The sequence below is a fragment of the Lytechinus variegatus genome, chromosome 7, assembly GCF_018143015.1.
Source record: "Lytechinus variegatus isolate NC3 chromosome 7, Lvar_3.0, whole genome shotgun sequence".
Lineage (NCBI taxonomy): Eukaryota > Metazoa > Echinodermata > Echinoidea > Temnopleuroida > Toxopneustidae > Lytechinus > Lytechinus variegatus.
In genome coordinates this window covers 31,503,861-31,623,252 of record NC_054746.1, presented here as the reverse complement: position 1 = coordinate 31,623,252, position 119,392 = coordinate 31,503,861, and the positions used below count along the sequence as shown (strand labels likewise).

Sequence of the window (119,392 nt, the reverse complement as noted above, 5' to 3'; positions counted from 1 at the left end):
CAATTCAGCTTCATTCAGTGTTGGGGCCAACTGACCACTCCAAATCAATACTCTGTTCTATGTCATACATGTAGGATGGACGGATGCCATGTGATGGAGCAGAATGACACCCCTCGAGACGATGACTGACCGATGGTGACAAAAGCGTGTTTGAAGACTCCATACCATCACTGCATGGTGTCTTACTTCAAAGGTTCATCCATATTTGATGAGCTCCCTTTCTACTCAAAGGACAACGTCCTATCCACTTTCACAATAGCATGAATGGGACATTATTGTTGGTGCAATGGAGGCGAACAATACGCAATATTTATACGCAACTTATTTAGAATCCAAACCTTGGGTGCTTGGAATCAATACAAGAATGTTTTGTGGGTCTAAATATTGCACATTAAACAGCTAAAAGGACTGACTGCTAGATCTATAAAAAAAATAAAAGTTTCATGTATAAACTTTCTATGTAGGCCTATAGATATTCAGGGATAAAGTTTTGCAAAGCTACATTACATGTACATGAACATGTCCTTGGATCTATAGGGACTGGCACTTTGTATTAATATACCTTTCATACAGAACGTCATCTAAGATTTCCTCTTTGATATCATTTTCTTGTTCTTCACAGATCCTTCATTGATCAGATGGAAACACAGTTTTCAAGGACAGTTTGTTAATTACAAAATATGGCTACTCATCTTAGGTAATCTATGTGAAACTCCTTAAGGACATCTGGCTATTAATATATTACATCACTATAAAGCAATGATTACATACTAAAGGCCAATTTGGGGCCACTTGATAGCGTTAAGCCCCATCTTGGAAGATTTACAGTTATAATGGACACCAATCATAGTGACAGTGAATGATACTGGGAAATAGTTTTTTTTTTCAAGAACCCAATTTACATTTCTAATTTTTTTTTTATTACATGTACATGTAGGCCAGTTCATTGTTGTTGCACAGCAATCCTGAGGCAAGTTTATTATTCTATCCAACTGAAGCTCCAAATAAGAACAATTGAAACTGATTGAATTTCATAAAGAACTAGGACAAAAATCATTATATTCCAAGTAGTTCGGATAAATTAATGAACTACATATGCATTCCTATCATTTAACAAAACAATGTACATGTATTTCTTTTTCATGGCTGTTCGCAGTGGGGGGGGGGGGATTTGAAAATTGACATTCTTTTACTGAAAATTTTAGCAAAAGTCACCAAATTATGCACCAAATTCAATTCAACTTGACAAAATGCAAAAGCACCCCAATGACAAGCTTGGTCGCATTGCTCTCTCGCTTATGAGGCTTTTTCCGAAAAAGTTTACGTGTGCTGCCCCAACAAAAAATGTCTGCGTACAGCCATGTTCTTTTCTTTAATGTATGATTTAAAATAAAGGAAAAACCTTAATAAAGAAGAGCCGTTTTTCTCTCCTGTCTCACTCTTCAAACACATCAGCTTTTGCTACACAAAAACAAATTTACTATGCATGTATTTGCATCTTGTACATCCAGTGTATACACTTGGACATGAAATAGCACATTCAAGGTAAAAGATTTTGTCTGATTCATGGAATAAAGTGCCGCTGCATCCCTGGGGTACAGAATGCCTTGTTGGCCAAGGGTATTTGGCCTACTATTGTCAGATAAAGGGGTTTTCAACAGCATCTCATGCAGACATGCAGGGAGAAGTCTTTCCATATTTGGTTGTTGAGGGCTTCCCCTGGCATCAGCATCCATTTAAGGATTTCTCTCCTCTTTTTCTTGTGATGCTTCTCATCTCCAACCAAATTTCATGGATGATAATATGTTTGAATACATAAAACTTTCAATATTTTTATCACTATTGTACACGCACCTCCTCTCAAATTCCTCCCTTTCGTAGGTCAAAATCTGAATTATATTCATCACCTTTTTTTCTTTGAGTTTTATTATCATTTTCCCCTCAACGATGAAATACTAGTTCTTTGCCCCATTTAAATCCATTACAAACAGCTAATTCTCTTGTCTAACACCGAGTTAATAAAACTACAATATTCTTATGATTTCTTTTTACCTGGTGTGCTTCAGGAGCTTAAATACAACTGTCAACATTTAAAATTATTTTACTGACACAAAAACACAACAAATCATAAATACAAATGACAACTATGATGAGAAAATACCGGTACATGTAGGCCCAATAGCAAAGAAAATGTATCTGTCACTTAGAAAAATACAACGGAGAAAAAGGGAAGTTGCTCTAAAATGTTAGCAATAGCTCTTGAAAGGGGCACAAAACGTCCCTTCCCCTACCCCCTGTATTTTTGTTAACTGACTACTCTTTCTTTCTTCCACAGCCCAATATCCAGAATAAAAATTGACAAAAATTCCCAAGGGGACAACCAATAGGTAATTTGTTACACTGCATGCCCTAGAGACCCTTCCTCTTGGTCTGTTTTTTTTCATCGCTATCCCATCTTTCACACATCTGTTTCGTGATAGGACGCTTGGTCCGGGATGATTGACTTCTACCCATCGTGTGCGCTCGGGTAAGCTCAATTTTAAGGCAGCTGCATGAAGTAACTAACCACCAAGACAACAAAAAAAGAGAGGGAATGTACATTATAAACTCACACTGGCCTGGGGAAAATGGGAAGTGTATGAAAGCATGATGTGGCATTATACCATTCAGATCTTCAATAGCCTTGAGATGCTGTTTTATTTCAGATGAGAGATGCATGTACCTACACAGCTGTTCTGAGTCCTCATTTTTATGAAAACTTCAAATTCAATTTTAAATTCTGATTCTAAACTACATGTATTTTGTATTGGCTTCATTTGTATGTTAAATCGGAATAACAATGTAATATTAAAGAAAAATTCTTGATTATGATACAATGTCCTTAACTCCCTATGCGCTTCCAATGTTGTTGGATATTTCAAGAATGTACACAATTATAGTTGGCTTATGCCCTGCAGACTTTTACAAAGTGGAAGCATTTCAAGGAATTAATTCAGGTACCCATTTACTTCAACTGGGTTGAGTGTAGCACAAGGTGGATCAATTTCTTGAAGGAAATTACGCAATGGTTGGCATTTGAACCCATGACGACCCTCTGTTTGAAAGTCAGAAGACTACATTTACACTGTTGATAATTTAAACGCTGTTTACTATGTGAATCACACAGTAGTTGTTTAAACATTTTAAACAAGTGTTTAAAATCTTAAACAACAAAGTTTAAATTCAAATCAAATATTTAATTATCAATAATTTAAGCATGGTTGTTTGAGATTAAATACTTGATTAAAATGTTTAAACAACTACTGTGTGATTCACATAGCAAACAGCATTGTTTTAATTATTTTTAACAGTGTACTTGCAGTTGACTGGTATAAACGTATGACTATTTCTATGCGGTTATGAAGCTGTGATGAAATTAAGTATTGTATTAATCGAAAAATGAGTCTGATATTTTTTTAAGGTGTGGATATGTATACACTGGATTTCTGTGGATAACGAAACTTGTATCACAGCAAAGTAGAAAGAGAAGAGCATATTTATCAGGTTCCTGTTAATTTGTTTCCTAAATTGAGCTTTTAAGCCAAAATGTACTCCAGGTTATGTCCGTAAAAGGTTTCTAATCCAATTACAGTACTGGATTGCATCTACTGGATCTTAGGCCTACTTTTCTGAATGAGGTCAAAAGACACCAAGACTCAGGAGATGCTTGCTGGCTCATTCACCAATTCAATGTACACATGCAAAATATGTGTATTTCAAAAACTTACAATTCTGAAACAAAGCAATATGAACATTTGTATTTCAGTGTTTTGGTACCGTAACAAAGTACATGTAATATGAAAATCAATATTCTGTCAACCTTTGTTTATTTCAGCCATGAAAATCATATTGTACTCTGGAAGTACATGTATAGGCCTACCTTGTTAATACTATTAGCATTGATTAAAGCAATCAAAACAATATTTTCTTTCCATTCTACATAGTATGTTTATCATCATTTCAAGTCTACATGTATTCAAACTAGAATAGTGAATTCAGGTTTTAATACAGGGAATGAGATGCATGCATGCATTGTAATGGTTCCAGCAGATAAACCCAAAATACCAAACAGCACAAAAAAACTCAATATCAAACGAAAATCAATAAAACAATTTCCAGATCACAATTCATGAAAGAACTAATATTCATCATTCTCTGTCAGATGTGAATAGACACTGGATGCGGTCAATGACTCTCTTCTTTAATCTTAATTTCCTCTCATTTGTCAAAGCTGTCAGGGACAAAATGAAATACCTTTGTCCTGGGAACACTTTAACCTAAACAATGGCTCTAATAATGACTGTGAATATTGTTATACATGTAGGTCTTTGAGCATGCCCAATGTGATCTTTTCTACTCGATACTTATGGAAATTCATTTTAATAAATTTTGAAGGGACAAAATTAACTCCTGTGCATATTTGTTTCTTTTAATATGTATGTTGAAAATTCTATAACCATAATGTAATTTTTATTTGCATTATTTCATGTATTGTACACAAATATGAAAAATCTATGCACTTTAGTTTCATAACTAAAATACGCACACATCAAACAAATCAAAAGAATAGCGTTTTGGCATGGATGAGCCAACAATGGAATACAAATAAACATATTATACCTTCAGTGAGCATTGCTAATTGACAAAAACATTTTGAAATTGCATGCTGTATGGTAATACTCTAAAATTCAAATATTATGGTAAATATACCATTTGTTCTTGGAAAAAATCTAAATATTTTATACACAAAATGAAATCAAGCTTACAACACTTCTCAGATTAGTTAAAGGGCAACGTGACAAAATATACAGCATAAATGAATTCTCTCTTATGCACTGGATGCATTTCAAAAACAAGATTAGACAAATTCAAAATGCTTTTAAACTCTGAAAGGGCAATGGTGACAAGGCGACTTACCGTCTGCTGTGAGGCATAATTTGGAGCACTTTTATCAAGGGAGAAGTAACAGTAATCAAAGGAGAAGTGCTTTATACGGTCCCTATGATCACTGCATCCCTCGATGCCTTCAATCTGTAAAAGAACCATTTTTTAGTTAAAAAAGAGTGTGACAAATGAAGATAATTTGATCATAAACAGGATTTGTTCTCTTGGGTAGGTCGTAAAGAGATATGCTTTTTTATTATTTTTAATATTATTAACACAAAGAGAATACCAAGACAGTAACTCCATACTTTTAATCCCTTTTCACTACTCCATATTTAATTTCAATAAAAAAAAATGTTTTAGAAAGATAATACTACGGGCACATTTATTATTGCTTCATACTCAAGGCCAAACTATTTTTCTCTTGATTAAACATCTCAGAAGCAATTTGATTGTCATGCATGGGAGAATGAATGAGAGATACATGTAGAACATCACTCCCTGCTCAAGGGACAAAGGGATAAAGTGTTCAATCAATTGTTGTTTACAAAAAGAAAACAGTACCTTCAGATACATTTTTGTATTTTTAAAGGGAATAAGTAAATCTATAGATGCATCTCGACAGACTAAGCTTCTGCTTCTGCATCATTTATTACCCAGGAACCCTGAGGTCCATTTCTCCTCATATCAAGGAATGCACTGTTGCTATTTACATTCTATATGTAGGCCATATACAGGAAGCAAACAGACGGGACAGGCACAATGACACCAAATTCCTCCCTTATGAAGACCCAATAAATTTGATTTCCTAGCCGCACGCTGCATATCAAATTGATTGTTTGGCAATGAGTGTGTACTTTTTTTTCCACCAGACCTGCAGTTGGGCTTCCGTAGAATTCTTGGGAACTGGATGGTTATTCCACATTGCCCCTGATTTTTAAGGGAATCTAATTAGAAGACAAAATTACTGGAATGGGCAGGAGTGAAAAGCAGGCATTTGTGTACACTGTAAACACACAGGGTGCCTTTGTATGAATTCAAGTTCATTCTCAAAGTCAGGCAAGGGCAGAATGGTATAGAGATATGAACGAATACCTGATGTTATTGGTTGCCAGGACAAAACAAACATTCCTAGTAAATTACTTAATTTTGACTAACAAGAATTTTCTCGAAAGGGAGTTACAATTTCCTCCGCATGTACATAAAGCCCTATATGCATCATGTATGATAATGATAAAGCACAGTATTTAAACGGATTGTTTTCTAGTTCCTCATTCAATTTTTATTTGAAATTCACATCACTGACTTGGGAACAAGTCTCTTATTTAAATAAGGAATCACAATTCAAGTAAAAAAAAATTAATAATTTCCACTTATTCTTGTGCCACTCTCATACTAAAGTTTTACAATACCACACAATATTTATCAATCTTACAAGTAATATTACTCTAATTTTTACATCACAAAATGTGACCATGAAGTCTAAAAATACACCTTACCTTAGGATTTGCCACACCTAATACATTTTCCTGGTATTCATTCACAACTATTGTGGCTTTTGCATCTTCCTCTCTGCAAAAAAAAGAGAGAACATATGGAAATACAAACATTTCCCATGAAGTTTCATGCAAAATTATGTTAAAGGACAAGTCCATCTCCCAAAAAAGTTGATTTAAATAAAAAGAGAAAAAATCAAACAAGCAGAACACTGAAAATTTCATCAAAATCGATGTAATAAGAAAGTTTTGACATTTTAAAGTTTTCCTTAATTTTACAAAATAGTTTCATGCACATCCTGGTCATTATGCAAATGAGGGAACTGATGACATCACACACTCACTATTTCTTTTGTATTTTATTAAATGAAATATGAAATGTTCAAATTTTCTCCTCATTTTCATGTGAAATCAAGTTTTATTTTGCCCTGAACATGTTGAATTACCATTCTTTAACAATATAGGCCTATGGTTCAGTCAAGTTGGTCCTAATTGTCAAATCTGTAAAAATTGAAATAATGTATAATTCAAACAATAAAAACAAAAGAAATGGTTACGGACATCATTGATTCTCTCATTTGCAAGTGACTAAATTGAATGTGCATATAACTATTTTGTGAAAAATAAGCAAAACTTTAAAATGTCATAACTTTCTTATGTATACAACCTAAAAATGTATTGAACATACACTTTAAACATATAAAATGAAATGATATTGTAAATTTTCTACTTATTATTAATTTCCTTTTTTATCATTCAAGCAATGAAAGAATTAAAGCTGTTAAGACCTAGTTCTAATGACAGAAATGTTTATAAAATATAGATACATGTAGGCTTCTTCAATTATTACTCTTCTTCTTTTTATTAATTCATTCAAAACCAAGCAACTCTTTGCGAAACTTGATCATCTTCCCATCGCCACACAAAAATTGGAATAGCTTTCCAAAACTGAAAACACCACATCCACACGCTGGCTGCCCCTGCTGGCATTGGTACGCAAGGGGTCAACGGCAAGAGCTTCCCCCCGCATCACTGGCGACAAGACACACTCCTAACCACTATTGAGTACAAAAACATCTCATCGAATCTCAAAACAAAGCATTTTACCTTTTACAAATAGGCCGTACACGGACAGCTACTTTAACGTTCGCCATATCACTGTCGCACAATAATAATTTGACATCTTAGTAAATATCCGAGGTAAGTTTCCATGCTAGCTTGAGTTATGAAATCGGTTGGTCCTGTTCAGATCTTCCAAGCGCACTCTACTTCTTGAGAAGACAGGCAAAGCACCTGCCAATGCGACGCGCTATCTAGATACATGTAGCTCTATGCACGACGTACGGTACACTCAATTTGATTCGTGGCGCCGCGATCGCAAACTGGTAGAGCTCGAGGTGATTTCTTCACAAGCCCTCTTTTGACAACTGACAGTTTAAATTTCGTCAGACTCCGGGTCAGACTAGATAACTCCTTTGATTAGTGGGACAGTGGAAATTGAATAAACGATAGTAAATTCACATTCCATTCTAATTTTCGTCATTTTTTAATTTCAATTATAGGCCTACGATTGGCATAAGCATAAAACGGGGGAAATGACTGATATTGAAAATTGACCAAAATAGTTTTATTTCTCAACTGACAATGAATTTTTAACCGAGTTCTCGTTATTATTGAGGTGGCACTCCGGGGTGGCACAGAGATGCTTCCAAATATAAATGCATTAATATCGGCTCCTATTTGAAAATAATAGATCAGTTTCTTTTATTAATCTATAAATTTGTATATTACTTCGCATTATTTTTTAATGGAAATTAAATAGATAAAGAACTTAATTAAAATGGAGAATATCAAAATGAAGAATAATACTAATTTGGGAAACAGACAATTTTTTTATTGCTTAATCATAATTTTAGGAAAGAACAGTTTTTTTCCTCTCTCTCTTTTCCTCATTCTCAATATTTCCTCTTTCTTTCTTTCTTTCTTTCTTTCTTTCTTCTTTCTTTCTTTCTTTCTTTCCTTCTTTCTTTCTTTCTTTCTTTCCTTCCTTCTTTCTTTCTTTCTTTCTTTCTTTTCAGTCTTTGTCTCTTTCTTTCTTTCTTTCTTGTTTCTTTCTTTCTTTCCTTCCTTCTTTCTTTCTTTCTTTCTTTCCTTCCTTCTTTCTTTCTTTCTTTCTTTTTTTCAGTCTTTGTCTCTTTCTTTCTTTCTTTATTTCTTTCTTTCTTTTTTTCTTCTTATAACATGTTCATGTTTAGTTTTTCATAGGTGACATTGACATTATCTTTTAGAAATATTTACCTCTCCCCAGAACCAAGCGCATAAGGGTATGTATTGTTTGTTTTACCACTGACCCTTTTGAATATCACTTAATTTTATTTATGTAAATTTTATATTCAGGTTCATGATGTAAATTAAGTGGAGAGCATACAAAGGGAATGAGAATTGAAATTCAAAAGAATGTTTGATAGAGAAAGAAGCATAAAAACCAAAAAAGTCCTCATAATGGCTCATTTTTAGGTCAATTTTTTGTTTTGAATTTCAGCTCGCGCTTGCATTATTGATTTTGTCCTTAAAAAAGTTTTGTACAATTTGGTGGTAGAAATTATTGATTCGGCACTCTTTCCAAATTAACAAAGTAATTACAAGGACGGACATCAAATGTATTAATTAAATATCTTCTTCTTGTTGTTTGGTTTGGCTGGCAACTAGTCAAGAAATAACTATTTTTTGACACTGCTTTTGTTTTTTGTTGAAATAATGATTAGTTTCTTTCTCCTTCATTTTTATTTCTATTGTATTTCATTTTTTTTCTTCGTTTCTGTTTCTTTTTTCCCATCTTTTTTCATTTGGTTTTCTTTTCTTTTTTATCCTTTCTTATTTTTTTCTTTTTCCTTTCTTTTCTTTTCTTTTCTGTACTTTTCTTTCTTTTCTCGTCTCAGTCTATTTTTGTCTTATTCTTTATAATTCTGTATGTGTGTGTGTGTATTTTTATATTTAATACATATTTGGACAAATTGTATGATAGCATCTGGTGAAAAAAGGAGGAAAAAAATACAAATATTCATTTCCTGAAAAAGGGGCGTACATGATATATTATATGTTATGTAAGTCCATTAGTCCTTTATCTCAGCCTATTAAAGTTTCCTAACTTACCTTACCTTACAATATTGGAAGAATGCTGTATCACTCAGCAGCCGAGCTTCCAGGTCAATCTTCTTCTTAGCTTCAATCATGCTCAATACATGTATAAGGAGGCAAGAAAAATAAGGAGGGGGGGGGGGCGTCGACACGTATCACCTGTACCACTGTCACGATAAACCGGTAAAGCAGGGATAGTTCCATATCCCTGGGTAAAGCCTGCACGGCTGAGCTGCACGCACCTGTACAGCTACATACAGTACAGTGGGTGGACGTGGCGCTGGTAGTTAGCTTATCGAGCTGAGACCTGAGTTGAATACTGTGTTTCAGACTTTCAGACGTTATAATTTCACCTATTTTATTTCTTCAATCTCTAAAATGTCTTTAAATTTGAAGCTGCTGCCGATTGGGACAGATCAAACATCACTTTGCTTTGATCAGGATGTATTTATGAGGGTAAGTGCTTTAAAATTATGAAAATATTCTCATTCTCGGTCCCACCCCTGTGTTTTCATGTGTGTATTTGTGAACTGTAGAAGTGTAAATGTTATGATAAAATTTTTCAATGCAGTGCCCTCTCCGGCTTACCTTTAGAATCCAATGCCATGTGTTATAATGTATCATGTGTGTGATGCCTCTTTCTAACACTACAGTTAGTGCAATTTAAATTTAATTTTTGACTTGTGCATTTTCTCTCTTTATTTTTGCAGGATGACTTTGATGTGGATAGTTTTGTTGCAGAATGCAGGCATCATGTGCAGTTAGAAACCTTGCGAGAGGATCTGCACATTTATTTTAAGACCCTCAAGAATGCCATGGTGGAACTCATCAATAAAGACTATGCTGACTTTGTCAATCTCTCATCAAATCTGGTAAATTTACCTCATCGCATTTAGAAACAATGCAATCCTGAATTTGTCTGATGTCTGTTGCTTTTGTTGTGTAGATGTTTCAATGTCTAGTGAACAATATGAAACTGATCATTCAGTTTGGGTGATGCCTTTAATCGATTTTAACATCTTGATGTGAGTAATAAAAAATGCTTGAAAGAAATAAACTTCTAAAGAAACAAATGAGAAGAGTGAAAAGATATGTCTTCTGTGTAATTAAAAAGCTTGAAAAATCTAATTTTTTTTGTTTAAACTATAAATTGAAAGAAAAAAAAGTGTGTATTTATGTCAATATGGCTTTTAGTACCGGTATCTTCTTATTTATGAATTGAATTGAAATCGAACCTAAATTATTGCCTGTTTATTAGATATGTTCATGAAACTATACTAATATAACTTAATATTTTACTCTTCGGCCAGGTTGGAATGGATAAGGCAATTAGCAATCTCTCAATCCCTCTTGGTCAGCTCAGAGAAGAAGTTATGGTAGGTTTATTTATGTGAATGTTTATTCACATTGTTTTCTTCTTGTTTGTTCTTCTCCAGTTGAATAATGATTATCAGTTTTTTTTCCTTATTTTTCCAGGGGCGGGGAGTGGGAGTTGGTTTGTGAGTTGGATTTCCAAAGATATTTATTCAAGAAGACAAATTTTTTAGGTTTCATGTTACAAATTCTTGAAATGATAAGTGTAATTCTCTATGGCATTCATTACACTATGTGAAATTGCTGTTTACACATTGTTAATTACATGTACCTTCATTATTATATGCCTTACATTGTGTAAAATTATTTTTCAACCATCATTGAAGAAAGAAAATAAGGAGAGAGTATTTTTTACTTTTCATGTTTTGTAATGTAATACAGAGTGTTCGATGTGCAATTGATGAAGCTATCCATGATGTTGAAGAGAAAATGACTGCCAGGAACAGAACTCGTCAGAAGAAGGTACAGATAATAAGAAGTTGGAACAAGCACTATCAGAAGGAACGACTGAAAGTCTCGACGGGCTTGCCTGCTTCTTCCGTACACTGATGATGATGATCTTTCATTGTTTAACCATTCTAATTTAAGATACATCCAAGTGTTGTGGATAGGATGACAGTCCATAAATAATGACGAGCTTCATTATTATCATTAGATGAATTAAATTTTAGGAAAAAATGTTAAAAAAGAAGCATTGAACATACTTTAAAAATCTGTTGTTGAGTTCTTGCTCGTGTGTGAAATGTCTCTTTTTCGTAGAATGCAGGAAGAAATTGTGAAAAAAAACCTCAGATATCTGAGTGATGCTAATTTTGAGGTAAAATCTTTAATCTTTGCCTTTGCAAAGATGAGGCTGTAATATTTGTAATTCCTGTAATTGTCAATTTCACAATTAAGGGGTGAGAGGGACTTGAACCATTGACTAATGATATTTTCATGGACTGAATACAATGTTGATAATTGTATTTACTGTATTTTCTCTTATTAAAGGCATGTTTGCAGAGGCTGATGAATATAGTGAAGTCTGTTGAGAAGATGGAGGGTATTCTTAGGATAACAGAAGATAGCGAACCTCAGGAAGACATAAGCATGTGAGTGATTACTTAAACCCATTGCCTACTAAAAGTTTGTGATCCCTTAACAAAGCCAATTTTAAAGTCTGCAGAATTTGGTATTTTGCCAATTGGGGAATGTTGATGACCTTTTGACAATATTTTTTTTTAATAAACACTAAAAAGGATTTGAAAAACAGGCCCAGACTTTTGCTATATGAAGCAAGACAAGATATATAGCAAGAACTTTCTTAGCTTCAATCCTCTTATATTTTTCTTAAAGGTCAAGTCCACCTCAGAAAAATGTTGATTTGAATCAATAGAAAAAAATCAGACAAGCACAATGCTGAAAATTTCATCAAAATCGGATGTAAAATAAGAAAGTTATGACATTTCAAATTTTCGCTTATTTTCAACAAAATAGTTATATGAACGAGCCAGTTACATCCAAATGAGAGAGTCGATGATGTCACTCACTATTTCTTTTGTTTTTTATTGTTTGAATTATACAATATTTCAATTTTTACGAATTTGACGATGAGGACCTCCTTGCCAGAAGCACAAAATGTTAAAATAATGGAATTCCACTTGTTCAGGGAGAAATGAAACTTCATTTCACATGACAATGACGAGAAAATAACAATATTTCATATTTCATATAATAAAATACAAAAGAAATAGTGAGTGAGTGATGTCATCAACTCTCTCAATCGGATGTAACTGGCTCGTTCATATAACTATTTTGTTGAAAATAAGCGAAACTTTAAAATGCCATAACTTTCTTATTTTACATCCGATTTTGATGAAATTTTCAGTGTTATGCTTGTTGAATTTTTCTCTTTTTATTCAAATCAAGTTTTTTTGGGGTGGACTTGTCCTTTAGATAGTATCTAGCTATATTTCTATGTATTCATCATTCACTAAAAATGCTGAATAAGAGATATTGGTGAGGGGTGGGCGAGAGACGATCATCTGCAACCATGCAAGTTAGAATACAGAGCAAATTGGATAGCTTTCCTTTGTAAGTGTGAATTGATCCTTGGTAAATTATAATGAAACTTTTTTCACTTCACACATTCTGGTAGTGAACTTACTGGCCAGCAAATTGAGAGAGTGGCATCAGAATTCAACCAGCTACAGTACTATGTCACTCAGAGCAAAGGGCTCCCTCTGGTGGAGAAAATTAGACCTGTAAGTATGAAGCTTGATGATTTGTCATTTCTTGGTAAAGAAGTACAATATGATGAAAGAAGATATGGTCAAATTTATTATGGAATATGCTAACTATCGAATGTCAAAAGTTTGAATATCAATACACCATAGCATGTGGATAGTAAGGTAATATAATACAATAATAATTTAAAAAAAGAAGTGTGTTCATGACTTCCACTGATATGCAAAAGTTGCAAAAAAACCTCACAATTTTTGTTTTTCTTCAATTGAACAGAGGATAGCTGCTATTACAGTGACTCTCCAGCATAGCCTTGAGAAGTCTTTTAGGGAAGGCCTAGAAGCAGGTGACACCAATGTCTTAAGGCAATGTCTGAGAACGTATGCAACCATTGATAAAATGAGGGATGCTGAGGCTCTCTTTAGACAGATTGCTGTCAAACCATATTTAGATGAGGTAAGTGATCAGAGGCCTGTTGCTTCAAAGAAAAACTCTGGCAATTTATTTATTTTGTCAGAGTTTTTAATGTGTAAGTTTTGATAGCATGATGGTGTTTGCCAGAGTTTATGTTAATTGATTTTTTTATGGCAAAAGTTTTGTGCAATGGGCCCCAGGTCCTATATCACTAAGTTTAATTCCTGATGGTACGATTGGCCATTAATTGTGGAGAATGCAATCAACAATGCAATCTATTGTAAAAATTAGCCTTTTGATCAAGTGCTTTATGGGACCCATTTTTTTTCGTGTTGTCTTATATTCTCTGTTGTGTTAGTGAAATCAATTTTTTTTAATTATATTTTCTGGCAGATCATCAGTGAGAGTTTCCTTCACAACCACCCTCAGGGTCTGAAAGGAATGTATTCCAGAATCTTAGACTTCATCCCCAAGCACTGTGATCTCATCAGGAAGGTCACATCACCAAGTCAAAGGTATGTTGATAATTATCATTTACATAAATGTATCTTACCTTTTAACATACTAGAAAAATTGTACTTCCTGTTCGTATTTCTGTATAATGCAGTTCTTCCGTCTTGTCAAGAATTATGATTTTCTTTTTTTATTCTGTAGATTTCAACACAAAGTATTAAATTTTGCATAAACTGCTACAACTACGATGCTGTGGATATTTTTGACAGTATGCATGATATGTATAGCAATCTAATGGAAGTATTGTTCCATTGATTTTCAAATCAAGCACCTGGTACCAATAACGGAAGCTTAAAGGTATTGTTTAACTTTGTGAGCAGCCGATTTAAAAAATTCTCAAAACATGATGAAACGTGTACAAGTGCATGTATTAAAACTAATAAACCCTGAAAACAACCATTATTGAGAATGAAAAGCTAAAACTACAAGGCAAACCCTGATTTTGTAAATAGACATCTTATAGACACCTAAATAATATACATAAGTGTATTAGATGAAATTAAGATGGTGTTTCCGGTCACTTTATATTTCAATTTTTGAAGCACTAAATAATTATTTTTGAACGCAATTTTTTCAGGGCTTCATTTTTGTAACATATCACAGACACAGGTGACAAGTGTGACCTTCTAGCTCAGATTTTTTAAAAGTCAAACCAATGTTAACCAATCACTTTAAGTTATATTTTCCTTTTGGCAGCAAAAGAGAGCTCCAATCCGATGTTTTTCTTTCAGCTTTCAGGTTTACTCTGTTTAATTTTTTTTTATGTTCATTATTAATTTGTTTCTGAGAAGTTTAAGTAAAAAAGGTTCAGCATCAGTGCTTTTTATATTTTGTAGAACAAGACATCTTTACATCTAATCCAATTGATATATTTTCCTAACCTCATGTAGTGCCAGTGGCCAGGAGATAGTAAGAGGTTATGACTTTCCAGTCAATGCTGCTTGGCCTGAGATAGCCAGTAGTCTAGAGACTAGAACACCCTCCATCTTTGCTCCAGGGAATCCTGACATATTTCACCAGGTGAGACTGAGGGAGTGTTTCGACAAAACTTTTCATTAACCAATTGAAAATTCCACTTGCAAATTTACAAGTGATAGATCAGTTTTAGCTGTGGCAATTCAGTTTACCAGTATTTCCCGACATATTTCACCAGGTGAGACTGAGGGAGTGTTTCGACAAAACTTTTCATTAACCAATTGAAAATTCCACTTGCAAATTTACAAGTGATAGATCAGTTTTAGCTGTGGCAATTCAGTTTACCAGTATGCTTTTGGTTGAGTGAAATCGTTGATTGCAAGACTTGTGATTTATTATGGGACCATAACTTCACTTGAACTTTGTTTGGCTTGTAGATAGTTTTGGGAGTTAATTAACAATGTCAAATGTTCAATTTATAAATTGACCTCTGTCGTAGTACAACTATCCTATCTTGGAGCACTTACAAGACATTGAAAATTAATAACAAAAGACACAAATCAATGCTCTGCATGTTTGTGCTCGGATGTTTGGGCAGTATCACTTTTAATAGATCTCCTCGTCTATTAGAAAATGGTAGTAGATTAAAACTTCAATGGACATTTTACCATAGAAAGTAACCAATTGCAAGTCTAATGACCATCGGCATACGGTATGTGTTTCAGACTCATCATTACTTTCTTATCATATCATCTCTGTCATGCAGAAATTCCTACTGACCCAAGACTTTGTGAATGGGTTTGAGCGGCAGTGTGGCTCCCAGGCCAGCGTGCGTCGTCTCAGGTCTCATCCAACTTACAGTGCTTTCATGACTAAATGGAGCCTTCCTGTTTACTTCCAATTAAGGTTTGCATCTCAATTCATCACTCGTTTTGGTGTCTTTCTTTCCAATTAAATCCTAGAATGTCATTGTGCCCAATTCCTCCAACTGTACATCACTCATCAAAAATTAATTATCAAGTGTGTCTATGTATTATTTTTAGATAGTAAATATCTTTTTAAGTTGTAAATTTTAGCTTTAAATGTGTTGAATTTAAATCATCAATTCGCATGATTTTGTAAATGGTGATAGCACTGACTAGCAATATGCTGTATTTTAGTTGAGCTTGTTACCAAAGTACAAAATATGCTGTGTTTAAGGGATCATTGTACATTGCACAGGCATTTAGTATGATTGGTAATGAACAAATCAAGTCAAATGTTGGAAATAAACACTTTCTAATTATCTTTTTCTTAGGTTTCAAGAGATAGCTGGTCAGTTTGAGGCAGCACTGATGTCTCCATTCAGCATTTCACCAGGTATGATACTATACTGTATTTCATTTGTCACTACAGGGTAATTTAGAAACAAATCTTTGGTGAAGAATTGTTTATTGTTTGAATTTTGTAGGGGTTTTCTTAAAAACTTGTTATTCTGAATTTCCCCAAATTAGGTGTGTGCCTAAGTCATGGTCAGGGTTTTGGTTATGTCCACTTTCAAGTAGCACCTGCAACCATGAAAAATGGATAAAAATCTTTTGTCAGCATTTTGGCAAATTATCCTGCAGGGAAAGATATATAAAATAAAGCGTATCAAATGCAGCAAACCCAACAAAAACAGTTGAGCATTGTGGCCCAGTGGATTAGTCTTCTGACTTTGAAACAGAGGGTCGTGGGTTCGAATCCCAGCCATGGCGTAATTCCTTCAGCAAGAAATTTATCCACATTGTGCTCCACTCGACCCAGGTGAGGTGAATGGGTACCCGGTAGGATTTATTCCTTGAACGCTTTAGCGATTTAGCTACAGCCGGGGTAATAATATGATACCAAGTATCAAAGCACAGTTGAGTATTTGCATATAGTAACTGCGCTATATAAATGTACATATTATTATTAATTTTAGAGGTTAGAAAAAGGAAGATCCTCAGATATCCTTGTAGCAAAAACATGATGGGCTGGTTCACTTTTTGAAAAAGTAATATTCCCTTGTAGGATACCCTTTCAGAAAGTGATTTTCAGATAATGTACCAGTCTCAATAAGAAATATCCCAAAACCCTCCCCAAGATTTTACATGGTATTAATTTCAACAATACACCATGCAAGCATATGTTTATTGTTTGCCACCTTTAGATGGGTCCAGGTATCAGTTATCTGCCAGCCAAGTATTGTGGGAGTGTCTTCAGAGGTGTTGGCATGACAATGTCTTCCTAACCCCTCTGTGTCATCGCTTCTGGAAGCTGACCCTTCAGCTCCTGTCAAGATACGCTGTTTGGGTGGATGAGGTTTATAACACTGAGGTAAGTAGGATTCATTAAAACTACACAATTGAATAGAGATTGGTGCATGTATAATGACCAAAGTGATTTTGAAAATCAACTTTTGATCAATCTCTGAGCCATGTGTTATGGGTCAGGGGGAGGGGCATTTCATGAAGTATTTTATTTTATATTTGTTTTGACAGGTTTGTTCCCAGTGAGTCACATGGAGATATTTCACTTGTAGTTTATAATGGATGTGAAAATCAGTGACTATTGTCTTCATATATTTCTTCATAGGTGCAGTTTTGTAAGGTTATTCAATGAAAATTTCCATTACATATTAGAGACAATGCAATGACATATTGTGATTCATTGATAATTTCATGAAAGCATAATGACATGACTCATTGTAATTTATTGACAATAGATTATGTAATAAAAGTGTAAACTTAACTTCCTCATTAACATTTCTAATATTATTGAATGAAAGTGTTAAAAATTACACATTGACAATTTCATGTAAAATACTAGGTGTATCATTGATCCAAATAATGTAATTGAAATTCTAACTTTCCAATCATTACGATTGTTATAATACTAAGATTACAGAGGAAGGCAGAAAGGCAGCTGAAGAGAAAAGACAGCAGCAGGCAGCAGCCAAAATGGAGCCCAAGGCTGAAGGGGATGGAGGAGAGCGTTCCACACCATCACCTGTCCCATCAGGTCCCCCTCCTGCTACTCTTTCTCAACTTGTCAAAATGGTGTCTGATATTGATAGCATCACAGCTGGGGTTAGTATGTCAAACAAAAACAATCACACACCTCTCCTCCCCCAAGATAATGAAGGCAAAGAAAAATAAGTAAAAAAAAAACAAACTTGGGCTAACCAATAGAATAAAATTGCATTCATAGATGTATTTTTATCTATTAGAATGTCTACCAACTCATAGCTGGAACTTGCTTAATTTATTCAATTTTGATTAAACATAGAAACCTTAAGTTGAAAGAAACAACAACTTGGGAACAAATCAGGAATAACTTCTGTACACCATGAAGTTGACAGCAGTATCAAATATTCAAAGTTCTTGTTGTACTGACTCACTGTTTCTCCACAGAAACTTTGGTAATTAATTTGTGGCACTTCACAACTTTTTGGTCAGAGGGTTCTTGGATTCTCAAACCATGAATGTATTTTTCTTCAAAATTTTCTATTTTATTTTCATTTGTGTATTGATAGTTACATTAGTCTAAAACTGCTTTTAATTCTCTAAGGCGGTTTCCCAATTATAGAGCTGAGTTCAATTAGGCGCATTCCTGTTTCCCTCCAATCCTGAAGTGACTTTTCATAATCACCTTACCGACAGTTAAACAGTCCACAATGTTTCTTGACCTTCTAATATTGAAAAAAAAAAATTGTTTTCAATGCAGCTTCCAGAAGTCTTCAAGGAACACATCAAGCCAAAGCTTATATCAGTTAACTGCACAGAATTCACTTCATTAGAAGGTAATCATTTTGAGAAATAATAGAAAAAAAAAGAATGCTGCTATTCAGACATTGCCTGACATCAAACCCAGGCAATTGTTTAAAGTTATATATTTTGATGTGTGTAGCGGTATGTTTTTTGTGTACTACAGTGTTCAAACAAGTTTAGTTGATAATATGAAAATATTGCATTTTATTAATAGTATGTATCCACTGTGCAGGATTTTCATTGTTACTAGGACAGCCGCCTGTTTTAGTCCAGCCTTGTGAATTGTACAAGAAACAATATTTATTAAACCTCCAACTGATCAAATTTGAATTAATGATGACCATGAATGTCTCTTTATCAAGATTTTTTTTTAATCTTTCAAACAATGACAGCAGTTATGATTGGTGATGTTATATTACATATGTACTTAGATATTTTTTTTAGATATGGAATTCTTTATTGCTTTGGCTAATTGTTAACTAATGTATCAACTTCTTGTTTTGATGCAATTAAAATATAAGACCAGTTATATCATATTTTATGTACGTATCATGATTACTGTTGATTCCATAAAGCACAATTCTATTTCCATTTGTAGAAGCTATGGAAGACAGTGCATCAGCTATTCAGACTCGCTTGGAAGCCACCAGCTTACATGTAACCCAAGAGGTTGGTTCACTCTGTGTGATACATCTTAAAGGAGCCAATGATATACCTAGACTCTACAGAAGAACCAATAGAGAGGTGAGTCCCATCGATCCTGATTCATAAAACTGTTACACACCACTTAATTGCTTGATATATTTTTGGATTGGGTCTACTGAAAATGTGTAGCATGCAGATATGAAATCATATTGACTGTAATACAGTTCTAAAGTTCAATACCAAAGTTTTCCCTAAGTTTTTAACTATGATTTAAATGATTTAATTTGAATCGCAGCAAAATGCGGAAACTGCACCTGAAATACTTTGACAATAAGAATGTCAATTAATATTTGCAAACTTCAATTTTAGCTGTAGCAGTGAAAGAGGATTCAACTTGTCCTTGCAGCACTGGTAAAAAGCTTTATTCAGAGTTGAGCAAGAGTAGTATATTGAACCTGGGGTGAATAACCTAGTATCCCCCAAAAGTGGATGTCTGGAGTACGAAATTAAAGCTGCCATAATAAATGGGATGTTCTTTCCTTTGACATGATGCAGTACCATCTTGTGCTAATTGTTTAAGCTAGTGACTTGGAACTCGAATAGGATGTCAATTGATTAACCAGTACTGCTAAGAAATTCAACCTGTTGCATACTGGAATGGATTTTCCTTGTACAAAACCTGTAAGAAATGTGGAATAGGAGTCACTGGGTTAAGTTTGTTACAAACTTTTTTTCTATTATATTAGGTTCCCAGCAAACCATCAAGCTATGTCAGCAGCACCCTAAAGCCTCTGCAGACATTCCTTGAAGACCACCAAGCCATTCTGTCAAGCAGCAGGAGAGAGGATTGGACTCTGGCTGTTATTTCAAACATCACGAAAGAGTAAGTACAAGAATGTAATTTGTTATGGTGTCCTTAAATAGATCACACCTGTGACATAGAAGAACAATGGTGGGTTGTAGCATTGTTATATCTGTCTTTATTTACACTTCTACACTCCTGGTGCTCCACAATATAACATAGCCTATAGAATCTAGCTTCACCACCTACCTAGCTACAAACCTATCTCTTGCATTTTAAGAAATTGACTCTAGTCTGGTTTCTACTTACCCCTCACCCCAGCTGGGTAAAGTGTGGCCAAAAAAATGGAAAAACTGTCTTATGCAATACATCAATAAGATGAAAAATTCATTTTGGTACAAATATCAGGAAAATTGACTAACAATTTTCATACTTTACAGTTGTTTTTTATTTATTAAATTTTTTTTTTGAGGGGATGGGATAATTTTTTTTTAAGTTTTAGTGCTTTCATAATCAATGCACATTAGATTTTTTATTTAATACCGTTTTTAAATGGAGTATTACCTTTAATATCCAAGAGATTGCATGTTTTCGAGGTGTGAGATTAAGTTTAAGAATGAAATGTGCTAATAATTTTTTTTTGTCCATCCAGGTATCTAGCAATCAGCACAGAACTCCTGACATCAGTCAAGAAGATGGAAGATAGTTTGAAGAGACTCAAGGCTCTCAAGAAGACGGGTGCTACAGCAGGGACCACACCTAATCAAGGAATGTCAGATGATGACAAGATCAGGTTGCAGCTAGCTCTGGATGTTAGGTTCTATGCTGAACAGGTATTATAATTATTTATGCTAATTTATGCAAAATTTATTCATAAATCACAAAAAATGTTTTTTCTTCTTCATTTGTTGATCAATTTCAATTTTGTTTGCTTAATATGATAGCTCGAGGGGGTGATACAAAATTTCAACAGAGAATTTTGAAATTCATTAAATATGCTAATTTATTCATATATTTTCAAAACCCCCAAAATTACTTATTTATTTGTTAATTAATTTTGATTATTTCTGTTCCATCTGAGAGCTACATGAGGTTTACCAAGGTTGTACACAGAGTTAAGAAATTTTGACTAGAAAGTTATTTATGCTTAATTTATATCAAATTTATTCATAGATCACAAAAAAATGCTTCTATGTCATTTCTTCATCAATTTCAATTCTATATCCTCAATTTATGTCACCAATATAATTCACTAGTGTCAACTGGGCTGAAATTAAAATTGTGTTAAATTTCGTTGCGAGATGCCTGATGAGCTCCACATCATTGATGTGCTCGTTTCAATTTCTGTTTCTTTTGTCACAGATTGATTCTCTTGGCTTGGTCAGCACAGAAATCTCAGTTTTCCAGGAACTCAGTACTTTGGTTGAAGCTACAGTGAATCAATCGACATCAAGTTGAACCGTCTTACTGCAATATTTACCTATTAAATTCTTTATTATGTATTCATGGCAAAAACTTCAATTAGATAAGCTTGAAGCTAGATTGAAACATGGAGGAGGTTATGTTCAAATTCAGTGTTTGGAACTTTCATTTGGAATACATTATATAATATGTTGACACCAGACATTTGAAAAGTTCTGGAAGTGTCTGCGATGCATCTTCATCCTATTATGCTATGCCAGGAATGAACATTCCTTAGCCCGTTTGGGTTTATTCGGTCATTAAAAGTGAGCTAATGGCTTATCCCAACGCTTATTGAATTTAGTCATAGTCTATGTCTGGACTATTGTTTGTGTATGGTAAATCGAATGTGCCTATAACTTGAATATCAACTGTTACATTTAGCTATCCATTCTTAAACCACAATATTAGACCATGAAACGAGAGATGAAAGTATAGGCCAATGACATTACCAATAAGGCAATGTGTTGATTATATGGAGCAATACATAAGGTCTAGTGGTCATAAAACTCATTCTTCCTGAGGTGATAGATGACACCCATCATTTTATGGTATTGAGTTATGCCCGGTTAACACTTGCATGCATTGTGGTGCCCGCATTGCCCCGCATTGGTGCATGCCAGTGTAGGACACTTTATGGCACGACTTGACTGTATCAGTTCATGCACTGTCCCAACACGTTCTTAACATGTTTCCGCATGCTTGCACATAGTTCACTCACTGTCCCGATGTGCTTTCAGCAAATATTCTTGACACCTTATTCTGTGACATATCTAGCGCAAATTTGAATATTCAAACGTTCTGGTGTTGACACCCTCTACATTCGTTGATTATGACAACTTAAACTGATCACGTGATCCTCACTCACAATTTTGTGCCTATCATTCGCAAAGTATGCTTAGCTTATGCGCAAAGTATGCGCAACCCCGTCTGCATGCCATACCCCTGGGGGTTTGCCTACTATTTTTATTTCAATACCATGCAGTGGCACGACTACGTTGGCACACATTTCCTGCACTGGCATGCACCTATCTGCAAGCTGGCACGCATAGTTTGCACATTGGCCCACATGAGTGCGTGCCCATGTGCAAACTAAGCGGAAACTACAATGCGTGCAAGTGTTAACCGAGCTTAACCCATGAATAGTAGACAGCGAATCTGTTAAATGTCTTTTGTACAGGGACTACTTAGTTCCAGTGAGAAATGGTTATATCAGTAGTTTCATATGATGGAAGACATTCTTTGAGGAATTACGATTCCAGTGTCATAATTTGTGTACGTAAAATATTGAGTTTTCTAGAAATCTGCTTTACTTTACATCCATATGACAATATGTAGAATTTTCATTTAAAATCTAAATTATAGAATATAAATGATTACATTTTTTTTTTCTTAAAACACAAGCAATATATTGATAAATACAAAAGTTATTTGAATGAAAATGTGTAAATAAGGAATTGTAGTTGTCAACTTGCAGTAATACCTAATACACAATTTTAATGTAATATATGTCAGGAATGCCACCTTGTATTAAAACGTAAGTAGGAATTCCTACCCTTTCATCATTATCTTGGCTACATAGCATTATGTAAGGACCAGAAAATTTTGAAGTGTATATGAGGTATTTATTTCATTTAGCACACAAAAGTGGTCAGCAGTCATGCATGAGGCAACCATTAGGATACCAAACTGAATGAGAATTTTAATTTTAAATGCGTGTAAATCTTAATGTATTATCCCCTCCTTCAATAATTTCAAGTGCTTCATAACTACAGAATTAAATTCAAAATAAAGAAATTTACTTTTTGTGTTTTCCATATCGTTATTAAAATCTCTTATTTAAAAAAATTTGAGGGGAGCTCAGAAAAAGCTGCATTTTATATGGTAATGATAGCAACCCGGGGGGGGGGGTACTCGACCAAAATAGTAGTAGGTATGTGTCGCGGGCCAGCAAGACAAAAAACGGGGGCCTTGGAGCGGGCTTACTGTAAAAAGGAGGGTCCTTGGAATGGGCTTTGGACCTACAAATGTTTGTGAAAATGGGGGTCCTTGGAATGGGTCGACTGCTTGTGAGTGCGTATGCATCCCTATAGAACTTGCCTTTAGCACGGGCACTGGGTGCGCTAGCGCAGAGGCGATGGTCAGACAGCGCTCTGTAGCAGATCAATGCGGGCGTATTAAACAGAAAATATGCGAAGCTTTGGCGCAGATTTCTTCTTTTTTCTCGATAAGAAGAAAAAAATATGCTTTGGAGCGGCTATCTTTGTTCTTTTTCTAAATAAGACAAAAATGCTATGTCTTGGAACGGAAATTTGAGTGTAAAAATGGGGGTCCCTCCGTGGCACATGCCCACTATGCATTATATACTGAGTGCCCCCCCCCCCCCGGGATAGCGACCTCGCAATCGGTGAAGTAGTTTACTAATTCCTGTAGTGAATTATTTCAAGGCCCAAACAGGTTGCCACTTATGTCACAACTATAAAATCAAGCTTTTATTAAGCTGTCCTCCAAATTTGTAAATGTTGAAATATACAAATGGTTTCAACAGCTAGAAGCTGTTAGGTTATGGCATATTTCAGATCTAGGCTTACTGTTCATCATGATTTGAAAATGTAAAAGAATCTTGCAATGTTTCTCTCGTAACCTCATTCACATCATTTGTGAATAAAGTAATGTATGTTTTGTATTTTCTGACACAACAGGAGATCAGATATTTCTTGGAAATTATGTTGACAGAGAATTGAATTTGTATCGACATTTTGCATAAGAAAGGTTTTTATTTTCTGTAGGCCTAGTGTATATTTGCTGTAAATGCCAAAATATTAAATGGTCATATGAAAATTATTTGTATCTACTTTAAGGCAATACTTTTATACTTACAGTTTAGTTATAGTTACTCATTGTGTATACTCACTTTTTTGTCCACCAATGCTGAATTAGAGTAGTTTAATATTTCATTATAGGTAGTGCAATTCCTTATTCATTTCTTTTGCTCTTGGCTATGTTTTTTAAAAATTTGTTTAATATCAAACATTCTCATGGCAATGTAATTCAATCAGCATTCATACTTTGTACTTTAGATATTCTAAATCAAATTAAAACTTTGTTCATCATTGATTTTTTTATTTCGATAAATCTTATTCATAGATAAACATTGATTATAAATGTATATGTACATGAAATAAATATACATCTTGTAAAAAAATTATATCATATGACAATAAATATATCATTGATTGAAATCAAGAACTCTTACTACATGCTTATTTCTATTCATTTAAGGGACATTCGAAAATGTAAAAAAAATATCATATTTGCATATATTTGCAAGCTTCTATTACTCTAGTGGGTCCATCATACTATTGGATTTCCCACTACTCAGGGTAAGTGTGTGATGTGAATAAACAATATACATGTAACTTAGGCTGGGGGGGGGCTCCTAAGGAGAAAATATAAAATTTGGTTTGATAATAAACAGCATATAAGTTTGGAAGATCAAATCGAGGCACCTTAACAAAAGCTACCTTTGCCTGTGTATTTCAGCAGGAATCTCTTGCCTTCTACTTCAATTTTAGCATAGTGTACAATAATATTGAGTAATCCGGTGTGAAATTCTGCATATCGGAAAAGCTGCTAAAACTGAAGAATATGAATTTTGTTAGCTACCTTAATGTTCAGATTGCAATGGCCCTGAAAGCAATATTTTATGACTTTTGATTATGGGGTATATGAAAAAGGAAACAGAATATCATTCATGACAAAAATGTTATCACTACATTATACATGTACGTACAAATTATATCTTGATAAGGTTCCTAGGACCAAGCATCACTCTTTAATTATTCTGAAAGTGTAATTAGTAAATTCAGCTGGTACATTTGCATGTTTAAAACAGATATTTCAATAATATCGAAAACCTTTCTAATTGTAGATTTTCAGCAATGTATATTCCAAGAAACCAAATCAAAAATCAAGGAACCCTATATTTGAATGCTGATAAGTTATGATTTCAAGTAATAGTTAAATAATATTACATGTAGCTTGATCATCATATATTACTATTTTCTCAGTTAAATAACGTAAAATTTAAAAAGATAATTTTTTTTTATATAAATGGTTATAAACGAAGTATAGCTCCAGAAATTGTAATTTATAAGAAATTTGGGATACACATGTCAAAGGATCATTAAAGTACCACACATAAAACACACAAACTTCTATGCTGGTTGGAATGGAGACTGAGAATGTCTGGAAAGATGTTTTGTCATTCTGAGATAAAATTGAAGGAAAGAGTCTGATGTTAAGGAAACCAATAAGCCAAACCAGAGAAGATAGATTTAAAGAGTATTGACATTATACTTTACATTGGCCGACCCATTATTTCTGAGTTAATCAAGACACCATGTGTCCATTTACACACAAATTATCCTGCTATATTTATTGATCTGGTAACCTCAAGCAAAACAATTTTCAGACAAATGTCTATAAAGCAAAGAGGGCTATTTGAGGACTTCATCTAGAAATTACCATCCTAAATGAACCAAGAATAAATTGTAAATAACATATTATTTTAAAATCCAATGCAGCTGATTTGCAAAGTTGTGAGGATTGACTCCGGTTTGAGCTCAGGGCACCAAACTATCACATGCTATTCAAATGTAAATGTAAGAGCCAATAAGTGTGTATGCTTTGTTTAGCCCAAGGTACCTTTCCATGCTCAAGTGAGAATTCCATAACTGTGGCTGATGGAGGCAATGTTTCTGAATATCAAGATACATGTAAATGTCAAGGAAGGCTGATGAAAAACCACCCAATGTATCCTAGTCCTATCTCATATTTACAAAAGGATAAGTTAATAAAACAAGGTGAAGATTAAAATATTAACTGATTAAAATGAGTAATTAAGTGTTTATATTCTTCTTAACTTATCATAAGAAAACACTGGCAGTGTAAACAAACAGACGTTTCCAATCAATATTTTCACATTAAATAATAGCAATAGAATGTGGGGGGGGGGCCACTTCCATTCACGAGTGGATACCATGCGCGACCATGGGGTCTCGAAATAGACCCGAAACACGTATTTTACATATACTGAAAATGCACCCCTTAACAAGTATTGGCGTGTAAAACCCTACCCTTAACAAGTATTGGAAACATGAAACAATACTCTCGGCAAGTATTTTCTGAATTGAACCCCTAAACAAGTACAGTCATATTTTATTGTTATGTCACGGGTCCTTCGGTTGTCGGTTTTACCTCTACACATCATTTGGTTTAGTACGACCCCATCTTCCATACATCGATCGCGAAAATCGTACTATAAACACGTAGTGTTGAGGCAAAAAGGACATCCTTTAAAACATTTTAATTTTCTTTCATCATCCCCATAAATTTGACCCTAAGCACGTAACTTTCCGAGCGAAATAGATACCTTTTTTCATTAATTTTGTGTTTTTGATACCCTTATCACGTTACGCACGTAATGTGCCTTATCTTGAAAAAGACATCCTTTTTACGTGTTTTTTTGGTCGCGCATGGTATCCACTTGTCAATGTAAGTGCCCCCCCCCCCCCCGGGGGACTTCTACACTCCTTTCTTGAATTCACCTTCAAATAATCCAGATTGGATGCGGCTTAGAAGGCTCGCAATGAAAATTGACTATGAATTCAGAAGTATTCCAAATTATTTTTTCTGAATTGGAGTAATCCACAACAGTCAACACACAACCAAATTTGCAACCTGATATGGGAAGTCACCATCAGTGGTGTGAGTACGGAATTCTTTAATTTGATATCCCCTATGTGGTGGAAACAGTGAAATCTAAGAACTAGATACTCCATATCAAAGTATCCTCATTTGTACAGGAGCAATACACAACTAATATGCAGTTTTCCTAATGAAATGGCATAATCTACATTACCAAAACCTCAACCCTAAAAGGTATACATGTTGAGTGAGAAAAGGCTACCCCACATGGCAATTACGGGCATATGGTAGTGATGATATAATGCCTGGATGCTTGAAACAGGACCTTCTTGGAACTTTTTCTGGAGTAGCAGAGCATTTAGATTACCCCCCCCAGGACATTAGGCACTAAATCAAGTCATACGACAATTTTTTTTCTTTTAACTTTGCTGTTCTTTATCAACATTATTTCCGTTTCTTCATGATGCAAAAATAACTCTCGTAAAATTGACACTGCATGGTAAGCTGACAATTCTATAAAACACATTTTCCAGTAAGTCAGATATTCTATTGTTTCTGCAAACAGTCAAATGATGCTATCTCATTGCACCACCTATCCCATACAACATCCCTCTTTCTATTTCCTCCGCTGTAAGTGTCCCATGGATGCGTTCACACTTTGGATTAAACACAGAGTAAGCGCTCTTTTCTCCTGGTTTCTTCTCCCCCTCCCCTCTCAGGTTGGCATAGATGATGTAGAAGAAGGAGAGAATGATGTAAATTGCTCCAAAGCCAATGCATATGGACAGACCAAAGAGGGCAAGCCATAAGATGATTTTGAGTGCGAGTTGAAACGGGTCAATTGTGGAAGTTGAGTAAGGTTGGTTTGAGAAGCTCTGGAGAGTGACATCTGTCTTTGTATCTGTGGAATTTCCATCATCCTGCCAAGATAAAAAAAAAAAATTGAACAAAATCATATCAAAATTACCAAGGCAAGTCCCAGAATAGACAGGAATCATTGTTTCTGGGGATTTATTCAACATTTTACTGTAGTTCAGCAGAATAACCAATTTACAAGGACTGAAGCTTTAGTTTTGGACAATGGCCTCGCCCCAGAACAGCCAATGATGATTCATACATATTGCAAAAAGAATGTAGACATTAACTTGATAGAGCATTTAAACAGGGATAGATTGAGATTTAACATCACTAACATCGCTACCAACATAAATGTGTCATAATAAGTGCCTAAATATTATTCTGTAAAATTATGGTATGGAAGAAATCATGAATGAATTTTTTTAAGAAGGCAGGCAAGTTGAGGCAACATCAGTCGATCATGCGAGTACAATAGGTCGAGGAGAAAAATAAACTTAAAATTTAAGAGATAAGACAATTAGACAAAAATAGACAAGTATTTTGAGTTTGAGATACACTGTACCATATATACCTTATTCAAGCTTGTATCATCATCTCTTTTCTCTCCACCCTTTATGTTTTCATTAACCTGTTGTTGAGACTTGAGAGACTGAGAGGTATCTTTTTCTGTAACATTTTGTGGCTGTGATGATGCATCCTCTTTGCGATTGCGAAAGAACAGACCTCCACCAAATAATCCTCCCGAATTCGAAGTCCTTTCTTTGGCCTTTTTGGCGCGATAAGCAGCTAATTGTTTCTCCATATCTACGTGAATCTGGTGTTATTTGAATGGTCAACAAAAATCATTGATAACATTGCACTACCATGGTGGGTTATGAATTGAACTTTGTAAGTGCCTATAACACGGTACCAGTGCAGCAGCTGACGATATCTTATCAGTCGATATCAATACGTGAGCGTGGTCGAATTGCTAAACTGTGTTTATATTATTTTAACGATCGCTTCCTTATTTAATTCATATTTACTTCTTCTTTACTTAAAATTGTATCATAACAACAATTTTAAAAATTTTTTATGGTATTGATTATTTTTATAATTTGCATTTGGGCTAAAATAATGAATAAAATAAGAAATGTTTATATTATTTGAGCAAATTACTGTAATAGACTAACATGTCAGCGCCCATGTATTTTACTGCTGGGATTTGAGGCGAGAAAAGACTGTGCTATGTCTGGATTTATTGCTGTTCATCTAGGTTAGATGTTATTAGGTGTTATGCCATGATTCGGGTAACATTTGTCACATTTTGTTTGAACTTTTTAGGAAATTCCAAGTTTGAAAAGTGAAATTTATTGCGGCCAGGCGAGGGTCAGCAAGCTCAACTCAAGAAGAGTCAGAGCGGGCCTGCGCTGCGGCTGCGGTTTGATCTGATCGGTCGAAGGAACCTTCGCTTCCCCTTCGGGCGGTGTGTCAGTGTCTCGTCAAGTTTTGAGGGAAAACTGTGTATCAACATTCCTGGTTTATTACTTTAACTGCAGCCTCAGCCATGTCAGGCATGCTTCCAATATGATTTGTTGATAGATTTTTACATCTATAGTATAGCCTAGGTCTAGAAATAGAATAGATCTAAACGTTAGACTGTTGTTAAGCTTAGGAAATAGGTATCATTCCATTAATGAAAAGTAGAGAAATTTTTTATTATTTTGAATTTTGATAGGTCTAGGCCTATTTCGGTGATATAGATATGTCTATTTTCTAATTTATATTGAGGAAAAAACAATTTTTTTAAATTGAAATAACATAGATGATAGATCTACACATGACCATATACAGGATAATTAAATGCTTTATTGAGACGTTTGAGTGTGTTACCATGATATTAAATGATTATATAGAATTTAAAAAAAAATGTTTGCAATGATTAAGAATAACTTATTTGTCATTTTACAGGATGTCTTCTTAAAAGGGAAGTGAATCTTTTCTGACAAAATAGCCATTTAAAACTTTTTTTTTTCTAAATTTCCATCTTGATTGAAGTGTATCTAGTCCACATTCTTTTAGTTTTAGATGCATAAGCTTTCATAGCAGACTGTGTTTTGGTGGACAATTTTATCATAGATATGTGAACTGAAAAATACCCTTATGTAAGGCAGCTTGGCACATTGATTGTTCAGAACTGTTTAAAAGTATGAAAATTCTCATACCCAGGGGACTGTAGGCCTGCTACACACCTGATAGAAAGAAGATATGACTTGAGTGTTTTTATTCCTTATGAGTAATTCTCCTGTCTTTATCTTACATTTTAGGTGCAGGATATCATTCCCCTGAGAGGAAATGTGAATACAATGATACTGTGAATAAAGCATGCCAACAGGTACTTATATCTTTGTAAACCTAACAAATGTCAGAGCTGTGTCTAAGGAATAAAGGCACTGAGCATTCCTGATTGTGTTTTTTAGAATGATGAGGATTAGAGATATGAGTTTGTGAGATTCTTGCTGAAGAACAAAGTCTTGAACACAAGTCCTGACTTGTGCATAACAGTAACATACAGAAAAAAATATTAAGAAGATTAAATGTAAATGATATATACATTGTAGATGCATTATCTCAGTAGAATATTGCAACAAGTATCAGTGGTATGTAGCCACACTTTCTAATTTCAATGTGACCTATTTTTGTTATCTGGATCATCTTTTGATGAAAATGTGCAGATCAACTAGTAAATGAATTATAATGTATTAAAACAAGGTCATTCATATTCAGTGTATCATTGGCATTGTTTTCAGAGAAAGAGAGAGAGGAAGAGAGTGCTCTGCAGAAAATTAATGAAATCATCATAATTTAGTATGGTAGTGGATCGTATTACCGAACACTTTTCATGAATTTGATCATATCAAACACATTATTCCAATAAAATTCACCAAACTTTCACCATAAATACACAAATACCTACAAAATATAACTATGCAGAAATTTTGCCGAAATTGTTTTTCATTTTTACGACATCAGCTTCCAATCGGACCCCTCTTCGCAAGTGAAATATTTTGGTCACTTGAAAAGGTATCGTATTACCGAACGTGTGTTTTCTATGGGAAAAGTTGGGAAAACAACAAAGTCACTGATGAGCTATTTTGACCATATTTTATTATTTTGAGGATATAAAGACTTCGAAATTGTATTTTTGATAATTTTTCATCATTTTTCTATTTAAGTTCCCTTTGGAAGGAAGTTGCAAAGGTTTGAGCGTATTTGATTATTTTCTGACGCATATGATGTGCGCGTTCGGTAATACAAGGCCGGTCGGTAATACAATCACTCACTATACTTTATAATTGAATTTTGCAGGCAATATCTCTGCTTAAAGATGGTGCAAGTGCAGTGGATGCAGTTTCTGTAGCAGTATCAACACTTGAGGTCTGTATTTGAGTATGGTATCGAGTTATACTAAAGTATTGATTAATGATATCAGTTGATACTAAATGCCAAATGTGCATAGCCCCAAATACTGTACCATCTCAGCATCTCTTGATAATTTACTGTAATTTTTATACATTGCAGGATAGTCCCTGCACAAATGCTGGCCTTGGATCCAACCTGACTATAGAGGGTAGTATTGAGTGTGATGCTGGAATCATGGATGGAGACTCTCTGCATTTTGGAGCTGTTGGTGCATTAGGAGGTATCTTTCCTCATTATGCATTCTTATTAATTCATGAATAGGTTTCTTATTTACTTGTGACTGGTCTTGTTCATTGTGCATTTGCAGATGTTTTCCCATTTGCAAAGTGAATGCATATTTTTATTCCTATGACCATATTCGTCAGACATGATATGATTCTGAAATTCTTTTTTGCCCGTTGTCATCCTGATTATGGATAGAAGCCATCTGTGTAAAAACCGAATCCCACTGAGGCAGAATATGTGTATAACCCTCTTACAGCTTGTCTTTAAAAGTAACATTTGTTGTTTCCCTTGTGCAATCACTATAAATAGGTTTCACTGTACATGTATTTGTATTTCATCCACTTATAACAACTCTTTTAGGGGAGGGGTGTCTTTTTAATTAATATATTTGATGTGAATACTTTTGATTAAACGCGATTAATCTTTTCTCAAAGGAATACGGAACCCAGTTAAAGTAGCCAAAGCTTTATTGTGTGAACAGCGCAAAGGACTGATGTCTTATGGTCGAATTCCACCATGGTGAGTATGACAGATCAGGTACCTTAGCTTGCCCTGCCTAGCTCAGTGTTGTGCTTGATCCAATCATTCACAACAATGGAAAGACATCTTTCTTGAATTTTGCTTGATCTTTCAACAAACTTTCAGTGATCTCTGTAGTCTCTAAAACTTTTTGAAACAGTTCAAAACAGACTTTGGGAAAACATTCTGTAAGCAGTATTGCAGAAAAATGGTCTCGTGATAAACTTTCAAAATGTCTTATTAGTTTTTCCATGATCTTTAGAAGATAGTGGAAATAACATATCGACTGCTGAGATATCGAAGGATGATTGAAAGACCATTGAAACATAATCTTTGTAATGGATCTGAATGATGATGTTGAAGTGGTATGATCATGTGTATGTAGACCCCCCCTGGAGTATGAGCTAATGTCTCTTTCTGTTCACCAATTTTCTGATCATTTTTTCTGTAGTGTAATGGTTGGGAATGGTGCCCTCCAGTGGGCTCGAGATCATGGTTTCAAGGAGGTCAACACAAGTGCCCTAATCACACCAAAGGCTCTTTCTTCCTATCGGAAACACAAGAGGGCGCTGTCAGAGTGTAGCACCTTGCCATTAGATCAGCAAGAAACATCTCCAAAGAGAGTGAAGGGAGATAGGACCCAAATGGTAGGCTTTCATTATATTGTTTTTTAAATTGTGAAAAATTGTCATATCTATAGTCTAGCCGTAGGGATGGGAATTTTTTTCCTGCAAACATTCGTGGAAGGCTAATTTGTGTCTTTAACACATTAGTAATGCAGACATTTGTATGATAAGGGTAGTGATGATAATGATATTGATAATTTTTAAATATTCCTGATAATGAATTGTATTATAGAAATAATGATATATAAGTATATGACCATTATGGTGAAAAAAGACATCAAAATTATTATAATAGAAATGAATACTGATGATTATAATATTAATATTGATGATAATGATAATAATCACAATGGTGATGATAATGGTGATTAATTTGTGACTAACAGAAACTTACTGAATTCAAATTAAGATGAAAAATTGATACTTGATAATCTAACAAAGAAATCATAATGTATGAGGAGACCACAATATACAAATTTTTGTGTTTTTAAATGAAATATTTATTATGGGGTTCTCTTATGAATATCTTATTTTTTTATAAATAACTGAATTTATTTGGCAGTATGCTTTTTTTAATATAATGATGGTACATTGTAATAATGCTTAATATATTGAATCTGATTCTTGATTTGTATTTGGTTTGGAAATGAAAATAATGAAAATGAAAATACTTTTTTCTCCCTTGTAAACCAGACAGAGAGGGATACCATGCTAGACACAGTAGGTGCAGTATGTGTGGACAGCAGAGGTCAAATTGCCAGTGCCGTGTCCAGTGGGGGTATAGCCCTTAAACACCCAGGGAGAGTAGGACATGTAAGCAGCATTTATCATTTAACCTGGTGTATTTTAAAACATGTGATTACTGCACTTATAAACATACATTCATATCTACAAACCTATCCAACATAGAGGTTCATTGGAGTGACGCCTTTTACACCAATGCCATACATTGCCAACCTAACATTTCAGCACACAAGTTACTCACGACAATCATAGCCTTTCATATTAGGAGAGTGGAGTGTATCTACAAAATGGTTTACATGTATTTATCTTATTACTACACACACATATTCAGTGACTTGAGGGAACAAATAAGCAAGAATTTTTCGGTACAAATCCTTTAGCCATATTTCAGCCTGGAGTTTGAAAATCAGTCAAGAATTATATTTAAATATTGGCCATCAACCATAAAACCAGTCAGAATTTACCAATACACTTGAAGATTTCATAGCATGCAGTGCCCATTTCTTACAACAAACCACAGAAATGGCTGCCAGTGTAAAACAAGTATGGTGCACAGACATCGATTAGGTAGTGATTCAATGTACAGCTGATAGACTAGTTTAGATTTTCACACAATTGTACTGTCTTCAATGAGCTCCACATTGACATCTGAACAATACCATGCCCACTTGGCTAGTCTTTCTTGTTACTATGCCAGGCAAAGCTGCATGAACACACATCATCTATTGTCATTTAAATCGCATAGCTGGTCCAGGTTTCTGAAACATTTGTTTAGTCAATGCCATGGTTGTGTATTGATCAGGGATACAGAGAATATATTTTTGTTGATTGGCCCAAGAACTTGATACTGAGCCCTACAGATTCTTCAAAAAAGTAAAAATAAAAAAAAAGAGTAAAAAAAATCTAGAGCACAATCGGTACCATTTTTATGACATGATGATTTGTAAAATGCTGACAAAAATACAATAAAACAATTACTGATTCTATAAATAGGTAACACAGTGGAAATATACTGATAAATTTGCATAAATAAATCTACAAAAGGCACAAATTCCCAATACACACTTCATGTATATTCTACTAATATTTCATATGCGTGGAATTGCATGTATTTTATTCACCTATTGTATTCTATAAATTTGTTTGATGTCTAGAAAACAAGGTACACATTTTTTTCTGCTATTGTTTCTTTTACATCTTTTGAAGGAAGTTATGTGATTCAGATCTTCTACTTTTAACAATGACCTCTTTTTGGAAGACCCTCATAACCTGTAATGTCCTTCAATGAACAAAATATCAATACCCAGAATTTCTTTTAACATTTTTTTTTTAAATCAGGCAATGTTTATTGGTTGTGGATGCTGGGCACAGTCCCACACACAGACATCTTCGTCAGCGAGTGTTGGATGCAGTACATCAGGAAGCGGAGAGCAGCTTCTAAGGTGCAATCTAGCCCGAACGTGTTGTGAGGGCCTCCTTCACAGTGAAGATCCTACCTCATCACTCGGCAGCACTTTTCAGGGTCAATATTTAAGTGAGTCCTTTTAATTTTCAACATTATTTTAACAGTTTGTCTTTGTGTTCCATGAATCTTTAAGTGCATGTGCTCCAATTAATCATTTGACTAGAATTTCATTGACACGACATTTGCTTATGCGACGTTTACTCTGTTCTAATTGTCTCAGAGGGCATACGGTAAGAGTTAATCTAGTAATAGAATTTTTGGTTCATAATAATGTGGAGATATTAAGAATTAGGATTTATATAGTGTTGGTCGTTTGATTTTATATTTGACTTAACGTGCAGATTTTCCATCAGAGCAAATGTCATGGAACCAGAATTTCAGGTGTCTTAGTTCAGGTGTAAAGTTTAGATCAATAAACACACCCTTTAGGCTTAACTTTTACCCAGCTGTCAGAAGGATATTAATTTAGTATTACAGTCATCTTCAGATTTTTAGAAATTTGTAGATTTTTTCTATGAGTTACCAATATGTCAAGTATAAAAGATATGATTGTAAGATCACAAAATCAAGATAAAGCATAGTGTCAGGTAAGAAAAACAAATTATTCCCAATTTGAGGAGTTCACAAATAAATATGATGAATAAATTTCTGCATATTTCAATGTTAATAAAATTTGGAATGATTGGGAAACCAATGTGGCTTTCTTGTGTTCTAGTAATTGTAAAGTTTTTTTGTAAGAAACTTAATGAAACTGCTCCTTGGTTATTTATTTGGTGTCCTTAGAATCACCTCTCTTGCCTGATGATGCAGCAAGGCTTGGTGGAGCTATTGCAGTCAGATACAACCATACAGACAGAGCTGCAGAGATTCTCTGGACACACTCCACAGATAGTCTCTGTCTGGGCTACATGGACACCACACAGATCAAAGCAAAGGTACACTCATTCGTTAGATCTGTTTTCAAAAGAGAGTTTTGATGGATATAAATCATTCAGTCCAATTTGATTGAAATCAGTGGCAAGTCCTGTTAAGAGAGGGCCCTATATCCATAGCACATGGAAGGGAACTTAGACTTATACTACAGGTGGGTGTTTCATAAAGCTCTTCGTAAGTTTCGAATAATTTTACACATGACTGGTGACCCTTTCTTGCGCTAAATATATCACTATGTAGGTGACCAAAGTGGCTAAGAACATGTTTAAGATATTTGTAAAGTCTACATAATATTACAAATAGCTTTATGAAGCCCCATCAATTTTGCTATGAATAGATCTCTTTTAAAGTCTGGCAAAATTAGTGGTAATACAATCCAAAGAAATGCAATGTATACATCTTACCTATGATATTTTTAGTGTGTTCTTATATAGTGCTCTTGTCTGTAAAACACTGTGGCGCTCCACATTTATTACCCTGGCTTTTTAGCAGAGCTACCGATAAGGCACTCAGCATTTTAAGTAATACTTTCCTGCCAGATACTGATTTACGTCCCTTAGGTTGAGTGTGGTTTCTGTAGATCAATACCCTGCCAAAAGGATGCTACATGAACATTTTAGGATTAGTAAAATGGCTACCTGGTTATTTGAAATGCATGATAGACCATTGTTGATTTTTGTTTGTTTCCAAGATGACTGAAGATGTTAACCGATTTCTGTTGATTGATTCTTTCCATTGTTTACAATTTAGATGGTGATATCAAGATTACCTACAGGAGCCAAAGCAGGATCCACCTATACCCTAGGTGGAGCCACAGTTCACCTGCCTTTGAGTGAAGAACCACCTTGATGATGGCTAAACTACCTCCATTAACTAAGGCTGTCATACTCATAATCATCTTGGAATGGGTACTGTAAAGGTTAGGGACAGGTCATGAGCCTGAGAAGGAGCCTCAGGTACCTGACAAGGAGCTTCTTGATGGACAGACTCCATGCTGTTTTCATCACCTTAAGTTTGCAGGAGCAATAACAAATGAAAACCAACTCTTGTGATAGAGCCATATGTTGCCCAATGTGAGCCAGCTGGAGCACAAGCAGGAGCCCTTAGAAGCACAAGAGGACCCTGTCAATGGTGATTCTCCATGCCAATGCTCTTGTATTCCTTCAATTTTGATGATACTCCTGTTGTGGTGGTGTGTCAACATTGCTCCTGCAGGAGCAAAGGTGTTCTCCACAGGGAGCCATCTAATCAAGTTGAACTATAGTAAGTTAATGGCAGAGAATGCTTAATGAAGGATGTGTTCACAGTTATTTATCAAAGTATATGTCAGCTGAAGCAGCTTGAGTCACTGTAAAGACCAACTTTTGATTAAATACATGCTTGAAATTAATCTCACCTCCAATCATAATATACAGTATAAAAGAAAACACAAAATTTCTGAATCATCTATTTTTATAGAAATTTATTTCATCTTTTTTTTACATTAACAATCAAATTCAATTACAATCATAGGCAATGAATTGAAATTTGAATCATTTGGCAAAGACATAATGAATTTCATCAGTATCTGATGAAATGATGAGATAGTACATCCAAATTTTCAACTTTATTGCTGATAGTAAAACCTGCTTGATTGATATGTTTAATAAACTCAGATTGACAACACACAGCACCATCTTGTTGAGCTCATTTTGTGTTACATCATGGAGAGGAATAGACAACATTTATCAGGTTAGTCTTTACAACATACCCTAAAACAAATAAAGATGTTCTTTAAATCAGAGAGAGGGCTGTTTCGTAAAAATAATCAATAAAGTTATGTAAAACTTTATGAACACCCAGACCCCATCAAACAAAGAGTTATGATAGAATATCAGTTGTGATTTTATATGGTAATGGTATATGGCAATTCAAGTGTGCTTCTGAATCAGTTTCAATCACATTAGTTAAAGTAAAATCTGCTGATGCTTTTCAGACTAACTTGCCTTGTTACTACGATGTATACTATTTATTTTTCACAATTTGAATTTAAGGGTCAAGTCCACCTCAGAAAAATGTTGATTTGAATCAATAGAGAAAAATCAGACAAGCACAATGCTGAAAATTTCATCAAAATCGGATGTAAAATAAGAAAGTTATGACATTTCAAAGTTTCGCTTATTTTCAACAAAATAGTTATATGAACGAGCCAGTTACATCCAAATGAGAGTCGATGATGTCACTCACTCACTATTTCTTTTGTTTTTTATTGTTTGAATTATACAATATTTCAATTTTTACGAATTTGACGATTAGGACCTCCTTGCCTTAAGCATAAAATGTTAAAATAATGGAATTCCACGTGTTCAGGACAATGAGGAGGAAATTAGAATATTTCATATAATAAAATAAAAAAGAAATAGTGAGTGAGTGATGTCATCAACTCTCTCATTTGGATGTAACTGGCTCGTTCATATAACTATTTTGTTGAAAATAAGCGAAACTTTAAAATGCCTTAACTTTCTTATTTTACATCCGATTTTGATGAAATTTTCAGTGTTATGCTTGTTGAATTTTTTTCTTTTTATTCAAATCAAGTTTTTGTTGGGGTGGACTTGTCCTTTAAGAAAGCACTGTCAAATATATTTGAGTAATACATAATGCCACTCATAACATCAGAAGTACTACTGTCTCACTTAATCTTGTATCCCATACTATTACTATCGATGGTCTTCTTCAATCTCAGCGATGTATAATTTTGTCTATCTCTTGTGGCAAAATATGAGTATTTATCAAAATTATAAATAATTCTCCCAAAAATATTGATTGAATCCTACCAAAATAATTTTGCTACAAAGTTTCTTGTTTGGCACTACCAAAACAGAATAAACTTATGTATGTTGGGAGAGGAACACACAATATTTTTTTTTCTTGATAATTTATATCAATATTTTGTTGAATCTAATTCTTGTGATTCAAAGATTGTTGTCCAGTGGACTTCTGTAACATCCATGAATGGCCCCAATGCCTCATGCTGACTATCTACATTATATTATGAATGAAAGGTTAATATTCAAATGAATTGAAAAAAAAACAGAAACAAATTATGTTAAATGGAATGATAATGGAAGTACCGTACAAGAAACTAAAATAAATTTGAAGAAAAACAAAATTGAAGAGAGAAAATGTGGTTAATGTACGGACACATTTGAAATTAACTTTAATTATTGAATTCATTTTTTTAGAAAAAAATGTATTTTACAAAATGTGAATATTCTCCTAGTTATAATCCTCTGTGAGTAGAAGAAATGCTACTCATGTTTTAATTGTGAAACTATCAGAATTTTAGTGAATTTAGTTGAATCCATTTGAAAATAATTGTGAATGCATATTTTCTCACCAAGATGTAATTTTCTTAATGATTTGAAATTGAGGTATATTTTGAAATCCATGCAGAATGATTAAAAATAAAAAAAAATTGAATGAATTTCAATAACAAAAGAGCAAATAAGTAGGATTAGTTAAATACAAAGCACTTTTGTTTGTTTAATACGTGCAAATTTGATACTTGGATTAATTGAAAGCAAACACTTTTCAGAAAAAGATTTGTAGTTAATAAAATTTCTCAAAATAGCAGGTTTACAAATATAATGTACAAATATAAAATCAGTGTATTGTATCTTATGTCTTATACATGAATTGAAATAGTCTCAACCTGATAAATGATGATCATGAGGCAGTATGATAAATGGTATAGAATAATGACAATAATGAAGTGAGAGTCACTAAAACTACCAGTAAACAGTGCTTTGACCACTACTAGTATGTGCTGATATTCATGGTTACGACAAAAATATGAATTGTGAAAATATTAAAATCAGCAAAGAGAAAAATGAATATGATGACATAATCTTTAGCTGTTTGAGAAGTGCTCTGGAACTCTCTTTTTTAATGTTTCTTTATCATATTTCTAAAGGTAGGGGGACAATTTTGATTAAAGAATGATGCTTCAGTATAGCAAGTGTAGTGGTAAAAAATTCAATGAATCGTGCACAAAATACATTTTGTGCACAATATTTTACATTACTATGTTTCTTTGTTTTCATTTGAATCAATTTTCTTCATGATCAAGATAGATGAAATATGAAGGAAAAAACATCCAGTCAATCATACATGTACATCAATTATGATAATGGGAGTATAGTGCACAGTGGTAATTGAAATATATTGCATTTACGTTGTGGCTATGTTTTGAAGTTGAAGGGATGAGACAAAAATAGAAATGAAAAGAAAGATAAAACAGGAAAGCAAGGAGTATTGAAATATTTGTTCAAGAAAGGAATAGAAACAAAAGGAGATGGAAATAAAGAAAGGGAAAAATAAGATATAGAAAGGGAAGGAGAGAGAGAGAGAGATTGGCAAACAACAGTAAATTGATAGGCTTTGTGTATTGTAATGGAAAATTGATATACTGTTAGACACAAATATTGTTTTTCCTCGCTCGCAGTACTCATTACTCTGTAGGCTCAGTTGTTACTAGAATTACATCAACAAAACCGAAGAAGGTTGAAAAAAAAACGATGGCAACAATCAACGCAGGACCGTGGAACAAAGAAGATAGATGCTTCAATGGCAGGAATATAGTCTTCAAAATGGCATGAGAGATAGATAGTCATGATTTTTTTCAGCAAGGACATTCACATTTATTGTTTATTCCCATATTGTTTAATAGTGCATGTAATTTCCTGAAAGGATTTTCCAAATTGAAATTACTCTTTGTAAAAAATTGAAATAAATCAATCAATAAATTTAAAAATAAATGAAATAAAAATGAGTGAAAAACAATATATGATTTGCCCTATATAATTAAACCGATTTTGTCTATACAATGGGTAGACAGTTACTTTTTCAGATCTCCCTCCTAAGAATGGATAACCCTTTTTTTGCTGAAATGACCATTAAAAAGGCACCCTGCTATTAAAATAATTTAAAAAAAAGGACCGATATCCCCACTCCCTGATTGCACCACGTTCACTGAGATTCTGCTTAATGAGATGGAGTGCGACGACGATCACGATGCAAACTCAGAGATGAGACGATCGCCGACAACTAGAAGAGCTTCGAACATCTCTTCAACGGTGAATTGAATCTCCCTTTCTGGGAGCAGGAAGCCATATTTGCCCTCGTCCCTGAGTTCGATCACGTATGTGTACTTGGCTCCGAGCTCACCGTACCCCCAATCCTCGCTAGCACCAGCTGCTGGATCTGGAGGAAAACAAGATTGTGACCAAATACCACACCAAACTTAAAAATATAATCCTAGATTAGTAGAGGATCAAATATCATATAATCGTTAGGTGTAAAGAACAGTATTGAATTCTGCTTTATTCATTTTGGGGGTTTGGGATATAAAAGGTCCATACTTGTACAGAGCAATAAAAGCAAGAAGAGAAAAGTACAGGAACAAAAATGACATTACAAACAAATATCCTCCTTTTATATTTCAACGAACCTGTCTGTAATTGTAGGTTAAATGTAAATCATACAAATCATATCCATAATATTGATAATTTTTCAACAGTATTCATGTTAATAGTGCTCTCAAAATAAGCAACATATATCGTAAACTGTTTTACACCATATTTTAGATACTACCCCCTCCCCCTCTCGATCCACCTCTCTCATTTTCTCTCCTCTTCCTGTCTTTCTCTCTATATCCTCTCATTTTGTGTTACCAAGTTCAGTTGGCTTTCATTTTACATTTCTTCTCTCGGACCATACACCATGCAGCATGCACATTTTACCAAGTCAACATGAATGAAACATACAAAGAGAAATAAACAATGTGGGATCAGTTTGTAAATGTTAACTTACAGAAATCAGGTCCTGATTGTCCAACAAAGTAATCCAAGCCATGTTTAGCCGTGATAGCGTCTTCAGCAGCCAGCGCAAGAGATCTCTGTGGAATTAATAATTTAGAATAGTTATCTCATGATGATCGCTTCAAGCCAATCCATTAGTAAATACTCGATTTAGAAAAAAAATATCAATTGTTTCAACACACCAAGGTTTATCGAAGTAATTCTATATATAACATTTCAAAAGTTTGAACAGTGCATGCCTGCTAGTAGTCATGTTGGTCAAACATGAAGTCCATGTTGGACTGCGTGAGCCTTGTAGGGGAGGCGACTGAGTCCGAACGGTTTTCATGGTAATATATTATTAGGTGACTATATAATCCTTTTTCTTAGGTCTTCCTTTCTTCTCTTCATCTCCTCTCTTCTGCTACATAATTGCATATTTTCCCCTTTTAAGATTTTATTTCGATAAACTGACTGTTTTCTTTTAATAAGAACACTACAGTCAATGTATCAAGTATGTGGGATGTAGCCGCTGTACTTCTGCCGGGTACTTCTACGAGCTTTGGTTTTTCAGAAACGCCTTAGAGCTCTGTGTTACACGCAAATACACCATATCTTAAAATTATTTGAATTCTGTATGTCTTTAATGAAATACAAATTAATCAAAGTAAAATAAAATACTGGGAAATATATTCCAATCGAGTTTCACTCTGAATCATTTGTTAATAATCGTTTATATTATTTGATAGGCATATTATGTATCAAAACAAAAAAAATAAAGAGAGTATAAAACCTGCATTATACATCAAACATTTACATACCGCTTTTTTGTTTTAATCACTGTCAAAGTGCTTTATAATATAATAATAAATTAACTTCTACTCTCCAAGTGCTTACAATATATTTCAAGGGGATATTATTAAGAAAATAAGTAGCTTTTAGAAAATACTTATACTGAAGAAAGCGAATAAAAAGTATGTTGCTGGGGAAAAATCACTGAATTAAAACTCCGATAAAAATACATAGAATTATAAATAAATCAGCTAAGATTAAATCACCGACAATCAAAATGTATAAGTTCTTTCCGATTGACCCCCCCCCCCATTTTTTGCAAATTGAATCCTGGGCTGAATTGAGACCGCATAGTGCGAGAAGGAAAGAAAAGAGGGAAGATTTTTACCAGATCACGTCTGTCTGGGAGGGGGTCAGCTTTGGAAGCCGTGTAACCCCAGGGGTAAAGCCAGTACTGTCCGTAGCTGTGGACATCCAAGAAGAGATGGACACCATTGGTTCTCTGCTTCTCCAGGAGGAAGCTTGATACACCTTGATGTTCTGGTTCGGATAGTGGGCCAGGACCCCTGTAGGTCTCACTGCAGCTTGCTGCACTTGATCCCCGACCTGCAAAGTTAACATGATCAATCTTTAGAAAGATATATAGCTCTCTTCCGTTTAAGAGATAGATTGATCAAATCAATTTCATAAGACGGAAACCTATTCCTCAAAGAAATTGGCCTATTACTTCGATTTTGTATATATATCTGCTTCTTGTTTATTCTTTTTGATGTAACTTTTTTATTTTTTGCCAATCAGACAAATTGTTTGTAAATTTTGTGATTTGATATTGATTTCCTAATAAAACATATAATTATAAAAAAAGACGGAAACCTATTCTAAAGTCATTGACATGAGAATTAAGTAGTTTTTCTCTCTAAACAGATGGTGAACACGACTACCACACATGGACTGTCGGAATAGAAATTACGAACTTCAAGAACTTGTCTTTGGGCATGCATTATTGTGGTAAATTTGCCTTCTGATCACAATGGAAACTTGATTTTGATTGCCCGTTAGTTGATGGCGAAGTTCTTAGTAAACATGAAAAACCGGTCCCTGCATTGTAAAGGAAGACGCTTTGTGGAGGGTGTACACGCTGACCCCATTTTCCAAGAAAAACCGTTCCCTAGCTTCTCAAAGAAAGGGAAAATAGAGTGAATATAGATACTGCTTGATCCTTATCAAGCTTCAGTTTGTTCACATAATGTGATAGTGTGATTCACATTGTTAAAATGGCTTAAATCAACAGTGTGAAAGTGATTTCACACTGTGAACATACTGTGCACACTTAAAATGTTGGGCAACATACTGTCCACTGTGTTGGGTAATGTATGTTGGTAAAAAATGGCAACTGTTATCCAATGAAGCAAATTCATTTCCCAATAATTAGTTTTTATTACCCAATTTGGGCAGATTTTAACCAATAGTTGTGTAACAGTATGTTGCCCAGGGTCGGTTAAAAGTTGGGCATTTTTTGCCCAACTATTTTAAGAGTGTGATATACACCGTGAGATACACTGTTGGATAAAATCAACAGAGTTTGTTCCAGCACGGTTAACTCTTGGATATCACCAAAAATGTATATTACTCTGTAGTTACTTTATGTCATGGAAGCCTTTATAGACATACAGTAAAGTTTCTCATCACGAGTGTTCACCATGCAGGCAACTGCAAATGGAGAATTAATTTTGATACTGTAAAAATTGTATAGTAGAATTCGCAATACCATGGTGAACCCTATATAACTGAACAGTTGGTTGTAAAGCTATTTTTTACTCTTGCAATTGTTTTGTAATAATATTCATTAAATTATTCATATACAATTAATATCGGGAGGTTCCCTCAAAATAAGTTGATTCTTTTTAATCAATGTCACTGTCTCTCCACGACAATACCCTATTCAAATACAATAAATACACTGATCATTATATACAGTTCACATACCTCCCCATTCATATCCATAATTTCTGTTGAGGTCTATTCCTGTGCAGACATTCCCGTCTGGTTTGCGCCTGTTTTTACGCCACATCCGATCCTGCAGGTGTGATGACAGAAAGTAATATTAAATAATGAAATTGGAGAAGTATTAGGGATTAAGAGATAGACAGATAGATAGATTGTTATATGGATAGTTGGATGGATAGATAGAGAGAGAGAGGGGGGGAGGGTGATGGAGGAGGAGGAGAGGGATGGGGGAAGGGGAGAGACCGAACTGATATCTGATATACTGTATATAATCAAGTGAAGCATTTGAAACAGTAATGAGAGAAAGAGTCAGAGCACTAAGAGAGGGACTAAGTGAGGGGGGGGGTGCCAGTATAGAATCCCTATAGTAGAATGATTGAAAATTAAATACACTGGTCAACTGTTTCAGAGTCTTGGATGTGAAATAAGCATATATGTAATATGGATCACGACTCACGATTACGACATCACTACTATTGGAATATTATTGGTAGTGAAATTAAACGTAACCAAAATATCTGTCTAAATTCAGTATACTTTTTAGTAATAGAATGGGAACGACTTATCATTCATGAATTCTTGAATGACCATGGTTTGTTTTTAATAAGATATCCATAACTGATCTGAATAGAAGCTAGTGGATCATATTAGTCCACTATCAATTTAGCTCTTCAGAGAAAACAATTACTGGTAATAAGATTGAATGACAATACCGATGAATGTCTGCCAAATTTCATAATTGCCTCGAGCGAGTAGATCATTAGGTGTAATTCCATACGATAACGAGAGCAGTGACATCGGTCTTTTATATAGTCATGAAATTGAAAGGAATTCCACGGTACATGTATATATATCTGAAGTTTAATAATAAATTTATAATTCAAATCCACAAATCGAACTATAAAGATTATCAATACTGCAATGTTCGCTGATATAACCAAGAACTTAAAATTAGTACTGATTATTTATAAAATAACCACAAAAAAAATAAAAAGACGCCAATATTTTTCAGCAAGAAGGAGAGAGGGAGAGATCTCGAAAGATTTTCACGAATTTATAGAAAATACTCATTGGCGATGAGGGTTGAATGAAAGGTTTGCCAATGTTAAGATATATAATGGTTTACCTAAAATACATTTAACCTGTTTAAAAAAGGTAGAAACAATGCCTCTCTTTAAATAAAATGGGCTTCCTTGAGTTGAAGTAGGAAAATAATGAAAGTCGTCGATGAGAGAGCGAGATATAAAGGAAGAAGAATAGGAAGGAGAAGAGATGATGATGATGAAAGTCATAATAAAATGATACATTTTCTGATAATGGTGAGCTTCATTAACATCATCACCATCACCACCATCATCATCACCCTCACCGGCATATGAAAAAAAAACTATAGCTCATACAGTTGTACTTTCTACATCATACGCTGTTCCATACGACACTTTCGTTTTAGCGGGACTTTAGGAAAACACTTATCTTGACTCTCTCATATTACAAACCCAATTTTCATGAAGTTAAATCTTAACCTGTAGTTGGAGTTTGACCTTGTTAAAATTACTAGATCAGGGATTAGCTGGTGCAAATAATGTATCTTATATCTTGATATATTTTAAGAAATTATTGCATTCTAGTCAAATAAAAAGGGGTGAAGAAGTGTAAGAAAAAGTGAAGATGACGAAAAGAAATGGAATTAGAAATAAATTTAGAAAACCGCGAGAACAAGAGACCAGAACAAATGCATAAATGATAAGAAAACCGATCAAAACAAAAGCATCGTTGCCAGAAATGAATATTGATTTTATTAATAGGGACACGAAAAAAAGCCAAAATCACTTACATTTGTCCATGTGTATAAGTAACCATCGGGGTTCAAAACAGGAACAATATACCAATCAAATTTATCCAACATTGCTTTCACCTTATCACTCGTCGTGTATCCATCGATAAGCTGAAAATAATCAATTAAAATGGGAGAATTACGGGAATGTACGATGCGAATTAAGCCGTTCATATCTATAACTTTTACAAAATTTGTTATGGCAAAATCACTACAAGAACATACCTTCAATTTTGTTATCTTTTGAGTAAAAATGCGTAAACTTTATTGCGATTGTATAATATGTTTTGCACAACCAATCGTAATTTCAAACTTTGGAGTTTGATAATGATAGAGTACAATATACAATATTTGTCTGTTTAACCTCCTTATTCTCTGAAAATCTATCTATCAATCTACACACATGCACTATAATATAGACCTATATTATCTTATTCCCTTATTCTCTCTTTTCTTTTTCTATCCCGATCGGTCGATGAAGAGGAGGGGGGGTGCTCTTTATTTATAACACTCCCTATTTAGGATCGCCGTCATAGAAATCATTGATCATTGAAGCGGTCCTAATGATCCTGAAGATCAGTGGTTCTGATGCATAGCGAACTTGATCCTGTCTATCTATCTGATGAAAAATGATGCGATCCCAAGGGCACCGACACTATTTTCTTAAAAAGAAAAGTCGTAGTTGAACCGAGTGACTACGGGTCTTTGACTTCTAATAATAAGTCTAAATAATTACTATATTCATCTTCATGTCTCTTCTTTTTATTTATCGAATGATTAAATTTAATCTGTGACTCACCTTCTTGGCAAGTCCCATCATGGTAGCAGGACTAATCCATTCTCGAGCATGGATACCACCTTGGATGTAGGCTATAGGCTTGTTGTCTTGGTTACCGGGTGAGCCGATCTAGATGGGGTGCGAGATGCAGTTTATGTTATTAAGCTTGTTGGGTACAGTGCAATGTTTTGAAAACACATGCATTATACTCTGTGGTGCGGTTGATAATTATGATCCTCGCCCTGTCATCAGAGGGTCATGTGTTCGAATCCCGTACCGCGGCGAAGTGTCATTTGCCAATGCGTCGATCAACAACATAATCATTCCAGGTGTATTTTGTAGGCATATCTTATAGGATGGGAAAGATTAGGTAGCATGCCTTGTTGGAAGCTCTTGTTGGAATGCTCCCAGAGAGTGGAGAAAGTGCAATGTGTGCTGGCAAACCAGGATCTTAAGACTGGGATAATAAAGCGCTATGGAGATATTTAGATACACTAATGACACGACGGATTTTTTTTTTCATAGGGCCTACTTCGTCAGACTAAAACTATGTTAAATTCCTTTTGGCATTGCATTAAGACATATTCCAATTGGATCTCAATTTATAAGTACAAATGTCATGAAGATAGTTTCACTGTCATTCTGGTAGAGCAGATTATTGTATCAAATATTTCGTTTAACTTGATCATGATTCATGACGCCAAAGTGAATATAAAATTATATAGAAAAATAGAAAGTGCTGTAACTTCATTGGTTTTATTCTTTTTAATTTGTGTAAAGTGTTATGTGAAAAGTTTGAATACTGATAAAGTAGATGCAATTACATTAGGTATATGTTGAATGTAGAGGGATAAGTTGCATCAATGGCCCTGGTTCAAGTATCAAGCGCATATTCTTTGATATCCAATTTAATGAAATCATAGCATACGACCAAACTTGGATGATAATGCAAACTGGCTTCATTATTGCAGTAAAATTATACAACAGATGACTGAGATGAGTAGGGGAAATCCCCGTTGTAAATTGATCCACCTGAAGATATAGTCAAATTGAATACAATCATGACCAGAAGGAGAAGCGAGAAAGGCAATGTGATTTCGGTTGTCCTCCCCCCTCAAGGCAAGCCACATGCCGAATATATTTCACCTATAACCAGACAATGCAATGAGCTGTTAGAGGTTGTCGTGTTGAATCTTAAATGCGAGGGGGGGGGGGGCGTACCAACATTTTTTCTTATGTATAATCATTTCATGAATGATACTGAGGGATGGATCCGAATATTAAACTGAAAGTTTTATGCACATTGTTTTAATTTTATACACAAGTTTAGATTGAATTTGAATGTTTTTATTACACTTTTAGGGATGGGGGATAATGGTAATGAAATTCTACAGTCTTTATTATTATTATACAGTCTTTAGTATTATTTGCCATTCGTTATTCTGGAGATATTAAAAGACAAGTCCACCCCAACAAAAAGTTGATTTGAATAAAAAGAGCAAAATCCAACAAGCATAACAATGAACATTTTCTTCAAAATCGGATGTAAAATATTAAAAGAAATTCATATTTTAAAGTTTTGCTTAATTTCACAAAAGTGTTACATGCACATCCTTGTCGGTATGCAAATAAGGAGTCTGATGGTGTTATCCACTCTTTATTTCTTTTGTATTCGATTATAGGAAATGTGAAATATTTTAATTTTCTCCTCATTGTCATTTGAAACAATGATTAATTCCTCCCTGAACATGTGGAATTAGCCATGTTTTTGTTCAGTCAATTTGGTCCTAATTGTCAAATATGTACAAAAATGAAATATTGAATAATACAAACAATTAAAAAACAAACAAAAGAAATATTGAGTGAAGGACATCATCGACTGTCCCATTTGCATGTCACTGAAATGTGCATATCACTGTTTTGTAAAATATGAGCGAAACTTTAAAATGTTATAACTTTCTTATTTTTCATCCGATTTTGATGAAATTTTAGTATCTTGCTAGTTTGACCTTCTCCATTTATTCAAATCAACATTTTTCTGGGGTGGACCTGGCCTTTAAAAAGCCCGCTAATCGTATTTTAGTGTCGCTGGTAAAATGGCGAACGACATAATACTACATTACAAATGTAGCATTTTAGCGTAGGATGGCCAATAAAGCTACATGCTAACCTTGAAAATCTTAAGTAAATAAATTATCAACCTCAATTTCATGATAAACTTATTTAGACCGGGATGTGAATATTCATGATATTCTATATGTCTGGAATTGGACTTATTGGATTTTAAATCCAGTAATAAACTAATCAATTATACAGGGGAATGATATTCTCCTGTATAATTGATTAGTTTATCGCACATAGGATTCCAGACCGGTTTCCTTGGTGCCCAAGGGTTGCGTATAAGGTTTAAGCATATTATTTATACTGCATCATTGTGATACAGTATGTTTATATGTTGTTGTTTGGCTTTTTGTACTGTTTATTTCACCGTCTTTTTGATTTTTTCTGTTGTCATTTATCTGTTTTTATGATGGCAGGTGACGATATACATCTACACTCTCATAAAATGAAACATATATATTAAAATGAAAGCCCGTGCATAGTTACATAAAGTGTTTCCCGCAATTTTCATTACCTTTATAGCTGTAACTGGACGACCTTCATGTGATGTTGAAAGTTGCTCCTGAGTCGCTATCGTGTAATGTTCATTCGCTGTATCCGTTATCCATTTATAAATCTGGTGGAATAACAAAAATTAAGAATCCATTACGCGGTAAATGATACTTTGGTTCTGATCGCCTTATTTCCCAGATTTTTATTATCTTAATTAAAATGTAATGAAACCCAAATGCCTTTTTGCTATATCTCAAACACGAATTTCTTAGAGAAGTTGGGAAGAAAAGAAGGAGCGGAAAGAGAGTGATGGAGAAAGGGGAGGATTGAGAGATCAATAAATGAATAGAGAGAGAGAGAGAGAGGTTGGGGTGGAGATTGGGAGGGAGCACAGTAAGATAAAACGATGAACTAAGTTTTGTCATCCAGCAATCCATTTTATAGCTGTAGATAGTTACAACACACAGACACCATGTAATAAGTAGACGTTGCTATATCATTATCTCTCTCTTTTTTTTTGGGGGGGGGCGAGTAGGTGAAGATGAGCATTTAATAAATGAATATACACACATAATCATAAATAAATTTGATAATAACATCTGAATGAATATGATTCAATTAACATGATGAATACTTAGTTACAAACATACAACTATGTATAAAAACGAATAAATATAATGGTAAATAAAGTAAACCAATCAATTATTGGATTTATAAATAAATGTTTGAAAAGTAGATATCATGAGACAGATAAATATGAAAATACAAATAAATAAATACATTAAAGATAAGAAACTCACATCTTCCAGTCTGTGATAGACTGAGTAATCAAACTCATCATTTTCAAGTTTGATTTTAGTGCTTCGTTTTCTTCTGGAAACTGCCTCTGCTTCCGCCTTTACAAGCTCTTGGACATCACCAATCTGAAAGGACCATGAAGATGATATAAGGTTTAAAGGGGTACAGGCTGAAAATAATTTTATTGAACTATATAGAGTAAAATTCACAAAGCAAAATGTTGAAAATTTCATCAAAACCTGATAACAAATAGCGAAGAGATTGAATTTTAAAATATAGCAATATATTGTGAAAACAGATATATGCATGTCGTCATGGATATTCATTAGATGGACTGATGATGTCACATCCCCACTTTCATTTTGCTTATATTATTATATGAAATCATAATTATTTCATTTTTTCATACTATGTGAATGATATGTCTCCCTTGTGATGAAATAGGTTTCTGTAACAATATATAATGCACTCAATCAGTTGTCATTCCAATATTTTTGGTTCTTGGAGGAAAAAATGAATAAACAAAGGAACAAGTGGGAATATGACACCATCAGTTTACTCATTGAATATTCATGAAGACATGCCTAAAATTGTATCAACGGAATAATGCAAATCTTTAAAATGGCATAACTATGTTATTCCTTGTCCGATTTTGATTTAAAAACAAATTAGTATTTTATTTGTCTCATTTTATTTAATCTGTTCAATTCATATTATTTTCAGCCTGGAGTACCCCTTTAGAGGAGCTGTCATCATTCTATCTTCAAGTCTTACAAACTAATAATTGCCATGTGATTAAAGTCCAATTGTATCGACTACAACATTAGTAACATTGATGTTACCAACAACAAATTACTATTAGCATAGTTGACTACTACTGCTCTGTCACAGCCATCTCCATCGATTCTATCGCAACCATTACCACCACAGCCACCACATCATCATTATTGTCATAAATGTAATCTTTATCACCAATATCGTTCATTATCATCATCCTTATCAGCTTAATCGTCACCATTTTCATCATGATTATAATTTCCAGTATCATCATCATCACCACCACCACCACCACCCTCCATCACAATCATCATCATCACTTTCATCATCACCTTCATCATCATCATCATCATCGTCGTCATCATCGTCTTCATCATCGTCTTCATCATCATCACCATCCATGGTGTCCATACTAATTACGTTTGTCACCAATGACGGAAAAGTCACCAAATTAGCGTTTTCTTATATTGGCAGAAATCTTACATCAATGTCAGACTAATAAACTAAACATAAATTAAGTGTCTCAAAAACCTTCGGAAAGCGTTAAAGCAAATTCGGCGCAGGTGTTTTTATTCTTAGTGATAATTTGACAAAGCATTACCTAAAAATATTGAATGATTACCATGGGAACTGAAACACCTGTTTATTTGTGCATCTACTTATTTTTTTAATCCTAGATTATACTTAAATGATATGATGAACTGCACGGTTGATATAGATTAAAACAAAAACACCAGTGACATAAGCTCCAGATATAAAAGTTTGATTTCTTAATTCAAAGTCATTCAACTTGGAAAAAAAATGTCAATCATTAATGATCAGGAACTTCTGCAAACATCTTTCAAGTCAAATCCTTTGTCATATTATGAATTCAAGAACCCTTAATTTGAAATAAATATCAAACGACGCTCAACATGCTCAAAGATATGTATTAGGATGAATTCATCTGCATTTTTGTTATTTCTATAGCTTACAGACATACATGTACCATTTTTTTGCCTTATTTTAGGATGAAAACTTCTTTGTTTATGAAAGTTTCCTTGTTTTTATATGAAATATTTGGCATTTTGCACGTGTGCTTTTCCTGCGAATGAGAAGAATGAAAAATAATGAGTAAAATGAATATGAATGAAAAGAATAAGTAAATGAAAAAAAAGAAACTGAATTAATTGAGGAGTAGAAGAAATGAAGAAAATGTGCGACCGAGGAGGAAACTTGCTATGAGCGGGAAAGAAAATGAATCAGTCATTGTGTCATTGAGGAAGGTGAATCTATATAAGGAAGTCTGCCGCATACACATTTTCAAGAGAAATATATACATGCATTATCTTTAGAAAAAAAACGACGCAGTTCCAGAAGGAACTGCATTCGGGTTTTCGGTTGCAATGAAAGAAACGGAGAAAACACTGATAATATCATAATAGATATCGCAAATAATATTCTACATGTAGACCTACGACTAGAAGATATTGAAAGGAGTCATAGAGTAGGGAAAAGGAGAGAAAAAGAAGGCAGGCAGATACCACGGGGTATCATAGTAAAGTTTAAGACATACAGGAAAAGACAGGAGATACTTAGAAATAGGCGCAGACTAAAAGGACATAATAAGTCGATAGTAGAGGACCTCACATCTCGAAATCAGGAATTACTAAATCATGCTAAATCTTGCCCTGTTGTAGAGAGTGCGTGGAGCTCAGATGGCCGTATAATCGCCCTGTTCAAAGACAAAGGAGTGGGCACTAAGGTCATTCATAGCAAAGATCAACTTAAATGATTATAATTATGATTATAATACAAGAGAACAGAGATGACATGAGGAAGAACATGGTAAACTAATTTTAACCTTTTCCTGGATGGATGATACTTGATTTCACCCTTCCTACGGAACTTTTACAAAGCTAATAATGCTTTCAGAGTCTCACTTTTTAATGTACTTTTTTAATAACCTGTTTTCTGTCCTTTTTTTTCTTGATAGTATGTACCCTTTTTCATTCCGTTTTTGTATATTTGAATGTATGTCAGAGGAACATGATCAATTATGTATTTATCTTCACCAGTCAGTATTCATGAACATATATCTGCAACTTAATTTAAACATACTCATTGGAAAACATGAATTCTTGCATTTTTTTTTATATGAATCCGTTAATAGATATTGATCCAGACTTAAATATGTTTAATTTTGTAAACACAAGTACTTCTACTTACACACCAAATGAGTTTAATATGAAGGTTCATAAACATCTTGGGCTGAGTATACTGCATATAAATGCTCGTAGTCTTCAGAAAAACTTTGAAAAAATCTCAGAATTTATATCAACAATTCATATATCTTTTTCAATTATTGCGGTTTCTGAAACGTGGATTACTGATATACCACTTTTACCTTTTGAGCTGGAAGGCTATACATTTTTGAATTCCAACAGGGTCTTTGGTCGAGGAGGAGGTGTAGGTTTTTTTGTATCAAATAAGGTAAAATACCGAATAAGAAATATTGTTTATGAGAATGAGGTTAATGATTATGAATATTTATTTATTGATGTCTTAAATCTTTATAACATCGAAACTACAGTTGGAGTTTTATATAGAAAACCAAGTGGTAATGTTGACGAGTTCTTTAAATTTTATGAATACATGTTATGTAAACTTAAATGTGAACACTGCAATTTGTATATTGCTGGGGATTTTAACATCGACATCTTAAAACATCTTAATAATTCTGATGCTGCCAATTTTTTGAGTATCAGTTCTTCTTATGGTCTCATACCCCTCATTAAAAGTCCGACTCGTATTACTGCCAATACTACTTCTCTAATTGACAATATCTTTACCAATGTTATAAATTGTATAAATTATAGTGGAAGTTTTAGTGTGGATATTTCTGACCACTTGCCAATTTTTCATCTCTCTCAAATCGAATATAATTCAAACGATGCATGTAATTCTAAAATATCTCGCAAGATTACGAAAGATGGTATTGATTCATTGATTGCAGAATTGTATGTTACAGACTGGTCTTCAATATATTGTTGTTCTGATGTAAATGAATCTTATGAGTTGTTTTTATCCAAATTACTAAATGCATTTGACAAACATTTACCTTATGTTAAATGTAACGATAAGAAACATCACATCCGCAAACCATGGATCACTCCTGAAATTTTACGTTATATTATATTATATTATGAAAAAGAATAAGCTTTACAAAATATTTTTGAATAATCGTTCTTTATCTCATGAAAATAAATACAAAAACTTTAGAAACAAAGTGAATCAGATTTTGAGGAACGCCAAAAAATCATTTTACTCCAATGAATTGAACAGTCATCATAATGATGTCAAAGGCACATGGTCTGTACTGAATAACATATTGAGAAAACAAAAAAATCTCTTCCTAAGTATTTTATATTTGATGATAAACGTGTTGATGATCCACAGCAAATTGCGAATGATTTTAATAATCATTTCATTAATTCATGTGCCAAGGCTATTGATTTATTACTTCAAGACAATAGTTATCTATTTTCTGATTTCAAAGATTATCTGACAACTCCAAGTGGTGTTTCGTTATATTTAACACCAGTAAATGAAAGTGAAATTATTGAAACTTGTAAAACACTAAAAAAACACTAAGTCATGTGGGTTTGACTCTATTAGCACTGTTGTTTTAAAGAAGATTATTTATTCAATTGTTAAACCAGTTACACACATTTTTAATCAATCCTTAGCTACTGGAATTGTTCCAGACAAACTGAAAATTGCTAAAATTGTTCCTATTTATAAAAAAAGATGATTGTCGTAATTTTGAAAATTACAGACCTATTTCAATTTTACCTTCTCTGTCAAAAATATTAGAAAAGTGTATGCATAAACGTCTTTATTCTTACTTGAATAATAATAATTATATTGTTAATAGTCAATATGGTTTCCGTTCAAATCATTCAACTATACATGCTTTGATTAATTTACAAGACAAAATAATTGCAGCCATAAAAAATAACAACTTTGGAATAGGTCTGTTTATGGACCTTTCCAAAGCTTTTGATATTGTGAATCATGACATTCTTTTATATAAGCTTAAATATTATGGTGTAAGGGGCATAGCACATCAATGGTTTCAGAGTTATTTACAAAACCGATATCAATATACTGTTTTTTATGAATATTCATCGGATCGTTTTATGGTAAATAATGGAGTTCCTCATGGGTCTATTCTCGGCCCCTTGCTTTTCTTGATATATGTAAATGACATAGTTAAATCCTCTGGTAATTTTAATTTTACAATGTATGCAGATGACACAACAATATTTTATACGCAACCTAACCTTTCAAACTTAGAACAAAACTTTAATTTCGAATTGACTAAAGTGTGTAATTGGTTTAAAGCTAATAGACTCCTCATAAACAAAAAGAAGACCAATTTCATGATATTTTCTTTACATAACTTATCTGATATTTCAAACACGTTGACTGGCATTACCATTTCCATTGACTCCATTCCTCTAAAGAGGGTAAATTTTGTAAATTTTCTTGGAATCTATATCGACTGTAATCTAAAATGGGATACCCATGTTAACAATGTTATTTGCAAAGTATCCAGATGTATAGGTATTTTATTTAAGCTTAAATACTATCTTTCAAATCATTCTTTGTTTTCATTATATAAGGCTCTTATATTACCATATTTATCGTATTGTGTCAGCGTTTGGGGGTAATTGTAGTAAGTTAAAAATAAACACCTTATTTAGATTACAAAAAAAAGCTTTGCGAATTTGCACCAACAGCCATTACCTTGCCCATTCTGCTCCTCTCTTCATAAAACTCAAAACTTTGAATATAAGTGATTTATATCAGTATCAAACAGCAGTGTTAGGTTACTTGTATTTTCACAATTTACTTCCATATAATATTTCTACTATGTTTTCTTCAAATATTAATGTTCATAATTACAATACAAGAAATCGATATAATTTTCATCGTTGGAAAGTTTTATTTATGTATGAAGAAAAATGTCCTCGATAGTATTCCAGTCATTTGGAATTCATTACCAAATTATATATCTCTTTGTAATAACCAAAACTCATTTAAAAAACATTTGAAAATATTCTTTTTATCCAAATACTGACATGTACATGTACCCCAAGTAGTGCATACTGTTATTGCCATATTTTTTTTGTCTATGTTCCTCTGACACATTTCATTTTTGTTTCTTTTTTGTAAACATGTCTTTCAGTAACACATATAGTTAATTGTATTAAATATAGATATAAGGGAACTTATTTTACAGGGCCACATGGCCTTACTTTAGTTTTTTTTTTTCATTTTCAAATAATTTAGCATGTATTTATCCTTTCTTGTTTTCATTGAAAGGCATTCTGTAAACTGTTTATATGTATTTTACTTTTATGAATGTATATTATTGCATGTATTTAATTTGTATTGTAATGGACTTTTTTTATATGATTATGGAAAATAAATGATCAAACAAACATATTGTACTATAAATATTTCCACTCATTTCGTCTCTAAAATGCATAGGGGACTTCTTAAAAAAAGGGTTCCAACAATGGTTACCCCCTTTCCTTTATAAGGATACACGCTTGTACAACGACTATTACATAGGCTATTACTACAAAAACATCTACGAGGCTACTACTACTACTACTACTACTACTACTACTACTACTACTACTACTACTACTACTACTACTACTACTACTACTACTACTACTACTACTACTACTACTACTACTACTACTACTACTACTACTACTACTACTACTACTACTACTTCTACTACTACTACTACTACTACTACTACTATTGCTACTACTACTACTACTACTACTACTACTACTACTATTACTACTACTACTACTACTACTACTAATACTACTACTACTTCTACTGCTACTACTACTATACTAATAGTACCTCTACTTTATTAATAATACCAGTATTGAAACTGATACCACTACAGTGATTATCAACCAATTTATATCAATATTCCTGTGCTCGAGCCTGAATGGATAGAGTCAGGGCCGGAGTCGGGGGCAGTGATAAAAGGAGGAGGGTAACCATTCCCATTATTTTTCAAGTGATGAAAAGGGAGGAGAGAAAAAAGAAACAAAGAGAGAAGAAGAAAGAGTTAAAAAAGAGATGAAGAGATGACCTCTTTCTTTATTCTAAATTCATCCTCTTGATAACTTGCTCCCGTAGAATATCATGGTACCGTGCAGTTGCTGAACTGTTTGAAATGTTAATTTGACCGATCTGGTTCACTCATGGGTAAGCCAAAAGGGTAAGGTTGCTATTTAATAGCAGTAATTAACTTTTTAATTGGCTTATTCAGTTACTCATTTTAGTTATACATTAAGTTATTCATTCGATCACTATTCATCTTTGAAAATAGGCCTCTTGCTTAGGTATTTGATACATATTGATAATTAAATGACAATTAGATTAAGATAATGTATTCGTTTAAGTGTTCAAGCATAAATAACTCAATTAATTCAATGATCTTTTAATCCAAAGTTATGTAATCAATAAACTCAGAAAGTGCAAAAATCTGCATAAATAATGGGGATATTAAGAATAAAGAGTGAAGAAATGATAAAGACAGGAAAATTCATCTGTTGATGAATATCGTGATAAGTCTAGTCTGATTTTCAGCCATCCCAGTTCAAAGTATCATTATAGTCCCGTCCCCAAAAATATGACTGTATGCATAAGGATTGCATTTCTTTCTTTTTATATTTAATTTTTTTCCTCCAACTTTTACCCTCTTTCCCCTTTCACACTTTCTTTTATTTGAGTAGAAAACTAGTTAAATGATAAACAATGTTCTCTGGATAACCTAAATAATAAAAAAAACTTCTGTACTCAAAATTGATATCATTAACTACGCCAGGTATGTGGAAACAGAATCTGCCAAAAATAATGATATACAAAGGAACAGACTTTTATATCATAATGAGAACGGCCGTCAGACACAGTGAAACATTATATTATCAACTGTTAGTTCAAATTATACTCTTAGGAAAACATATAAAATGTGTAGAGTCTGACTGAAAAAACAAACAAACAATGAAGGCTGCATTTGTATTACTTAAAAAAATAGAAAGCCAAAAAGCGCATTTCATGTGAATGACGACGTCATTGCCAAGGTTTATTTCCAATTCGTCTAATGCCAATTTTTCCAATTACCAACTCGTCTACTATCATTTGGTCTACCATCAGTTCGTCCACTCACCATATCGACCATTATGGTCTACTTTCGTTTAGTCTAATGCCATTTCGTATAATAACCAGTTGGTCCAATAGCCATTTAGTCCATATATACCATTTGGTCTAAATAAACTAAAAGTGTTAATTGTACAAAATGAAGGAAAAGAAAATGAATATTAGGTCAACTGATCTAGAAGAAATGGTAATAGACGAACTGGTGATTAGACAAAGTGATGATTTGACCAAATGGTTATTGGTCCAAAAGGTTGTTAGACGAAATGTTGATAGACGGAATGGCATTAGACTAAATGAAGGTAGACCATGTGGTGAGTGGACGAATTCGCAATTTACCATTGCCGATATCGAATCGATTTCAGGATTGTTAACAGACTGATGAGGCTTTTGCAGGATTTGTAAATGTGTTTTCAAGAAAGAAGCAGATTTGAAAATAACCAGTTCAGATTCATTTCAAGATACTTTGCTCAGATGACACCGTTTACCAGTTAATTTAGAAAATAATGGCAAATTATAAAGACAACCAAATCTATTGGGACTTATTGTACATAACCGCCCCTAGGGAAAATCAAAAGGAAGCACCCAAATAAAAATGTGATTTCTATTTGGGAAGTAATTGTATAGGGAAAGAGGGCATCTAAGGAATGGGAAAAATTGAGAAAAAACGAATGAAGAGCGGGAGAAAAAAGAAAGAAAAAAGAAAGACGGATTATGAGAGGGGAGGGGTAAGGAGAGAGAGAGGGGAGAGGGTGAGATGGGGGTAGTAGGGTCATAGAGGGTGAAAATGGGAAAACAGAAAATTAGGGTATTAGCATCACGAGGGAAAATAAGAAGCGAAAGGAGAAATGAGAGAAAATGAAAGGAGAGGGAGAGAGAAGACAAAGTGTTAACTCGATAATATGAATTATAAAAACCAACATTGTATGTTCACATTGTAATTTTACATTTCTACGAATATTCATGTAACTGTAATCCAACCTCTGTAAAATGAATCTCCTTTGCGGAAAATTATTGGATTTTATTCCATCCAATTGTTAAACGGTGAGAAAAGGAGAGGAAACAGGATGAAAATGACAAAGAGATAGAAAGCGAGAGAGAGAGAGAGAAGAATGCGAGGATCGATATACTTAGCATCAAATCGTGATCAGAAGAGTGTGAGAGATACAAAATAGACAGAGGAGTAAAATCATCAAACTGGATTCTAATCAACTCTTAACTTGTCACTCGATTAGTTAGGAAGTAAATCAGTTGATATCGACTGACAGACGGATACATCCGACTGTGAGAGATAGCTAGCCTCTTCAGGACATGCTTAATGTGTCTGCATTTTTAACGCGACGACATCTTTAATCGAGATGCCCCAAATAATGATCGTCAAAACTTGTAACTTTTGACAGTTTTTAATGAAAAGTAATTCCATTCTTGATGCGAGCTTTTACATGCTGATTGCCCTGACAGATCCTCTTTTTTTTGTTTCAGGATGAATATGATTTATGAAGAAATTGTAAATTTTTTTTTTGTTTTGTATTTTTGCCGATGCCCCGATTACAATAAATAATGGACAAGTCCCGCAAGCGTATGGTTATTAATTACCTGTCCCGAGAAGAAATGTGTCTTTAAACATAAGACAAACTAATAATCACATCGTCTTACACCAATACATAGATCCACTGTATTAGCCCCCTCCCCCGGGGGCGTACCTCGGATTTTCCAAAGGGGGGGGGGGGCAACCGTCCGCCAAAAAAAAATGACAAGCAAAAAAAAAGTCTTCAATCACAAATAAAGGATTTCTTACCAGAAAAAAAAATTGACAAGCAAAAAAAAAGTCTTCAAGGGCGTCAGGGGGGCAATAGAGGTCTTCAAGCTTGTCAGGGAGGACAAAAAATGTCTTTCAAGCTCGTCAGGGGGGGGGGGGGCAGGGATACGTCTTTTGCATGGGTTGTGGCTAGTCAGGGGGGCACACTGCCCCCGCGTAGGTACGCTAGTGCCCACCCCCTCATAACAATTCTCAGACAAAATCACATCCATAACCTGCAACCCCCCCTCCCACAACCACGGACACATCGGAAACATGGTAATCGAAGACTCCCTTGATAGGAAAGTAATTTTAATAACCGAAGATTTTTGTGTGAGAATGTGGTTAACCAAAGATCTTATTATTTTTTTACCACGCTACCAAAGACCTTATTGAATTTTCATTTGCGACCAAAGACATCTTTTATCATTGTGAATTAATGACCAATCTGTCCACGTTTTGAATGGGGCGAACATGTGGAAGTCCTCGGTTGCCAAAGTGGGCAAGTCAGCCCCCTCTCTCACTGAACACAACATCCACACATAGGCCTACCAGTACACACCACATCACTCACACACCCACACATACACACCAAACGCACACACACTCCCGCTCCCACACGTATAAAATACACATAATCACGCCTACGTTCCACCTCACTTGTAAACACTTAATCAATCAATAGATTTGTTAATCAGCTGACTAACTGACTTATCATACTTTGAGGATACAATGCTGTGATGGACAAAATAAATTATTCATCCAGGGCGTTTCCTAAAATAAATATCGAGATATCATTTTCATTCACTTAATATTTTTCTGTTCGAAATTAAGAAACACAAATTAGCACTCACCATTTCTGTGTATCCAATGCCCTGATCATTGAGAACGTCGAAGAACTCAGTCTGCCAGTGAGGGGCTACCATGACGTCAACAGGACTATCGACCAATCGCGGGTGCTTCCATATATCAACCTGACATGGTATAAAATAAGGAAGTTATATAAAAGCATGTCATATATCAAAATATATCATTATTCTATGTTAGTAGTTTGCCAATGTATTCTTTCTTTTAATTGACTTATTCAATCAGTGTCATTTCATGTAGAATTTTGATATGGAAGTATTTTTTGCGCAATTTCACTTGCATAATATCATGAATGTGCCATTCTAAATGATTATTTGATACGAATAGTTATTTTATAATTTCTGGTACTAGTATATTCTTAATAATCATCTCACTTCATGGATTTGTTGCTATATTTTCAGTGTATTAGTCATACAATTTGAATGATTTTAACAAAATAAATTCAAAGAATATTATCACGAAAAAAAATTCCATGAGTTAATAAGGAAAGTAGAATGAGGGAAACTGATGAGGAAAGGTGAAGAAGGGAGATGGGTATTAAGAGATAGCTAGCTACTTAGCTAGATAGATAGGTGGATAGATGTGCAGATTTATAGAATCATCTAAAATTAAACGACAGGTTCTTCAATATCCAGCTACGGGAAGTGGTAAGGAGAGAAGGGGTCATGCCATTAGAAACTCACATTATCACCGGAATTGCACTATATAATGTCCTGAATATTAGGCAGATACTGGATATAAGAAACTTTCTCTCCTGTAATGACACTTAACTTGGCTCTCTATTCAGAGTTATTTCTTCATATTCTTAATGCCAATAAACGACTGTCTTAGACACTGCTGACAATCATTAAAATAATTACGATCATTTTCACAGTGTCTTCATGGAAATTATCCCCCCTTTTACGTCTTTTAACAGATGCATTAACCGCAATTTCAAACCATTCGGGATGATGAATTCGTTGTAGACTACCATGATAACAAGCGCACTGCCAAATGTCTTAACAATATGCATGACTTGGAGTGCACATTTTATAAAATGTAAAGTGTGGATTTTTCTTCTAGATGGGCAGGAATAATGTAAGACATTGACAAACAACAAACATGTACACTAACTACATACGAGAGAGAGAGTATGTGGGTGTATGTGTGTGTGTGAGAGAGAGAGAAAGATGGGGGAGAGGCTTTTGATAAAAACGCAACAGAAAAGAAGTTTGAAATATTGAAAATTTCGGGGGGGGGGAGAGGGGTCCGAACCCTCTCCTCCCTGTTACGTACATCCAAATGTCCATGTAAAAGTACAGCCTTGATCGATTGACATATTTTTTTAAATATCATTTCGCTTTAAATAAACAAATTTTCAAACGAATTTTAACGAATAGCCGAATTTCATGCATATGCTACATTTCTATCCAGCTCAATCCCATTGTTTCTAATCAAGGTGAAGCCCCGGGTGAAGCCAAGGATGACGTAGTGCGCTTCTTTCATTTCATTTTTCCTCGCTGCTTTCAAATGATTAAATGTGACGTGTAGCTTCTGGCAAAAGATAACTTTGAAATGAATGAAACGCGTATCACCCAAAATATCAGAAATATTTGAAAGCAATTTCAGAATTTTCAAGCGGAGTCGCCAGAAAGAAAGAAAGAAAATACCATATGTAATCTAACTTTCTTGTGTAGCTATTGGCAAAAGATAACTTTGAAATCAATGATAATAATAATAATAATAATACTCAACATTTGTAACGCGCTTTTCCCAAATGGCCCAAAGCACTCACAATTTCAATTAACATATAAAAGATACAAACAAAAGATACAAAGATACATATCACCCAAAATATCAGAAATATTTGAAAGCAATTTCAGAATTTTCAAGCGGAGTCGCCAGAAAGAAAGAAAGAAAATACCATATGTAATCTAACTTTCTTGTGTAGCTATTGGCAAAAGATAACTTTGAAATCAATGATGGGCATATAACCCAAAATATCAAAAATATTTGAAAGCAATTTTAGAAGTTTCAAGCGGAATCGCCAGAAAGAAAGAAAAATACCATATGTAATCTAACTTTCTTATGTATTTTACTTTCGCATAAGACAGTGAGCCATTTAATGGCAAAAATGATGAATATGTTTAATCTCAAAATAATGTTTACTGCAGAGTAGAAATGTAATGTAATCCCCCAAACCAAACAACTCCCCCAACTAATAAATCGATAAAACGAAACAAATAAACGCCATTTTTAAAATCAGAAATATGACACAGATAAACAATGTAAACTTGGTGAGATATCAGACACATACATGTACGTTATTGTATCGATTCTGGAACTGAAAAAAGGGGAATCCCCAGAAATTGAAAAAGCGCTGTTGGGTATTTTCCCTATATAGCGCCATATCCAAATTAACCAAAGTCAATCGAAGTGGGTAGCTATAATAATGTTTTTTTTTTCCTTTGTACAATGGCTTCCTGCTTTGTCATGGTTAAATTAGTGGTAAAGATTTCTTTCTTGTATTTTATAAGTTTCCTTATTTGACGTCCTCAGTTATGTTTGTGCGCATAATGATCTGCGCATATTTTATCATTTGCGCGCTGACGTCACAATGTATAAACAGGTGATTAATCAGCTGTAGGTATGAGCTGATTTTTCTCATTATTTTACTCTAACTGCAGATCCGGATCCCGTCTTACAAAGAGTTACGATTGATCCAATCAATCATAACTCTATATGGAAATCCAACAGTGTCATAATTTTTTTTTCTGCAGGAAATTCGCACAATATCCTTAGTAAGCAAAGAAAAGCACACTGAATTTTCAAAACAATGAATGAATGAATATTTATCATAATATTTTGAACAAAACATGCATAATAGACTTTGACGTTGCTGGCCGTCCATAGTTGTGATTGATTGGATCAATCGTAATTTTTTGTGTGACGGGGCCACGATGAAGCTAATAAACTGGAATTATGAAGCTAATAAACTGGAATTATTCCATGAACCATTTTTTAAAGATACCTGTACAATTTCAAAAATCTGCAGTGCTAGAAAGATGGCGAATATGACCTTGAGTCCGAATAAATGGTATAACTATGGAACTTCCTCGAGTGTACGTTATCGCATCGCATGTAAATATAGCTGTTGTCAATCTAATCCACGTTCAGGTGGATAATTCTAAGCTATCAAATTTCATCTGGTAAATGTAATTTTTTCCCGGGTGTATATAAGACATCTTCAACTTCGAGACATTTTACATTAAACATGGTCAATTGTACTCAAAATTAAATATGTTGGTTCAATGAGGCCGGAATGGGCGTGGACTTTGCAAAGTTATAGTTATACAACGCTGTTTACAATGTGGATTTCACAGTAGTTTCTTAACCCTATCTCGGCCGGGGGAGGGGGGCCTCCGAGGCCCCTCCCCCCTCAACGAATCCCGCGATATTTTCGCCGCGCGAATTTTTTTGACCGCGCCGCTCGCTGACTTTTTACTTTCAAGTCTTGCGCAACTTTCGAGACCAATTTCGCGTCACTCGGGTATGTGGTTCCGAAATTACGCAACATTATGTAAGTGCATGTCAGACCGAAAATTGCTCAAAAACGTGATTTCGTGTACAAAGTCAATGCAAATTGTGTTTTCAACCAAAATTCATAAATGTATGATTATTTTTAGTTTTGCTGGTCTAAATGTATTTATTTTATGCTTTTTATGATCATAGAAGAGTCCCCAACAAATTTCATTGAAAAAACAATGAAAAACAAAAGGTCGAAAAACATAGAAATACATAAGAAATTGCAAAAAACAATATAATACATAAGAAAATGATTCGATATCACAATTTTTTTCATGTACACTTGCTAAGAATACCACAAAAAGTTTCTATACCAAAAATCAGTACATATGGAGCCTTATTTAGGGAGTTAGAGGAAAAAGTATGATTTCGCATACTAATTACGCATAAATTAGCATAATCACTTAATAGTGTTTCGCATGAAATAAATTACTATACAATCTTGTAGATTATGTCCCAGGCAACCCCCGTGTCAATTTTCGGCGCGATCGCGCGGTCGACGGCCGAGATCTTGGGGGGGGGGCCTGGGAGCCCCCCCCCCCATCCCCGGCCATATGAACTCCCAAAATACCCCGGCCTAGATAGGGTTAACAGTATACAAGTGTTTTAAATCTGAAACTACAAAGTTGAATTCTAATAGTTAACACTTTTTGTTAAAAACCATTGTAAATTTCAGAGTAGACAGCATTGCATAAGAATTTCAAACAGCGTTTTTATGTGGACAAGGTGAAGTCAATTCTACTTCAGAAAATGTCACTCTTTTTTTTGAACATGTTAAAGGAAAATGAAATCCTGGGAAAATAAACTTTTTCTGAGGAGACGGAATACAGACAAGCACTTTAATAAGTTTCATCATGATTGGTTACGAAATGAGAAAATTATGAAAGTTTGGAAAGTCTCAATTCACTTTCCACGGAGAACCTCAGCTCAGATGGGCAACGTTGCTTCAAAATGGCAAGTTTAGTAGTAGCCTATACAGTACAATAATTCTCAGTATGTTTTGTTTACGAAATTGTATGTTTTCTCCATTGTCACTCATGCTGCATTAGGTGAGCTCAACATAGGTTTCGTCAATATCTTGAGCTTAGAAGGAGATAAGCTGCATCTTGAATATGGATGTACGATACTTACCCTGTTTTCCCACACGTCTGCTAATGTTTTAACCCATAAAAGATCTTCTTCGGTCTCTGGTGAAATACGGACGACTTTATAGCTGAAAATGAAGAAAATAAGTGAGTCATAATACATATGTTCTTTCTTTGGGGATTAAGTAATATAAAGAAAATACAGCGAGTGCAAAACGTTAGCATGCAAAAGAAATTGTCTTTTTTATCTATGCATGCACCTTCCACCCCTAGAAATGAATATTAGAAAAAGTTCAAAATCCTATATATAAAAGTAAAAAAAATAGAATCATATCTGATTAGTAATCAATTTAGAATAATTTTGGAAATTAAATATGCATATGACCACACACTGGGGCGGCGCCATGATAGGGTAACCTTAAAGGTTCTTCTGTTTGTTCGTATACAAAGACTCCTTTTAACATTCTTCTTTTTCTCTCTTCTTCGCCAATCATGCTAATTCTCTTTCATTCTCTTTATAACTCTAATAAAATCAGTGGTATTTGGGTATTGCATCCCAAAAGAGTTACATTACAAAGAAAAACGAGAAGGATTTTTTTAAATCAGTATATCTATAGCGTTTCAGTTAAAAAAAGGGCAAAATTGTTGCTTGATCGCTTCACCCTCTCGCGTCTCTTATGACATTTTTGCCTATACGTGCATTGAAGTGACCCCCCCCCTTTACGCCACTGAATCCAACTCCCTATACTCTCATCTACTTGCTACTTCATTGTCTGCTTTGGTCTCCCCCTCTTGGAGTTTCTATTTTATATTCTTCCTTTTTTGTTAATAAAATACAGAATTAGTCGTGAGGTGTGATGTCAGTGTTTATTTCATCAAAGTAAACAAAATGTAAGCTGTGTACATCCTAAATTCGAATGAAATTTAAAAAAAATAAAGAAAACGAAATTCAACTAAAACAAAATTCAGTTCATACACCCATGCAGGTGTAACATGGTTAACAATAGCATGTTCACAGGATTTGAGGCGGGGGGGGGGGGGGGGCGGTGACTAAAAATGAGTCAGAAAAAACATAAATATTCCGAGATGAGACTAAACAACTATGAAAACATTAAGTTTGATAGCTGATAACAATCGTATGTGCGCAAAAACAAGTTTAATCGCATAGGAACCATAAGGACCCTTAGGAAAATCATATCCCCTTACATACACCAAGATACTGGATTCTCTTGTTTTGGCCAATAGCAAAATGGTACACTGGCGATCTTAACTGTTTATGCAATATGTTATATGATTTTTTTTCTTCGTCTTACGTCCCAAGCTTTTCCCAGGGTTTTTAAAATTGCTTTAAAAATGATTAAAAAACGGATAAATCAAGGGTTTAATAGAGTACAGCTTTCGTTGGAATTTCTGACATACTGTTTGTTTTATATTTTTCGATGTCAAAGATGTAATGAAAATGTGTTATTTTAAAAAAGCTAGCTGTTTCAATAAACCGACCAAAAGTGCATTGAAAACATGCAATTTCACAAGATTATAGAAGCTATATCAGGAAAGCTTTCACATCTTAAATATCACTTTTGTTTCAATACTGATACAATTTTTATATTACTGATTTACCATGTATACGATATACTGTTATAATTATTTTTGTGTGTTATCATTAATTGTAAAACAAAATGTTCATGTCAAGTGGACGAAATTTATTAATAAATTCAATTCAATTCAACTTTTATCTTTGAAAAGCCCGTTTGTTTTGTATTTTTTGTAGTCCAACATTATCTGTAGGATTGATCCATTTAGTCTAAAGATAATTATATCACCCACCTGTTTGAATTCATTCCCATCCATACTACTGCGGCTCGGTGAATTGGTGGGTTCTTTCTGAAATACGCCTATACAATCCTAAAAGGTGTTTTCTCGAGGGATATTAAACACATTTTCCTTCCTTCTAATACGAACCTCACTTAATTCTGCAAAGATAATAAACACATCTTCCTATTTTCTCGCCTGTTTATGTCGTCATTCGATATCGTCTGATATCTTAGACCGTCTGCGTATACAGCACAGTAAAGGGTAATAAGGTAATCATATTGCGGGGGCTGGGTCATTCAGATACGCGTAATATTCGGAGAAATTTTCACGTGAGTAAAAAAATAGAAGTTTGAATCAAAGAGTAATTTTGTGATACATCTGCCGTAGTGTAAACAGTCAAGTCAGCCGGATTCGAAGGGATGTTCGATGAAACTAAGCATGTGGAAAAGCGCAATACAGTCACTTTCCAAATGAGTTTTGTGGGTGTCAGCCGCACACCCCTATACCAGTCCGCCTGCCTGCATGCCAACCTGCATGTCGGTGGTGGATGATGTTAGGATGATAGTGAGTGGGAATATTCACATTGTGATCACGTTTTTGTGTTTTTGTATTGTTCTCTTTTGTTTTTCCCTCGCTATATTTTTAGCTGTATTCTTGCTCCTTTTCAATTCACTATATAAGTCAGGGTTATGTCCCCTGTTACCCGGACAGCTAAGCAAATGCTGCAGATATCAAGGCGTGGCGAGAAAGATACGTGCAGCCGGCATGACTCGTTGTCATAGCAACGGCTCATCTTAGATGTACGTAATTTTAATGGTTTACCAGAATAGAGATCAACACATTACGACTTTCATTTTTGGGTAGTAGTAGTAGTAGTATTTATTTTTCCGATCCAGAATACATAAAAAAGACAAATACATACATATATATATAAGGGTGAGAGAAACAACAAAATGGAATCGGCTGGATAACCCATATTCAGCTGTGACAGGCACGACACTGCTGGTCTTCCATGGGGTCCAGAAAGAAGCTAATTAGAACTGTTATATTTACAAGCAAACAATAAGAAATAAATAGAAAGATATGAGTGTACACGAGTAATCTATACAATCTTAACGATAAAAGACATGATCATAACTATGCTAGCAATATACTGATTAAAAAAAGTATTGTTAAAATTGTTAATAACATGCGATTACACATAATTAATATAAATAAACAAACAAACAAAATCAGATGAGAAAAAAAGGAAACCCCGACCCCCCCCCGGGACAGAATGGGCCTATAGGTTTAGAAATCCCAATTTGAAAATTATGTAAGGTGAGACGTTGCGTCTAGTGACATAAGGTGATTTTTGAAAGCATGTAAATTTGTTGCAGATCGGGCACTAGCAGGAAGATTATTATATAAGCTGGCGCCTCTATATTCAAAAGTTCTTTTTAAGAATTCAGTATTAGGTTTAAGAGTACATAACTTGTCTCCAAAGCGTAAGTTATACTCGTGAGTAGACGTTTTAAAACAGTCTGAAATGTAAATCGGTGTCATTTCATTTACAGATTTAAACATATAAATTAGCAAGTGTTTGTTTCTTCTGGTATTCAGGGTGTTCCAATCAAGGGCATTGTGGATTTCAGAATTGGATGTGCGAGATGAACGATTTATATATAAAATTAAACGACCAGCACGATTTTGGAGTTTTTGGAGTCTTTCCGTTAGGTATTTACTGGCCGATCCATAAATAATATCTCCATAATCAAAGTGGGGAAGAATGATAGTTTTATAAATGAGTTTAATAATAATACATATAATTTATATAGCGTCTTTTCCATTTTGATTAAATGCTCAAGGCGCTTAAGAGAGTAAGACATAAAAGTAAAGAGAACTAAGAGAAGTACAAAAAGAGGGCAAATTTAAAAATGAGGAAATATTACTGTCTTCAAACCTAGTACCTGCTGGTGAACAAAAGCGATTTTAGGTTGCCCTTAAAGGATGTTGCAGAGTTTGAGTTCTTCAGCTCCTGTGGTAGTGAATTCCACAGGGCTGGTCCGGCATGAGCAAAGGCTCGATCGCCCCAGGATTTTTTAGATAGTGGGATATGCAAGAGACTAGATTGGGATGATCGCAGTGTGCGTGCAGGTTGATAGCGGTGTATAAGAGATTTGTTGTAATCGGGTGCGGATCCATTGATGATATGATGGACCAAAAGTATTGTATTGTATTGAGCTGGTTTATTAAAAAAACAAAACATGCAGCCCCAAGGCTGATACTGCTTGCTTTACAAATAACAAAATCAGCATGTCATACAGAAACTGAATCATAATATAATACAACACAATTAAATGACACATTACTTAAAAAGTTACAAAATTAAAAATTTAGTTGTTGTGTTAAGGAGAAGGGAGGAGAATAAGGGACAGGAAAGAAAAGAATATAGAAAGGGAAGTATGGGAAAGATAAGAATAAGCATCATTCATTGATAATAAAATGTAAAAATAGAGACGTGCATAAATATTACATCCATATAAAAATTGACATTACAGTCTACATATTGCACATAAGCATGATAAAAATAATTATAACTATAACTGGTTAAGAAGACGCACTACAGAGGGGATAGTTGAGGAGCGGTATCTTTCAGTTCTACACCGAGGCACAGTGATGTGTTGTGAGTTCCTAAGCTCACGGCAAGAGGTTTGGCGACGCGTTGGAGGTAGAAGATCACAATGTCGTGCTGATTGAACCAGTTTAAGAGAAAAAGATTCAAGAAGGGTGAGACGGCGAGAAGAAAGACTCTGGAGATTGAGGTGAGTAAGAGCGCTTTCATACGAGTACTGGTATCCAAGGATGATACGGCACACGCGTTTCTGCACTTTCTCCAGACTGGAAGCCAACTGTTGAGAGATTGATGTGGACCAAGCTGGAGAAGCATATTCTAGTAGAGGTCGGATGTAAATCGAATAGATGAGAGCCAGATCATCACATGAAACACCCAAACGACGTAGCCGACACAATATGTACAGTCGCTTACCGGCACGTGAAATCATGTCTGACACTTGTGAATTCCATTTTAAATCTGATTGTACTATAACTCCGAGGATTTTCTGAGAAGTGCAATTGGGGATAGCCCTGTGGTCAAGGAACAGGGTTTGCTGGGCTGACTGAGTGCGCTTGAAGGATACAAGCATTGACAAACATTTGCTTGGATTCGGTTTCACATCATTTAATTTGCACCACTCTTCAAGATGGTCAAGAACAGGTTGTAGCGAGGAGGGGTCAGCATTACAATGGATATCCAACAGGCTCATGTCATCAACATACTTCCAACGATCTGGGTAGTTTGCTAAGACATCATTGACTAGTGTTAGAAAGAGGAGGGGACCCAACCGGGTCCCTTGGGGCACCCCGCAGGTTAAGGTTCTAGCTTCCGAGATTAAATCACCAACTTTGACGGACTGGGACCGACCAGTCAGAAAACTGCACACAGTTGGAATAATTGAGGCATCGATCCCGTAAGTGATAAGTTTGCGAACAACGGTGCCATGATTCACTCGATCAAAGGCCTTAGAGAAATCGATAGTACATAAGGTGGCTGAATGGCGAGGCTTATCGAGGCCTTTCAGAATAGCATCCAAGAGGCTGATAAGATAGTGCGTCGTTGAGCTACCAGGAATGTTACCGAATTGCCGACGATCAAGATGAGGAGTAAGGTCGGACATCATACGTTTTGTTAAGAAGGTTTCAAACACGCGAGAGAAAATCGGAGTGATTGAAATCGGTCTAAGATCAGAAAAATCGGCTACGGGATACTTCTTTGGAATCGGAGTGATGACTGAAGATTTCCAGGAGGTAGGATATACACAGGAAGTCAACACAGCGTTGAAGATGTCAGTAAGAGGGCACGCTAACTCCACCGCGAACTCGCGAATTAACTTAATGGGCAAATCATCTGGATGTATTGCTTTCTTTGGATCAAGCTTCTTTAAAAGTAGAATTTTGAAAACTATGCGATCCTTTATGGGCAACCAATGGAGGTCTTTAAGAACAGGAGTGATGTGATCACGTTTATTTGACAGAGAAACAATGCGAGCTGCTGAATTCTGAAGTTTTTGAAGTCGGGTAATTTTGGAGTTAGGTATATTAAAGAGAAGACTATTACCGAAATCGAGACGTGAGGAAATGAGTGAGTGCACAAGTTTCTCTGTTGCAGAACGAGTTAAATATTTTCGAATGAAACCAATGTTGCGCAATTGATAGCGGACAGATTTACAAATAGCTGTGACCTGATTTGATATTGACATTTGGGAATCAAAAATGACACCAAGATTGCGGCATGAATCAGAGAGAGGAACAGGATTACCGGCAATGAAGATGGAGTCTATGTTAAGTTTACTTAATTGAGATTTGGAGCCAAAAAGCATGAACTCACATTTACTGTGGTTTAGTTGCAGTGAGTTTGATTTCATCCAGGTGTCAATGGCAGAAATGCAATTTTCCAAAATGCGCAAAGCTTGGGAAGCTTGAGTTTGGTCCGGAGGAAAAGAGACGAAAACCTGTATATCATCGGCATATATATGGTAATGAACAGGGTGATTTTGAAAAATATGCCGAAGACCGAGTAGGTAAATTGAAAATAAGGTCGGTCCGCCTACAGAGCCCTGCGGTACTCCACAACCTAATGACTGTGAGGAGGATGTGAAACCATCAAGAACGACAGACTGTGAATGGTATGATAGGTAAGATCTAAACCATTCAAGAGCCTGGTCATGGATACCTAAGCTTGCAAGAGTATTCAGAAGTATCTTGTGATCTACAGTATCGAAGGCCGAAGACAGATCTAATAGGACCATTGCTGTAGTAGATCCAGAGTCCATTTTCTGCAATATGAAACTAGAAACGTTTATGAGTAGAGTCTCAACACTGTGGTGGGGTCGGTAAGCCGACTGAAAAGGGTCAAGTAAATTGTGTTCTAACAAATAATCGTTCAGTCTAGTGAACACAACTCTCTCAAGGATCTTAAACAGAAAGGGAAGATTGCAAACTGGACGATAATTCGTCAGGGTTTCCCGATCCAAGGAGGGTTTTTTCAACAGAGGACGAATAAGAGCAGATTTTAAAACAGAGGGCACAGTAGCTTGATCTATACTGAGGTTAACAATTTGACAAATAATTGGGGCAAAAGTGGAAGCGCAGTCCTTAACTAGAATTGTAGGAACAGGATCTAACTGGCAAGATTTGGGAGGCAGTTTACGTATAAGGGAAAGAATTTCGTCTGCGCTGGTATGTTGAAAAGACCCGAGCTGGGAAGAGGTGACTGGCTCTAATTCAGGCGGCACGTTATGAAGTAGACTATTTCGGATTTTATTAACTTTAGAGTGGAAAAACTTGATAAATGTTTCAGCCATCGAACTACCATCGGTGTAAGTCGGTAGAGGAGCAGACTGTTTCCGGTTCAGAAGTCGATTTGCAACGTTGAACAGTTTCTTGTGATCATTCCCACAGTTCTCGATGAGTCTGGTGTGATATGAGCGCTTGGCTTGTGAAACAAGGTAGTTCACACGGTCACGCTGAGCACAGAATGACTGACGGTCTGCTTGGAGCTTGCCGTTGTTGTGCCATCTCCTTTCAAGTCTCCGCCGCATCTTCTTTGCATCTGAGATATCAGAGTTATACCAGGGACTCTCCTTATGTGATTTGACTTTGCGAGTCCTGGCTGGGGCATGAGTGTCAAGTAATCTGCAGAGTACTGAATTGTAACGGGTGACAGCATCATCAACGCCTTCTGTACATGAAGCCATAATGTTACTACTTGAGATATCGTTGGCGAATGCAGTTCTATCAATGCCCTTGATATTGCGAGAAGAAGAAGTTACATCTTTCCGTTTCGGCATGTCGAAGCGTAACTTGTAGGTTACAGCGGAGTGGTCGGAAATTCCTGTGAAGACTCGTGGGTGGGAAAACAACAGCCTGTCAGAGTTCCGAACCAGAATAACGTCGAGAATATGACCATGATCATGTGTGGGTGTAGTCACCAGCTGGGAGAATCCATGGCCATCTATGAGATCGTTGAATTTCTGAGTGTGCGGGGATGAAGAGACATCTAAATGTATATTAAGATCTCCAGTAATAATCAATGGAGACAATTTATACAATTTTTTGAGAATAGTTTCGTTTAGAAAGCTTCTAAGCCTACCAAGAAATCCGACCATTTGACCCATCTTTTTGATCATTTTATCAATATGATTATTCCATTTGATTTGGTCGTCACAAATTACACCTAAGTATTTAACATCATTGACCTGTTTGATTTTGTTTGTGCCTAGATTTATATTCAGGCATTTGTCTTTAGATAACATATGACGACTGCCAATTAACATGCAGACTGTTTTTTCGTAGTTAACACTTAATCTATTTTCAGCCATCCATTGATTTAAAATAAGTAGATCGCTGTTTAAAGTAGATTCAATTTCACGGACTGAGGCATTACAATGATATAGTACTGTATCGTCAGCGTACAATTTTAGTTTACTTGATTTTATTTTGTTGCTAAGATCATTAACATATATGATAAATAAAAGCGGCCCTAATAATGATCCTTGTGGGACCCCACATGTAGTGACCTTGGTAGATGAAAGAGAGTGATTAACGAGTGTTTGACATGTTCTACCGGTTAAATAGCTATAGAACCATTGGCCGGTTAGGCTTTGTATACCAATATTATTCATTTTTTTAATCAGGATTTGATGATCTACGGTATCGAAGGCCTTTCGCAAATCGATAAATACAGCACCCGTATATTTGGAATCATCCATGGCTTTGAGCCAGTCATCGGTGAGTGCAACCTAGACCCTCCCGTTTCGAGGCTCAAACGTTTTGAGGGCGATAGATTTTAAGCGAGAAAGGGCAATGTGTGTTATACCCTTTTCATAAACCTATCCTCCAATTAGCCGCCTAAGAGTAATGCGGATAATTCAATAAAAATTGCGTTCATAACAAACTCCGAAAAAAATAAGCCGCATTATTTTTACGAGCGCCCGTCCTGAAAAAGGTGGATAATCGCCATGACAACTGGACACGCCCCCTCCGATGCGGTTGTGTTGGAAAAGGGTGACCTTGTGACCGCACCATGGCAATTATCCGCATTATTTGGAAATGCGTTCATAAACTCAAAATCTTATCCCGATGCCGCTATTATGCGGGTAATAGCAGCATCAGAGTAATGCGGATAACTCTTGTCCTCCTCCAATTTTACGACCAAATTATGCTGCTATTAGCCGCCTAATTCATTTTAATTGGGTTTATGAAAGGGGTATAATAAAGCATCATTTCAATGTCTATACAACCAGATACCGAAAATAATGCAGACCGCTAAAGTCAAGGTTATTTAACTACTGACAGGCATGCAGTAGGCCTATATAGTTCAAAATAGTTTTAAAGACGCGGGTCAACTTTGTCATGCAAAAGTATCCTAAAAAATGCCTGATGTAACAGAGGGGTACATGTATACTCTGTGGTAAGAAGGGGGCAAGAAACAACAAATTTTTTTCGAAAAGCCGGAAGCCGTTGACTATCTAAAAAGAGAAGAGTAGTTTCACCAAACACCGTTTACCAGGGAGCACCCAGCGGGCGGACCGCGTTGGCAGTACAATCCACCAATTTACAATATAATAGGGAGACGGTAAATTGCCAATTCGTCCACTGCTAACTCTTCCACTCACCACATGGTCTACCTTCATTAAGTCTAATGCCATTCCGTTCATCAACATTTCGTCTAACAACCATTTGGTCTAAAACTCTAATAACCGTTTGGTCCAATCATCACTTCGTCTAATCTACAGTTCATCTATGACCATTTCGTCTCATAACCAGTTGGTCTAATATTCGTTTAATTCTAATTCATTTTGCCCATTTTGGTCTAATTAGACCAAATGGTATATGGATTAAATGACTATTGGACCAACTGTTTATTAGACAAATGGTGAGTGGACGAAATAGCAGTTAGACCCTGTACATATTGGACGAACTGACGGTAGACCAAAATTATAGTAGACGAGTTGGCGATTGGACGAATTGGCATTTGACCAAATGAAAATAAACCTATAAGAAGACCATATATGGAGGAAGAATTACTTAGAGTTATACAGCTTTGACCATTCCATTCTGTCATTAAATGATTGTAATCAACTATTGAATTAAGACCTGAATCAGTAAATTTTATTTTCACTGATGGACAAAGTTACTAACAGCCTTCAAGGCGAATGAATGACTCACATCAATTATTTCGCTTAAACACACTTGTTTAAATGCTCACTCTTTATAAATATAGGAGTATCGGGCCTCCTTTGTGATTTTTAGTACCTCAGTCACACGTCCATCATCAGAGTCGCTATCCAGCCCATTTATAAATTGGGCCGCTACCAATCGTGCAGATAATTGGTTTAATAGGGACACACCCTAACCGACCAGGAAATCGGGATGAAGGGGAGGGGGGGGGGTTCCTACTCCTTAACTTACTTCTGAATAGACAAGCCCAATTTCGTTTCAGATTTTCATTAATGATTGCAACGCAAGAGAGGTGCAGGGGCGATTGCCAAATTAAAAAAAAAATCGTTGTAAATTGTGTCAGAGGATCCGAGGAAGGAACCTCGTGAAACAACGTGAATTATTGATCATTTTAATCTCGATATACATGATAATGCCTGGCAAATATAAAATAAGGGAATATCCATATTCTCATTGCGGTGGCCTCCTTTTTCATGTTATCTTGCCAAAACCACAAATCTATCATCCTGTTAATTACTTATCTAATGACTTTTATCAACAATCAATGGACAACTTTTCATCGTGGCTTAAAACCAGTCTAAAAACTGAAACGATGACTGTCATCTATTGACATCCATGATTACACGCACAGATACACGACGTCATACTAGTTTTCTGTCAGTTTAATTTCGAATACATGCTAACATCTACCCTCTAAAAATCGACCTGATCAGTTAGAAGATCTTAAGAAATATATTTCGACTTTGAAGCTATTCTATCAAACTTAAAAAAAAAAAATGACGAAACACCCCGAGTTATATAGCAAGTGTGTCATCTTTGTTATTCGTGGTCATTCAAGTGCATTTATGAAATATCTAGATCCATTACGGAGTTTCCCCTTTTCTTTTCATAAATCGAGATGGATATAAACAAGGATTATTTGATATTCAAATTATGTAGACTGTATGAGGCATTCATTCCGTTTGAGGTTCTTTGTTTATTTTTCCAGAAAATTTACGATCATCTGTCATTGTTTGGATAACTTTGTTTTTTTTGTTGTCGCGATCGCTTTGGATTATTTTTTCGAATATTTTCGTTTTTATGATGAAGGGTATGAAAATTGTAGTGTAACAACAAACTTATTTTATTTATTTTTTTTCTTCGAATATCCTCGCTACTTAAAGCATAAAGGAGTAAATAATCAATGCATAAGAACCTAGAAAATCTGCGCGGGGGGGGGGTTGCACATCACCTCCCCACATCATGATACATAGATATGGTGATAGGCCTAGATAACAAGCTATGCCGCTGAAATAAACAATTAAACCAGAATTTCATATCTCTATGATTTGAATTCCATTAGTACCAATTCCATAGGTATCGGATGACTCGATCCAAGTTTATCCAAATTTTCATTTCTAATTTCATCTGGCTGAAGCGCATAAATCTAAATTCAATAAATCTATATTGATACCCCTTTTTCGAATATCGCGACATATAATTATTCAAATTTATCTTTCGGTTTCCTTAGAAAAGCAGCACGAAATGATAGTTAGATTGAACTGTTATATCCAGCATTAATTTGTCATGAATAAAACATGATTCTGACGACATTATGCGACGTCAAACCTGTCAATTCAAGTGTGCTTTATGTCAGTTTAAGTTAAAAAAAAACCATGCTAACAATCTCGAGCAAAATGAGAATGGTTCATCACATGACAGATAAACTTTATCCTAAATAATTAATCGCCATACTAGACTGCGTTAAAGGAAACCATTGGACATTGTCAAATTTTGTCAAAATAATTCCAGGTAGAATGAAACAGTTAACCGTCTGAAAGCAAAACTAAGCATTATCCTAGAAAATACGCTGCAAAGCAATGTCTCATGGAAGAGATTTACACAAAATGATTCAGTTCAAGAAATTGGCTAAATAATTGCTGTACAGGTATGCATAAGCAACAGTTATAGACTGTCATCATATTGGTTGACTTTATTGATAACACAGTGATTATAGAATTTTGCTATTAAAACATAAATATGCAAATGGGTGCAATTGAAAATCAAATACCTGAATTAAAAATTAGATGGTTAATTATTTTGGAACATTTGGGGTTGGAGAATGATTGATTCCTGAACTTCAGAATTAATGTAACTATATAGTTCTGTACTAAAAAATACGGCTAGCGGGATAGGTGAACTTTAATGAATCTCCAAATGGAGATGCAGCTTTCTCAAAATGAAGAGATACTTTTGTTGATTGTTTTCTATTTTTTCAATATTGATGATTTCTACAAATTTCCTAAAATGTCTTACCGATTTGAGTTTCCAGTTTTCTTCCGCCAAATGTATTACAAAATGTAGTATAAATTCATAAAAAAATATATATCATTCTCTTTCTTGCCTCAGTCTCCTGGATATTTCGATGATGGTAGAATATCCAAAATTCAAACCCCAAAGTTTTAAAAGGGTAAGACCTCTGCTGATGAACTACACTTCCTTTCTTGTTAAAGGTCAAGTCCACCCCAGAAAATTGTTGATTAGAATAAACAAAGAAAAATCAAACTAGCATAATGCTGAAAACCTCATCAAAATCGGATGTAAAATAAGAAAGTTATGGCATTTTAAAATGTCGCTTATTTTCCCAAAACAGTTCTATGTTCACCTCAGTGATATGCAAATGAGAGAGTTGATGATGTCACTCACTCACTATTTCTTTTTTTTTATTGTTTGAATTATACAATATTTCATTTTTTACGGATATGACAATTATGACCATCTTCTTTGAACCACGAAATGTTAAAACAATCAAATCCCACATGTTACGGAAGGAATGAAACTTTGCTCACATGACATTGAGGAGAAATTTCAAATATTTCATATTTCATGTAGTAAAATACAAAAGAAATAGTGAGTGGGTGATGTCATCGGTCCCCTCATTTGCATACTGACCAGGATGTGCATATGACTGTTTGATGAAATGTAACAAAACTTTAATATGTCATAACATTCTTATTTCAGATCCGATTTTGATGAAACTTTCTGTTATTCTTGTTTGATTTTTCTCTTTATTTTTGTTAGGGTGGAGTTGTCCTTTCAGCATTATAGTTGTATGCAATTATTTCAAGGGCACGGAGAAACGTATCAAAGGCAGTTGTTACAGGGACTTAACATGTCCCTGGTTGTTATGGAGCTATCAATGGCATTATAACCATTCAAATCATGACAGCAGAAGTATAGGTCCAAGCTCAAAATCAAATAGCACAGTAAGGGAACAGGGGAAGAAAATTTACAGGAGCTGTATATACAGTAGATAGGTCGATCAATCCAACTTAATCTGGATGAGATTAACTTGAGCTCGGATTTTCGAAGGAGAAATTTTCATTGCTGAAATCTTCAATCAAAGGCATTTTCATGGCAAAAAAAATATTGTCGGGTTTATGTTTGAGGACTTGTGAATATCGTGATGTCCTTTGCCCGCCTTCGAAGGGGGGGGGGCATAAAACCGCAGTACGGACATATGTGGTATATGATGAATAAACAGAGAACCGAACTGTGGTTTTATGAAATCTCTGGTAAGTACATGAGGTATCCCCATCGAGGTCCATCAATCTATAAATGCGTAATCATTATCTTAACTCACGCAAAGTTAGTTTTAATATGACAGAAACGATAGAAAAACTACGATTGAAATAGAATGGCAAATTTATTGAAAGAAATTAATCTGCTGAACATATCAGCTATATGTATTTTAGATCAGTCTTGTTATACAGGCCTATACATTTTCTAATAATAATCGGAAAATGATTGTGAATGTTGTTCATAACACTAAGATGACACCATTCGATCCTGATTGGAAAAAAAAACGGGAATGCCTGGAAGCATAATTATTATTCTGTAAACATTCTGTTCGTTGATAAACATTGTAATACGATTGTTGAAAAGATTATATGAAAGTAATTCATTGTTCCATTCAATGTTATTTCAATAAGACTACATGATTTAATTGTTGCATTATGGGTAAAATATTATATACAGTATTATAAACGTTTCTTCGTTTCACAAGCCCTCAGATAGGACTGCATGCAGGTAGCTTGTTATCATTGTCGCAGATCATGTGAAATCAATTCATCTGCTTTTATAGCTAGAAAAGAATTCAGTTACTATGGTAACAAAAATATTCATTCACCATGTCTACCGTCGGGCGAAATCTTTTTTTTTAGGAAAATGTTTCATTATTATCCTAGAATGAAATTCTCTCTAACGTATTTCCACTTTGGTCTTCTCCCGAAGGCATTATGAGAAAAGTAGTTTGTGATTAGCGAGTGATTGTCAGTGGTTTTTTCCTCTAAAAATGGAATATAAACATATTCTTCCCTAGTAGGTTCATGATTATGATTGCCCTTTCTTTACCCATTTTGCATTCATGAAGGTTTATTGATGTGCATTATAATGTATTCTAATTCCGATCGCACAGGAGTGATTCAGATTTAGACATTTTTCATGGAATTGCAAATATTTCAATTGAAATTTCCAAGAATGCATGAGGAATGTAAAGTTTTGCCTAATCACACAAAATTAGCTGTATTCAAATTAGTAATGCCGATGCTTATCTAAGTATTTCTTTGTAAATGGGCACTAATAAACATTACAAAATATAATATATGATTGTACCCCATCGCTAAAACATTTTAGGGTACTTTAGAGTAGGCTCTTTATGTCTATGAAACCTGAACCATTTGTTGGGCATTATCATGAAATAACCCTAATATCTCATTCATTTGAGTATACAGATGTCAAACGTTGTGTAAAAACAATATTCAAGATATCATGGTTACCGATAATAATAGAATGATGACAAATTGATACAAATATTTATGAATTAATGAATCGATATACCACTTTTTAAACCATGAGAATTTGTCATTATCCTTTGTGGCCGGAAACTGGCTATGGCAATACAAGTAATGAAGCAAGCTGCAGGCTGCAGTGGCGTAGCTAGGATTTTTTCCTGGGGGGGGGGGGCACTGGGGGTCCTTGCTTTCTCAGGGGGACACCATTTTTTCGGTGTGTGTGTATGTGTCACAAGGGCGGATCTGACTTTCGTCAATAGGGGACGATGCCCGAAATTATCTTCACCTATATTTTCCCCGATCAGTCACTTGTTAGTTTTATTCTTATAAAACAATATAAACATGAAATAATCTCATAAGCCTTATAAAAAAGAGCGAGCGCGAAGCGCAAGCGATTTTTTTAATTTTCATGTGCTTTGTGCTGAAAATTTAATATTCTGGGCAATGTTATGTATGATAATGAACAGGATTCGTACTACTAGATGATTACTGCGAACGCCAAGCGCGAACAGAAGTTTTAATTAACTGTTCTAGCATTATCGAAAAGGGACCTGTTAAGCACTGCTTGCAGTTACACACGAATACGGTATATATTGCAATAATGGGAGCGCGAAGTGCGAGCAGTTTTTTTTTTGACATTCCAACCTAAAAAATGGTAATTCTAAGCATTATTTGTATTAATAAATGGGATAGGTATGTAACTAAACAATTGAAGCAAGCGCGAAGCGCGAAAGGAAGAAAATTAATAATGCGATCGCAAAGCGTGAGTAGACAATTTTTTATATTCTGATGTGAAACTTGGTAATTCAAGTACATTTTAAATAAAGAACATGCAGGCTATCGCGCATGTTTTAGATTTAGACCTAGAATTTGGGCATTTGCCATTCTGAATACATTTGTTTAATGGAACTTTATGGAACAATAGGAACTTGGCAAATCAAACAATGTGACCACGCAGCGTGAGCTTAAAATGCTGATATGAAGACCATAAAACGGACATTTTACAGAGCACTTAAATTTATAAATGAAAAAAAAATAATGAAAGCTCGATGTCCGAGCTAAAATATGTTTTCTATATTGACTTGAAAACTTGCCCCATATGAGCCTATATTGAGCAAGATATGAATCTCATCGAACAGGCGATTCTGGCGCGAAGCGCAAGCAAAATTTTACATAGCAGCATGAAAGATCTTTTTTTTGCAAGTCTTCCCCTCACATTATTTGATTCGCTCGTCTTCCTCTTATTTTCCTCTTCTTCTTTTTCTTCTGTCTTTCTCCTTTTCCTTTTTCTTTTCTTCTTTCTCCTTTTTTTTGCCCTGCCAATTTATTTTAGGGGGGCACGGGGGTGCACACCAAATCTCAGGGGGCATGTGCCCCCAGGCCCCCCGTAGCTACGCCACTGGCAGGCTGATAGAATAGGCTAATAAACCCAAGCTGTAAATTATATTTCTTTGTTTATGAGTGAAAATATTCTTAAGCAAATCAACGCGGAAAGAACAATTTGAAACAGTGCCCTAAAGACAGAGAGAGAAAGAGAAAGGTGGGTATCAAACAATCTGTATCATCTGCTAAAAGAAATGAATGAAAAGTCTCCAAACGCGGGAAGATTCGAAATTTGGCCGGAAACTGTGCTGATTTATTAATAACATCCTATGGTTATTCCCGGTGGTTATTACTGAAATGATTATTTTGTATTGAGTGAGAGTTTCGACCTCGCACGTTTGCATGAATGATATGCCACAGACATTACCTCAGTCGTCCATGATTTTGGGGGGTACGGTGTATTTGGTTTGTCTTATCAATACAAATCTCCATATCCTCATAACTTCAAATGCTATATTTCCGGTAATAACACGACTGCGTAAGGATAACACGTAGGCTATGTTTAATTCGTACATGGAATTATGCGTCTGTTTTTGTCGTGATAGCCATGATAGCTGATTTTCACATAGTGGTCATTATTGCCCCCTTTCCCATTTACCCCTCTCTATTTACTCCTCAAAATCATATCACCATTCACTCCATTTAACACTTTCTTTCTTTACGATTTCTATTTTATCTGTTGGCTGAAAGACTGAAATGTACGTTTGTTCTCCAACGTTACAACTTTTGTATGACCATCTCTCTTTTTAACATCTTTCTTATTTTCCACTTTCACCTACACGTACATTTACATTCGCTTCTATTATACTTATGTCCAGAATTCTTCTTTGTCTTTCCCTATCTATCCGTCCCTCCATTTTATTCATCTTACTTTAAAGGCCTGGTCACACCGCCCGAACTTTGCTGGAACGTTCCTTGAGCGGTAGTGAGAGGGGGCCGCATTTCGTCAAAGCTTGTCACCGCGCACAAAATGGGGGAGGGGGGGGGGGGGTCGAAAACACGGGCGTTGCCTTAGCGCTGCACCGCTGAGTTTTAGCGTTGGTCTAACGATAGGGAGCGGTAGCGAGCGATGGTTTATTAGCGGTGACGGCGTTCTGCGCATGCGGCCGTTGGCTCGGCGGGGTTTAAAGTTGGTTAGTGGCATACAGCTTTTGACTGCGGAGCTGAACGGATCGCTTTGATAGAAGTCGATAGCTGAAGTTCATCAAATTCTGGTACCGCTCCGACACCTCCATACCAACGTCAAACTAAAGTTCATTACCGCAATGGATCGCTGCTTCGAAGCCCGGCACCAATCTAGCAATCCCGTATCCGCTCGTAAAACGCTTACAACTGCTCCATCAAAGTTTATTCAACGTTTAAACACAGCCCGGGCAAAGCTAGCGAAGCAGCGGTGGTCCAGCCTTGATTTTTGCGTTGGTCTAGCTCACACAAGCGTCCACGAACTTGCGTCTAGCGGTGCCAAACTTTTGACTGGGCGTTGTTGGAGCGGTGGTGAACTTTGCCAGAGCAGAAAATTGCCCGCTCCTCACCGCTCGCAATATTTTGAGCAATCCAAAACTTTCGGAGCGGTAGGAGGGACATTAGCGGTGGTCGAGCGTATATACAGCGTTGCCTTAACGGGGCCAACTTGGTTACAAGCGGTGATGAATATATTTCACCGCTCCATCAGGAACGCTCCAGCAAAACTCTGGCGGTGTGACCAGGCCTGGTCCCACTGGCCGACAGACACAATACATATTCACAACGGATACAGCGGACAAGCAAAATTTTTGGATGGCTCCATCCGTCTTCGTCCGTTCCATAAAATAGACCAAATGGGCGAAAAATGAAATCAGAGTGGACGGATGCTCGATGGATATGGAGCGTTTGAAACACTATATACAAAGAGTATACACAACGGATACATGACATTTTCCAACTGATGGCAATATTCTTTTCCGTTTTACATCCTCTCTGCATCCGTAGGGCGGTGAGACCAAGCCTAGCCTTCTTACATCCAAGTTATACCATGTACCCCGAAGGTACGGGGAAGAAATATTGTATAATTGACATATACTTGAAATCATTCATCGGTTTCGTTTTATTTTTTACGTTTCTGCGTCAAATGAATTCGCTCATCTTTTGCTTCCATTCTATTCTGTATAGTATTATAGGTCTAAATTTAAGCCCCTTTCACAATTGGCGCCTCACTCGTGCGATAATTTTTTTTTTCGAAAATATTTTTTCCGTCCTGTTGTAGAAGTGTTTTCTTTGAGTCGCAAGCAATATATAAAATCGTACGAGAGGTGAACGACCACTGCACCAGGATACAACAGTCGTGAGACGTAATCGTGCGATTATTTTCATGTTTCCGGGTGCAATGATTTCGCCAGCACTTTTATTTTATTTTCTTGCATTCTGCTTACATAAATCTTTAGATTTTCTTTCAAAGTAAAAACTATGAATACATGTATAAAAAAGAATGAAATAATAATAACAATATTCCGCATTTATATAGCGCTTAATACATCGAAACGACGTCTCTAAGCGCTTTACAGACATATTATTACCCCGGTCATCGGATCCTTGCATGCCAACATACAATGTATGCACCTTCTCCACTCCCTGGGGAGCATTCCAACAAGAGTTCCAAGACTCAATTGCTAGGCATACTACATATATATACCTTCATCTTAGAGCCTATTCGACCAAGGAGCTTCAAACTGTTTGACGTTCCTACTTATGACCAAGGAGTTATGGCTTTATTAACTTTTAAAGACAGTTTTTTCCCCAAGCCCGGTCTTCAAGATATAGGCGAATTATGTAATATTCCAGTGTGCCAAAGTTGATACACGACTGCAATAACACGACATGATCAAACCTTAGAGGGAGTTTCTCCAAGGTATGATGTCCCGGGATGTTTTTGTCGTTGTTGCGAATCTCAGCAGTTATATTCAATCACTTCGAGTCAAATGATTTATTTGCGAACATACTTGTAATTTCACCATGGATATTTTCTGGCGATAATTCAATTTTGTTTCAATTGTATCAGCCCCAAACATCTGATGAATGATTGCCTGAACCTAACAGGAAAGTTGAAGAAGAGGGGGGGGGGGGGGGGGCGGGGGTGAAAGAAAGCCACAGCTGGTGCGATATTGAAGATATATGAGAGGGATAAAGATTTTTTTATTGGTTCAGGATCGGTAAAGGCGTTCAGCAGTGCGAGTAGAAGAGCGCCTTTGATGCTGCTTTGTCAGCTAGAATGAAAACGATTATATAAATTCCTTAACCCAACTGTTTCCACTCCTCTTTTGAAAGTGAAGACTTTTTTTTGCTTGTAAATTTTTTCGAGGACGAAATGACATTCAATTTTCGGTGAAAGCCCTTTTTGGTTGTCAAATTTTCATCGGGGAAAATGTGCCTTCCCCTTTGGAAAACCTTGATCCGCCCCTATATTATGCGTTGGTATAGTTTAAGGAGTCACCCGTGTATATCCAAATCTGTGCCTCTATGATTGAGTTTTAAACAGAGTAGAATTTAATTAACAAAAATTATTGAATTGAAAGGCTGAGAGAAATATTACAAATATAAAAAAATATACATATGATACATCATTTCTTTTCCGAAATGTGGGAGTAGAGAATGCCATGCAATAAATTGGAACAATCATGCAAACTATAACACCTTCGATGCGATATCCCCCTCGGAAATTGTGACACATTTTGTGAACCTCCCAAATCATATAATAAATTCCTCATCTAACACTGAAGGAATTCACATGAGATGTCTGGTCATCGCATATCATTTTACATGCAGAGGTTTGACCAACAGCGGTCCAGAGGCTTCTAAGGGGTGAACTATCTGAGTAAAGAAAGCTGAAATGTTATAATTATCATCTGACCGGGCGGCACGACGTGCTTTCAGATATAGAGGGGCGCCAACAAAGGAAAATTAAAATCAAAACTAAAACCTTTAGTGGATAAGGACGTGTATACTCACCAGCCCACCCACAAACATAATTACCGATACCCTGCCCCAAACAGTTAAGTCAGGAGTTACGATAGATTTCTTTTAGGATATTTTATATTGAACTCAATGCAGGGTAAATAATGTTAACCGGGGTTTACTACATACCCATGTAAATCATTTCGAGGACACTCTGTATTCGCTAAAAAAAAAAAAATTCAGGTGATAAACAATTAACATCGAGCTTTATTTACCATACAACGTAATTAAAAAAACTGAAATTCTTGTAAAATAATGAAAACAAGTCTTACTCGCTACTAGCAACAAATTCTTTGTCTACATGTATATTGCAATCCCGGGAAATAATACTCCCAAATCGATTTTCTTTTACCGAAAATTTCCAAATATTGATTTATAAGTAAAAAAAAAATGCAGAAAGAAAATTTTCAAAATTATGAATTATTGCACTTACTTGTCATAACGAACAGCTGCAGTGGCAATCCCTAATAGGGAAATAAATAGGAGAAAGCATCTCCTGATAGTTGTTAGAAAACTCCTCATAGTACTGGCTCTTATCGAATGCAAAAAGAGCAAACCCAATGTTCTCCGCCAACGGGGTTCGACTGTCTAACATTAGAACGGACCGATCTCGCATTTCAGTCATCCCAAGCTATCACTCTGACGTCATGATTATGTCATTCTCTCAAACTTCTCAAAGGTTAAAAGACCAGGATGATAGATAATTGTCCGAGGTATAAAGAAGACCTGCTAGCAACAGTCTGAAGTCGTAAGAATGATTACTCAAGAGCTCTGCCAGGGCGCCCGCACTGAAATACGGATAGTCAGGCGAACTGTTAAAGTGATATCACACTGAGCTGATCATGATATTGAGATATCGCGATTATCAGCTTGATATAAAAAGACGATTAATTGAAAGCGTATTCTAGAAGCTGACGATCAAAATATACACTACACCTGGTTATAGTAGAGGATTAAGATGCTGCACGAAGTTGAGAACTTTGTTCAACATTAGTTTTAATTTTGCGTTTAGATATTAATGGATAATCTCATTGACGGCATATGCGTTATCAGATTATCCAATACGATTGGGTAACCTCTTGATTGTTTTTATCTGTTTAGAAGGGAATGCGAATTCAATAGAGTTGTCGAATTGATCACACACGCCAGATGTGACATTTTGGCAATGGTTGGCCTTTTGTCCGGGGAGCTCAACTTCGACTGCTGTACTCTGAAAAAGTGAACTCTCTGAAAAATGAACTCGACTGTTTGTAGTCTGAAAAATAAACTCTCTGTTTTTTTTCTTTTCATAGTCAGCTTAAAAGAAAGTTTTATCTTATTTCATTTGTTTAAGTTGGGATACATTTATTCGTGAAAAGCTTTTTTGCTGCGTTGTTCGAACTCTCTCGGAAGTGCTAAGTTGCAGTTCAGGGAATAAAATTAATTAAGTTTATCTGTTTCGAGAGCAGCATGATCTGGATGAATTCCTTTAAAAAAATCATTTTTTTTTCAAATAGACACTCGGTCATATATTGATAAATATTGTGAATAAAACCGGCCGATTCTTGAAGCTTTAGACACAGTTAATTCCGCTAATAAAGCCTCTTAAACTAATCTAGAAATTTAATCGTCTGCCAGTAATTTCATGAGACTGTTTTTACGTTACGTACGAAACATGACAGGTGGCCTTCTAAATAAGATACCACAAAGTTATCCCGTCTTGAACATTATGACGTGAATTATCTTTTAAAACTGAGCAGATTTTGACTAATGAACAAAAATCTAATTTTATCTTTCATTATTGGAAAGTTAAATAACTAAGAATCTGATTTGGAACCTATAAAGGCCAGCATTGTGCGCAAAGTTGTGCGTAACTTACGAAAACGTTTTTTGAAACGCATCCCTGGATTCGTAACGGTATCAAACTCATGTGTGATTCTCATATATCAGCTGCCATTACGTGTATGCTTTGTCAATTACAATGGAACATGAAAGAACAAAGGCAATTATTCTATGACAAATACTGCAAGGCTCCCAAAATATGACTTAAAGTGGAAATCAGTAAAGATATCTCCAAGATCATGACGAGCTTATGACTTGTCGTCATCTTATAAGACACACAAAAAAAGACTCGTGTAAATGTGTTTATTGATGTACTACTTATTCACTCGTTTAGTTTTTATTTATTAATTTATTCACTCACTTATTTACCTACTCATCTAGTTATTCATTGACTTATCATTTAGTTCCATATATATTTATTTATCTATTTGTTTATTTATTTATCTATTTATTCAGTCATTTTCAGTTATTAATCAGTGTATCTTTGAATTTGTTCCTTTTCCCATTTATTCAGTTCTCTATACTAGTAACATAAATGTACTTATTTTATCATCATTTGTTATCAATGAATTAATGACATAAGATCTTGCTAAACATAATGTAAAGTAGTATGAACAAAAGGAAAGTATATTCTGAAGTAAAGAAGGTTTTTAATAAAGACGGTATTGAGAGAATGAAGGTTTTGTAAAAATCCATCACAGAATGTCAGTTTTTTGAGCATGTAATACGTAATGTATGGTGCAGGGACCGTAAAACCGGGGGGGGGGGGGGTGCACTTCAATCCCCACTTTTTCAGTACCAAATAAGAAATCGAGAAAATTATCATCAAATTGTGTTTTATGCATGTTTGACCCAAAACAATTCTGGAACATTATATAAATGCCGTATGGAGGACAGGTTCTCAGAAAATTTAAAACGATTTCGCCTTTTGCATTCTTATAATGCTTCTATTAAAAAATACACATTCATTCACAATAAACCATAATAGAATTATACTATTATGGGAAAGCTCCTATTACAATCTAATGTCCATATTTTTAATATTTTATTTATTTTTGACAAACATTCATATGGTTTTCTAATTTTCTTGTCCAATCAAATATCAAGGTGGACGTACACTAGATCCAGTAATTGATACATGTTTTTTTTCTCTGTTCATTCATCGATGGATGTATTATTAAAAAGAACGCAAAGGAGAAAGGATGAGAGCTGGAAAGAAAAACAGCTTATGAGCGTGAAATTGTGCAAAACCATCCTTTTTCATTTCAAAGATAAATTTGTCTATAACTTATTTATTCAGAAATCAAATAATATGGTGTAAATTTATTATTCTAATGTGTTTGTGGTTGAAAGAATTATCATTGGTCATTTCTGATTTGTGTAAATCAACTTGGCTCCAAGGTCGTATAAAATATTAAACCGACTGTCTATCATCAACTACCCTCACAGGCTCACCCTGATTTTGGTCAGCTGTTATATCTTATCATCACCTATATGATTTTTTAATGATTGATTATCGTTGAAACCCATGAACTGCATGCATGTAAAGTTTAAAATTTTCTATTGTGTTTTGGAATCGTACTCGTGGGTTTTTTACTTACTAATTTACTTGGATAAGGAAACATAGAAAAGCTTGTCTCTTCCCCCCCCCTCTTCAAAATAAGACCATTACAAAAATCTTTTGTTTGTTTGTATCAAGGAATGGAATGAATTACCGCAAAATATGATACCCATTCAAACACTATACCTGTATTTGAAAATATTTATTTGAGAGATTACATGTCGTTTCTTATCATAAAATTAAATCTTGGAAAACCGTGTGCGGGTGTGTGTACGAATGAGGGTGTGTGCAGGAGTGAGGGTGCCGTGGCCGAGTGGTCTAAGGCGCCTGGCTAGTAAAGTCCGGGGTTCGATCCCCGGCCGCGGCACCTATGCCCGTGAGCAAAGCATTTAATCTACAAAGCTCTTTTATCTTGCTTTCAAATAAATGGAAATGCTATATGCATTATTGGTAACTAGGTGTGCACTTGGTTAAAAAAAATTACTTCTGTTTCCGTATTTGCCCTGTTTATCATTTTAAATAATTTTATTTACGTAATTCCTTTGTTTGTAATGTTCCTTTCACAAATCGTCCCTTTTCACAAGCTCTGCTTCTTTGGAGTCCCAAAGCTAACATGTTGTATTTCTTCGCATACATTCGTAATTCCGAAGCTTCGTTATTCCGAGAACTGAATGAGGTTCGCAATTCCGAAGGTTCGTTAATCCGAAAACGAAATGAGGTTTGTAATTCCGAAGGTTCGTTAGTCCGATAACTGAATGATTAATGAACCTTATTTCGTTTTCGGACTATAGAACCTTCGGAACAACGATCCTTATTTCACTTTCGGATTAACGAACCTTCTGAACATCGAACCTTATTTCGTTTTCGGATTATCGAGCCTTCGGAATAACGAACCTTTGGAATAACGCCACAAATGTTCTGATTAACGAACCCTTTTACGTTTTCGGATTAACGAACATCGAGGTATAAATAGGCAATTTACGTGTTTCGGAATTACGAAGTGTAACCGTATTTCTTTATATGTCAAACTATTGCAATATATCGCTTGATTGATTAGTTTGAATAAACTTAAACCTGAAGGGGTGTTCCCTTTGAAGTGTTGATAGTGATAGTATTTACCATTGACCCCTATACCCTATATAAGCCTACCCTCTGTCATTTAATAGCCATCATCATGCATGAGATGCAACATAATTGTCAAGAGGCTCACAATCGCATGAATATCGCATGTGTATTTCACGCGATATATTTAAACAAATTAGTTGAACTTATCTGCCAAACAATTGAAGGTCATTTAGTTAAGCCTATCACTCGTTTGATTGCCAGCTCGACACAATCCCTTTGACCCCATATATAGCGTATTTCTAAAACATGAGGCCTACTGACAATATAATTTGTTTCCAAAAAATACTTCTAATAATGATAAACTATTTTCTCGGGGACCATTTTTTCCGAAAATGAAATTCTGTAATAAGAGGACTGGCCTATATAAAAGTATATAACTGGCTTGATAATATCCTCTATTTAATTTCAACCGGGTAGTCATGGACAAGACTTTTATAATATTTTTTTGCTGCGTGGCATGATAGAGGGCTTGTTCAGATTTATCATAATTATGCCCGAAATAATACCTAGGTCCATGTTTCTACAAAGAGAAATAACTTTGGAATGAAAAACTGAGCTTAAAAAATTGATACGATAGAAGGAAAATTACATGAGTTTGACATTTTGTATCCATAATTCCACGTTATACATGCAGTGAGGCAAACTCAACGAAGAACTGAAAGAGGGGGCTATGACGAAATGTCTTTTGGATACTCATGTAATCATCCGAGCGCATTCAATTAATTTCTCACAGAAAGCATCCAGTTATTATTAAAATAATTCATCAAAATGAGACAAATAATTTGTAAATTAGTTTATAATTGATGAAAATAATTATGTATTTATACTCTTTCATCATTTTGTCTTTTGGAGGAGCCTATCTGTATATTTGTATTTTATTTTAATTTAATTACTGTTGTCGGCAATGCACTTTTTTTCGCTGTGAAATGACCGAAATTATGGATAGTTTTGTTTTAGGCCTCGATTTTTTTTTTGAGCAGGGAAAGATGGTCAATCATTGGCGTAATTAGCAAACGATTTTAAGGAGGCTAGATATAGCGTATGTGTGGGATTTCTATAAATTCACGAGCGAGCGAGCAAAACTGTTGGCCTTGCTATACAATGAAAAGTTAATTTCGTGATAGAGTTAGACATAATATTCAAACAGTAACATATTTTTACACCTTTCTTTTCCTTACCTTTTCTTTCCCTTTCTCATTCTGTTTTTTTTTCATGGTCGTGGAACTTTTGTGCTTTTTAAGTTAATGCTTACTTCTTTCTTTTTTGCTCTCTTTCTTCATCTTTTTCTTTCATTCTTTCATTTTGTCTTCCTCCTCACATTTACCCTTTTCCTTCTATTCCGCTGTCTTGTATTTTAATTTCATATCTCTCCTAATCTCTACATGTTATCATATCACCTGTTTTCGTTAAATATGAAATCTTCTCCGAATAATCAGATCTAAAAACGGAAATTAAATCACATCACTGTTTTATTATCATTTCATTCTTCAAATTACAGTCATATAGCATGCTGAACAAAACTATTCTGCAAATATGTATTGAATCCATCTTATTGCTTGTTTTACGTTTCCTTTTCACCAAATTAAAAGTAAACGCTCATCGGAAACATCTTGTTTGGTAGTTTGACTAAATACTTAGTTTTCAAAATCAAAATCATCTCTCGAACCCTCATTAATTCCTCTGCAGATTTCTACTTATACTCAGTTACCATAGTAACACGAAATATGAAATCTCTCAAGTAACTGAACAAATTTCCAACCCCGATTCTATCTTGCTTTTCATAAACAGAATATTTGTCTCAAAGAATTTTAAAAGAACTCATTAATAAATTTCAAGAGTTCTTGTCAACTAGGCACTGAAGTTAGGCTTAAGAGTCAAAGTATCGAAACATGTATGCATGCTTCGAAATACTGTATAGATCAATATCGATCATATTTTATTTTTTGCCTGATGATAATACAGTTAAACGTGTTGAAGGGTGAATATTTGATATGATTTGAAATTAATGACTCTCTGTGGCCCTTCTTGGTGAAACAACATATCGTCTTTTCGGGGAAAGAAATTTGTATATATATATATATATAAAATGTGTGAAGTTATACATGTACAACAGCTTTGGCAACTCTTTTATTTTATTTTCACCTCTGGTATTGCACTTCAACATTTTAAAGTAGTTTTAATCAATTATCTTCAAATCTTAATCCGAACATAAATTAAGTTGAGGTATACATAGGATAGGGGCGTTATCAGAGGGCCAGAGTAATACTTGCCAAATTTAAACCTGTCAATAAAATTGTTTATATGATTACTTCATAATAATCAACTCTTCTGTTTAGGCTGTTGTAATTCACTCTAAAATAAAACGTAGCTTGTTTAATTACTCCAAGTCAATTGAATGTGACATGTAAGCATTGGCGGCGGAAGCCAAAAATTTTAGGAGGGGACAACCAAAAAAAATTTGACAAGCAAAAAAAAAAAAAAAGTTCTCGACCCAAAAATTTTAGGGGGAACGTAGGGAAATAAATTGACAAGCAAAAAAAAAAAAAAAAAAAAAAAAAAAAAAAAAAAAAAAAAAGTCATCAACAACAAATTTAGGGGGGGGGGGGGGACCGCTTCCGCCGCCTATGCATGTAAGTGTATGTATACGATTGCAAACGTTTTAAAATAATCAATTTTCTCACGGAGCAAACTTAAATAAATAATCTGTCTGACTTAAAGTCAATGACTTTGATTTATTTCGATAATTAATATAATCATTAGCGTGTTTATTTCTATTATCATTGGGTCAATGATCTCCCTCCGAGACGCCCACACTTTCTGTCGAATTCAGATTGTAGGCCTATAATTCGCTGAGTAGTTGCTCTCCAACGACCAACATGGCGGCATAAATTTCCTCGGTAGTCGGTTCTATCTCAGTCTCGGGCAACATAAACCCATATTGGCCTTCATCCCTTAGTTCGATTGTATAGGTGTATTTGATCTTCAATTCACCGTAGGCCCAGTCGTCGCTGCCCCCTGATGCCGGGTCTGTTTTTTTAATAAAAAATCACGGAATCATCATATTCAATCGAAGTGAACATTGTTTTATCAAGAAATCCTGTATAACCTTACTTTAGAATACTGATTTATAGTGTATGTAGTGCGAAGTCAGTAGCAAAGTCCTGTGTATGGTCTGTTTTAGAAAGAAAGTTTCCTTAAAATCAGGATCTGAGCAATAGATTTATTTTCTATTTTTTACCCTTTCTAAAATTCTCATTCACTTTCATCGTTCCCCATTTTTAACTTCTTTTACTCTGTTTTACGGTTGATGTTTTTGTTGAAGAGCCCGCTATATAATATTTAAGTATTTAATAATTTTCTTTATATACTGAACTAAACGATTAGGCTATCTATTTTATTCAATATGATTTTTCCATTTTTTTTATTTGTTGAGTATAGAAAGATGTGACAGTCAATAGAAATAGTTTGATAGAGAAAAACACATGACATCACAGTCATGTATATATATATATTTCAATGATTTTCACCTCTACTTTCAGTAACACATAAATACAAAACGTTAGGAAGATTTCCCGAAATTTAACAAAATATATAGATTTCAATCTATCTTGACTATCAATATTCTCCTAATCTTAAAAATAATATCAAATGAGGCTTTGACTGATTTTTTTTATGTAGGCTTCAACGATGTAGAAAAAGGCACTGGAGTTGATTTGAATTTATGTTTATTTTAAATTAAACAGAAAAATATGAGTAACATGGAGAAGAAAGGTGACTACTTACATAAAGATGCTCCCGCTTCTCCAACAAGGTAGCTTTTCCCATGAGTAGCATTGATAGCTTCATTGGCTCTCATCCCTAGGCTATACTGATTGAAAAAATATGATTTTGAAGAATAGAAACAAAGAATCAAAATAAATATCTGATATTGGTAAATCTAACCTGCATACACTATCCTATGACATTATAAAGTGACTACAAATAAATAGTGTGTATATACAATGTACGTTAATATCTATCGACGGACGTTCATTTTAAGATTAAAGGCGGAATTAGGAAGAAGAAAAAATGTGGAGTTGATAAAAAGCAAAGTAAATAGTGAAATAATGAAAGAAAGAAATTAAAACAGCGAAAAGGAGACAAAGCAGAATTGGTAAGTTGATCACTTACCTGTCGTTCTCTATCGGGTTGTGAAACGGTTGTATCATCGGTATAACCCCAAGGATAGAGCCAAAACATACCATAGCTGTGGACATCGATATATAGATTGATATCAGTCATCTCGTTCCTCTTCTTCAGGAAATCTGTAATTCCGATTACTTCGATCTCCGAGGCTGGTCCAGGGCCACGATACGTGAGGGCACACGAGGAGCGACTAGCTCCTTTGCCTATATAAGTCAAACGGAAAAGAAGATATGAATCGTCATCATCGTCACCATCGTCGCCGCCAGCATTGCGCATAGTACTATCATTGTATAATTCTACGTCGTCAACTATTATCAACGTCATGATCTCCGATAACAAACCGTAAATGATTGATTCATTTATATTTATAATTTATGTAGCGCAGCTTTTATATGGATATATTCAGCTGCGCTTGTTCAGAGCTCTTTTTACTTATGTCTACACAGCATATTTTATTAACTAAAGAGATATGTTTTTAATTTTGATTTGAAGAGAGCCAAGGATGGAGAGCTTCTTAAATCGATTGGCAGGCTATTCCATAGTTTGGGGGCAGCAAGTACAAATGCACGATCACCAAGCGTGACTTTTGTTTTGTGAAATGGGATCTGAAACAATAATTTATCTGCGGTACTTCGCAGGCTTCGACTGTGTGATTGGGTTTTAAGTTTGAGTAATACCATGGTCACATTTGATCTACGGCGGCCGTACGGCGAGTCGAAAACAGCCGTTTCAACATTTTTTGTACCATAGGTGGTTTGAATTGAAATTAATAAAACGGCTGTTGTCGACTCGCCGTACGGCCGCCGTAGATCAAATGTGACCAAGGTATAATAGACCAGTTCGTAGTTACTTCATGGACAATTTTGGTCAAATGACCTTTCATTTCTTTCATTATGATAGGCAGATTTCAAAGCAAGACATTACGTAAGCATGCCTTACATAGCAGGATGAAGAAATTGAATAGACCAGGTGACTAGAATAGCACACCAATGAACACTTTATGAAGGTATTTGTTGCATTCCTACTTTGAATGCATATCATAGCATGTTGCACAATGTACTTGGCATGCTGTGAAATACCAGTCGTTCGTGGACGCATTGTTGTTGTTTTTTGGATGTAAATGAAAAACACAATTCAAAAGAATATATGAATAATCAAGACATCAATGTTGGTGCTTATCTCATTAGATTTTAAACCACCATGTCACTTTAGTACAAATGACCTTCCTCTGCATGATCATGCGCAGAAAGGAACTACGAACTGGCTTATTCTGTAAAGTAATGTGGGGCTTGACCGATTAATGATTTATATACAATTAACAGAATTTTAAATGAAATTCTTTGACGTACAGGCAACCAGTGGAGTTCTCTCAGAAGAGGTGTAGTGGAACTGAACTTTGGGACACGGTAGATAAGTCTTGCACATGAATTTTGGACTCTTTGTAACTTAGAAATGAGACTATCAGGCATTCCAAACAACAAACCATTACAGTGTGTATCTAAACTATAAATAAAAGTTTACACTTTGATTAAGTCCTGGATATTAAAAAAAAAAAGAAACAAAAGGGGGATAAATTTTTCCCAAAGTTGGGTTTGGGTTTCATCTATCAGAGGAAAGTAAAAATTTTGAGAAATCGGTTTGCGCAGAAATGCTCATTTTCACGCTGTGTCAAGGAAAAAAAGGCAGAAACTAACTGACCGTGCAATATATTTCTCATTTATTCTTTTTACATTTTTAGCCAATTGAAATAAAACAGATACATTTAGACATTTTGTAACAACTTTGCCACCCAAGTAAACATGTTAACACTAGGTAAGCACAACATTTACCTTTTTGTGCCAGCTGCATTTGAAGACATAACAAAGGTTTATTTCACAAATCTTCAGCACTTTTTGAAATAATTTGTTTAAAAAGTTTCATCATTTAAAGTTGGATTACAGATCATATTTTAATCTTTATTTGAATGTTTGAATTATACAATATTTCATTTCTTACGAATTTGACGATTAGGACCTCCTTGCCTGAAGCACAAAATGTTAAAATAATGGAATTCCACGTGTTCAGGGAGGAATGAAACTTCATTTCACATGACAATGACGAGAAAATAGCAATATTTCATATTTCATATAATAAAATACAAAAGAAATAGTGAGTGATGTCATCAACTCTCTCATTTTGATGTAACTGGCTCGTTCATATAACTATTTTGTTGAAAATAAGCGAAACTTTAAAATGCCATAACTTTCTTATTTTACATCCGATTTTGATGAAATTTTCAGTGTTATGCTCGTTGATTTTTTTTCTTTTTATTCAAATCAAGTTTTTGTTGGGGTGGACTTGTCCTTTAAAAAGGTAACAGATATCTTCAAATCAATCTTCCTAGCTAAATTCCATGTTTTCTTCATGATTAATGTTTACTTTTATTCATATACCTCCGAGTTCAGCTCACAATATATTTTTTTCACGAACTTTTCAAAAGGTGCTCACTCGAGCGGAAAGATTTTTCGACAGAATATCGTCATTTGATTGAGGAGATCTGAACCAATATTTAAATGTGAAAAAAGCTTCAGGATATTACAAATTGTAATTTCACTCGGTTATTTCTAAGTGTAAACTTTTCTTTTTTTGATACGCACACGGTTGGTTGGAGAGAGGCATGGAGGGACTTTCACCTCTCCCTTTTGAGGCCGACAATCGATGCACTATGTGTATAATCATTTCTTGATATAGTTTTAAAAATTGAATTGATAAGTTATCTTGCTACTTATATACATGAATGTGCCTAATAATATATGAAAAAATATGTTTCCATCGTATGAACGTACATTAGGGAGGGCAGGTGGAGGGTGGGACCTGTAAGCTTCCACCTTTTTTTTTTGGGGGGGGGGTCTGGATAGGAAAATTCCCCCTTAAGATATATTAGTTCGTTCAACACAACACGTAAAACGATTCAATGACCCCCCACCCCAACGAAAATTTCACAATGTATGGGATCCCTCACCTCCCCATTCGTAAGCGTAGTTTCTATTGAGATCGATTCCAACACAAGCATCGCCAGGTGCCCTTCGTCTGTTCTTACGCCAGTTACGGTCCTGGAATAAATAAATATCATATAATAATTAATAATAATAATGATAAAACATATTCATCAATGTTTTGTTGATCAGCTTGGTGTTTAGTAGAGCTGTCCGTAAATCGTTAGTAACTAACGAATAGTTTTATGAAATACACCCTGATATCAATAATGTGAGTTGATGTAAAACCAAGGGATGGAAATCACTGGCGTAATGAGCAAGAAATATTGAGGGGGCTCGATATGGCGTATCGCGTAACATTGATAAAAAATTCTGAGCGAGCAAAAATTTCGACCATTTTGTTACAAAAATCCAAGTTTGTAAGTTTGTGATAGATATTGACATAATATTCATAAAATGATATCATATTCACCCTAATTCCTTTCCTTTTTTTATTGGTCGTGATTTTTTTTGAGGGGGGGGGGGCATGAGCCCCAAGCCCCCCCCCCCCTGTACGCCAGTGGTGGAAATAGTTTTAGTTTTTTATAGATCAAACAATATGAATGCCGTCTTGCAAAGAAACCTTTATACATGCATGGTCGGTGTGAATCTGATAACTATGTGCTTTAAATTTCTTGTTCATATCTTGGGATCAGAAAGATAGAATGAGAAAAGGGTAAAAAGAGAAAGAGCGAAAAAGAGGGGTAGATTGATTGAGGGAGAGAGAGGGAGAGGGGGAGGGGTACGAGGACGGAGGGGGTCCGGAGTTGACGTTGAAAGGGAAAACCAGCCGCATCCACTTAAAATGTATGTTGTTGTCGGCGAAATAATGTAATAATAGTAATTGCAATATCTCCCAATTTGTAATACTTTAATCTATTGGTTAAAAAATGTTAGCATTTTGCATTGAACCTGATTCTCTTCGGAGAAGTGAGACATGATATCCATCTTTCATGAATTATTTCAAATTATTCTCCCATTTTACGAGATTTTTATAATCCTTTATCATGTTCCCTGAACGTGATTGGAGCATAGCAAAGAATTACTGGATTACGTAAATGAATCGATAATCATTTCTTCAGTTAAGTAGACTTACATTTATCCATGTATAGATGTATCCATCTGCGTTGAGTACGGGAACAATGTACCAGTCTATTTTGTTGAACATCTCGGTAACCAACGGATCCATCTTCTGATATGCATCCAGAAGCTGAGTTAGGAAATGAAATCAGATTTCAGACATCATGTATTTATTCATTTATTTATTTATTCGTTTTTTAAATTCATTTTTATCTTATTATGTATTTTCATTTTCATTTTCCTTTATTTTTTTCATCTTATTCGAACTTTTATTTATATTGATATTCATATTTTTCTTTGTTATATAGCATTGATTTATATATCTTATTGTTTTACAGATATTTTTTATTCTCATTCTTATTTCCATTGATATTTATTGATTATCATTATTGTTATTGTTGTGGTTGTTGTTTTGTTGTTATTATCATTATTACTATATTGTTATTATCATTATTCTTTTCAGTTTTTTGTGTGTAGTGCATGCAGTGGCGTATCTAAGGGGCAACCCAGGGGGCACCTAAAGTTATAAAATTCTTAATTTTACTTTCTGTGGCGATCCACTGTTGCTTTATCCAATTCTGGGTAGTTTTAAACCTATAACGTGTGATTTGGGTGAAAACTACACAGTATTGGTTGAAAACTACCCAGAGTTTGATAAATTGTTTAAACAATCGTTGTGCGGACAGTATGTTGCCTAACATTTCGAGAGTGTGCATGTAGAAGGCCTATCAGGCATTCAACTCTATCTATTTTATACAAATTAGTTTCCAATTTATAATTATGCTGCTTGACCTTTTTTGTGAGCTCAATATTATGTTGTGCTAAATACTTATTCCCATACGGAGATAAGCTGCAAGATAATGAAAGATGCAAAGTTCCAACAGACATAACTATCTCGTTATTCCATCAATTTTGATGCCTTTATCCCCAACACCTCTTTTTAAACTCTCTTTTCATTAAAATTGATTTCTCAATGTTTTTTTTTTAACCTTGTAAGTCATGAACATAACAGTTGCTGGGCTGATCCACTCGCGAGCGTGTATTCCTCCCTGTATATAAGCCATAGGTTTAAGATTGCCCGACGGTGATCCGATCTGTGACATTCATGAGGAAAAATTCATTAGAAATCATTTTACATTATGTTCGAAATACAAGATATACTCGAAACTGGACATAAGGGGGGAGGGGGCTATGGAAGTACGCTTATCCTCTCGAATTCAAGTTTTGTACGGCAGCATATTGGAGAGGGTCGCCTCACCAATGGACTAATATGACAGTACTACAAAGCAACATCCCCCTCAAAATAGACCAACATATACCTACGCTTCATCAGAGAGAAATACGTAAGCAGAAAATAACTTAAAGCGATTGTCATTTCTTCACCCCCGTATGAATGTATATAAAATCAATTACTTTAACCTAACATGGCAAACTTAAAAGAGATAAAAGTACATCTAAGTTGCAAGTTAAACCCACAAATTACAAAAAAGGAATATCCGCGTTGCGTATATATTTTAATATAGAAAGACGTCCAGAAAGACACAAAAAAGGACGGCATATGATTCGTAAAGTCATAGTTCACCTCCGAAATAGGATTATGTATATTCATCATGTTATTGAATTCCATTATAGATCATTTAAAAAGGGTTCTTTGTCAATGATTTGAAACTGTTTATACCTTGATGCCCCTGATAATCTTGCCTTCATATGTTGAGCTGACCTCATCAACACTAACTAAATCACTGTATTGGTTGGCAATATCATCAATCCATTTCTCGATCTAGAAAAAGAAGAATAAGATAATTACATTGAAAGATATAGATAAATAAATATACAGAGGAAGAGAGAGAAGGAAGCTATATTAATTTATAGCAATCTATCCCAGTACAAATAAAACTGATCTAAGTATGCAACAGCAACTACTACTATACTATAATACAACGTGAAATATTTTATGTTATTTCATTCATGCATGCGATATGATGGGTCTACAATATTGTGAATATATAGGAATTTGTATATTATTTTCATAATTAGATAGAAATGAAATGGATCGAAACAGCGGTATTGAGAATAATTCAAACAAAATAGTGATAAAAATAATTGTAGTCGTTACTATCAAGTTACCTCATCATATGTGTGGTAGGTAGTGTAGTCGAATCCAGTACTCATCGACCGTTGAGGTAGACTCCGAGAGGATATTTCGTTATCAATCAACTTTTGAACATCCTGGATCTGTGATGTTCAGTGTGACACATCATTATTGTGATGAATATTTGCTCCAATTAATACATCAAAATATATGAATACTGATTGATGGTTGATTATGAATGACTATTACTCTACAAATATTGCACAAATGCTTACATTGGAAATTTTGTACTTAGTTACTCTGTAATTTTTGCTATAATGATGATGAAAATAATGCCCAAATTTGTATAAAACAATGACATTAATAATAACACAAGCAATAATAATAATATTGATAATGATGCGTCTACTCCTATGCTACAATAAACCGCGATTTCTTCATCTATTGTAATAAAGATAATCATCATCACTAGCACCATAATCAATTTTACCATCATCATCATCAAAATCGCCACCAAAACTAATATCATGAGCATCAGTATCGTCACTGTCATCATCTTCATAATCATCACCATCATCACCACCACTACCATCATCATCATCATCATCAAAATCGCCACCAAAACTAATATCATGAGCATCAGTATCGTCACTGTCATCATCTTCATAATCATCACCGTCACCACCACTACCATCATCATCATCAAAATCGCCACCAAAACTAATATCATGAGCATCAGTATCGTCACTGTCATCATCTTCATAATCATCACCATCATCACCACCACTACCATCATCATCATCATCATCATCATCAAAATCGCCACCAAAACTAATATCATGAGCATCAGTATCGTCACTGTCATCATCTTCATAATCATCACCATCATCACCACCACTACCATCATCATCATCATCATCATCAAAATCGCCACCAAAACTAATATCATGAGCATCAGTATCGTCACTGTCATCATCTTCATAATCATCACCATCATCACCACCACTACCATCATCATCATTATCATCATCAAAATCGCCACCAAAACTAATATCATGAGCATCAGTATCGTCACTGTCATCATCTTCATAATCATCACCATCATCACCACCACAACCATCATCATCATCATCATCAAAATCGCCACCAAAACTAATATCATGAGCATCAGTATCGTCACTGTCATCATCTTCATAATCATCACCGTCACCACCACTACCATCATCATCATCAAAATCGCCACCAAAACTAATATCATGAGCATCAGTATCGTCACTGTCATCATCTTCATAATCATCACCATCATCACCACCACTACCATCATCATCATCATCATCATCATCAAAATCGCCACCAAAACTAATATCATGAGCATCAGTATCGTCACTGTCATCATCTTCATAATCATCACCATCATCACCACCACTACCATCATCATCATCATCAAAATCGCCACCAAAACTAATATCATGAGCATCAGTATCGTCACTGTCATCATCTTCATAATCATCACCATCATCACCACCACTACCATCATCATCATTATCATCATCATCAAAATCGCCACCAAAACTAATATCATGAGCATCAGTATCGTCACTGTCATCATCTTCATAATCATCACCATCATCACCACCACTACCATCATCATCATCATCATCAAAATCGCCACCAAAACTAATATCATGAGCATCAGTATCGTCACTGTAGTCATCTTCACAATCATCACCACCATCACCACCACTACCATCATCATCATCAAAATCGCCACCAAAACTAATATCATGAGCATCAGTATCGTCACTGTAATCATCTTCACAATCATCACCATCATCACCACCACTACCATCATCATCATCAAAATCGCCACCAAAACTAATATCATGAGCATCAGTATCGTCACTGTAATCATCTTCATAATCATCACCATCATCACCACCATTACCATCATCATCATCATCAAAATCGCCATCAAAACTAATATCATGAGCATCAGTATCGTCACTGTCATCATCTTCATAATCATCACCATCATCACCACCACTACCACCATCATCATCATCATCATCATCAAAATCGCCACCAAAACTAATATCATGAGCATCAGTATCGTCACTGTCATCATCTTCATCATCATCACCATCATCACCACCACTACCATCATCACCATCAACGTCATCATCATCATTACCATCCTCATAATTATCACCACTACAAACCTCGTAATCACCATCATTATCACCGTCATTATCATCATTAGTTTAATCCTCCTCCTCATCATTATGATCTTGATTGCGAGATTGACGATTATCATCATTGTCACGACAATAGAATATTAATATTTTTTCTTTCCTTTTGACCCATATATATAGGCGGTTTCAAACCGCCTCGATCACAAGAATCCCCGTTAAATTACGAGAACTTTTTAAGGCTAAAAAATACCCGTTAATTATTCCTGCATTCACACCGCCCCGAAACACATCCTTCGGGATAAGTTCCCGAAGTTACGAGCATGCGCAGTATGGTCTGATAAGCAGACAAGGCGCGAGATTCAAAATCACTAGCCCAGCAGCCACCCACGCCGCCGCGCCCAACGACACGCTGGGATAAAAGTTCCCGTAATTTGCTTTCACATCGCCAAAATACCTGCGACCTTGGAAAAATCCCCACGAAAGTTCTCGTAATTTCGCCAAGTACCTGCTATTTAGCGGGTATTTTCTTTCGGGGATATTACGCGTAGTTTGCTTTCACATTACCAAAATACCTGGTATTTTCTGATTGGGGTAAATTTCCCGATCAGAGAATACCTGGAACTGGCGAACTTCGAGGCGGTCTGAAACCACCTTATGTTATTCTTTTATCGAGTACACACGATCATACCATGACAGTTGTAGAAATTCCTGTATCTGTTGCCAGGGATACAAGATCCTCCGAGTCCGTAGTTCTAGGAGGTATCATGATGTCCACAGGATGACCAACCTTGCTTGGTTCTTTCCAGACATCGATCTGTGATAGTATTGACAAAAGAGGAAAATAACCAGTGGTATGATCTTTGATTATGATGATCATCGGACTGGAAGTTGCACTAGAGGTTAATAAAAAAGAACTAAGCGATACAATAACAGCAACAACTACTTTTACTACTACTACTACTACTACTACTACTACTACTACTACTACTACTACTACTACTACTACTACTACTACTACTACTACTACTACTACTACTACTTCTACTACTACTGCTACTACTACTACTACTACTACTACTACTACTACTACTACTACTACTACTACTACTACAACAACAACTACTACTACTACTACTACTACTACTACTACTACTACTACTACTACTACTACTACTACTACTACTACTACTACTACTACTACTACTACTACTACTACTACTACTACTACTACTACTACTACTACTACTTCTACTACTACCACAACAACAACAACAACTACTACTACTACTACTACTACTACTACTACTACTACTACTACTACAACAACAACAACAACAACAACAACAACAACAACTACTACTACTACTACTACTACTACTACTACTACTACTACTACTACTACTACTACTACTACTACTACTACTACTACTACTACTACTACTACTACTACTACTACTACTACTTCTACTACTACTACCACAACAACAACAACTACTACTACTACTACTACTACTACTACTTCTACTACTACCACAACAACAACTACTACTACTACTACTACTACTACTACTACTACTACTTCTACTACTACCACAACAACAACAACAACAACTACTACTACTACTACTACTACTACTCCTATTAGTATTACTACTACTACTACTACTACTACTACTACTCAGTTCATTTGTAATTGCCAAAAGTTCCTTTCATAATCTAAAAAAAAATAAACCTCTACCTCATTCCTGCTCTCTATGTAATTGATCAGCCATTCAAGCTCATCTAGACTGTTTGGTATCATCCTAATGACCTGATAACTTGAAAGACAATCCAGTGTAAACATGAGAACATTTTAAAGAAAATGATATTTAAATCATTGATTTGCCATGGATAAAAGTAACAACGGAATTGTATTTTTGACGAGCTCATATGGTATTATTGATAAGAAAAAAATAATCCCATCTATTACAAAACTAAAATTTTACAAGAGAAAATAAAATTCAAGAGACTGAATATTTTTTTAGGTTAAAATAGAACACAGAATATTCTTTTGATTGATTACATTCTGATTTTCTTTGGGATTTTGGATGAAAAACACTTGGGCACAATGATCTTGTGACAATTCACTTTTATTAGGACATTTACGCACTATTACATCAAAATGACCGTGTTTCACTTATCGTGATCGTCGTTTCTGTACGTCGTAAAAATATACGATAAGTTGGTAGTGATAGATGTATATGTTCTTGCTCTCGAAAGAATTGTCAAGAATGGAACGTGGCTCAGCTGAATATATGAAAAAGAGGTTTTGTTGATGAAGTAATATTTCATGTAGACACGTTTACATAATTCAAAGGGACACTATGAGCTGGAAATAATATGATTTGAACAGATGTAATATCTATTCATGTCTTCATGAATATGCAATGTACATATTGAAGATGACCTGTCATATCTCCACTTAAACTTCTTATTCTATTTCATTAAAAAATGTTTATTAAAGATTTGTCGTCCAATGATTAAAAAATAGGATTTATACCTGATTAAATGCATTAGATATTAATTGTTGCGACTTATCTTGTTACGAGGCATGGGTGTCGATCACGGGGGGGGGGATATATCCCCCAATATTTCAAGTGGGGGGATGGCCTGTATTATCATCCCCCAATAATTTAGGGTAGAAAAATTATAATAATGATGATGATGAAAAAATGAAAAGTTTGATCATGATGATTATAGTATGCCATAAATCAGTTTGTTTCCGTCGCAATTTGTGTATACATATTGTTTTCCAGGACTTTTAAACAGATGGGTGGAGGTTCAAGATGAGAAAGAATGAAATGTTTATGTACATGATATTTTTTAACACATGACATAAAAGGACCCCGACGAAAAACAACTTTTGTTGATAGGGTGTTCCATCCCACCAGTGGTGAATAAATTAATTTCAATAAATCAATTAATTCAAAAGGGTGGAAAAATAAACGGGAGTAAAAGGGTGGCAATATAAACGGGGAAAACCCCATGGACGTAAATCCCAGAGGGGTAGATCTTGAAAAAGGACAAATAACTTTTCTCAGATTTACCCCTCTCCACGTCCAAGTGCATGATGTTTGTCCAATTTAATCTACAACCCTTTTGAATATCATTCATTTTTGTAATGTAAAATAAGTAAATCTCCAGGCATCGTTGTCATAAAAAGTTATTGTAACCAAATTCCAATGCGCGAAATTAACAAGCTACCAAGAAAACTTTGAACAAGAAAATATACGAAAAGGAAGATGCGCACAAAACGAAAGTCACCCCTACTTGTATATCCAAATAACTTGACTTGAACGATAAGTTTTGGTCGATAATATTTTGCAGGAGAGAATTGATGTCCTCATTACCTATCTATGTGGAAATGAGGTGCCCATAGTCATGAAAGAGTGAGCCCATATCAAATGCAAAAATTTCACTTTTAAAAAGTCATAATGGTCGTTTGATGATCAGTAGCTCATATGTATGGTGCTTTTGTTGTACGCGGTTGGATGTAATTAATATTAAACACTTTATCATGTGACCCCATCAGATACCTCTCATGAATATATTGAGGTTCAGTGAGCTCAATATAATATGATCATATTTTACAATTTTTAATAAGTGAAATCAATTAATGGTTTCAGAAAGAATAATCATTCATTTCTCTCTAAAGCGCATCTTCGGATATGAACATCGGATGTTTTTTTTTCCATGTTATTGTTATGGACTTGAATAACTAAACTTGATTGATTTTTTCTTATTTTGGCAAAAAGAAATCTCTTTTGAATTTGGAAAGTGATGACAGTTTTGCATTATATATGAGCACACTCATGCGGTACGTAAATTTCATTTTAACACATAATAGCTGATATTACACACCGATGCATCGCGATGGTTCAAGAAAATGTTGGAGAAATATCATTCATGACAGTTGAGTTTTGATTGTTTTTATGTTTGTTTCTGTTTCATGCACTTATAAAGCATTTAAAACATGTTAAAATCCAGGGTTAAAATCGTCTAAGGAATGACGGTAAGCCCGATGGCGCACGAGAGACACAGTTTGTAATTTGTGCTTGTGTTAATTTGTCCGAAAGAAGAAAAAAGATATTGCCAGTCGGGTTAGATTTAAGAGAGAAGTTGTATACATTATGCTCAATAAACATATCACTTTGTACATGGTCCAGAAATTTTTGTCATTTTTTCTTTCGTACATATGAGTTTAGAATAGGCTTACTTGTAACACAAATTGAATTAAAAAAATATATATTAGTACAGTACACTACAACAATGAAGGAATTTCCAAGAACACCATGCACATCAACCTCTCCCAAATGTCCTAACTTGTGATTTTAGTGGGGGTAATGTTGAAAGTTCCCATCCACAAGAACATTTGTGTCAATCACCCCCCCCCCACCAAGAATACCGATCGACACCCATGTTACGAGGGAAACATCCTAAACACATGTATGATTAAGGAACGTCAAGATGGGGACATTAATCAGCCCATCTTTTAAGCGATTTGCTCGGTGAATTAATTTGTTTAGATATAATTATTTTCAGCTCGGAATATTCCGTTAGTTATTGATGTTTCGTCAAAGGAATTATTGATAGGAAGTTATTATCTTCTGATCATGATGATGACAGACATAACTTTGATACTTAATAAAGCGACTAATACCTCCTTATCAGAAGTCTTTAAAGCTCTACAATAAGTGCTGCGTACACAGTTAAAAAATGCTGCTTAAGCTATTCACTTTTGTTTAAACTTTTTAAATAACTTGTTTAAAAAGTTTAAACAATTGTTTAAAGAGTTTAAACAATAGTTGTTAGAGTGACGGGCTTAAACAACGTACTTAGTGTAATCATGGACCAATAGACCAGTTCGTAGTTACTTCAGGGACAATTTTGGTCAAATGACATTTCATTTCTTTCATAATGCTTGATAGGCGGATTTCAAAGCAAGATATTACGTAAGCTTGCCTTACATAGCAGGATGGAGAAATTGAATGGACCAGGTGACTAGAATAGCTTATCATAGCATGTTGCACAATGTACTTGGCAAACTGTGAAATACCAGTCGTTCGTGGACGCATTGTTGGTTTTTAATAATAATAATAATTTACAGTTCTTGTATAGCGCATATCACATTATGAATAATGTCTCTATGCGCTTCCAAAGGACTTGGATATTATTACCCCAGCTGTAGCTTGGCAGCCGTAATTACTCAGATTACAGCGCACACGCATTTCAAGGAATAAATTCCTGCCAGGTACACATTCACCTCACCTGGGTTGAGTGCAGCACAATGTGGATGAATTTCTTGCTGAAGGAAACTACGCCATGGCTGGGATTTGAATCCTCGACCTTCTGTTTCAAAGTCTGGAGATTAATCCACTGGGCCACAACGCTCCACTTTTTTTGTGGATTTACATTAAAAAAAACACAATTCAAAGGAATATATGCATAATCAAGACATCAAAGTTGGTGCTTATCTCATATTTTAAACCACCATATAACTTTAGTACAAATGACCTTCCTCTGATCATGCGCAGAATCTTTTGATCATGCGCAGAAAGGAACTACGAACTGGCTTATTACTCTGGCTTTAGCGGAATTTCTGGTACGTGCTCAAGCGTTTAAGGAACATCAGGTCTGAAAATATACCTCGCAAGCATTCAGGCATTTAGTCCAGTCAATCTAGCCAGAATAGGGGGGTGACCCGCCACTAATTGCAACACTTGATTTTCCACTGCAATGCTTTCCAGGAAGGTCCCCTTAACAACATACTAAAAGTCCCAAAAAATCCAAGCAGTGGAAATTTATGAAATTTGCATATTATGCAAATTAGCCATAAAAAGTTAGAAAAATAAGGAAAATAGTCCAAAGATTACAAATTAAGCTTCCAAAACAATTTAATTTGAGCGAAAAGTAATGATAAATAACTGTATTCAATGTTTTTATTCAAAAGCGCAAACAAATCTACCTAATTTGCATATTATGCAAATAATCATCCTTATATGGAAATACTTCAAGATATTGTAATTGTTCTCATATAGACTGCTTGAAAACATTTGATTTATGTAGACATTTATATGCTACTATCACTAAGCATGAGAATTCATCACAATGCCTGAAAATTAATTTGCATATTATGCAAATTAGCCATTAAAAATAGGAAATAAGGAAAATAATCCAAAGATTATATTATTAAATGTCAAAAGCAATTAACTTGAACAAAATTTTAATGATGAATAAATAAGTACAATGTTTTTATTTTAAAAAGCTAGCAAAATCTGCCTCATTTGCATATTATGCAAATAGGTATCCATATATGGAAAATGTCAAGATATTTTGATTTTCTCACATTGACTGTTGTTCAAATCATTATGCTGCTATCACTAAGCATGCATATTTATCCTAATATAGTTTGTATTTAAGGGAAATACTGGAAATGTGCTCTTCACAACCTAAAGCCATGTTGTTAGTCTGACAAGATGATGCGATTGGCAAGAACAAAGCACATTATTTGAAATTGGTGAGTAGTTTGTTAGAGCTGACATCCCTTTCTTATATCGATGAGAACGACAGAAGGGAGGCCAAGAAAAGCAAACTTATGGCAGGTGAGATCTGATGAGTAGTCTCATTAAGAATTGTAACAGAGATTCCATCTGGCCTAGTAGCTTCATGCAGATTGTTTTCTTTAACAATTTCTTCAGTAATTTGGCTACACCCGCTTGACTCTGGTTATGTCTGGGTCACAAAAGGGTTCCAGGATTTGCAGAGCAGCGTCATCATCATCATGATTAGTGGTAAATACTAAGACTAAAAAATCTGTTGTCTTCCAATGTAGTCATAGCGCATGATATTAAGGGCTTCCAACATGCTAGTTGTTACAGCCTGGATCATTGCCAATCCGGTCAACAAATTATGTACTATAGGCTTGTCTACAAACCATTCTATGGTCCTCCTTCATGCATTGTAGCTATTCTGAGCTTCACCTTGCTGATGCTCAACATGCGCAAGCCTTCCTATAAAACTTTTCTTCCGACACAATTTATGTCCAGTGTCTCATTGAGGCAACTTGTGTCGGAAGAAGACAAGGGTAATGGTTTGGTTCTGGTCAAAGTCCTCTTGATTGACATTCAATCTCCTATGCTCGACTTGTCGGATTTCAGTACAGAGAGTTGTATGATTGTCCAAAGTACATCTGCATGACACTATGAAATTCAGCATTCCTCCAGAAGACATCCTTAGTCGTACCATAATTTCTGAAAGGTTTAGTCCTCTGTATACCCTCACGGTATACCAATGAGTAAAACAAAGTGGCAAACAAATCCTGGAATGGGTACACACTGTTTAATCAATGTTGGATGGTATTTAATAGTGATGTTAAAGGTGTTCCGTTATGTTGTGTCCTCTTGTTGGAAAGGCAATAATCTGGCTTAGTCCTTCATCTGTTAACGTCTACTTGGTTGTTCATTGTCTCACTGAGGAATTTCCATTTGCCATAAATATCAGGAAATTTATATTATTTGCATACGATTTGCTTAGAAACTATAGCTACAATATATGGAGATAGTAGCCATCCTTAGGAGATTCATCAAAGAGGAAAGAACAGAAAACGGATGCTTCATCCTGAAGCAGCAACTGGATTCAGCAAGGACGTCTAATCATGATTCCTGTATCTGAAAAGATGTCTATATACACTTTAAGCCTTTATCATGAATTTATGAATGGCTTTCATGTCGCTCGTATGGGCAAATGCTCATTGGTATTTATAAACCATGCCCAGGGATCTCGTGATCCAAGAAAGTTACTCATATTCACCACCAAGACAAGTGGTGTGGTACAAGGACCAAATATTCAAAGCTGACGAGCTTTTATTTGTACTGGGTGTGACATCTTGTACTGATCACTTGACAATCAAGGAGCATGCTAGCGTGGACTATACTAGCAAGAAACGCAAAGACTCTACCAAGTAAAGGAGAGAGCAGGACTTGGGTAGATATATGAAGCATTCAAACAGTAAGACCCATGTAGAACTGACTCATCATTGCACAATATGAGTGGGGTATCTGCTCCGGTGGTAACTCCCAATGAAAAAAGTCAATATCAACCAAGCAAGGTCATCAAGGTTACATAATCTACGTGGAATTTTAGAGGAAAATATCACAAGTTTTCTTGATTATTTATAACATGCCGGATGCTTATTTGCAAAATATGTACATTCCACTTCAGATATTAAGCTGACAATTAATGTACTAGGCATTCTTAGTAGTCATATATTGATCTAGATTCACAGAGGGGAGACCTTTGAAGGGCCTTTCAAAGACCAAAAATTGGCAAGGTCTTATACAGCAGTCTCCAAGATCACTGAATTTTGTCATCTCTGTGGAATGGCTCAGAAAGACCCCTCGAAGAACTCTGAAAGACACCTGTCCTAGAGATCTTTCAATGGTCTTTCAGAGATGTCTATGCATCAAGTGATCCTTCAGATTTCTTTCCATAGACTTTGCCTGGTCTTTCAATTATCTTTTGATGATTTTCCAATGATCTCTCATGAGTCTTACAGTAATCTCTGAAAAAAATCTCGAGAGACTGCCGAAAGATCATAGAAAGACTAATAAGAACTTTGAAAGTTCATTGAAAGACCACTGAAAGGCCAGCAAAAACAATTTTCCTGTAAGACCGCTGAAAGACTGTTTTGAACCGTTTCAAAAGGTTTTGGACTCACGAGGATCACAAAGACCATTGAAAGATCTATCAGGAATCGTGAAAGACATCAGAGATCTTTAAAAGTTCGTTGAAAGATCAAGCAAGTTTTTGTCGACAGCAGTCTTTCAGAGCTCTTGGTCTCTTTGGAATGAGGGTTTAACTGTTTGTATGAGAAAAATACAAATTTCTGGGTTGTTTTTTTCATCAAGGATGCTCATAATTATATATGCAAATGATGTAGATTTGTTTACATTTTTTTTATTTGAAGAATTATTAAATTTGTAAAGATTATCATAAACTTCCATTCAATTTATATTGTTTTCCGCACTTGATTTCCAAATTTGGGATTATTTTCCTCATTTGCAAATTTTTATGGCTAATTTGCATAAAATGCAAAGTTTGTGATTTTCCTATGCTTGTCTATTTAATGGCTTTTAATATGGTGTTAACTTCCTGTAACTTAAGGCATTGCCATATTCAAATTTCAATAGATAATCTACTTGCATTTTTTAAGGAATGTATCACCAGTGTGTTTTCTTGAATATTTATTACATACTTATTTGCATAATATGCAAATGACACTACAGAAACTAAGCTTAATATGAATCTATTAAACGTCCTTAGTGATAGCAGCATGTAAATTTCAACATTATTGAAATTTTCAAGCAGTCAATGAGAGAAAACTCACAATATCTTGACAATTTTCCATATAAGGATGCTTATTTGCATATTATGCAAATGAGGTAGATTTTTTTGCACTTTTGATTAAAAACATTGATTAAAGTTATTTATCATGAATTTTTGCTCAAATAAAATTGTTTTGGACACTTAATTTGTAATTTTTGGACTATTTTCCTTATTTTTCTAACTTTTTATGGCTAATTTGCATAATATGCAAATTTCATAAATTTCCGGTGCTTGGATTTCTTGGGACTTTTAGTATGTTGTTCAGGGGACCTTCCTGGAAAGCATTGCAGTGGAATATCCAGTGTTGCAATTAGTGGTGGGTCAAACCCTATATTGACTGGACTAATTGAAGAAAATCCCTTGGAACTATGTCAGACATGTATGGGCCTTGCTTAATCTCCTTTTCAAATTGGTTATTGTATGACTGCATACCAAGGCAAACATGCCTTGGTCTAGTAATAGATATAAGCAGTCCATAATTTTTACCCTGATGGGTGTTTCATAAAGCTGTTCGTTAAGTTACGCAAGACTTTACGCACGACTGGTGACCTTTCTTGAGCCACAGATCATGTTCCAGACGTGCGTAAAGGTGTGCGTATTTTGCACAAAATGCCAAGGGCAGCTGCTTGAATATATATATTTTTTGTCAGCTTGGTACTCATCATTATTTTCTTCACAGCTTCTTGCCTTTTCACCTTGTTTTGATCACTCATCGATTTTGCTTTTCCTTCAAATATTGCAATCCGTTTGGAAATCAAGTGGAAATTAATTTTCTCCTTACCCATCGTATCGAACCTTTGCCTTGCCGTGGGCGCCGAATTGGCAGGTAATAAATACCACAAAAACGAGTCTTAATAGCTGAAAGATTCCCATGACTTTGAAGTTCAGTAGTAGACTGAATCTACCGACAACTTGACTGAGGTGCTTGCAGTATATGATCCAGATGTCGTCTGTGCGAGGATCGCTGATAAAAGCATTTGATTCATTCGAAATTTCAAAGAACACTAAAGAATATTTCTTATCTCTGATGGGTCGTTGCTTATGCAAAGTTCATTTCTACATTTCTGGGTTTTTAAGATATGGGCAAAGATATGGGCCTAATTATATTAAAGTTTTAGTGGAGCAACTGACAATCTTCCCATCATTAATTGTATAGGCAATGGATACAATTGGCATGAAAAAGGCATGACCGAACTTCGTAAACAGTTTTTTTCATTGCTATATACTGTTTTCTTGTCGCAAGAAATTTCTTTGTGTGAATGTATTTTTTCCGCAAACAGTTGCTGTGTTACACCCAAAAATGTAATAATCGTTCACAAATGTAATAATCGTTCACAAATGTAATAACTCCCATAAATGTAATAACACTTTACCCACAAATGTAATAATTTTTGAGCGCCCACAAAATAATGGCTTTACCCACAAATGTAATAAATTTGAAGGGATTTTTGGCGAGTCCGTTTTAAACTTAATTCCTTTTTTCCAGACCCGGTTGTTTTAAAAATGATAATATAAGTCCAAAGTCTTTTTTCCAGACCCGGTTATTAAAAAAAATATGACATAAGTCCAAACTAAGATACGATAATGATATTCCAGTGGAATAAAAATGAGAATAGAGCTTAGTCTTTTCTCCAGGCCCAGTTAATTAAAACTGGTGGAATTAATGTCTTTGTTGTTGTTTTAACTTATACAACGCGCATTGTGAATATATGCGCTAAGAGTAAATTGAGAATCAAGCATAGCCTTTTCTCCAGAACCTGTTACTTAATGAAAAACTAAAACCCTTTCCCACAAATGTAGTAATTTCACCCACAAATGTAATAATGCACTTTACCCACAAATGTAATCATTTTTGATCGCCCACAAATGTAATAATGACTTTTCCCACAAATGTTATAGATTTGAAGGGATTTTTGGCGAATCTTTTCTAAACTAAAAGCCTATAGTAATATGTTCATATAGCGCAAAGTCAGTCTTTTTTCTCCAGACACGGTTATATAAAACATTTAAACAATCTTCCAAATAAAGATCCAAAATCTATTTTTTCTTAGTGTTGAATAACATAGAAGTTTAGCGTAGTGTTTCCTCCTGACCCAAATATTTAAAATAGCAAATAAAAAAATAATAAATAATAATTAAAAACAAAACAAAGACCCCACGATCTTCATAATGTTGAACAAAATGTAAATATAGAGTAGTCTTTCCCCCAGACCCAATTATTAAAAAAGTCATACAAAAACAAAACAACAATAACAACAACCCAAAACAGACCCCGCAATCTTTTCAACATTGAATAGCCATTCAATTCCTTGTTTTTATTTGGCAATAAGTCATGATTGACTATTTTTGCCACCCACTGTATGAAAAGTAGGGTAACAATTTTATTTAATATATTTTATTACTCTTTTTTAAATTATTTCTTGTATATTCATTCCTTTTTTTTGTATGAAAGAAAAACACATTCAAATACGTATGGAACAAAAAACTGAGGAATAAGATATTAGCAAACAATAGGGGGATTACTTCCCGAAAACGATAAGGTTGTTGATCGACGATCTATGAGATGTTGTATAGAAGAAAATCATTCTAACAAGAGGGGATAAAGTTTTAAGAAGTTCTTCGGTACTTTGAATTCTCAGTGTACCAAGCACCATTTGTGATATATTCAGCATTTTTTTTTTTGGGGGGGGGGGATTAGTTACAATTCCAAAATCAATGGCCTAAGAAATATTTTCTGGGATTTTATTGACCCGTAAAGTAAAGACAGAGAGAGAGAGAGAGAGAGAGGATTTATGTGATCAAGAAGTGATAAGATAGGGAAAAAAGGATTTAAAATGACTGAAAGAGAGACAGGCAAAGAAAGAAGAACCCCCTACCTAACGTGTGTGTGTGTGTGTGTATTTGAGTTTTGTCGGACGTGTATCAATCAGATATAATTATTTACGTCTGGGACAGACATTTAATGTCACCATCCGAAGGACGTGACCAGGGCTTGAACCTCTGCATCAATTTGTAACTTCCCCCACAGCTTGGATTACATGCGCACGCCACAACGCCAAGTCAAATAGAAATATGGTCTAGTCTTTGCTCCAGACCCGGTTATTTCAAAATAGGAAATTATAAGAAACAATAAAAACAAACAAACAATATTACAGGACAAGCCCACCCCAACAAAAACTTGATTTGAATAAAAAGAGAAAAATTCAACAAGCATAACACTGAAAATTTCATCAAAATCGGATGTAAAATAAGAAAGTTATGGCATTTTAAACTTTTGCTTATTTTCAACAAAATAGTTATATAAACGAGCGAGTTTCATCCAAATGAGAGAGTCGATGACATCACTCACTTACTATTTCTATTGTATTTTATCATATGAAATATTTTTATTTTCTCGTCATTGTCATGTGAAATGAAGTTTCATTCCTCCCAGAACACATGGAATTCCATTATTTTAACATGTTGTGCTTCAGGCAAGGAGGTCCTAATCGTCAAATTCGTAAAAATTGAAATATTGTATAATTCAAACAATAAAAAACAAAAGAAATAGTGAGTGGGTGACATCATCGACTCTCTCATTTGGATGTAACTGGCTCGTTCATATAACTATTTTGTTAAAAATAAGCGAAACTTTGAAATGTCATAACTTTCTTATTTTACATCCGATTCTGATGAAATTTTCAGCATTGTGCTTGTCTGATTTTTCTCTATTGATTCAAATCAACATTTTTTCTCAGGTGGACTTGACCTTTAACAAAGACCCCACAATATCAATGATTTAGAATAAGGATGATGTTTGGTTTTAAGGTGCGTATCATTCAGATATGAATATTTACGCCTATTATTAATTTGTCGCTTTTGTGGTATGCGTTATGAAAGGGTTTTTATAGTTTGGAAGATGCTGGGGTCGAAGTTTTAAGATTGATGTTTCGCTTAATTTGTATTTTTAAGAGAACTGGGTGTGGGGTAAAAACAACACGCTAAACCAAAGCATTTTAAATGGGTTTAATTTTGAAGATTGGTCTTAGCTTTAATTTTTTTTCTACAATAATTTTTTATCTTTTAAATAACCGGGTCTAGGCGAAAGACTAAGCGTAATACTCGTGTTATTCCATAGGAATAAGAATATGACAAAGTTTTATGTTTTTAAGATTGTTTAAATCATTGCTTAAATTACTGGGTGTGGAATAAAGACAACGCTCTAAACATGACTTGTGCTTTTCTACATGGTCTTAATTTGGAGGATTGTTGGTTCTTAGATTCGTTGTTGGGGGTTGGGATTCATTGCTTTTTTATTCTTGAAATAACGTGTCTGGAGGAAAGTTTACAATCGATCTTCATGTTATTCCACAGTAATTAGATTATTGCGTATTCGTTTTAGAATAACCAAGGCTGGAGAAAGGATGTTTGCTTTACCCATGCATTATTACAATGTTTTGTAGGGGTCTTAGCATTATTAAAAAACCTGGGTGTTGGGTAAAGAAATGCTTTTTTAATGGGTGTAACTTTTGAAGATTGGTCTTAGATTTGAAGTTTTTTTTAATTCATATTTCAAATAACCGGGTCTGGAGGAAAGAGTACGTTTTAAAACTCGTGTTATTCCACAAGAATAAGAATATGAAAAGTTCTTACATTAGAATATTTTTGCTGATTAGACCTGGAATGAAGACAACGCTCTAAAACTCTTTTAAAAACAGGTTCTTAGGTTGAAGAATTGTTTGGTCTTAGATCTGAAGTGTAAGGGTTTTTTCCATTACTATTAGCGTAATTTTGAAGAAGAAAAATTACTCGGTCTGGCTGAAAGACTACGCTTTATGTCCATGTTATCCAGCATTAAGAAGATTATGGGGTCTTTATACTGTTTTTGTTGTTTTTGTATTGATATTAATAATTTTGGAATAACAGGGATTGGAGAAAGACTAAGCTCGATTTTTATTCCACTGGAATATCATTTTGAACTTATATTATAGTTTTTGAAACAACCGGGTCTGGAAAAAAGACTTTGGACTTATATTATAATTTTTTTAATTAACCGGGTCTGGAAAAAGACATGGCAATTTTGTGCTATATAAACGCATTTCTATAGGGTTTTAGTTTTTAATACCCGGATCGGGAGAAAAGAATAAGCTTGATTCTCATTTTTATTCCACTGGAATATCATTATCATATTTTAATTTAGACTATATTTTTTTAAATTACTGGGTCTGGAAAAAAAGACTTGAACGCACTACTATAAGGTCTTAGTTTTTAGTTACCAGGTCTGGAGAAAAGATTATGCTTGATTCTCAATTTGCTCTTAGCGCATATATTCACAATACGGCGCCGTATAAGTTAAAACAACAACAAAGACATTAATTTCACCAGTTCTTATTAACTGGGTCTGGAGAAAAGACTAAGCTCCATTCTTATTTTTATTCCACTGGAATATCATTATCCCATCTTAGTTTGGACTTATATTATAATTTTTGAAACGACTGGGTCTGGAAAAAAGACTGCACTTTTGTGCTATATTTACGCATTACTGTAGGGTCTTTGTTTTTCTGGAGAAGACTATGCTTGATTCTCAATCTACTCTTAACGCATATATTCACAATAAAACAACAACAAAGACATTAATTCGATTCTTATTTTTATAAGAATGACACGCGCCGTATAAGCTCAAACAACAACAACAACAACATTTTATTCCACCGGAATATCATTATTATATCTTAGTTTGGACTTATATTATAATTTTTGAAACAACCGGGTCTGGAAAAAAGACTTTGGACTTATATTATAATTTCTTTAATTAACCGGGTATGGAAAAGAGACTTTGCACTTCTGTGCAATATGAATACATTACTATAGGGTTTTAGTTTTTAGCTTCAAGTAACCGGGTCTGGAGAAAAGACTACGCTTGATTCTCCATTTACTATTAGCGCATATATTCTAAATACGCGCCGTATAAGCTAAAACAACAACAAAGACATTTATTCCACCAGTTTTAATTATCTGGGTCTGGAGAAAAGACTAAGCTCGATTCTCATTTTTATTTCACTGGAATCATTATCGTATCTTAGTTTGGACTTATATTATAATTTTTTAAAAACCGGGTCTGGAAAAAAGATTTTGGACTTATATTATAATTTTTTAAACAACCGGGTCTGGAAAAAAGACTTTGGACTTATATTATGATTTTATAATTAACCAGGTCTGGAAAAAAGACATGGCACTTTTGTGCTATATGAACGCATTCCTATAGGGTTTTAGTTTTTAGTTTTTAATAACCGGATCGGGAGAAAAGAATAAACTTGATTCTCATTTTCATTCCACTGGAATATCATTATCGTATATTAGTTTAGACTTATATTATAATTTTTGAAATAACCGGGTCTGGAAAAAAAGACTTTGGA

At 34.8% G+C, this 119,392-nt stretch overlaps 6 protein-coding genes across 9 annotated transcripts; 2 read left to right on the top strand and 4 right to left on the bottom strand.

Annotated features, from left to right (window-relative positions):
- Positions 1–6: 6 nt before the first annotated feature.
- Positions 7–7,773, bottom strand: LOC121419017 (kinesin-like protein KIF16B). 2 transcript variants are annotated; one of them, XM_041613276.1, is made up of 4 exons: positions 7,527–7,773; positions 6,423–6,495; positions 4,957–5,070; positions 7–2,561 (listed from the first exon to the last, which is right to left on the bottom strand). In XM_041613276.1, exons 1-4 carry the CDS (start codon positions 7,571–7,573, stop codon positions 2,247–2,249), a joined length of 549 nt encoding a protein of 182 aa, XP_041469210.1. In that variant the 5' UTR covers positions 7,574–7,773; the 3' UTR covers positions 7–2,246. The 2 variants fall into 2 exon arrangements, with proteins under 2 accessions (XP_041469210.1, XP_041469211.1); XM_041613277.1 differs by lacking the exon at positions 7–2,561 and adding an exon at positions 3,285–4,270.
- A 2,044-nt stretch (positions 7,774–9,817) lies between these two features.
- LOC121419016 (conserved oligomeric Golgi complex subunit 2-like) lies at positions 9,818–23,006 on the top strand. The gene is made up of 18 exons (XM_041613274.1): positions 9,818–10,013; positions 10,268–10,429; positions 10,868–10,933; positions 11,313–11,393; positions 11,922–12,022; positions 13,069–13,174; positions 13,431–13,610; positions 13,962–14,083; positions 14,972–15,101; positions 15,763–15,902; positions 16,294–16,355; positions 17,167–17,333; positions 17,897–18,085; positions 18,723–18,798; positions 19,365–19,510; positions 20,158–20,294; positions 20,866–21,046; positions 21,576–23,006. Exons 1-18 carry the CDS (start codon positions 9,936–9,938, stop codon positions 21,669–21,671), a joined length of 2,220 nt encoding a protein of 739 aa, XP_041469208.1. The 5' UTR covers positions 9,818–9,935; the 3' UTR covers positions 21,672–23,006.
- A 4,806-nt stretch (positions 23,007–27,812) lies between these two features.
- On the bottom strand, positions 27,813–29,171 carry LOC121418004 (SAYSvFN domain-containing protein 1-like). The gene is made up of 2 exons (XM_041611709.1): positions 28,813–29,171; positions 27,813–28,303 (listed from the first exon to the last, which is right to left on the bottom strand). Exons 1-2 carry the CDS (start codon positions 29,041–29,043, stop codon positions 27,959–27,961), a joined length of 576 nt encoding a protein of 191 aa, XP_041467643.1. The 5' UTR covers positions 29,044–29,171; the 3' UTR covers positions 27,813–27,958.
- A 235-nt stretch (positions 29,172–29,406) lies between these two features.
- Positions 29,407–38,248, top strand: LOC121419015 (threonine aspartase 1-like). 2 transcript variants are annotated; one of them, XR_005970542.1, is made up of 11 exons: positions 29,407–29,496; positions 30,548–30,615; positions 31,590–31,658; positions 31,803–31,923; positions 32,363–32,447; positions 32,899–33,094; positions 33,767–33,886; positions 35,156–35,351; positions 36,066–36,217; positions 36,966–37,478; positions 37,871–38,248. XR_005970542.1 is itself a non-coding variant. In XM_041613273.1 (10 exons), exons 1-10 carry the CDS (start codon positions 29,469–29,471, stop codon positions 37,062–37,064), a joined length of 1,134 nt encoding a protein of 377 aa, XP_041469207.1. In that variant the 5' UTR covers positions 29,407–29,468; the 3' UTR covers positions 37,065–38,248. The 2 variants fall into 2 exon arrangements, 1 of the variants encoding a protein (XP_041469207.1); XM_041613273.1 differs by having other exon boundaries at positions 36,966–38,248.
- Positions 38,249–40,857: 2,609 nt separating this feature from the next.
- LOC121419014 (carboxypeptidase B-like) lies at positions 40,858–87,345 on the bottom strand. Its single transcript, XM_041613272.1, has 11 exons — positions 86,938–87,345; positions 66,254–66,335; positions 61,546–61,665; positions 50,880–51,002; positions 50,102–50,203; positions 47,488–47,595; positions 46,689–46,799; positions 44,834–44,924; positions 43,236–43,453; positions 42,069–42,153; positions 40,858–41,459 (listed from the first exon to the last, which is right to left on the bottom strand). The coding sequence occupies exons 1-11, from the start codon at positions 87,024–87,026 to the stop codon at positions 41,266–41,268; spliced, it is 1,323 nt and encodes a 440-aa protein (XP_041469206.1). The 5' UTR covers positions 87,027–87,345; the 3' UTR covers positions 40,858–41,265.
- A 6,290-nt stretch (positions 87,346–93,635) lies between these two features.
- On the bottom strand, positions 93,636–113,945 carry LOC121419012 (carboxypeptidase B-like). 2 transcript variants are annotated; one of them, XM_041613271.1, is made up of 11 exons: positions 113,779–113,945; positions 105,313–105,391; positions 104,263–104,388; positions 101,418–101,525; positions 100,969–101,070; positions 100,280–100,384; positions 99,307–99,420; positions 98,198–98,288; positions 95,182–95,399; positions 94,795–94,879; positions 93,636–94,038 (listed from the first exon to the last, which is right to left on the bottom strand). In XM_041613271.1, exons 1-11 carry the CDS (start codon positions 113,868–113,870, stop codon positions 93,851–93,853), a joined length of 1,308 nt encoding a protein of 435 aa, XP_041469205.1. In that variant the 5' UTR covers positions 113,871–113,945; the 3' UTR covers positions 93,636–93,850. The 2 variants fall into 2 exon arrangements, 1 of the variants encoding a protein (XP_041469205.1); XR_005970541.1 differs by having other exon boundaries at positions 93,949–94,038; positions 94,795–94,874.
- Positions 113,946–119,392: the final 5,447 nt, after the last annotated feature.

Excerpts from the sequence above, each read along its gene's own strand:
- LOC121419015 (XM_041613273.1), top strand. The coding sequence starts at position 29,469 with ATGTCTGGATTTATTGCTGTTCATCTAG. Across the intron at positions 29,497-30,547 it reads ATTTATTGCTGTTCATCTAG|GTGCAGGATATCATTCCCCT; the intron begins GTTAGATGTTAT and ends CTTACATTTTAG. Across the intron at positions 32,448-32,898 it reads TATGGTCGAATTCCACCATG|TGTAATGGTTGGGAATGGTG; the intron begins GTGAGTATGACA and ends TTTTTTCTGTAG.
- LOC121419014 (XM_041613272.1), bottom strand. The coding sequence starts at position 87,026 with ATGAGGAGTTTTCTAACAACTATCAGGAGATGCTTTCTCCTATTTATT. Across the intron at positions 51,003-61,545 it reads GCATTGGATACACAGAAATG|ATTGGTGATGTCCAAGAGCT; the intron begins GTGAGTGCTAAT and ends TGGTCCTTTCAG. Across the intron at positions 43,454-44,833 it reads TTATGGATATGAATGGGGAG|GTCGGGGATCAAGTGCAGCA; the intron begins GTATGTGAACTG and ends TTAACTTTGCAG.
- LOC121418004 (XM_041611709.1), bottom strand. The coding sequence starts at position 29,043 with ATGGAGAAACAATTAGCTGCTTATCGCGCCAAAAAGGCCAAAGAAAGG. Across the intron at positions 28,304-28,812 it reads ATGATACAAGCTTGAATAAG|GATGATGGAAATTCCACAGA; the intron begins GTATATATGGTA and ends TTATCTTGGCAG.
- LOC121419016 (XM_041613274.1), top strand. The coding sequence starts at position 9,936 with ATGTCTTTAAATTTGAAGCTGCTGCCGATTGGGACAGATCAAACATCA. Across the intron at positions 13,175-13,430 it reads TGGTGGAGAAAATTAGACCT|AGGATAGCTGCTATTACAGT; the intron begins GTAAGTATGAAG and ends TCAATTGAACAG. Across the intron at positions 17,334-17,896 it reads ATGAGGTTTATAACACTGAG|ATTACAGAGGAAGGCAGAAA; the intron begins GTAAGTAGGATT and ends TATAATACTAAG.
- LOC121419017 (XM_041613276.1), bottom strand. The coding sequence starts at position 7,573 with ATGGCGAACGTTAAAGTAGCTGTCCGTGTACGGCCTATTTGTAAAAG. Across the intron at positions 6,496-7,526 it reads GTACGGCCTATTTGTAAAAG|AGAGGAAGATGCAAAAGCCA; the intron begins GTAAAATGCTTT and ends TTTTTTTTGCAG. Across the intron at positions 2,562-4,956 it reads ATTATGCCTCACAGCAGACG|TTACTTCATGCAGCTGCCTT; the intron begins GTAAGTCGCCTT and ends CTTGGTGGTTAG.
- LOC121419012 (XM_041613271.1), bottom strand. The coding sequence starts at position 113,870 with ATGGGAATCTTTCAGCTATTAAGACTCGTTTTTGTGGTATTTATTACC. Across the intron at positions 105,392-113,778 it reads GCAAAGGTTCGATACGATGG|TTATCAGGTCATTAGGATGA; the intron begins GTAAGGAGAAAA and ends TTGTCTTTCAAG. Across the intron at positions 101,071-101,417 it reads CCTACCACACATATGATGAG|ATCGAGAAATGGATTGATGA; the intron begins GTAACTTGATAG and ends TTCTTTTTCTAG.